A 107,305-nucleotide genomic window follows, 5' to 3' on the forward strand; every position below is an offset into this window, starting at 1 on the left:
TTAACCCATAAATTTATATTAATATGCAATATTTCCTGTTTCATTTTGTGGTGGCATGGTGAAAGAAATTAGGGTGTTTTGTTTAAAGGGAATTAGGATCTTGATCATCACCATGCACGATGAAGATCGATCATGTCTCAAAATTTAAAAAAAAAAAAGAAAAAAAATCGTTTTGAAAGCCCCAATCTCATGATGCAGTGGTACGTACGTAGCTCTAACTGATCATCTCCTACACAACCACCCCAATAGCAGGATTAACGCTTTCCAAATTTCTGATTGAGCTAATCTTTAAAAAGGTATCCATTACATACTGTCGGCCATAGGTCTCCATTAATCATGGGACCCTTCTGATACATAAAAGCGAAGCAAATTACAGTGCCCCCAAAACCAATATCACCAAAGTAGCTAGCCTATCTGACAAATTTACATTCTGATCATTTTCTGCTCTTTTTTTTTCTTCTTTTTCGGGTAAACCTGATCTGTCTCCTGCTGCAAACATAATATATATATATATATATATATATATATATATTATTCTGGGGATACTAGTTCTGATCATGAGTGTTCATGAGCTCGTTTTACATGGAATAATGATCAGTACGTACCTGTTTATAATCAAAAGGAGGCTATTTCTAGTCGTTATTTTTAGAATAAGTAGTACTACTTGTCAATAGTCGGAAGTTTTTAATTTGCAGTAGCAGTACTTGCATGTCTGATCAGCATGGGATCGATCCTTAGAATTAATCGATTATAGCACTAAATTTGCAGCTGTTCATATATATGCGGCCTCTCTCCAAAATCCACTGAATTATAGCCTTAAAAGATATCCCAATCCATAAGCCGACCATGAGAGAATATTATTGTCGACAGAGTAGGACGTACTGTGGTAATGAAGATGAAATGAGATCATACCATGATATATAAATGACAATTAGAGGCGACATGCATTAATTATAGATGCTAATTATTGAAAAAGTAGCTTAGCTAGATCTAAGTACTGCATCATCATCTTGGAAAAAAAGGTACAAATATAGTGGGAATTAAGATTCTTGATCATGATCATCATCAGTAGTAACGGGAAAAGGGTGGTCTCCAGGCGGAGGCAGTGAGCAAGCAAAGGTCTTTCCAACCAAGCTTGAGGGTGCCATTGTCCTCCACCAAAGTGTAACCATCAGAAGGGAACATCCCCAGGAGCAAAGTGGCCTGAGTGGCTGCGTTCCCACCCAAAGATATCCCCTTGAATCCACACTGCTGCAGCTTCTCCCTCCAGTTGTGGAACTTCACCTCCCCACTCCTCGACGGCCCCCCAACAGCCAAAACGTTTCGGATCTCTCTCGATAGCAGCTGCTGCTCTACCACATGCCTCTCCTCGCTCTCCTCCCCATAGCTGCTTGCCCCTAGCGAGTCGAACAGCGCTGTGTAGTAATGTATTGCCTCCACAAACCTTCCCAAGAACGAGCCTGCGTGGCTCAGGTCTTGCTCTACCACCGTCACCACTTTTGGTGCCAACCTGGTCCACCAAGATCGTCAATTATCATTTTACTCTCGACTATATATATCCAATAAAAAAACAATAAACGTCAAAATGAAAGTAATCTAGCTAGCGTGAATGTTCTTTCAAAACGAAAAAAATTGGAGATATGAAAAAGATGCTATTCCAGGGATCATGGGTTGGTTAAAAAGTGTCTATTACCTCTGCAAAAGCCACAGCGTATTGGTGTCGGAACCAGTGACATCATAAAGGGAATGTTGCAACCAGTGGACGGCAAGAGCCTCTCTCTTGCTGCCGTTGAGCCTCTCCGGGTCCAAGTTCCCGACCTTTTCCGCCACCGGAAAGAACTCAAAAGGAATCCCCAGTTTCTCGGCGAAGTCAGACAAGCGCTTGCCGGTAGCCTCGAGAGCGTCCATGGAGGTCCCTAGGCCTGTGAGGCGCACATAAGGAGGTCCCCCAGGTCTACAAGCCAAGATGTGAAAGAGACCAGGCCATTGGAGACCTTGCATGATGTCTAAATCTATGATGTGAACCCTCTCCTCTCCCTCGAATGCTTCTTGTATGGCCTGATTTGCCGTGAAATGCGAGAACTTCACGAGGGGGCTGATGCCGTTGAACACTTGGAAGGCCGAAGCCAACTTTTGGCTATAGCTATGGCTATGGGGCAGCGCTGCATATATTCCTAGGCACGAGCTCACTAGTCTTGCGGACATAGCCTCCGAGAAGTATGCCGCCACACGCTGTGCGGCCGTACCAAAGGGTGTCGACAGTTCAGAAATCTCTAGTAGGGTCTTGTTCGCTTCCTCAAAATTATCAACGGAAACAGCTTCGGCACATTGCAGGAGTAAGGTCAGGAGGTGTAAGCCTTCCTCGTCTCTTTTCTGCTGTCGCATCTCTTCTAATTTCTTCTCCCTCGAAAGGATTGCTGCACTAGTAGTAATACAAGCAGTTGAAGTCGCTGGCGCTGCAATCTCTGCAGGGGAAGAGTTTTCCTGCTCTTCTTGCCGTCGTTTCTCTTGTACTTGATGCACTTGATTCAATGAAAGAATTGAAGAACCGCATGCCTGCTGCTGCTGCTGATGGTTATGATCGTCGACGGCAGGATCAGGGGAAGCACTCGGCAGTGGTGCAACTCCCCAGTGCAAGTATAATTGATTCATGGACTCAGGAGAGGAGAAATTACCAGAATCTAAAAGATTCAACTTAATCCTCTCTGAAGATCCTTGCACCAACCCTTGCTGTTGCTGCTGAGCCACCGCCCTTCTCCTCTCCGGGCAGTTTGGGATGGGGTCGGTTGATGTCAGGAAGCGGAGCCTATACTCAAGGAGGGCAGCAAGGTTGGGATTACAAGGGTAGATAATCTCTCTCACGTTCTGGATGAGCTGTGGAATGGATACGTTGTTGGAACTATGGATTAGATCCTTTATGACGCCGTCGATCCACGCTGTGGCTGAGCTATCTTCCATGGAAGCTGAACTGGCAGTAAAAGCAGTACCACTCGGATTAGGAACACTTCTGCTTTCGGGAGAAAACAAGGGCAGGCCCGAAAACCCACAAACAGCAGGGGTCTGGTTCAGGTGATGAGCAGAAGTTTGATGATCATGACCATAATCATGATGCTGATGCTGATGATGAAGTGACAGGGTCTCTTCGTTATAATCGTGATCATGACTTAAGGTCACAGGTGTAACACAAGATAGAAACCCACAAGATAAGCCCTCGCCTGATGACGTCATGGTGGTCAAATTCATGGACGAAGGTAGCGAAGTGGAGTAGTTGTTGGTCTGTTTTGGATTTGGTTTGGAAAAGTTTTCTCCGGGAGAAATAATATAATTATCACTAGCTGTCACGGGTGGAAAAGAGCTGCCACCACCACTCATCGACGATGCAGTACTGTTGCTAATTGTGGCAACACTTGATCTGCTGGACAACCTCGTATAATCATTTTTGCCGGCGGTACTTGCCGTGATCAGGGTCGACTGAATCTCCATGTCAATCTCAGAGGCCATCCTCTTTCTCATCATCTTTCCGTTGGACTGGCAATGTTGAAGGCCGCGATTCTGAGGCTGTTCCTCGCAGATGCCTGTGAACATGATATTATTAATGCTTTTGTTGGAGGCAGTACTCGTCAAGGGACTTCTACCATTGAAAATGATATTACTACGATCTGTAGTGTCGTCGCTGTTATTGCCATTGATACCAGCATCAAGCAAAGTACAAGCAGCCATGGAGAGTACTGATCACGGAAGCAAGGCTAGTGGATGAGGAAATAATAATATTGGAGGAGAATCTGCAGGTGTTGTTTTCCCGGAGAAACGCAGAGGCATTGCAAATGAAAAGGGAGCCATTTGTGCTGCATGAAATGAGAAGGAAGATCATCAGATCATCCAAGCAGATAACTGTGTGAAGATTGGGACAGCCGCCTTGGGATTCTTCCCTCTTTCACTCTCAAATTCTCAACCCATGAACACGAGCAGCTAGCACCTATGTCCTTTCAATCTTTTTTTATTTTTATATATATTTTTTCCTTCTATTTTTGCAGGGCCTTTCCATCTTTTCGATTAATAATAATATTAAGTACGCCGAAGCCTATGCTTTTGGATGCTTCTGTTTTTTCACAACCGAGAAGAAACAGGTGGGGGTGGGTGGGGGAGCTAGGCTGGTGTCCCTGAAACCTTGCTTTTGGATGCTTTTGTTGTTTTTTCATAACCGAGAAGAAAAAAAGTAGGGTTGGGTGGGGAAGCGCGCCTGGTGCATGCATGTGTTTGTACTTGGTTTCCCAGCTTCGGTAAAGATTATATATACTGCGCGCATTATTCTATTTTCCAAACCAAAACAAAGTTGATCAATGCATGCATGGAGCTAGGAGGACTGATCAAACTGGTTAATGCATGAGCAAACTGGAAGAGGAAATACGAGATGGAAGATTGAAACTAAAGCAAGCTAGTTTCGTTAAAAGGATCGAAGATAGAGTACTAGAAATTAAAAATGCAGTCCAAACTTAGAAAGCTGCAAGTCTTTTCGTCCTTTCTCCGTGCTTTTTGATCACGTACGTGAAAGATGGGGAATGTTCAATTGGAATTGTGATATTGGGATTTTTATTTTATATATTTTTTAATTCATTCTTAAATTTCTATGAACTTATAATATAATATATTAATATGATTGTGTTATAACCTCATATATATATATATATATATATAACAAAAAAATTGTAAAAATGCAAACATTCTCAACAAGTTCACAAGAAGTGATTTCATTTTTTTCGTTGGATCCGGTATAGCTAGACACCAAAGGTCCGGCCGAACAACTTAAAACATAAAAAAGTATCATTAATTTTTTCATCCTCGATAAAACTAAAATATTTATTAAAAAAAAACAGAGAATGGGAAAAAAAATAGAGCTTTTGAATGTTTTTAACGATACCATGCATGAATATTCTATTGATCAGAATCAAAGATCTATTTATTTGTTTGCTTTTCGAGTGCTTGAATTTAATTGGTTTGACTAGGGGGCTTTTCCCTTTGGGATTTGGTAAAAGATATATATATATATATATATATATTTATATATATATATTGCTCGTTCAGAGGACTCAAACTGGCAGCAAACTGGAAAAGAACCGATTAAAAAGAAAGAAAACAAGATCAGGAAGCATGCAGAGTTTACGAGGAAAAGTTGAGTTAAAGTGAAAAAGAAACAATAGAAAAAAAGGAGCACCATTTACTAGGAAAAGTTGAGTTGAAATTTTTGTAGTTTTTTAATTAAAATTTAAAGTCTTCCTCGACTTAATAATTAAATACATTTGTCCAATTTTGGATGGGTAAAAAGCTGGAGATCTTTTTGGGTTTGGATCAGTAGGTAGCATTAGCAATGCATCTTAAATATAAATAATAGTATATGAAAATTTCTTCCTTTTACCTACTATTTATTATTTATTATTTCATATTTTATATCTTATAAAAAAATATTTTCATAGTAGTCTATAAAAAAATTAAAAACATTTCTATATCTTATAAAAAAAATTATAAATATGAAATGTAAAAGTAAATAGTATTGACTGATACATAGAATTTCTCATAGTAGATATAGGCTTGTTTGGATTAAAAAAAAAATCATAATATTTCATCTCATCTCATCGTTATAATTTTTTTAAATCTTTACACAAAAATAAATAATTCAACTTTTTCAAATCTCAAAACAATAATAATATTAAAAAAATATATTCTAATAATATTTTATTTAACTAATTTAAAATCATCTTATATCTTCTCACTATCCAAACAAAATCGTGTTAAAATATTTAAAAATAGTGCAAGTTATCTCACATACTATATTTAAAAAAAAGTATGTTCATTGTAAAAAATATTAATTTTTTATGTTTATCTAATTTTTTTTTAATTTTAATAGAGATACCCAAAACTTGTATATGTATATATTATTTCATCTTAAATATATTTATATTTTGAAAAGTATTACTAGAAAAAAAAAATTTATAAAAAAAATTTAAAAATTAATATGACTTAATTATTATGATACATTATATTTATTTTATAATAAAAATAATTTTATAATATAATATATTTCATTATATATCTTATTTTTTTATGAATTTCCACGTGGCTAGCATTTCTCTTCTATTTTTTTGTTTTTTCCATATGTCTGTCACACATGCATGACACTCTGAGTGAATAGTAGTAAGTAACTGTGAAGAGGCCCGGGTTACGATAAAAAGAATTCATGCAGAAACGATCATATGTAATTGATAGGAAAAGGACAGGAGAGATGGTACCAAACATTCGAGCTTCGTATGCATCCCAACAAAGGGCGTCCATATAAATCAACAGAAAAAAGTGGATGCTGCTCGTTGCAAGGGCCAAATTCTTAATGCTAAACCTCTTTAGCATGCGCTTCAAAAGATAAAACAGATCAATGACAATCATGCATGTATCTATCTTGGATCTCTTTCATCATCATCATCATCATCATCATCATCATCATCATCACCACCACCATCCTTAAACATTATGTTCAGGCAGATTATATTTATAAGTTAGTGTGAAAATTAATACACTTGTTACATAATTAATTTATGTAATTCAACTTATTTAGATTTACTATTTAAATTAAAAGCAATTGTACTGTCAATAATGTAAATGTAAGCTTATGAGTAGAAAAACTCTTATACCAACTTATTTTTTTACACTGGAAGAGATATTTAGGTCCCTTGATTATAAGTCCATGACTAGTGGATGGGTTCGGATCATGGGCCCAAGACTGAGGGACGCACCGTCCAAGAGCCCATGTGACCCATGAGCTTAATCGTGTGATATGATAACGCCGATAGTTTAGATTGGTTAACTCATTTGCTTATTACGGGATAATTAGTTCTTATATATGTCTTCAACATCTCTATAAATAACACCTAAAAGTAATACTAAATTTCAACTTTTACTTATATATACATATTGAGATCACGCTTCTCTAACTTAAGCATCGGAGTTTCTCTGGATGACCAATGCCGCCTTCTAATCATCTATTGTAGATCATCTGAGTACTTAGTGGTGTGAAACATGTCATTTACATACACATACTTTTATCACTTCCTTGGATAAATTCTTGAGTGAGTTGGTTACATTGTTAAGGTTTTCTTCCGTCATAAGTTAGAGATTTTTTAATAAAGGTGGGGATGGATCACTTTTAAACATGTGACCCTGACTCATTTTAAAAAAAAAAAAAAACTTAAGAAATTTCAATGTAAACATTAAATGTTTATTTCATACTTAAAAAATCTTCGGACCTCTCCAAACTTATTAGTTGGTTTCGTCCATTTATTAGTCATATTCAATTAATGTGTTACATTTTAGATTATTTATAGATTAATAAATTAAATAAAAAAAAATATTTTAAAAAATGAAGCAACATGAAAACACGATAGCAAAATAATAGCGTATCTCTTTCCCGCCCACCTATTGCATGCAATTGCTACAAACACATGTTTTGATTGATTGACTGATGTGAGTGACGGACAGCAAAATCCCATTTTCTATCTGATTTTTTGGATTTTGTGTTTATATTTGTATGCTTCCTCCAATCATTTATGCAATTATTCACCCATTGATTTTAACTAAGATTTCAAATAAATTTGATTTTTTTTTTCCTGTTTCAAATGGCCGACTGGCAGTAACGGAGATAGACACGTTCTTGGCAACTTTCACATGGATATTTAGTACTAGAGTTGTGTTATTCACAAATCTCACATTCTTTACATTCACTTAAAAAATATTGAATTATGAGGATAAAAAAATAAAATTCAATATGAAATATGAGGATAAAAAAATAAAATCACATGTTTTTAAGTGAATGTGCAGAGTGTGAGGCTTATGTTTAAAATTTTTTTTAGTACTAATTCTATTTCTTTGAATTCCACCTTTCAATTTGAATAAAGAATTACAAAAAAACCTCAATTTAATAATTAAAATATGAAATTAAGTAAAGGTTATAAATATGTTTTGTAGGCGATAAAAAGACTGTAAAGTTGAGATGGTTTGTGAAAAGTAAAATAAAAATTTAATTATTTATTATATTTTGTGTGAAAATTTGAAAAAGTTATTTTGAGATTTAAAAAAGTTGAATTATTTATTATATTTTATGTGTGAATTTAAAAAAATTGTAATAATGAAATAAGATGAGTTTTGAATGCAAACGAGATTATGATCATGTGAGAAAAGGCGATTAATTCTATGGTTTTAAAAATAAAGTCAATTACTTGTATCCCTCTAATATCAGAATCAATCCATAAAAATAAATCCGACAAAAATGATGCTAATATGAGAACCTTTCTAACCATATTCTAACAAGATACGAATCTATAAAGATAAATTCAAGCAACATATATGAGCCGGATAGGTGTTATTAACGGCTAATCATGCTCTAAAATGTAACATGTCAAATTAGGCAATAAAAATCATGCTTATGGATAGATTTGTCATAGCAAGACACATCAACCCTTATAATACATCATGTTGTACTATTGATTTATAGATTCATTAGTTATTGAAAGAGCATAACTCCTGATCCACGATTTAAGCACTAGGTTTCTCAAGTTTTCTTTCTAATTGCAGGTCATTAGGGCACACCGCTGGCATATATACTTAAAGATTGTAGGATCAACATGATTAAGTATAAATTTATTTATTTTGAAAAGAAAATATATGAAAAATTAATTAAATACATTAATGTCCAGGCCACTTGTGAAGGCCAGAGATCATATTTTTCTCCAATCTTGATGTATGCAAGACAAAATCTCAATGATCTATGTTACCATGAAATGACACATCAACCTTTAATTTCCACTTATTGACCAAAATAAATGCTAGCACCACCAATATTTCTGTTCAGATAAAGACTTTTCATCACGTAAACATGAGTAGTGCCTCCAAGGAACTGTCCCTTGTCAGGGTCGAACAAAGGTTGTTCCAATATATATGATATGTCCCTCTCCCAATTTGATTATTACCACCTTTGTTCTCAGCTTGTCTTTGATATCTGTATCTCCCTCCCTCCATTTCCCTCTCCAGCCCTGTAATTGTTGGTTCTTTATTTTCTGGATTTTTTTTTTGGTTCCTCGTATTATTTGATGAAGAAGAGTAGAGGAATTGTTGCTATGGAGTCTTCTCCTTAAGCTGTGTAGGATCAAGCACTATAGTGGTAGCTGTGATTGGTATTATTAGGTTCCGAGTTTCGAATTCAAATATAGATTAATCTTAGATTACTAGAATCAACTGCCTAAAGATTTATTGAATTTCTTAATTAGACTGAAATCTAAACAATTATTGAAATATGACTTGAGGTAGGGGTGCTATCCGCACCATACAATGTGGGGTACCCCCCTCCTCGCCCCCCCTACATGGGCCGGGGGTGGGGTTTTCACCCTGGCTCCCCGGCCCCGCATCCTCCCGCCCATTTCAATAATAGATTACAATCCACTAAGCTCAAAAATTATTTCTGAGTTCAAAAATGATCAAAAACATATTTTTGGACATAAATTGTAAATATGATTATAATTTAAAAATTATGTAGTTTTTAAATTTACTAATACATATTTTGTGTCAGTTGTAGTATAGTAGGATGATCCTTTTATAGATTGCATTCAAGTCTCACATTTAAGCAATGTAAGACTCTTGTATTGCCTTGACAATCTATAAAATGGTCACCCTACTACACTACAACTTACACAAAATATTAAGTAAAAGTTCTACTTAATACATATTATTATATTTATATATGGAAAATACTTTAGCCACAAAGAGATTACACAAAAGTAAACGCACAAATTGATGTGACTTGATATGGTATATCAGATTGTAAAATTATTTTTATTATAAATTAGATCTAGCAGATTCCATGAAATCACATCAGTTTGTGAGTTTATTTTATGTAATATCTTTGTGGTGTCTATAACAGTTCTTTTTATATATAGTACAAATAATAAATATTTATAAATATGTATAGTATAAATATATATTTATATAATAAAATATATAAGAGGCGGGGTTGGGCCCTCCTAGCTCCCCCCCCTGCTAGGGGGGCCAGATGCGGGGCGGGGCGGGGCGAGGCAGCGAGGTGTGGGGCCCCACTGCCCATCCCTAATTTGAGGGAGCATATACAACTTTCTACCTTTTAGGCTCTTTTGTTTGATTCTCAGTAAATAAATAATATGAGTACATCGTATATTCTTAGTTGTGTGAAAAACTTGATTATGGAGTTGTTTCGAATTCAAATATGGATTAATACCAGTACATTGTAGATTACTGGTATCAATTGCCTAAGGATTTATTAAATTTTCTAATTAGATTGAGATTAGACAATTATTAAAACATGATTTGAGGGAGCATCCACAACTTCCTGACTTCTACTCCCTCTTGTTTGATTCTCAATGAATAGATACTACTATGAGTACATCGTATATTCTTAATTGTGTATAAAACTTGATTATGGAGCTGTTTGAACTAATTGGTCTTCTCCACTTAATAACTATATGAAATTAGACAGAATATAAAGTATTATAGAGAAAAGAAACCTTCAAAATGTCAAATTATGACAATTTTTTATAGAATAATTATGGGTGTAGTCCTGAAATAAGGCCTCCCCATGCACGACTTAATGAAATGGGGAGTTTTAATCAATTAAAATGATTCTGTTTCAATCCCGTGCACCAAAGACTCATCTTCCCAAAACGACCCTCCCTCCCTCCCTCCCTCCCCCCACTCCAAATTTTTCTTGCTCAGGCATTGCTCGAAGGTAGAGGTGTCAAATCGTATTAACGAGTCGTATTAAGACATGTATATTATACTATATTGATCAATTCTAACCCTATCCGTTAAGCTTATTGTGTCAAAATCTCAAATCCCAACACGACCCATTAAGATAATGGATCATGTCGTGTCAATTCTTTTTGACCCGTTTATGGAAATGGGTTGAACATAATCGAAATTAACCTGTTTGATATAGTTAAGTTTAACATAATTTTATATAAATGTTAAAATCATAATATCTATAAAAAATATAAAACTAACTACAAGTCTAAAATTACAATCTAAATGATTAAAATATTAAAATTAAAATCTTAATAATTTTATTTTTAGGTATAAATGTATAGTTATAATTTTAAATTTTCTTAATCGATCATAACGGCTCAAAATTAGTTGACCTATTATCAACTTGTTAAACACTCGTATCTAACAAACCAATTTGTTTTGACTCTAACTCGTTAAAACTAAATGGGAATTTGTAAATTATATTTTAGCTTGAAAGGCGATGGCTTTCTAGGATTTGTTTTCTGGGTTTTGTTTGCTTTCATAGGGTCAATTGCTTTCCCTCTATCCATTTTACAAGGCTCCACCCGCCACTAAATGCGAGATCCAGCACTCCTATAACTTGTAAAAATATAACCAAATTGCTAAGCTACTGAATGCGAGATCCGTAATTTTTATACAGGACAATCAAAGAGCGTAGAAAATCAAAGAGCTCCAGAATCTGCCAAATTCCCCCAAATCTAAAATAAAGTTGATTACAAAAACTTGGTTTATTCAGATGGTCTACGTTGTAGCGGCCGAAGATGGTGGAGGAGAAGCTGACGTCGACTGTGGCGGACGGAGCTCGAAGGTGGCCGACGGCGTTGAAGTTGGCTCTGTGACTGGAGGGATCTGAGATGTCTATCGAGAGGGATAATTGCTGGAGCCTGGAGGGAATTTACTGAAAATGGCAGTTTTGACATTTGACCGAAATTTGAGAAGAATTTACTGAAAACTCAGCCGTCTGCACGCAGTCCCCCGTTGGGGGACTGTACCTAGCAGTGCTTTTTTTTAAATTAATTTTAATTTATGAGTAAGAAAATAAAATTCTTCTCAAAGGTGAAACCAATTTTTAACAAATTTATGTAAATTTCCGGTTTGGAAATGGGAAAAAATAATCGGTTGAAAATCGTGTAATCCTCGTACAAACTCTATCAAAACAAATAAAATCCACCTTAAAAAGCAAGTTTTTTAAACTTCCACGAGAAACGTGAACCCACGAAACTTTAGAAGGAAAATTGACAGTCACTCCGGCGTTCTCGGATGGACTCAGCTCCGAACTCTCAGCCCTTCGGTTCGTTATTTTCTTGATATTGCTTTCGAATATTTTGGTTTTATAGCTTTTGAATTTTAGGAAATGTAAGAAATTAATCAAGGTGTTCCAAGGAATTATTATGTACATTGTTGTTGGGCTGAAATTAATATATACCGAGGAAATCCAGGCTTAGTAAATTTCCTAATTAATAGCAATTGAAGAATTAGCAGGAAAATTTACATTGAATTTAGTTTTCTTTGAGGTGAATTTGGGCGATTCTTTTTCTATGTTTTTCATTTTTGGGTAAAATTTTGCTTCTTCTTTAATTCGCGTCCTGTATGTTTTTATACGGTGTTATTAGTAATTTTATTTTACACTAAATGTTTGTATCTCATTCTCTGTTAATTGTGTTTTTGAATAATGCAGCTTGCTTGCTTTTGAATTCTTTAGCATTTTCCAACCAATCTTTTGGTGGGAGGTTCGGTTTGTGTATGGGTATACTTTTATGTTGAGGAATGGAATTTAGTAGTTTGACATAGCCAGACCTGCAACCAAGGAAATGGATTCAACAAGGAGCTGGTTTCAGAAGTTTCAAACCCGGGACAGGTCAAGGGGTATGACAAAGCAGCCTAGTGGTGAAGGAAAGGAGGATTTGGATGCACAGGGTGATGAACAAGCACTTTCCAATGTCACAAAGCAGAAGGTTTCGGTGGCAAAGCAGTATATAGAAAACCACTACAAGGAGCAAATGAAGAACCTGCAGGAGAGGAAGGAGCGGTATGGTTCGTTGCCCCTACAAATAAATACACAGTGCTCAAATTTTTGCTTTTGAATATTGGAATGCTTTCATGCCGATTTAGCTTTAAGATGGTAGAATTACAACAAATTGCACGTTTTGATGCCTTTTTTTGTTTTGTTTTTTAATTAGCCATTTTATGTTTCGATCATCAAGGGGGAAAAGAGTAAATAAGTTACTATCTACTCAACTACATCATGTTTTACTTCATAGAAAACACTTTACATGAGGCTAGTTTGGTTACACAAAACTAAACTATCTCATCTCATCTCATATAATTATTACAACTTTTTCAAATTTCCGCATAAAATATAATAAACAATTCAACTTTTTCAAATCTAAAAATAAAAATAATATTAAAAAATAATATTATAATAATATTTTATTCAATTTTCAACATCTTATCTCATCTGAAGTGCATAACCAAACGAGACCTTAGTCTCAATTATAAAATGGTACTTCTATTGAACCCATAGCCGATTGTGGTTGCATACAGTATCTCTTTAAGCATAGTGATGCTACAGGAAACTATATCATTTCCTTCCCAAAGCCCCTCTCCCACTTCCCAAAAGGAAGGTGGGCCCGTATTGTTTGTTGTGGTGTATTTAGAGAGAGAAGTTACTAGAGTTTGAGAATAGTGAGAAGATGGAGAACTCATAGGTTTGTTTTTAAAATCGTATATCATTGGATGATTGCTCATTTTGGTTTTTAAATTTCAAGGATTTTTTTGCACTTTTTGTTTAGGGGATACACCTGTGTACTAGGGTAAAACCTCTTCTGATCGTTAACTTGTAAAGGGAAAAAGTAAGAATTTTACTGGTAAAAGGCTGTAAATGCTCAGAAGTTGAAAGAAACAGTTAGAGGCAGGTCGACTATTACTAGTTCTTATTATCCTCTGTAGCAACAATGTTTTTCTTTCCTCCTTATGTCTAGTAGGTGCAAATGTGAAGAGATAATAGAGTTGGATGTAGTTTAGTCCTAGTATTTTGAGTAACAAGTACTTGTGTTAAAAAAATAAGTACTTGGAGTAACAAGTGGTTTTGTTATCTGTCCTTTGATTGGCTGGATTATTTCATTTGTACAAAGTGTTCCTTTTTTTAATACAGTATAACGGTGTGAAATTTACACTTTTCTCCGGTTAATATATTTAGTAAGGGATTTATCATACTTATCCTGAGTCCTGAGAGTTGAAACTTTGGTGCTGGGGAGCAACAAGATTTCTAATTGTACTAGCAACAAGATTTCTAATTGTACTTTCATTGAACAGAAGAAATATTCTGGAAAAGAAGTTGGTTGATGCTGATGTCTCTGAGGAAGATCAAAATAACCTTCTCAAATTTTTGGAGAAGAAGGAAACCGAGTACATGCGTCTTCAGAGGCATAAAATGGGCGCTGACAATTTTGAGCTACTGACAATGATTGGAAAGGGTGCATTTGGAGAGGTATTTAATTTCGTAATGTAATTTACTATGATATTACCTATAAAAAAAAAAAAAATTTACTATGATATGGTTTTCCAGCTTTTCATTGTCAATAAATAGTTTTTTTAACTAATTCTTATATTATGTTTCACATTGTGGCTGCTTACACAATTGTGTTTAATCCAATTCTAAACACAAAGCATTTTTAGTCTCGTAGACATGATTTGTTATGAATCAAGGAGGACTTTTTTACTAACTTGAGCATTATGACCTGGCTGTCTCCCTAGGTTGAGATGCTGAGTTTCTTGAAGTTGGGAAAATATACCTTACTCTTGAATTAATGATTTACAATTTATACTAATGCACACAGACACGTTCATGGGTCCTTTTGTTTGTTCTAATCAGTAGCACACAAGTAAAACCCAATTAAACTGACTTACAACTTACAAGGCCAATTGGTGAAAGCTCAGTTTTTATTTTTATCCATTTTCAGAATAAACAGGATTGTGGCTAGTATAAGAAAGTAATATATAAAATACATGAAATAAATAGTTGGTGTGCTTCACCTATTTCCTGTTAGTATTATTAAAACTTCTTTTTTACTTACTAAAAAAGAACTAATATATAAAATGAAGCCCATAAACTTGAGATGATTACGGGGATGCAATTTCTTACCCTCGGAATCTTTTAGGGAGGGTGATGGCAACACTTTATGGGAGTAAGTTTGGAGGACTTGGTCCCGCTTAGATGTAGCATGTGTGTTTGAGGTTGGTACTACTTGTACACATGGACATTAGTTTTTGACCTGGTATACGTGACAGTTGATAGGTTCTACGGTAGAGCTGTGCCATTATTGGCATGAGAGTTTTTGTGGCAATAGGAAAGTGGGAAAAGTAATTGGCATAAGGTTGTGTCCCCTTCCTCTTTTCAAGAAAGGCAGGGTGCTCCTTGTGGGTTTGTTGCCACTAGGCAGTTATTGGCATGGGTCATCTTGTGGTAACTTTCATTAATCAAGTTGTCCTAATTCTTCTAACAAGGCTAACTTAATAGAAACATAATCCTAGCACAATAAGGACCACCTCCTATTAGGAAAGGACAAAGATTTCTAATTACTAAACAGGACTCATTTCCAATTGGATACCTAACAGGAATCAAAACAAACTAGACTCATTACCAAGCCCCTAATGATCTTGACTCAAAAACAAACCAGGTCTGAAATGCGTCTTGTGAGTTGCGGACCTTAGGTTTTGTTGTCTGGGACTGAAAGGGATATAGATGAGATTGACAATGTCCTTTTTCTTTCACTCTCTTATTGTCCCATATTAAGCTGTACATTTGTAGATCAAGCAATGTAAACTTTGCTTTTGTGCCACAGGTAAGAGTTTGTCGGGAAAAGGAAACAGGTCATGTTTATGCTATGAAAAAACTTAAGAAATCAGAGATGCTTCGCAGAGGCCAGGTATATGTTTATCTGACCTGCCAGATGGTACCACTGAGGCATAAGTATGCTATATTTATTGCCAATTGGCTCTTCTCCCTTTTAGGTCGAGCATGTGAAGGCAGAAAGGAATCTGCTTGCAGAGGTTGATAGCAATTGCATCGTCAAACTCTACTGTTCTTTTCAAGATGATGAGTTTCTATATCTGATTATGGAATATTTACCTGGGGGAGATATGATGACTTTACTTATGAGAAAGGATACCTTGACTGAAGACGAAGCCAGATTTTATGTTGCAGAATTAGTTCTGGCTATTGAATCTATTCATAAACACAATTACATTCATAGGTTTGTGCACTTAATGCCAATGTGCATGCTTGCGTTTTGAATTGGTTCAGAAATGTTGTTTTGTGGGAGTGCAACAATAGACAGCCTTTGATTAAGCTTGTTAGTGTCACATAGATTCAGCATGTAAGTGTAATACCTTTACAGGGATATCAAGCCAGACAACTTGCTTCTTGATAGATATGGGCACTTGAGACTGTCAGATTTTGGACTGTGTAAACCATTAGACTGCAATACACTCCAAGAACAGGATTTTTCAGTGGGGAACAGCCAAAATGGGGCTGCACAGAATGAAGAGCGCTCTCTAGCTCCAAAACGCACACAGCAAGAACAACTACTGCATTGGCAAAAGAACAGAAGAACGCTTGTAAGTTTTGTGATTATTTGTTTTTCCTTTCTCCCTTCCCCTTAATCTAACCCCAAACTCTTTTTTTCTTTTTTCTGTTTTTCATAGTTTGCAATAATGTCATGTTAATATAAATGAAAATTATGCCACCATTTGCTACATTGGTGCTAATGAACTCTAGCTCAAATGGTACTTCCTTCCCCTATAAAGATTGGGATAGGCAGTGAGGTTGTGGGTTCAAAACCCACCTTGTGCATTTTTTAACTTAAACAAATTCCTTTTGTTTGGTGATTTGAAGGATCCATCTTCATGACTTTCTTCATGCATTGGGAGAGGATCCATCTTTTTTCACAAGTTTTTGCACAGACTGCCCAAGGTTTCTTATTTCTTAATAACCGTCAGTGTTTGGCATTGCAGGCTTATTCTACTGTCGGTACACCCGACTATATTGCGCCAGAAGTTTTGTTGAAGAAAGGATATGGATTGGAATGTGACTGGCAAGTATTGTGCATTTCTTGTAATGGGTATTTGGATGCCTCATGAAGATTAATCAATTCAATTTTACTGGCCAAAATGATTCCTGATAACCCTTTTAATCTTAAAGTCATGTGTATCCTAAAATCTCAGTTTTGTTTATTTGCATGTTGCTGATAAGTTTTCTTGATTTGGCTGGCATTCACAATTGTTTATATCTTTTGTGCTATGGTCACAAAATTAAAGGGGTTTTTTCATCTATTCTCAATGTTATGGGCAACAGATAATTCCACTTCTAAAGAGTTTCTCAGTGATGCCTTAAATCTTGTAGCAATTAACCTTTGATGAAATCGTTGTTATTATTAATATGTAGGTGGTCACTAGGGGCTATTATGTACGAAATGCTCGTGGGGTACCCGCCATTTTATTCTGATGATCCCATGTCAACATGCAGAAAGGTACTTTTTTTTCTTAGAATTTTGATAGAAACTTTATGTGGCATTTGCTCAATTTTTTTTCTTCTTCAGCACGAGTCTGAGTTACTCATCCTCTATTTCTTCTCAAGTCTGTTTGTACATTTGGCAACAGACTTACTGATGCTGAGATATTAGTTTGATTGTTTCTCCATGAGTACTTCTCATACTGGATCTTTTTTTTTTTTTTTTTTTTCTTTTCTTTTCAGTTGTTCTTAGTTCCCCATGGAATTAGTGATGTTTTATCTCATATAAGCTACACATTCAGAGAAGTTTTGACATTTTATAAAAACTTTGGTTAATTTCATGTGGAAACAACCACTCCCCCCACCCCCTAAAAGAATGTAAGAAACTATGTTTCATTGGAATCAGAAGAAATTTTATTGCCTTCAGGTTACCATTCTTCCCTGTTTTATGCAGATAGTGAACTGGAGAACTCATTTGAAGTTTCCTGAGGAAGCAGAGCTATCTCCAGAGGCAAAAGGTCTTATTAGTAAACTTCTGTGTAATGTAAACCAGAGGTTAGGATCGAAAGGTTCTGATGAAATAAAGGTGTTGTATGGTGTGTCCTTTTCTGAATTCTTAGATTTTTTCCATAAGCTATTAGCAAATAAGAGGAGTTATCTCCCTTCTGTTTCCTTTCCTCAGGCTGATCCGTGGTTTGAAGGTATTGATTGGGACAAGATATATCATATGGAAGCTGCATTTATTCCCGAGGTCAATGATGATTTGGATACTCAAAATTTTGAGAAGTTTGAGGAGGTATCAGTTTGTTTTGAACTATTCCTAATTTCATGGAGCTAGCTTTGAATGGGCTTCTTGTTGCTAATATTTTCTTGTACTTATTCTTTTACAGTCTGATAACCAAAGTCAGACTTCATCCAAAAATGGTCCGTGGAGAAAGGTAATTTTTCGAGTATTTCATTCTGCTTCTGTCATTCGTCATTTTTTGACCATAGATTGGTGCAACTGTCTATTTTTTTGGCCTTGTTGTCAGGGAGGGTGATTTGGAAAAAAATGTACTTTAATCATGATGCAGGATCAATCAAGTAAAAGTCCTGTTGTAGTTTTGTGTTCTTGCTACTACTACGTGCTGTCTACTAGTACCTTACTAGTTGATTTATGAAGGAATGGTAGCAGTTCCTTTCATGCTATTCTGGCTAGGTTTACTGAGAATGTTTTTCCGGTGTTTCTATAAATGTTATGTGCGTGAACTTAATTTAAGGGAGGCAAAAATAGGGAAATTATTTTTTACATCTGAAATTCCTAATAAAAGTTAGGTAAATGCTAAGGGCATGTATTTAAGAAATCATTTGTTTGCTGTGATGCATACATTGAGGGTCATAATATGATGCTTTTTGGTAGGCTTGATGTTATTTGACTCTGGGGTCAAATTTGTTATGATTTGTTTAAATAGGGGAATAAAAATTCTCTGTTTGGATTAAAGAGCCTGTATGGCTTTTGGGAAATTGTATCGTAGGCTGGTGCAAATGTGTCTTCTTGATTATTTTTATATTGGTTATGCGATGTATTGAGATTTTATTTTCAAAGTTTGCATGATTTTTTTTCTTGTTCTCCTTTTGTTTTCTCACTATTACCTTTCTTCGCAGAAGCTCTCAGCTGAGGACCTTAATTTTATGGGTTACACGTATAAGAACTTTGAAATTGTCAATGATTATCAAGTGCCTGGGATGGGTACGTCTCTTTCTCTATATTATCTATGTTAAATAGGCTTGGCAGAGGTGTCAGTTCTACGGGGGATGCTCTTGGGGAGAATACCTCGGAAATCGCATAGAAAGGTGGTGGTGGCGCAGGCAAATGTCTCAGAAATCGCACAGAAAAGTGCTACGGAGGCAGGCGACTCTCTAGCGACGTCTTTGGGGCTTGAAAAATTCATGCGAGGGAGGAGATGGGTTCATCCTCACGAGTGGGTTGTTATAGGGGTCAACTACGGGGAATGCTTAGACCCTTTTGAGTATCGTAACAGTGATGGATGAGTTACGAACAAGTAAGGCAAGTACGGAACAATTTCTCCCGCATGCACAGACACAAAAAAAGTGCGATGATACCGTCTTTTTTGATGCAAATGGTCGGAGCTGGCACAGAAAGGTACGATGGAGGCTGGCGGCACTTTTAAGAAGTCCTTGGGGCTTGAAGGTCCTGCGATTGGGGAGAATACCTTCACTGGTTCAATCCTTACGGGTGGATTGCTATAGGAACCAATTTCGGGGGATGCTCAGACATTCCCGAGGATCGACAATGATCAATCAGGTATGTCTCAAGTGGTGGATGGAGAAATTTTTGTTGGGCAGAAATCGAATTTTGAGGCTAGTGAAGTAGTTGGCTCAAACAGTGATGGAGAAGCAAGTTTAGAAGGAGATAATACGCAGTTGCTCATATGTGAAGTGGAATGCATGGATAAAAGAGAGCTGAACCATTACGAGTGCTTCCTCCTAGCCCCAATTCTAAGTTTATTCCTGATTGGGTACTTAAGAAAGTGGAGGAATTGCAAGTTTGTGCTGGGGTGTCTTGTACAGGTTTTGAAGAGCAATTTTGGGCTCTTATTATAGGCATTGAAGAGAATAGATTGAAGTCGGCTACAAAGAGAGATAGGGAGCTTAAAAGACTACAATGAATTATGAAGGGAAGGAGGGAAGTTGCAGTAGGGATAGAACGAAAGGGAGGGGTATGACCATTGTCCATGAAACCTAAAATTCTATCATGGAACGTGCGGGGGCTTAATGAGTGCAACAAGCGCCTCCGCATAAAAACCTTGTTGCGAATGTGAAAGGAGGATGTAGTGTGTCTTCAAGAAACAAAATTAAGGTTTGTTGAGCGAAGTCTTATTCGTAGCTTATGGGGATGTCCTTATGTGGACTGGTCATACTTGGTGTCGGAAGGAGCGTCTGGGGGGTTGCTTTTGATGTGGGATAAAAGAATTGTGGAGGTGGTGGAGGAGTGTGTTGGGACTTTCTCGGTGGCTTGTTTATTTAGAAATGTAATAGATGGGTGGGAATGGGCATTTGCAGGCATTTATGGGCTAAATCGACATAGAGAAAGGAGAAGGCTGTGGGAGGAATTAGTGGGTGTATATTATCTTTGGGATGTGTCGTGGTGTATGGGTGGGGATTTCAATATCATTCGTTTTCCAAGCAAGCGATCAGGGAATATTCGCCACTCAATGGCAATGGAAGAGTTATCTTAGTTCATGTTTGACTTGAATCTTATGGATCTTCCCCTTGCTGGGGGTGAGTTCACATGGTCTAATAGTAGGGGGTGGTCGAGACTGGATAGGTTTCTTGTTTCTCCTTCTTGGGAAACCCACTATTCGGAGCTGTACCAAAAGAGGTTGGCTCGGTGTTGCTTGGATCATTTACCTATTATGTTAGATTGTGGAGGCATTAATAGAGATCGTCAGTATTTCAAGTTCGAAAATATGTGGTTAGCAATGGATGGTTTTGCTGAGAAAGTTTGTTCCTAGTGGTCTTCTTATCAGTTCTCAGGTATTCCGAGCTTCATCCTCACTGGGAAACTTAAGGCATTAAAGCAAGTCTTAAGAAGGTGGAACATGAAAGTATTTGGCAATATTGACAACCAGAAAACTAGCCTATTAGAGGAGCTTTAGGACTTGGAGGAACAGGTGTTGAGGGGAAATGCTTCGGAAGAGCCATTACTGAGGAAGAGTGTCGTGGTGACTGAATTAGAGAGGGGGTCTTGTTGATGGAGGAAACATCGTGGCGCCAAAAATCCAGGGCTCTTTGGCTAAAAGAAGGGGATAAATGTACGAAGATTTTTCATAGAGTGGCCAATTCTCATAGGCGTAACAATACTATTGAGTCCCTTAAGGCAGGTAATCAAGTTCTCTCTTCTCCCTCTGATTTAGAGAACCATATTGTGAATTACTATGAGAATCTGCTCACAGAGCTGACTGGTTGGAGGCCAAAGCTCGATGGTTTGCCTTTTGAGTCCATTGATACGCAGAGTGCGAGCTGGTTGGAAAGACCTTTTGAAGAAGATGTGGTACAGAAGGTCATTAGAAGCATGGCCAAAGACAAAGCACCTAGACCAGATGGGTTTTCGATGGGGTTTTTTCAGCATTGTTGGGAGATAGTGAAATGTGATGTTATGCGGGTCTTTTTTGAATTCCACGCTTTCCAAAAATTCAAAAAATGCTTCAATGCGACTTTCATAGCCCTTGTTCCAAAGAAACAGGGAGTGTTGGAAGTCAATGATTTTTGTCCCATTAGTCTAGTGAGTGGGATCTATAAAATTATCTCCAAGGTACTGGCTAATCGTTTAAGTGTGGTAATGGAGCAAATCATTTCGAAATCTCAAAATGCCTTCGTGCAGAGGAGGCAGATACTTGATTCAGTTCTTATTGCTAATGAGTGTTTAGATCAGAGGTTAAAGGAAGGTAAATCAGGTATACTTTGTAAGCTTGACATGGAAAAAGCCTATGATCATGTATATTGAGATTTTCTCCTTTACCTACTTGGGAGATGTGGTTTCGGTAACAGGTGGATCTCATGGATTCGATATTGTATAACTACTGTGCGTTTCTCAGTGCTTGTTAATGGTAATCCAGTGGGTTTCTTTTGGAGCTCACGCGGATTGAGGCAAGGAGATCTGTTGTCTCCATTTCTATTCGTTATTGTTATGGAGGCACTAGGCCGGATGGTGAAGGCAGTTGTTGATGGAGGCTATATAGCGGGTTTTTCGGCAGGCAATGGTACTTTTGGTTCTGTCATGATCTCACATCTTTTATTTGCAGATGATACACTTCTCTTTTGTGAAGCGGAGGTGGGTCAAATCCAAGCCATACGGGCACTCTTGTTGTGCTTCGAGGCGGTGACGGGTCTCAAGGTTAACATGGGCAAATCTGTGATGGTGGCAGTGGGTGTGGTGCATCATATTAGTACACTAGCAGAAACGTTGGGGTGTGTAGTGGGTTCTTTGCCGATGAAATATTTGGGCCTTCCTTTGGGGGCCACTTTCAAAGCTAGAGGTATATGGGAAGGGGTTATTGAGAGAGTGGAGAAACGATTGGCAGGGTGGAAACGGCTGTATTTATCGAAGGGAGGGCGACTCACTTTGATCAATAGCACTTTATCCAACCTCCTAACTTATTTTCTATCTCTATTCCCGTTGCCGGCAGGGGTGGCGCATCGTATCGAGAAATTATTTTGGGAGCTCTTGTGGGGTGGTCTGGGGGAAGAAACCAAATTCCATCTTGCTAGTTGGAATAAAGTTTGCTCTCCAGTTTCGAGTGGTGGTTTAAGTGTGCGCAATTTGAGGACTTTCAATAAAGCGCTTTTGGGAAAGTGGTTATGGAGGTATCAAGAAGAAGGGGAGTCATTGTGGAAGGAAGTGATAGTCTCTAGACATGGAGGTGCTTGGGGGGGATGGTGCACTAATGAAGTAAAGGGGGCCCCGTATGGTGTGGGTTTGTAGAGATATATAAGGGGGGGATGACAGTGCTTTGAAAATAATGGTAGATTTGTAGTCAGCCAGGGCACTCGCATCAAGTTTTGGCAGGATGTTTGGTATGGAGAGCGTTCTTTGGAGAGGGCCTTTCCATCTTTATATAATATTGCGGCAAATAGGGAGGCTTTGATAGCGGATCTGTACATGATTGCCCAAGACTCTTATTAGTGGAATATTTTATTCACTCGGGCTAATCATGATTGGGAGTTGTCTATTGTTTCAGAATTTTTTAGCGTGATATACTCTTCAGAAATATTAACAGCACAAGATGATAGGTTACTATGGAGGGGCAAGGACAACGAGAAGTTCTCAGTCAAGACATACTATAAAATTCTGGTATCACAAGGTAAGGAACATTTCCTGTGGAAAAGTATTTGGAGGGGCCTCATAGTGATGGACTGGTGTTATTTGTGCAAAAAACATGGAGAATCAGTGGATCATCTACTATTGCATTGTGAGGTGACGAGAGAGTTGTGGAATGGGATATTTAGTAGGGTGGATGTTGCCTGGGTTATGCCGGTAAAGGTGGTTGACTTGCTTGCTTGTTGGAAGGGTCTACAAGGTTGTTCACAAGTAGCAGCAGCTTGGAAGATGATCCCATTGTGCATTATGTGGTGTATTTGGATGGAAAGGAATGCACCCTGCTTTGAAGATAGGGAGCGATCGATGGAGGAGCTTCAGAATTTTTTTCTACACACTTTACTCTTATGGTTCTCAGCCATTGTTCTTAATGGAAACAGTGTACATGAGTTCCTAGCTCTAATTTAGTTTTTTAAGAATGCATTTAGGTGTTTTCTATTGTATACTCCATGTGTACATAGGCCATGCCTATTTTCATTCATATTAATGAAAATTACTTTTTACTGATAAAAAAAGAGTATATGAGCAAAGTTGTGCTTGTCTGTGCAATAACATAGGTTGGGGGTTGTCAATGTGAAGTCCAAACGGGCTTGGGCAGTAGATGTTATCCTGGGATCGGTATTGTTAGCTTCTTGTTGGGATCACGCAATGCTGTTGTATTGTGTAAATAGGCTGGGTTATCTTCAAAGTGAACACACCAGAAATGATAATGATGTAGTTATTTGCTAATGTTACTTCTCTTCCGTGGGTATGCCGTTAGGCTACCTTTTCTGTAGCTGATTTTTACTTTTTCTTGTAGCTGAGTTGAAGAAGAAAACCGGCAAAGCAAGGAGGCCATCTGTCAAGTCACTTTTTGGTAGGCTTATGCCCGATTATACTCTTTGAATACTTGAGCAGTCTTTGTAATCATCTTTAGATGTGTCCATTTTGCATGAGTACCTGACTGGCATTTATTTTTCAGTAAGGTTATTTTTTTTTTTTTCTCACCTCTTTGGTTTCACTTACAACAGAGGGTGAGTCTGAAACATCAGAAACATCTGAGGCGTCTGATATATCTGCAAGTAGTCAACCTGTATAAGGGAGCTTTTTAAACCTCTTGCCTCCCCAACTGGTAGCATCTCAAAACCACAAAGAATCCCCTTAACCCAGCTTTTTCTCTGCATGGTGAGATGGACAAGATGCTCCAGTTGATACGCCAACACATTGATTTCCAAGTAACTGGGTGTAAATTTTGGGGGAAGTCAAGGGTTGATATATCCGCATGAAATTGAGGCTTGTTTGAAAACTTAAGCTTTGAAGTGTGAAGAAAGGGTTCTGTTTTTGAAGCAACAAATTAGCTCAGAACCTTCTTGGAAAGGATTCCAGTAAGTTTTTCTGTTTCCAAAGATCCTAAACTGACAAGATTAACAATTCATGCTCTACAGAAATGCATTTTGCATTTTTTGTTTTTTGTCAATCTACTAGATATTGTATAGAGAAACTATAATGTGCTCAAATTCCGTTTGATGTATATTGTGCTTTTCATTGGTTAGTCCCTTTTTTGGAATGAGCATTATGCTACCAAATTCAATCTATATACTTATGTTGGCTGCAGCCAGTCCCTTTCTTGCAAACACTAGTACTTTACTTGACTCAATCGGAGGAGGATGCAAGAAAACCAAAGAGAGACATTGTTAACTTGCTTTGACTTCTCTTATCATGAAGTTTCTTCATCTTCAAAAATTTCCTGCATTTTCATATCTACTTTTGTTCACTAATTATATCGAAAATTGGAGAATAGGGGAGATAGTCTTTCTCCTGCTTGTATTATTTGTTCTTTGAGTAATGTTAGAGACAAGTCCCAAATGCGCATTTAGAGATTGGCTCGAAACTCCTAGATCAATTGGCTGGAATAGCAAGAGCTTTGATCTTAGGGATATACTCTTCTTAGGTCCAAGGTTTGAACTTTTGGATGTAAATTTTTAGGGTTCACATCCTACCAAAGAAACGTGGATGCTTTACCTAATCATTCATGATTCAACTATGAATTGAATTTACTGATCAAAAAAAAAAACTATGAATTGAACATTGGTAGACAGATGCTACATCAACAAAAGGGACGGATTGAGACAGTACTTTGGAATCTTATTAACAGCAAAATTAAAACACTACATGATTCTAAAGATATTCTCATAGCTAGGCCAAGGCTTGACTGAGTCATCATGGTGGGGATGTAAAACATGTGCAGGTGCCATTTGTCAATATATCACGCCCCTTGAGCGTCACCATCAACTTCAAAATGATTATTATTTTAAAAGTTAATTACTCTTTCTTTTAAAGAATTTCTTAATTGACTATTTAGTTAATTAGATTTTATTTTAATTTCTCAGAAAAAAAATGTCTGCAATTTATACAATACCATCTATAACGATTGAATAGAATGTCTTTGAATAAACAAACTTCTGGTGTGAGCTGAGCTATGATGACCAGGGTGCCAACTTTCATGGAATTTGTCTTTTTGAGTGTACTATATATATATATATATATATATATATATATATATTAATTTTTTAAAATTAATATAAATATATATATCCTAATATACGTACATGGTTATAATTCCGTTTAGATTGAAAATTGATTTTAACTCATTTAATCTTATTATTATAATTTTCTTAAATTTTTACATAAAATATAATAAATAGTTTAATTATTTTTAATTCAAAATAATAATAATAATATTAAAAAATAATATTATAATATTATTTTATTCAACTCATATCATATTGACATTCAATCTAAACGAGTATTCGGGAAGTCTATAATGTTAAGAAATTAATTATAAATTAATTGAACAATCTTAGCAAAGCATGGCGTTGTTAAGCTGTAATCAGGGTAATTAATTAAGTTATCACTAAGTTAATATTAAATTTCGCAAAAAAATATTTATTTTTTTAAAAGCAGAGAAAATTGATCGATCGCAGTTCCTGATCAGCCCCACCAGATTTAACTCCGGCAACAAACCTGAAGGTAGCGTACGCACATAGTCTTAATTGATTTATAATTAATCAATAATAATTTATTTTAGTGGTTGGCCAAAATGCATACAACGACTTTGGAAAACTAAATCAGGAAAGAGATGATCATCGAGTACCCAATTTAATTAATAATATTTTGAATAATAAACCTGTCATTAATTTGGCTTAATTCGTAATTAATTAATTAATTAAGCTGGGGGTTTTCCATCTTAATCAATCATAGCTAACATAATACGTCAATCTTGTGAGAAAAGTTGGTCCATATATATATACTAATTAAATAAAACCAAAGACTTATCATGAACTAATTAATTGCATGCAAGTTGATATCAAATATATATATATATATATATATATATATTAATATGGATGAAAATTAATATCGATTTTTTTTTTTTGGGCATATTTTTCATATAACACTCATGATTTCGCTTGTATGTATCGTACTTCATGATTAATTAATAATTTGAATTAAAGTTAACGATACAGATGAAAAATGTGCATAAAAAAAAAAATATAAATATACGTAACATGCGCAAATAACAATATTATCAGCACTATAATATTAATTCAAGATGGTGGATTAGTTGCATTTTATACCACATTTTATATGCATCATCATGCCCAAGCCTTTCTATATAATATATATATATATATATCCTTCGATCCCTTTTTCTATATATATATATATATATAGCTAGACCTTTAAAATTAACTTCATGTACTCCTTCACGACTCATTTAATTATGCTAATTCTTAAAATAAATAAATAAAAAATAGAAGTTAATAAATTAGAAAATTAATCACTACAAAATTAGTGACGTGTGCATGGGGGTTTTTGGGTCTTAGCAGTTTATCGTTTTGTACATGTCTTGGTTATGCCGGCCATCCTCTGGCATCAAACTAGCTAGCACCATTATCCTGTTGTGTCATGGAGACCTTTTCTTCTATGTCAAATCTCTTTGTTCATATTCCAAAGTTTCTCCTTTAAAATTGGCCCTCACCCTCTCATTAACACCCCTCTCACGACCATATACCTCATCATCGTTGCCCTAAATATTTCTTATTATCTCCTGATCTCTAGCTAGCTTGCTTGCTGTTAATTTCTTTCTCTAATCATATATAGTTCAATTCCTTCCATCTGTTCTTGAATTTCCCTTATGAAAGCAGGATTTGAAGTGGTTCAGGGGGCTTTGGACATGATACAACCCCATGAGCCATGGGATATTTACCAACCTGCAGCTGTTGGATTTCCAACTCCAACCAGCTTCAACCCTTTCCTCGTGAAGCCAATAATTGAAAATCGTTGCTTAAACATGGAGCGCAACGAGCTCTCTGATTGGGTGGAGCAAATCACTAGACAACTCATCGAAGATTTACCAGAAGCAACTGGCTCAGATCATCATCATCATGTCTTGCACTCTGAGACAAAGTCCCAGGACAACAACATCGTGGCATCATTTTCAGGCGAGTTCAGGCCAAGAAAAGCTCCCAAAAGAAGCCACTTTGACACCATTGGCAACGAGCTTCAATGGAGCAACGTCGAGCCTCATCATGTTTATGATCATGGAATGAACAAAGGGTTGAATAGGGTTGATGAACATGGCCTAACCCTGATAACCCAACTTCTGGAGTGTGCAGTTGCTATCTCTGTCGACAACCTAGGCGAGGCTCATAGAATGTTGCTCGAGCTGACGCAAACGGGCTCTCCTTATGGGATTTCCTGCGCTGAGCGTGTCGTGGCTTATTTTGCCATGGCCATGAGCAGTAGGGTGATCAACTCCTGGCTAGGTACTTGCTCCCCTTTAGTTAACTACAAAAGCATTCATGGCGCTTTCCAAGTGTTCAACAACGTATCCCCTTTCATCAAGTTTGCACATTTCACTTCCAACCAAGCCATCCTCGAGGCTTTCCATCGCCGTGATAGAGTTCACATTCTTGACCTTGACATCATGCAAGGCCTGCAATGGCCGGCCTTGTTTCACATCCTCGCCACGCGCATGGAGGGTCCGCCCCACGTTAGGATGACCGGTATGGGCAAGTCAATGGAGATGTTGCTCGAGACAGGAAAGCAACTAGCGAATTTCGCCAAGCGGCTTGGAATGTCATTTGAATTCCACCCAATTGCAAGAAAGTTCGGAGAAATTGATGCATCAATGGTCCAAGTCAGGCGTGGAGAAACTCTAGCTGTGCATTGGCTACAACATTCCTTGTACGATGCAACCGGACCCGATTGGAAAACAATGAGATTACTAAAAGAATTGTCGCCTTCAATCACCACATTGGTAGAGCAAGATATTTCCCATGGAGGGTCTTTTCTAGATCGTTTTGTTGGGTCCTTACACTACTACTCGACGCTTTTCGATTCCCTGGGAGCAAATCTGCCTATTGACGATCCTAACAGGCACCGGGTTGAGCACTGCCTCCTACACAGGGAAATCAACAACATAATGGCGATCGGAGGGCCGGCGAGAAGTGGAGAGGATAAGTTCAGGCATTGGAAGATGGAGCTAGCAAGGAATTGTTTTGTGCAGATGCCGATGAGTGGGAATTCAATGGCTCAAGCACAGTTGATACTGAACATGTTCCCTCCTGCTCATGGATACAGCCTTGTGGAAGGAGACGGGACACTTAGGCTTGGATGGAAAGACACAAGTTTGTATACTGCTTCTGCATGGACATTCAATGCTTCTTCTAGGTAGCTGCAGCGAGCTAGCTCTCGATCATCTGATCTGCTAATTAATGAAATTCATGTTTTTTTTGTTTTTGGGTTTGTGTTTGTGTTTTGTGTTGTGTAGATCATCAGCTCAAATTCTCATGTACTAGATGAATCCTACCGCATTAAGCAGGAGTTCTGAATTGTAAATTTTATTGGCATGCATGGTTATATTATATAGCTTTAATTAATTTATGGCCGGGGAGGAGGGAATGATACCTTAAAGATTCGCTTTTGTAGTTACTATAACCATTAATTGTCCATTCTGTTTGTTTTCATAGCAATTTCTCTTTAATTTATTTCAATTCCTTGGATTTTTACGTTCACCATCGTGTGAAAGTTTCTGCTTATATATGTACAATTTAGCGACCTAGTGCATGCTTTATATATCAATTTCATCGAATTTTGAATGGAATCAATATATATTTGAAGTACTACACACACACAAATATATATATATATATATACATGAGCAGTAAGTGCAACATTGCTTTAATTTGATCATGCTAGCTAGCTATATTATGTGTATATATATATTCGTACGTATTAGAATCACTATAAAAAAATGGATATATATTTGTGACATTTTTTTGCAATGAAAACATATTCATTTTAATTAAAAAAAATTATTTCATGATTGAAAATTACTGATTACAAATAAACAAATTTTCTTACCACGACTGAATTAGTTCAAGATTTGTATCCCACTTCCAAAATTTGAACTACGTACCCCAAGAATTAATATATATATATATGCCAATTAACGTACGAATCAAAATATAAAATTATATATTATATAATATGTAAAGAATTTAAGGGAGAAATGCATGCATGCACATGATCTACACTACAAAAAAAGCCATTGGCCGGCATTTATACTAATTGCGTTTATGTAAATGTCGGTACAAGTAGTGATTTGTTGACATATTGTTTATGCGCTGATAATTAGCGACACATATGCCTATATATCGATACTTAAATATACATTTGTCGGCATTTGCATGAACATCGCTAAATTACCGACAGTTATATATATGGAGGAACAATAGGCTTTTATAGACGTTTTATTTTCACGCCAATAATTAAATATACATTTGCCAGCGTCTGCTTAAACGTCGGTAAATTATAGAGGATATAGCTGCATTTATATTAGCGGCGCTTATAGATATGCTGAAAAAATAGAAAGTTATCGACGTTTTATTTTTACGCCGGTAATTAAATATACATTTGTCGGCATTTGCATAGACATCAATAAAGTAGAGCGGATTTAGCGGCATTTATATTAGCAGCGCTTATAGATATGTCGAATAAATAGAAATTTATCAACGTTTCATTTTTACGCCGGTAATTAAATATACATTTGTCGGCATTTGCATAAACGTCAATAAAGTAGGGCAGATTTAGCAGTACTTATAGATATGCCGAAAATATAGAAATTTATTAACGTTTCATTTTTATGTCGGTAATTAAATATACATTTGTTGGCATTTGCATAAGCGTCAATAAAGTAGAGAGAAATTAGCGGCATTTATATTATAGACATGCACTTATAGATATGCTGAAAAATTAGAAATTTATCGACATTTCATTTGTCACACTGGTAATTAAATATATATTTGTTTGCATTTACATAAACGTCAATAAAGTATAGAGCACCAAGCCGCGATCTATAATTTTTTTTTTAGGTTATTATGTATGGGAAATCTATTTGATATTTATTGGATAAATTTTGAATAGGTCACGGGCTCAAAAATTTTATTATGACGGGTCCCGAAAAATTTACGAGATGAGATTTGGTTAATTTAGAATTTGAGTTGAGACCTATTAATATTTATTAAATGCTTGATTCAAAAATTTTTGAACAAGCCTAATAGATTATGGATTGTGATAACCAGACCAACTAACTTGTTAATTCTACACAATATCCATAGACGTAGGTCCAAACACTTAGAAATGACTCAAAAAGACCAAGTCGTGGGAACCAAGAATCGGACTCCACGTACGTCTCCACGTTCATGCATGTACGTCTCTAGGGTTTTTATCATGCATTTTTTTCTTCTTCTATATGTTACACACACACATGACCCTCCCGCGTAAATCACCTTCAACCTAAGAATCAATTACCGCTGCCTGAGTTGCAGTGAACTTCCAAGTACTGCCCAAGCCCCACGTCGAGTTAGCCACCTTTTACTGCGAACAGAGTGTGCACAACGGCGCTGTTTAGCCGTAAAACAGAGTGTGCACTGCGGCCTCTGCCCAGTTGCACCACCGCCTCTGCCTACGTCCAAACTCTAGTCCAGTTGCACTGTGGCCTCTACCTAGGACCACTGTAGACCCATGCCACCGGCCTAGCACCACCCAACACCACTCCAGCACCGCCCAACACTCCTCTGTTTCCCTCACCAAAAACAGAGCGTGCATTCCACTTCGTGAGACACAAACCAGCCACCCCACGCCGCCAACCTCCTCCACGCCGTTTACATGAACGCTAGCAAATAATATTCCCGACCCTTGAGTGCCGGCGCTTAGGTTATCCCAATAAACAAATGTCGGTAAAAATATTACTGATGTTTATTGTCCAATTGCCGGCATTTATGGGACATCGACAAATTATCCTTTTTTGTAGTGGATCTTGAGATATTTTTGCCTCTGATCTGCATGCAGCATGCAAGCATGCTTGAGTATGTCGTATGTTTCTATATATGTGACGCCGGATCGGTTGTACTACTTTTCCTGAATCTGAATGCATGCATGGAACTCTATAATTGATCATGAGCATGCAGCTCAGCAGATATAGTACTAGTCCTACGTACTTACGTACTGATCATGATGAATTAAATGAAATATCCAAGGCTAGCTGTTAGCTAGGAGCCCATATATATCGATTTATATATAGATCATACACATGAGAATTAAGAAGAAAACTAGCTACGTACGAGTGATCTACGGCAATGAAAGCACAATATTATTAATTCGAAGTAGTTCTGAACAAATTAACAGTAGAAAATTCAAATGATCATCAAAGCAAAAATTGAAAGGGATCGATGAAAATTATATATATATAATAATAATAATAATAATAATAATAATAATAATATTAATATGTGTGTGTATAGGTTGTGCTAGCTGCTAGCTGAAGATCATAATTGACGAGGTAGGTATATTATTTAAGAAAAGAAACAGATAGATGGTTGCCAAACTAAGTCGATAAGGAGGAACCAGTTAGATAGCAATAATAGAATTAATTTAGATCCGGTCAATATATATGCTGGTTGCAGCACATCTGCAGAATATTCCAGTGTAAAGATGGACTTGGTGTACTGTATCTATATATATATAATAAATAGATGGATAAATATGGTAATTAATTACGTGACCTTGAAATTCCATTAAATTAACGTGAAGTACTACAGCATCTTAGTCTTTTCTTAATTTTTGGCCTACTTTTTTTTTTCTAATCAAGATTCATATAATATATATATATATATATATATATATATTAAAAGATACAAGAGGTTAAAAGGTGCACGTGGAAGCTGACCTTAACAATCATCCCTAATCGACTAATATAAAAATAAAATAAAAAGAAAAGAAAAGAGATTTGAAGCCAATGGCTCCTACCAATTTTTCACAAGGGGAAGTTGCTTGAATTGATTTTTTTTTTCAATCCAAAAAATGGACTGCAATACTACGCGAACAAAGTCGCGAGCAATAGGTGTTGTGTTGCACTTTGCTAGTCCAGTTTTGTTGAAAGAAACACCCACTTCTTTTTTCTCATAATCTTTTAGGGATGTACAAGAAACTGAAAAAACGACACAGACTGACTCAGACCTACCGCTGGAGCTCAAAACCGGCCGAAACCGACAGGGAACCGGTAGGTCGGCGGTAGAAATTTGATAAAACTGGCGTCGATCGGTTCGATCTCGATTCAAACCAAAGAAAAACCGATGAACTAGCCGACAGTTTGAAAAAAAAAATGTGAACAACACCGTTTAGCTTTATGCGTAGGGTTTAAACAACCCTGCCCTCTGCTTCTTTCATTCGAGATCTCAGGCCTCAGCCACCCTCCCCCTCATTTCATCCTCTCCAGTCTCCAGCGTCCGCAACCCTCCACTCCAGTCTCCACTCTCCAGCGGCAGCGGCATCGGCAGTAGTAACGGCCCAGCCTCCACGTCCCTCCGGCAAACGACACATCCCACGCCCACAGAGTCACGAACCCACTAGCCTTTTCAATCCAAAATTTATTTTGTCAATTTTCTTGATTCTGTTGTTTACATGGATGTTGTTGTATGTTGCTGGATTCTTAGATGATTATGTTTTTCTAATTTCGAAATTGTTGTATATTTTAAATTTGGTGGTGGGATTGAATGGCTACTTTGGGCAATTGAATTATTGAACTGCAAGACACCCATGCAAGGACTAATTTCCAACAGACCAATAAACTGACTGTGAACCAGCTGGCAACTGAGAAAGTCAGTTTTACCCCTTATGCGTCGATTTTTTGTCGATTTTCTTTCCAAAATAGCAGTGTTCGGTCGGTTTAGAGTTTTGCACAAAACCGAATCCAGGGGTCGGTTTTTCACCCCTATAATCTTTAGTTAAGAGAAGTGGTAACATAAGACAATATCATCTCGTAGATGTTTGATACGCCAGCGTACAACCGTCAATGGCTGTGAAGGCGTGTAGGGATCACACGCCACTATTGATGAGAAAATGTTTGATGGATATGCAGGATCCAAGGCCGCTGATCCCATTTTTGCTGCGCGTGGTCCCAGAACGTGCATCGTGACGCGGCGGCATGTAGATCTCATGCATCGCATAGGCCGTGTGTGAGAGTCATGCTCTACTCGTATGGATGCAGTCCTTTAAGAAGCCAACAGATCGGCAGTTGGGGAGTCTTGTGGAGCGGCATGTGAGGTCGAATGTGGTTGGAAAGTAGTAGATTAACCAATTTTTGTACTATTTCTAAAAAACAAATAAAAAGACCGGCCAGAAGCCAGTGGATAGCATCGAAGGATACTGGAGGGAAGGAGGGGAGGAATCAAAAGATTCAAAACTCCAACCCCCTTTGGATGGCGGAGGGAAGATCTTAATAAATGAATTTTGGGAGAGCTTTTCGAAAGGAGAGAGAAAAGGAAAAAAACTAGTTTGTAGTTGATTTTTTGCTTACTTAAGGTAGGGTATGCACGCGAACGATCATATAATAATGAGCAATGATATTTGCATTTATAGAGTGCGCAAGCGTCGCGCACTCATTTTGAAAAAAAATTGAATAAATATGATATTCATATGAAAAAATTAATTTTTAAATGATGGACCTCATTATTTTTCAAAAAAGTGTATGTCTCTTGCACAATCCATGACTGTATTTAGCATTACTCTATGATAAAAGATAAGTATTTATATATAAATGACTTTCTGCCTACAAAATATTATAATTAATTTTCCTATCGCCTCTAAGATATATAGATATGTTGCAGATTTTGTATTTTAAAAATTTTATTTCGGGACTAATTTTATCCTAGTTCATATAACTTTGTCACCTAAAACTAAAAAAAAAACTCAATGTTGTAAAACTAAAAAAAGAAAAGTAAACTAGTTTTTCAAAAACTCAATATTATTTCTTTCAACTTTCTTGTTGTGTGTCTACCACAAATGCTCCTCAAAATTCTCTTTTATAGGCATGAGAGGATATATGATATTAAATAGATATATGAATTTAGGGAATGACAATATTTGATGAATCAAGAGGATACATGAACATGAGAAATAAGAATATATGAATGGGTAAAAATTCTAATGGTTATCCATCAAATACATGGAATGTATTTTACTACATTTATGTATTTACAATACTCCCCATTGGATGACCATATACAAAGAACATGTCTCGTTAAAAATTTGCCAAGGAAAAATCCAATGGAAAAAAATAAAGGCGAAGAAAAAATAGTATAATATTCTTGTGTATCTTTGAAAGCTTTAGGATTGTCTTGTTAAAACCTTGTAAAGAAAAATCTTGTAGGAAGAAACCTTAAAGGAAAAAGAGTACAATCTGTACGATCATTTTCTCTCATTCAAAAGTATGTAAAGTTTCAATAGCTTACAATGAAAAATTTTTGAGTTGACGAATTCCAATGTCGTGTACTACTTTTTAAAATGTTGTAGTTGGTAATACTTTAGTGAATAGATTCGTTAAATTGTCACATGATCGTATTTGCTTGTCATCGATATTACCACACTTCTGGAGTTCATGTGTATAAAAGAATTTTGGTGAAATATGTTTTGTTCTATCACTTTTGATATAGCCTCATTTGATTTGTGTGATACAAGCAACATTATCTTCATATATTGTTGTTGGGCTATATTTGATTATGGATAATCCACACTTATTTTGAATATGTTGAATTACTGATTTTAACTAAATACATTCATGACTTGCAATGATCTCTAAGTGGTTGGAAGAAATAGTAATTAATGTTTGCTTGACAGATCTCTATGAAATAGTTGTATGTCCACAAGTGAACAAATATCCTGTTTTTGATCTTCCTTTATGCGGATTGGAAAGGTAACCCAAGTTTGCATAACCAATTAATTGAAGATTTGATCATTCTGGATAAAACAATCTCATGTCAACTGTTCCACGAAAGTAGCGTATAATATGTTTGACTCCATTCCAGTGCATTCGAGTTGGTGCATAACTATATATTGCTAGTAAGTCAATGAAAATTAATGAAATATCTGATCGTGTGCAATTTTCAGGATACATCAAAGTATCAATTGCACTTAAATATGGTACTTCAGGACCACAAATTTTTTCATCATCTTCTCAAGGGAGAAATAAGTCTTTTTTCACATCAAGTAATCAAACAGCCATTAGAATACTCAAATGATGAGCTTTTTCCGTGCAAAAGTGCTTCAGAACTTTTTTTGCATATGTTGATTGATGGACAAACATTTCATTTGAAAAGTGCTCAATTTGCAAACAAAGACAATAATTTATTTTTCCAAAATCTTTTATTTTAAACTCATTTTTTAAATCTTTTGCGGCATTTATGAGCTCTTATGGAGTTTCAATAAGATTTAAATCATCTACATATACAGTAATAATAACAAATATAAAATTTGACTTTTTTATGAAAGCACATGGGCAAATTGAATTATTCTCAAATCATTATTTTATTAAGGCTTCGTTTGAAAGTTGAGTTCATCTTAACTCATCTCAATTCATCATTACAACTTTTTCAAATCTCAATATAAAATATAATAAACAATTCAATTTTTTCAAATCCCAAAATAATAATAATAATAAACAATAATATTCTAATAATATTTTATCATCTCAACTCAACTCACTTCAACATCAAAACCCATCCTAAACATTCACTTAGACGATTGTAGTACATGCATACAGATTGGTTTAATCCATAAAAAGATTTTTGTAACTTGATAAAATAAATATTTATGGATTTTAAATTATATGCTTTAGACATTTTCTATCCTTCAGGAATTTTCATATAAATATTATTATTTAGTGATCCATATAAATATATTGTAACAACATCTATTAAACGCAAATCTAAACTTTCTGTGACTACCAAACTAATTAAAAATCTGAATGTAATTACATCAATTACAAGATAATACGTTTCTTCATAATCAATATCAAGTTTATGCGAGAAACTTTATGCAACAAGTCATGATTTGTATCTCACAATTTTATTTTTCTCATTATGTTTATCTACAAATATTGACTTATATCCAACATGCATAACTCTTTTAGGTATTTGGACAACATGTCCAAATACTTAACTCTTTGCTAACAATATAAATTCTGCATGAACTGCTTCTTTCAATTTTGAGCAATCATTTTTACGTTGACATTCTTTGACAATTTTTTATTCATTTTCATCATCACTTCTGGTGATATCTAGAGCAACTTTAAATGAAAATATGTTGTCGATAACAATTTTATTTCTATTAAATAATTATCTCGTACTTACATAATGTATCGATATCTCGTTATTTTCAGGTATATTTTCCTCTTCAAGATATTCTTCTTTAAGGAATTCTATTTTGAGATAATTTTTTACAGAAAGCTTAGATGAATCTATAGCTATTATTGTCTGTTTTGTGGGTACTGCCTTTTCAAGAGTACGGATTTTTTTTATTTGTATTTTTCTCTTTCGGTTAGCCTTATCATTTGCACCAATAGGCCTTCCACGCTTTAGGTGTGTTTTAGACTTATTAACTGTTGCATTATTTTATTGTCCTATCGGGACATCGATCTTTTCTAAAGTATTAGCAGCTGAAATGTGAGTCTTCACTATTTTCTTATTGTCAATAAAGGAATTCGATAATTGATTTACAATAGTTTGCAAATGAATGATTTTTTAAACTTCTAGTTCACATTGATTTGTACGAGGATCAAGATAAATTAGCATCAAAGTGTTCCATGTTATTTGCTTTTATGCTTCTAGTAACTTTTCTCACACTAATGATGGGAATACTATTTCATTAAAATGTCAATATTCAAAACAAGTCTTAAAAATATCTCCAATCAATGACTCTAGGTATCTAATGATGGATGGAGAATTAAGATCAACATAAATTCAAAAGCTACGTTGATGACTCATCTTAATGCGTTGGAGAAGTGTAATTGGAACATACACAGCACAATCAAAAGTACAAAAAAGAAAAATATTTGGTGGTTGATTAAATGCAAGTTACAATGGAGAATATTTATTATAGACAGTTGGTCTTATTCGAACCAATGATACAACATGCAAAATTGCATGTCCCTAAGCAGACACAAGTAGTTTTGTTTTCAAAAGTACGGTTGAGCAATTAATTGCAAACGTTTAATAAATGACTCATCTAAACCATTCTGAGTATATGTATGGGCAATATGATGTTTAACATTAATCCCAACTGACTTGCAATAATCATCAAAAGTCTTATATGTAAATTATCATGTATTATCCAATCGAATAGACTGAATTGGATAATTAGAAAATTGAGTCTGTAATCTAATAATTTGGGCATAAAGTCTAGCAAATGCTACATTGCGAGTAGAAAGTAGACAAACATGTGATAATCTAGTTTATGAATCTATTAAAACCATAAAATATTTAAATGGTCCATATGGTGCATGTATTGATCCACATATATCTCTATAAATTCTTTGTATAAATGATGAGGATTCCATAATTTTCTTAGAATGGGATGGTTTGAAAATTAGCTTTCTTTGGAACATGCTACATATAGATAATTAATCACTTAGTAAATAATTTATGGTTCTTTAAGGAATGTCCATATGAGTTATCAATTATTCGAAACATCATGATTGATCTCTGATGACCAAGATGATCATGTCAAAACATAAAGATTTTTGGATCATAGCACTTCTAGTGTATTATAACATGTGATTCAATTATATTCAATATTGTATAATATAACCTAGAAGATAAAGTTGACAGTTTTTCTAATTTGAACTTCTGGCCCAAATTTATTGTTGTAATGTAAGGATATTCATCACTGTCTTCATTGGTGATTTCAACACAATATCTATTACGACAAATATTTTTAAAATTCAGTAAGTTTCTTCTAGATTTCGAAGAATACAAAATATCATCAACACAAAATTTTGTTCCTTTTGGCAACATGATGTCGGCTCTTCCGGAGCCTTTAATTAGGTTCAATGACCCAAATATTGTATTGATGTTGGCTTTATATAATGTCAAATATTGAAAATATTTCTTATCCTTAATAATTGTGTGTTGTATAACTATTTGCCAGACACTTATCTTCATCAATTATTTTAGAATTGGTCAATGCATCAATAAAATCCATGTCTCTTTATAAAACAAATATGTGTAAAACTTTATTAATGCAAACGAAAATTTAACAAGATATATTAAAATATAACAACTCAAACATAACGTAATTATAATAAATAAATAAAATTAATTGTTACAGTCATATGCATCACTAATTAAAATATTATTATATCTGTTTGAATTTATAAATAAATCAAAAATATCAAGATGAGTTAGAACCATCATATTTGGATTATCAAAATAAGTTAGATGAACTTCAGGATCCTTGTAGTCGGCAAAATTCATTTCAACCCATTTTTCTTTTTCCTTCATAGATGCTTGATATAGGTCCACCAAATTTTGGACGTACGACAAGTACGTGACCAATGCCCTTTCATACCACACCTATGATATTTACCTTCATATTTCTTTACAGACTTATTCTGCAAGTCTTTATTTTCATTTTACTTTGTCGTAGTGTGGTTCCACTTCTGGTGGTATGGAGCATTTTTATTTTAGAAACTTTGAATACGCTCCCCTTGATCCCGATAGTTTTTTCTACCACGTCCATGTCCGCGCCTACGATTTTCTTGATTATGATGAAATGAGATTCCACTCACTTCAGGGAATGTAGTAAAACTGGTTGGACGAGATTTGTATTTTTTATTAACAGTTTGTTGTTTTGTTTAACCACTAGTAAACATTCATACTCAATATTGCCATTGCAGGAGCACATTCGAGACGTGAATATGTTATATGTTTAATTTCAAACATATCATCATTAATGGTTTTTTTTTTTTTACACAATTTCAATTATGCAACTTCAAGGGTATTTAATCATAACAAGCTTTTGAGTGGATCACGAGATTCCACTCACTTCAGGGATTGTAGTAGATCTGGTTAGACGAGATTTGTATTTTTTATTAACAGCTTGTTGTTTTGTTTAACCACTAGTAAACATTCATACTCAATATTGCCCTTGCAGGAGCACATTCGAGGCGTGAATATGTTATATGTTTAATTTCAAACATATCATCATTAATGGTTTTTTTTTCTACACAATTTCAATTATGCAACTTCAGGAGTATTTAATCATAACAAGCTTTTGAGTGGATCATGGTTTTCTGGTACACGTATTATTCTTTTAAACTATCTCATAGAATCAATAGATATTTTATTATGAGGTACTCAGGAGTGGTTTGGATTCAGAAATGAGTTGAGATGAGTTGAGATGGTTTGTGAATAGTAGAATAAAAATTAAATTATTTATTATATTTTGTGTGAAAATTTGGAAAAATTGTTTTGAAATTTGAAAAAGTTGAATTGTTTATTATATTTTATATGAAAATTTGAGAAAGTTGTAATGATGAGATGAAATGAGTTGAGGTGGGTTGAGATGGGTTACGAATACAAACGGAATCTTCAATCAAATTATTGTTTTAGAGCGATCTTCCAGGGATACTTCATGTCTTTCCTTAATAGTATTAAATGAAAAAGAAATATTTAAAATCGAACTAACATATAGAATACAAGAATATTCGTTGTATTGATATAGTAATATTATAATCTATATAATATCATATAGATCATATCAAAATTTTATAAATTGATTTATATTGCAATAAGCAGATATCAATATTTATGGAAAAGAAACTTACAGTGGTTAAGAAAATGTTACGCAAATATCTTGTTAAAAATCAAAAGACCACAACGGTTGGCTAGACTCTTGTATTGATAATGTGTTGTAAAACTAAAGAAAATTATCAAAATAATCGAAGGATCACAATACATAAAACTAGTTTTTCGTGAACTCAATATTATTTCTCTCAACTTTCTTATTGTGTATCTACCACAAATGCTCCTCAAAACTTCATTTTATAGGCATGGAATGATACATGATATTAAATAGATACATAAACTTAGGGAATGACAATACGTGAATCAAGAGGATTCATGGACATGAAAAATAAAAATACGTAAATGGAGAAGAATTCAATAGTCATCCATCAAATACATAGAATATATCTTACTATATTTATGTATTTACAACACCCAACATTAATCCACATGATCAGTAGTACTACATATAATACATGACCAGGCCCTAAATTTATAGCTAATTAATAGGCCGTCGATGAAAGGCAAAGAATAATTATGATGATCATGTAGTCCGATTTCGAGCTTGGGATTCTCTTAATCCATCATGATCATCAATATATATATTGTAGGTACGATAGGGGGCAAATGAAATCCTTTGAATCTTATTAGGATCGGAGGTGGCCCAATTGGAGTAATGAGTGCTAAGCTAGGGATTATATATATATATATATATATGTATGTATATGTATGTATGTACATGATGCATGCAGGATGATCATCAACTCCAAAGGCCTCAAATATGAGCCTGCATATATGCACTGCCTAATTAATTAGATACATGATGTTTCCCATATTAATCATGAATGATTCTATATATAAATATATATATATATATTTATATAATGCATTGCATCATCAACATTAATTGAGTATTTAGGTGCCGTTTGAACAATAAGTTAAGATAAAATGAATTGATATAAAAGTTGAATAAAATATTACTAGTTGAATTGTTAAAAGTTAAAATTTAAAAAAATTAAATTATTTATTTTATTTTATGTAAAATTTAATTATAATAATAAGATAAAATAAAACATTTATTATATCCAAACATACTAAAACTCATCAAATTCATATATAATAATTGTAGCAAAGATAAAAGCAATACAATAATATATGTTTGATGTAAGTACTACTGATTAACCTTCCTTTTCCTTTTGAAATAAAATACTATCACCTCCCTCACCCTCTTATCCCCATTGTTACCATAAAAAACCACTAATTTTTCCATTCCTTCTATTATTTTTATTAGGAGAAATGAAAAATGTTGTTATTTATTTTAAATTTTATAGATCCAATCAAATTTGTTAATACGACATATTTTAAATGAATTCGCATTTTAAAGGATCATTTCAAACCACTCAAAATAAATCGTAAAATTTAAAATAAAAATATTACTCTTCTTACTGTTATTAAATATATATAAATTATGAGAAATATTATAGTGTGAGAAAGATATATACAAAATGAATTTTATTATTTTGATTGACTAAATAATTTTACTCAGCTAATTCTAATTTAAAATAATCTTATCTTATCTTATTTCACATCATTTAATTTTAATTAATAATTTTATTATTATTTATAAATTATTTTAATTTATCTCATCTTATTTTATTAACAAATGATAGCTTTTATCTATTTATTTTCTCGTATTTTAGGTGTTGAAATTGAATTGATACATGTAAAACACGTGACCATAATCCAGTAGCCCATCAGAAAGAAGCCTTTTTCCGGAGACAGTCAGTCTGAAAACGCGGCTTTTTTTTTTTTTGTGTGTATTAAAAATCAGAACTTTTTTTTCTGGCAGAGAGAGAGAGAGAGAGAGGGAGGCACGTTGGAAAAGAAGACCACCTGGCCATTGAGGGTGACAGCCCGAACGTGTGAACTCCTCCTCTCATTTCTTAATTTACAGAACTGTGTTTACAACTTCTATTACATCTAACAGAAAACAATAACCAAAACAAAACAGAACTGTGTTTCGTTAATAAACTCGAACACCCACATTTATTAAAAGAAAAAAAAGAAAGCAAAATAATACAACAAAACAATTACTTTATAAAAATCTTCACCTGCTTTTTTATTTTTTCCCTTCATATCTCTTTCTTTCTTTCTTTACCAACATCACTTTCCTCGAATCTCCAACAAATATATATATTGAGCCGAACGTTGAACCTTTTGTCTTTCCTCTCTGATCCCAACAATCTTCGCCGGTTTCATCATTATTTCCCTATCTTTATTTCAAGAATTCAATTCCATTTCCTCATCGGTTTTCTGGTCAATGTAGTTAGTAGATCTTTTTCTTCATACTAGCTTTTCTGATTGGGATTACGGGGTTTTGGTTTCAAAATATCTAGTTGGAGAGCGTGGACTTGTTTTAGAAATCAAAATCCTATCCTCATTGTTTGGGGATATATAGACTTCTTCCATTTTTTTTGGTCTTCGAGGTTTTTTTTTTTTTTTTTTTTTTTTTTCAGTTTGGTGCTGATTTAATGCTTATTTTGTGATTTTTTTGGGTTTTCTTCCTCTCCGGATTACCGAAGAAAGCAAGAAATTTATTTTTTTCTTTGAAATCTGGAGGCGCGTGAACTTGGAGGTCAATGTTTGGTGGGTATTTGGTTAATTGCACAAATAAATGCTGGGTTGGTCACAAATCTGAGTGGAATTAGCACTTTTGAGCTTCTGGGTGGGCGTGTGTCGAAGGGAATTTGATAATGGAGCATGTGATTGCTGGGAAGTTTAAGCTGGGGAGAAAGATTGGGAGTGGGTCCTTTGGGGAGCTCTATTTAGGTATTTCCATTCAATGCTTTTCCATCATTATTGTTTTTATTTTATTTTATTTTTTCATTGTTATTTGATGAGTATTTTATTTTGCCGTTCTGTTTCAAAATTCTGACTTTCTTTTTCTCGTGGTGGTAGCCATTAATGTACAAACTGGAGAGGAGGTGGCTATTAAGCTGGTATGTGATATATGTTCTTGGATAGGAGTATTGGATCATGATGCTTGGTTGGGATTATTTGCTTGTTTAGTTTTAGCAATGGCATTTAAGGTGACAGTGATTTTCAATAATTGATCATGTTCAACAATTTACTTTTTTGTATGTTAAATTTTTCTTTTTGATTATGTGTATCAGCGGGTTATGATTTTGTTTTCCTGCCTGGATTCCTTATATTGCTTCTTTTTTATAGGTAGTAGACAATTAGAACATGTGTGACTTGCATTATATCTGATTATTTTGTTTAATTTTCTTTATGACAACAGAATTAGGAAATGTGGCTTGGTTTGTTTTCACAACCATTCTCATATCATCTAATCATGAACTTTCCCAAATTCCCAAACAAAATAAAATAAACAACTCAACATTTTCAAATCCCAAAAAAAAAATAATATTAAAAAAATATATTCTAACAATATTTCATTCTACTTTCAACTTTTATCTCAACTCATCTCATCTCATCTCATCTGTAATAGTCAATAGAGAGGTGGTTCTTTCTTGGGTATGGCAAATAAATAACAGAGCAAAAGAAAAACCGAATCACTTCTTAAGTCATGGTGAATTAAAGTGGGTTGGTACTATAGATCATGGACTCCTGAATAAGCTTGTCTGAGTTAGTATTCAGAAAACCATGTGGATTGCCATGTCCTTTGCCCCAGTGATATCATAAACAGAAAATTAAAAGACCCTCTTTTGCAGTTAAAAAGGACTTTTTACCTCCCACCCCCAACCCCCAGCTTAAGGATGCACTTTATTTTGGTTTGTTTCACTTAATTTTCAGGATATCCTTGTCCTTAGTTTTTTTATTTTTTATTTTGTAAAAATTTTGTTGAGAGAGCTTACATGTTATCCTTTTTGTCGTCCTTGTGCTGATTGACTATCCCAAAATTTTAGGAACCCGTGAAGACCAAGCATCCCCAACTTTACTATGAATCAAAATTGTACATGCTTCTTCAAGGAGGAAGTAAATCTCTCTCTCTCTCTCTGGGCGTGCCCCTACCTAGAATAATTTGCAATTATAACTTTTTTTCATGTTATCAATTTGAAAAACAGATTTTTTTGTTGTTGTTATTGAAAACTCCTTACCTTTATACCTATTCATATAGTTTCTCAAACTTACAACTATGGCCACTCCTATTTAATGGCTGATATGCCATAGCTATGTAGTTTGTAACCCCAATTTAAAAGGAGATTTTCAAAACCATGATCCCCTCCGAAATTATTTGTGGGACAATTTTGAAAACACACAATGCTTATTGAAAATTCATGCCTTTCTATTGTGATGAAGCTGGAATCCCCCACCTCAAGTGGTTTGGAGTCGAGGGTGACTATAATATCATGGCTATCGACCTTCTTGGACCAAGTTTGGAAGATTTGTTTAACTATTGCAATAGGAAGTTCACATTGAAAACAGTTTTGATGATTGCAGATCAATTAGTAAGTGCAATTGACTATTCTTTATTAAAGAATGTGTCTTGAATGGTGAAAATAATGTCTTCCCGTCACTGTTTATCATTATCCTTTTCAGATTAACAGAGTTGAATACATGCATTCAAGGGGTTTTCTTCACCGTGATATAAAACCAGACAACTTCTTGATGGGTCTAGGGCGTAAAGCAAATCAGGTTAGTCCTAAATTATGATGAAGACATTTAAAATTTAGCCCCTAAGATTAACCACTTTTTTAAAAAGATTCCTTCCATTGGAGTTCTATTAAAAAACCCTGACGGAAATGTAGACATGTGTTACAAGAAAAATAAAAAGGAATCTCCAAGTAAAAATTTTGAAAAGAAAATATTGGCAAGTTGGGGGGGGATGGGATAGTGGGATAGCTCCCTTCCAGTGCCACGGTGGGTGGGAGAAATCCCTCCTTTGGTACCGATATCTTTCGTCCACCACATCTAATAACACATACTCGAAATCATATAACCGTAGGGAGAATATTACCATTGATCAAGTTCAAAGCATGAACAAGGGGAAAACATAAGTTGGTCTTTAAAGCAAGTATAGCAATGACTACTGTAGCATAAAACTAAAAAAGAAACAAATGTTCTACACCTTGCAAACATGAGAAGATGGTGTCTAAGCAAAATTGACATTGCATCTATACCTAGATTGATTTTCATTTCAAAAATTATAATAACTTGTAATCACACCCAGTCATAGCTCAAGATTAATAAAGGGGGAATTGCAGTTGGATAGAAGGGGGGGGGGTCCCGTTGTCCTTTAGGGCAATGCTCAGAGTTTTCATCCATTTGATACTGTTTCATTTCAAAAGTTATTATCGCACCTTATAAAAATTGGCATGAAAAGGGAGAGTGGGAGAGAAAATTGTTGCATCTCTAATCCTATTACAAAACTTGTGCCACAAACTGAAAATCAGAAGCCATGGAGAGAGAGAGAGAGAGAGAGAGAGAGAGATAGAGAGGCCGAAGAAGAAGAAGAAGAAGATTAGCGCAAACTGATTTTTAGTAAACAGGGCTGATTTGATATTCCAGGCCTAAGTTTTTTGTTTTACTAATCTTTTATTTATAAATATAAATGTAATATAATTTACAAGTGGGCGGATTTTTATGAACCCCCCCCCCCCCAAAAAAAAAAAAAAAGGAAAAAATTCTCTTGAGATTAAGGAGTTCGCTCGCCCACCTGGTACTTACTGGTAGGCAGATTTGAGCAGGCAGGCCAGATTTCGGGCCCCTGCTGCCCAGCCTAAATATGAGTATGACATTCAGAAACACCCTGGTTACCTATAAATATTCAGAAACGCCCTGTTCTACTTTCTAATTGTTATTGTCTCGTGCTGGATTTTTTTTTTATCACAGGTTTACGTTATTGATTATGGCCTAGCGAAGAAGTATAGAGATCTTCAAACTCATAAGCACATACCATACAGGTAAATATTGTCACCCTTACATCAAATGCATGATTAATTATATGTAATTGCTTAAATGTGGTTCTACGGATAAAAAAACTTTGCTTAAATGTGGTTCCTCTAAATGCACATATGTCATCAAACTAGATAAGGAAGTTACACTTCTAGCATCAACAAGGGAGGCCAGACCTAATGGTTTGTCTTCTTCGAGCAAAAAAGTAGTGGAAATTTTTATTACGTGTGATAAGGACTCATATACTCTTCTGAATAAGGAGTGATTTCTTTTACAATTGATAATCATAAATTAGTATCGGGAGAAAATGACATAAACACATGGCACATTACATGGGATTTATGCTAGAGATATGCCAGACCAACCTTTAAACTTACAAAGGTCTTAAAAGTCCAAGGAAGATAGAGAATGGATTTCTCCATGTGTCTTTATCCTATCAAAATAGTGGATGAATTTGGAATATTAAAGCTTTATTTGTCAGCATTAGAATTGAGCTTGATTTATGTTTGCACAAAGTTGAGGTTTTGTGAATGGTTTTAATTTTGTTAGAAGGTGTAGCTAGTACAACAATTTATAAGTTGTGATTTACTATACATGCCAAAATGGTCCAACTTTCATTTTCTGAAGACAAGTCCGTGTTGGTGGGAATTACATCATTGTGTATGCTGGATGGTCTACTTCCCATTCTCAATTATACTTCTTTATTTCTTTCTTCTTTTTATCTGATTCTTTTTTAAGTTTTTTTTACCAAAAACAGAAATTTGACATTCATGGCACCATGTCAACCATTATCATTCTCTCTTCTTCTTCTTCTTCTTCTTCTTCTTTTTTTTTTTTTCTGTTTTACAGTTAAATCTTTGTTGGCCACCCTATTTGTTACCTCTTTGTTGACCAACACCCTTTCTAAGTTTCTTAGCACCTTCCTTCCGTTCTTTATTTGTTTTAGGGAAAACAAGAACCTCACAGGCACAGCTCGGTATGCAAGTGTCAATACTCACCTTGGAATTGGTTAGTGATGTTATATGCCATTTTCATGTTGCCAACTAATAACAGGATAATTGTTATAATACATTTGTATTTGTCACCATTATTTTCATTCTAATCATGCTCTGTATTACTGGCAGAACAAAGCAGAAGGGATGATCTGGAGTCTCTTGGTTATGTGCTTATGTATTTTCTAAGAGGAAGGTTGATTATATGCTAGCTTCACTTCATCAGAAGTTTTCGCTTTTCTACCTGTCATGAAATGTTTGGTGCAGCAGTTTGCCTTATTCTTGCTATATTAACTCAATAATACCATCATTTTGCATCAGCCTTCCCTGGCAGGGATTAAAAGCTGGCACAAAAAAGCAAAAATATGATAAAATCAGTGAAAAGAAGATGTCAACTCCCATAGAGGTATTAGAACTTGCCATCTGCAGCCTATTGCCATGCTGAGTGATAATGATCCTATTGCTATTCTGATAGCTTGGCGGCACATTATTTCACAGGTGCTTTGCAAATCATATGCATCTGAGTTTGTATCCTATTTTCACTACTGCCGATCTTTGCGGTTTGAGGACAAACCAGATTATTCATATTTAAAGAGGCTTTTCCGAGACTTGTTTATTCGAGAAGGTACATGCTTATGATTGGAGTTCACAAGTATATGTTCATATGTATTGTGATCAAGTTTCAGACTTATTTTTCACTTTGTTTTGTCTGTGGTCTAGTTAAATGTTTCTTAATCATTGTTAATTGAGGTTTTATTTTAGATGTTGAAACGGTTTGTGGGTCTTGACATTGTTGCCGGTGCAGGTTATCAATTTGACTATATATTTGACTGGACTATATTAAAATACCCTCAGATTGGTGCCAGCTATAAAGGACGGGTCAGTAGTTGTAAATTCTAGATTTGGATTTCTCCCCTCCATCAAATTACTTACTTTCTGTGTTTGTCTCTGTTTGTAGCAACTCAGTGGGAAAGCAGGTTTGTATGCAGGAACATCTGCAGAAAGACCAGAGAGGATCTCAGGTATGCTTTCTTAAACAGATCTAGATTTGAAAATTTGTCGTCCAGTCTGAATTATGGACAATCTAACTACTGCTTTTCTACATATAAGTCTTTAAGCTTTATATTTGCTTTGGATGTATTGCTCTTTGATTTAGTTCTCTACATGGATTTGATATTATGAGTGGGGACCTGAAATTATTGCTCTTAGGGGTTACTTTTAATTGATTAATCTTCATTTAGTCCTTTTTTTATGCGAATTTATTATTCTAAATATCTACTCTCTCTCTCCCTCTCTGCCAACATCATAACTTAAATTATGGTTATAATAGAGCACTTTTTTTCTCCATTTCTCTCATGAATATATGCTATTTCTCTCATGAATATATGCTTTTTTCCAGTTGGGAAAGAGATCCGAGATAGATTCTCTGGTGCAGTTGAAGCATTTTCCAGAAGAAATACCTCGGGCACTAGTCCTCGTGATCCTTCCAAACATAGGCTATATGAGGATTTTACTTCAACCAAGGATGTGGTAAATTCCTTTTTTCAACCTTAATTATTTAGATGTGTATTCTTTTTTCTGTTCTTTTTCCAATTTTGTCTGCTTTCTTTTGGGTTTTTTTTTTTTTGTCTGGAAAATTCTAGTCTCAAGGTGATCTCAATGCTCGTACCTTTTTCACATAAAATTGTACCTTTCATTAGAAAACTAATTATTGATCCTTTCAGTCAGTTCTCCAAATGGAGTTTACTAGTGGATATTTTGTTCTTTGGAATAATCATCATTTAACTTGATCAAGCAGATTCAAGTTTTTATGCTTTTTTGTGTTGCATTTTTTCGTTTTATAAAATCTGATAAATTCATTTTAACTTCAATACATTTTGTCAAAGACTGTTTGGATAGTGAAAGTGTTTCATCTCATCTCATCTCATCATTATAACTTTCTCAAATTCTTACACAAAATATAATAAACAATTCAACTTTTTCAATTTTTAAAATAATAATAATATTAAAAAATAATATTTTAATAATATTTTATTCAACTTATTTCATCTAAACTCACTATCCAAACGGTACCTAAAATTTGTATCCTGGACTAAAGAAACTTGAGGTTCTCCTTTGTTTTGCTCAGAAAGAAGTTCTCCGCATTCTCAATTGTGATAACCTGAATACGATTTCTTCTTTCTATTTTAAATCTTCATTCCACACTATTAGTATTCAAGTCCATAGCACTAATGATTCATCAAAGGTTTCATTGTCTATTGTAAATACTCATACGGGGTTTGGTTTGGGTTACATTTTCAGCACTTTGATTCAGACAAAGGGCACAGTTCTCGATATGGCAGCTCTTCAAGAAAAGCTGTCATCTCAAGCGGCATGCCAGGTTCTTCTGGTGAATACAGTGAAGGTCGCGCAGGCCGTCTAGTTGCAGGCGGTGGCCGCCCATCTACCACGCACAGAATTCAACCTGGTTATGAGTCAAAAACATCTCATACTCGCACTGCAGCTACCAGAGGCACCCGCGATGATCCTCTTCGGAGATTTGAACTCCTCTCAATCAGGAAATAACTGACTATTTTGTCCGGAAAAACTAGAAGATACTTGTTACGCTTCTAATGAATACATGCATGTTGAATTTGGAAAAAAGGTTTAATAGTTATTTTCACCCTTGTACATGGGAGATCGGAGAATCACCACTGTTACACGTTCATGTCACTTCTCTTGTGTCTAAATTTCTGAACTTCTACCCCCCCCCATTTTCATTCACCCAACCAGAGATTTTCCAGCCATTGTAACGTGTTTTAGAGACTTCCAATGAAAGGCAAGTTCGTTCACGTGCTTGGAAAACATCATTTTAATTAGGCGTGAGTACTAGCCGTAATAATCTCTGTTTGTTTGTTTAAACATGCACTTCCCTTTGAGATCAACATTATCTGTTGATATGGGCACTAAGTAGAACTAGAAGTATTGACAATAGAAGCTAGAGATTGGTTGGACTAATAAATAGAACATTAGAAATAGTGCTTTAGTTTCACTAGAACTACTTCTCAACCTCAACTCATCTTATCTCATCATTACAATTTTTTCAAATAAATATAATAAACAATTCAATTTTTTTAAATCTCAAAATAATAATAATATTAAAAATGATATTCTAACAATATTTTATTCAATTCATCTAAAATTATCTCAAACAATTTAAAAGTATTGTGAATCTTTCGGCCTAACCACAAGTATAAGCTAGTTTGACAAGCATTAGCCTTTCTAGATAGCATTGAGGTTTCTGTTTTAAGAATCCATATTGGTGCATTAATGTACCTAAGATCCAACACGTATTACCAATATGGAAAGGTGCTCTCTTTTTGGATGAATAACACTGAAGATCGCTTCCCTTGGTTCATTTGTAGTCCTGTCAGCTAGGTCTTTCATGAGACTTTAATTGCATCTTAGGAATTAATGATGATCGAAATCTCTCATGGCACTTTGGCCATCAAATGTAAAGATTACATATGGAGAGATACTTCTCAAGTGTTCTGAGTTGGTGTCGTTTTCTTTTTCTACTATTCTTTTCAAATTCTGGGGTTTGAATGGCTGGTATAGCTCCAGAGTGGTTTTGCTTGATCATTTAGCAGAGATAGCTATGCTTTCTTGGTGGGGATTGAAAGCCAAAACAACCCACGATAAGCTTATTTCAAATGATGGTAGAACCAAAAAAACTTTTGTTCACCTACAAAAACAAAAAGAAACAAAATGGTGCCCCGGGGGTTCCTAGCCCCTCTAACCCAATGTCCCCAGGCATCCATCTAATCCAGGCTCCAATATTAAAAAAAGAAAAAAAAATGAGGTTGGGTGATGGTGATGGTTGATGACTGGAGAAAATATTAAATGCCACAATACACAGATCAAACCAATGAAAGTATTATCTCATAGATGAATAAGAATACATGCGGAAATGAGTAGCATCTTAGGTGAAAAATATCTACAACATGCGGATATCATTATCAGCTCGAAGAGAGAACTTCGGCTTCTCATCACCTCATGGATTTCTGAGAGCTTCCAACCGCTTCTCAAGCTCATCTATGCCCGAACTGCAATGAGACAAATTCCATGGTGAGGGAAGAGGGTAGAGCAAAATAATGAAGAAGTTCTGGTTTTATAAATGTACTTCACACTTCACAGGGGAAAAGTTCAAAAAGAATATATGGAGTAAGCAGGACATGAACTAACAAGAAATTAATTACGTGGCATAAATCAAATCCATGCTCAATGAATGACATCATATATCATGTTTACATTTGATTATATATAAATACATTCTAGGAACTTCTACTAAATATAAGCAAGCAACATTGAACTCGTCAGTCTCAATATATTAAGCAAACTCAAGAAATCCCAATTTTCTTTTCATCCATAAAATGAACAAAAGCAATCTCCAAGTACTTGAGATAATTAGCTTTACCTTGTTAACCATTGACAGCAGAATCAGACATCTAGAGACGCTATTCCAATGTTTCTTATCTCTTTCAAAGCAAAACAGAAGCTCAAAGAAAAAATTTGTTTAGAAATCTTTACCATGTCTTGCTTTATTTTAGCCATTATCTTGTCTTATGGCGGTATTTAGCATCTTACAGTGTTAACTTGATACACAATCATCAACTCAAATATCATTTCCTAGCATACAGAATTGCAAAGAAAATAAAAATGTCCATTTTTTTCAAAATTTTCCCCTTTCCTTCTTTATTTCCTGTAGGGGGGAGTATGGGGAAAGGTACAAGCCAAGCATTGTTTTATACCTGCCAACACCCTCAGCATTTTTCCGGGCAATTCTTCCTTTTGGAGCTGCTGACATCTGGCAAGAGTTAAAAGTATAATTCAAATCAGCTTAAGTATTAAAAAGTTAATGCCAAACTACAGCAAAGTCCAGAAAATCATAACTACTGACACTAACCTGTGAGGCAACATCAACACCAATTTCATCTAGCACCTGCAAGAAAAAAATATTAAGAAAATATTACCATCAGTTTCTCATTCTGAAATCTGATCTATAGAGAAATAAACCTAATACTTTTTCCATGTATCCAATGTCAGCCCTTCTCAAGATTAGAAGTTGATAATTAATAGCTCCAATGTCATCACTTAAGAAAAAAGCTGGCAAACGAATGCAATTTTTTTTAATCAACTATAATAAATAAAAGCAACTAAAAAAGCCTACCTGGTCCGTCAACTCTTCAGTCTCCTCTTCAGCCTCATCATTATCCAAGGCATCATCTATTGCATCTGATATCATTTCAGTCTGCAAGCATCAAAATAGACCATGAAGTTCAATGACATGCAACCATGAACCAAAAGTGAAATTTCTTCCACATTAGTATAATCTATAAGAAAAGTGGAGGGACAATCTTACAGTCATATCCATCTGGGCAGACTGTTTCTGAAATTCCCGCATCACCTGTGCTTGCTTTGCAGGGGCCATTTGCTTCAAAATAAATATAGCAGTTATAAAAACCTCTACGATCTAAAAAGTGAATTGTACAAATTCAGGTTTCATTTACAAGGCAATCAAGCAAATATCAATTGGAAAAGAACTTAAACATTAACTAGTTACAGGTCATGAAGAATCCTCTTCGAAATCAAATTAAGTTATGCAGTCCAATCTTCAATCTTAACAGATCAGGCTATACATGCATATATATATATATAAAATATTTTAGCATCTAACCTTATTCATGGCTGCCATTGCCTTACTGGCACCTTTCATGCCAACAGCAACTGAAGTCTGGGCATGCATCGCCTGCAGACAGGGAAAATGTTGATTCCACAATCGATATATGCAGAAGAGAATGTCGACTAAAACAATCACGCACACACACGCACTGAGGTGGGGGAGGGGGGTTGGGGGAGGGAAGTCTTTGATGGTCCACCTGTGTATGAGTTGCTATGCCTCTCATTTGAGCTCGGCTTCCTTGTAAATTGGCAATTTGTTGCCTAAGTCTGACTAGCTGGCGAGCTAGGATTTTAGTTGCTGCCTGCACAGCATGATTGACAAAAAAAGGACAAACAAACAATAAATCTGAAAGGTTTAAAGGACATGAGAACTGTATATAAAATTTGATAGCACAATATCCCAGGAATCAATAACCTAGCCAGTAACAAAAAAAACAGAGCACACCTCATTTCCAGTTTTAGCCGTCCTCTTTATCTCAGCAACAAGCTTCTTTTCCTGACATGATTACAAATTACATCAGAGATAACACCAAAATCTTAGAAAGAGGGGATGTGGATAAATAGGAAGCTTTCACATACTTCTAATTGCAACGCTCCAATTTCCTTCTCTATACCTGAATCAAAGCTCAATATTTAACAACATACTGGAAAAAGAATGATATTTAAAGAGGAAAAGGAGAGGTGGTTTTGATATTTGGAACTTTAAGAAATAGTCGGCAGCAAAGTGAAAAAAATGCCACTGCCCAAACGAGAGCTGCATCACCTTCTCCTAACATGTTCGATGACTCATCAGATATATAATGTTTTGCGATAAGGTTATATTTTTTTCCACCTACAATATCTAACGCATTCCAACTCAACAGAAAATGATATAATGACCAAGGAAAAGCTTAAGCCACATCCCAGGATTCATTGTGACCATGAGAGTATAAAAATCACCTTTTTTTTTGCATTACCGTTTGGAAAAATTGCATCTTCAAATGAATAGTGGTTGACAATCAACATCTACCAATCATAATATGCGTAATCTCAATCCACGTGAATTCATATATTTATGGAAACAAGCTTCCACAAATGATCAATAATTGAAGTAGATTACTAGTTTCCATGGCTACATTGCACCCCCAATTCAATAACTCAAACTTGTTATTAACTCAAAGCATCCGACAATATTCTAAAGCTACAAAACAGCAATTCCAGCTACCCATCAAAAATAAAAAATAAAAACAGCAATTACAGTCAAGAAAAACACAAAGCCAAATCTATAACCCAAGGCCTCTCTCCATCAGCAAACAGTCAAACTTAAGTTTTTATAACAATATACAAATACATAAAACACATGAACTACGATGATGATGATACTTTGTCACGGTGAGGATGATGATGATCATTATGGCAATGCCTTTCTTTCTGTCATTTGTTCTTTATTACGGTTGATCGATCGATTTATTTATTTTGTAATTCAATGCTCTTAAGTGAAAAAAGATCGATATAAATACCTCTGGTAGCATTTCCCATTTCCCTCTTACTCTCCCTAAGAGCCTCTGCGATTAGCACAACAAAAGCTCAAAAATCAGAACCAGATAAATAAACCCAGAACACAATTAATTTGATTTAAAAGACAAAACCAACCAAAATCCAGTCTTTTTAATCAAAATTCAAGGCCTATCTGATTGCTTAAACAATAAGTAAAGCCATGACTTAAAGCTGCGAACAATTTCTCTTCGATCAGAAGAAGAAGACGAGGCAGTGCTAGTAGAGACAAACCTTTGGGGTTGGGTTTCTTGGAGAAGATGTTCATGGTGTCTGTCTATCTGATCGAACGGTCCTAATCACAGTGGACGGAGACGTCTTTGAAGTTCTTGCGTGAAGATAGCTGCCTCGGCTGGAAGGTGGGGAGAAATCGCCAAGTGATTCAAAGGTTTTGCCTTTTGGCTTCTCAATGCCAAGGGTACGGAGCTGGGGACTTTGGGCAAGAATATATATCTCTCAATTCAGATCCTAATTATTGCCATTTTGGAAGGTGTAATTTCAAAACAAAATATCCCACCATAATAAATAACATGGCTTTGGCCTTGGAGGTCAATTGACAGGTCAACTGTCATCACCTCTTTTTTTTTCTTTCTTTTTCCCTCGAAATTAGTCCTTTTTTTTTTTAACCACAATTCATAGCTTCTTCCATCGACTATTAATAATTGTTAGATTTTGGAGTGGTTTGATTTATAAATGAGTTGAGATAATTTATAAATAGTAAAATAAAAGTTGAATTATTTATTATATTTTGTGTGAAAATTTAAAAAAATTGTTTTGAAATTTGAAAAAGTTGAATTATTTATTATATTTTGTATGAGAATTTGAGAAAATTGTAATGATGAGATGAAATGAGTTGAGGTGGGTTGAGATGGATTACGAATACAAACGAGGCTCTTTTAAGAAAGTTTTTCTACTCGGTACTCTTATACCAAGCATCTCTTGACATTTATTTTTTATTTTTTACCTTTAACAGATATGTGGTATAAGACTCTTGAATATAATTTTTATAATTAAAATAATCAAAAAATAAAATTATTAAAAAATAAATAATAGATCTATAATACAATAGAAATGCATATTTTGCTCATTTTATACTAAGCATCTCAAAACTATTAAAATTGGAAAGTCCCATGCTCAAATCATCAAAACCAACCTTATTAAAAGCAAACTTATACAAACTTAAAATAAATCACTTCTAAAAAATGTATATTCAAATAAATTTTTATATTTATTATGTGCCTTTGTATGTTCCAACGTTAAATATTTTGTAATTTTTATAATTATTATAAAAAAAATAATAGTACAAATTATATTCATATTCTGCTTTCATCTCGTTATATAAAATGTGATATTTTTATTACTATTAAATAGTTTTTAAAATTTTAAAATAAAAATTTAAAGATGGATGAACTTGACTTATTTGGATAGTGAGATGAGATGAGATATTTTTAGATAATTTGAATAAAATATTGTTAGAATATTATTTTTTAATATTATTATTATTTTTATATTTAAAAAATTTTAATTGTTTATTATATTTTGTATGAAAATTTAAAAAAATTGTAATGATGAGATGAGATGATATGGATTGAAAGTGTTGCTATATGCCTTAAAGATTGAGATAAAATTGGATGATTGTATTGTAATTTAAGACCTTATTTGTTTTCAGATATGAGATAAAAGTTAAAAAATTAAATAAAAAATTACTAGAATATATTTTTTAATATTATTTTTATTTTAAAATTTAAAAAAATTAAATTATTTATTTTATTTTATGTAAAAATTATAATAATAAGATAAAAAATTTATAAAATTTTAAATTTTACCAAATCATTTTCCTATAAAAAATTAAAAATATTAAAATGTTGATTTACAAAACACGCTTCGGCCTATATTTCAGTCAAAATGACAAAAGCGAGGGTCCCTCGACCCATTTTCTACGTCTCCACTCCTTTTCCAGTTCGTTATAATTCCTGCAATTCTTACATTGCCATGCGGAAAACATATACTGTACTCGACGGCTCACGAACCCCAATTATCACCAATACCTTCACTTTCGAAGCTTTGTAATTTTACTTTCCAAATTTCGGTTTCTTCTCTTTCTCTCTGTTTTCTGGAAGCGTTTTTGTAAAGTATTCTTTCTAGATTCACTATCAGGGAGGGCTAGGGTTTTTGAAGGCGGGTTTTTGGGCTTCAAATCGAGCTCTAGTGCCGGTGGCACAACTTCCAAAAGTGTTTTCGAAAGGAAGAAGTACCGAAGGAACTGGTCTTGGACTCGAGGCTTGGGCGATGGCTTTTTTGCTCTGATTTTAAGAGAGAATTCCATGTGTTTTCACGGGTTTCATTGTGTTTACTTGAAGTATTGAAAGCTAAATCCCTCGTATCATACAACATCAAATCTGGTTTTTTTTTTTATGCGCCGTTTTCATCCATTTCGGATTGAAATTAAGATATGAATTGCTGAGCGGGACATAACAGTGCGGGATCCTATTTAGTTTATCTTTCTGTGGTGATTAATCATTCGAGGAATATACCACTGCAATTGTAGATATTAGGGTTTTCGAGGTGGTTCTTGATAGTTAGATGGATATTGATGTGGTAGTAGAGGATGTTGCTTCGTTGGACCCTGAACTGTTGCAGCTTCCTGAGCTGTCTCCTTTGGCGGTCAAAGAGAGCCCGCATGCTGCTGACGACTTGTTCTCCCAGTGGCTTTCGCTTCCTCAAACTGGCAGACTGGTATCCCCTGATTTACATACCCCTTTTAATTATTAACTTCTTTCTTGTATGGCTTTATTTGAGCCTAAATTGTTTTTGACTCACCATATGATTTGGAATGTCTGTGTTTGGGCATGGTGTTTAGAGTTGCAAATTGTTTTTTATTCAATTTTGGTATTATATTGGGAGGGTTAAGCCATCATGTCATTTTGGATAGACTGGTCGTTTTAGGATTTTGTTATTAGGTAAATCATTAATGTGAATATGTGGCTACCTATAAGTGAAAGGAATAAGCACCAAAAGAATTGGTAAATATTGTTGGTTTAGAATTTGAGAGTAAAGAGAGAATATTACATGAGGGATTTGATTGACATAATAGAAAGCCATGGTTGTCAATGGGGGATTTCAAGTTTTTGTGAGTAATATACTATGATTCTAGTTCATATAGAAAAGTTATGAACCGTTGTATTCATTATGTCACGGTGGTAAATTGGTGTAATATCCATCGTATTAATGTCATCAAAGCTTCCAGTTTCTTATATCAGGTGCGCGGGTTTTGAAGTTTTTGACCCATCATACATTATATACATAAATGTTACTTTCCATGCCCTTTCTGTTTTGTAATATCTTGCATCCATTTCAAAAATAGTATTCACAGTACGAAACATCCTAATTTCAAATTTAATGTCTATATTATCTAATTATTGCAAGTCGGGCATACAAGTTGATGGGAACGCACAAAGTTTTGTGAGGTAATATTGAATTCAAGTAATTTTCTTGGTATCTTAGAGCAGCTAATTAGGCTATTTTAGTGTTCTTCATTCTGGAATTTACATAAAAAGAAACACATAGTAAGGCATAATGTAGGTAATGACCTCACGGACTCACCCTCCACCTCATTCTTGTTGGGGGAGGAAGTGTCATTTGAGTTTAGAGCTTTTTGGCTCAGGGTGGGTCCTAAGGGCCCTGCCTTGGTGAGGTTTCACATTGCCAAGAATATAAAAAGTTATAAATTTAAAATTTTTCTGTAGTCATTAATTTATAGATAAATTTGAGCTTATCTAGTGAATGTTATTCTCGATCAGTTTCGTTGTTTTCTTTCTTTATTTATTTTTTTGATAAATAGTCCGGTTTTTTCTACCTTATTCTATTTCATTTTTCAACAGTATGTAAAAGGTATCTTATCTAATTGCATTTCTTGCTGTGGTTATGTGAGTGCAGGTGCGATCTCTAATTGACGATGCAAAGGCAGGTGCTTCTATTAATGCCCTTGGGAACTCTTGTAATGTGAATGCTGCTGGAAGTGCCTCATTGCCTTCCATGTTTCCTGCTGGCAGTGCACCTCCACTTTCTCCTAGAAGTTCATCTGGCTCTCCACGCATATCAAAACAGAGGACCAATCCTTCTCTAGGCTCTCCTCTTAAATTGATTGGTGAACCAGTACGAGAAATCATACCTCAGGTTCTGCTCGCTTCTGACTGTTAAGATGTTTTCATGGAGGACATTTGCTTGTATAGATGATGTATGTATTGCTGTGCTTGCAGTTCTACTTCCAAAATGGTTGTCCACCCCCAAAGGAACTAAAAGAACAATGTCTTTCTAGAATTGATGACCTGTTTAGCAAATATGTGGATGGATTGCAAGTACATGGTGAGATGTGTATTTGATTGGTTTTCTTTCATTTACTAAGATACTTTTCATCACATTTTCTCCTACCATGTGGTGAACGTAAGATTTGTTTAACATCAATCTATGCTTCTCTTTGGTTATTCAGAGTTTAAGCTGGTTACAAAGGAAATATGCAAGCTACCATCATTTTTCTCCTCTTCACTTTTCAGAAAGATTGACACAGACTGCACTGGGATAGTGACCAGGTTTGCATTTCTGTGTGTTTCAAGAAACTTTTAGATTTAAATGCATGAGATCTTGACTTGTTGATCAAGTACGTCCCTCCAGAATAAGTTCTCAGCTTTAGTTGTTTGTCAATTGTGTCCATTATTCCCTCTCCATCTCTTGATGCCATACAATTTAGTTTTTCTTTGTTATTTCCAATGATATAAGATAGGAATGATAGCAACTGATGCACTCATAAGATGTGACTTACAAGTGACATCCAACTTCCATTTTATGGATGATAGCTGCTAATGAGTGCATCTTTGGTTAGGAACTAGTGTAAACCACCCATCCTAGGGGTGGCCGACCACCCTCGGCCACCTCAGAGGTTGTTTTTGCCTCCCCGTGGGTGGCTTTTCACCACCTTGGAAGTGGCTGGGATGGTTGGTCCACCCCAGCCACTCTTGGAGTTGCTAGACCATCAGAAGGGGTGGTCAGCCGCTTCTTCTTCTTTTTAATCTATTTTTTCAATTAATTTTTATTTTTAATAAGATTTGATTGTGTAGTTATGTTTTTTGTGGGGTTTTTTTTTTTTTTTTTTTTATCAACACTAAAAAGCTGATAGTCAACTTTTTAATAGATGGTGTAGAGGACCTAGTTTACACCAGGTCCTAGTTGAAGTTATTTTTTACGTTAATACCTTGTTGACTTTTATTATATGCACTGAAGCATTATTATCTAGCTATTTTGTCTTTTGACTCTCTTTTCGGAATTAAAGTTGTGATAGTAGTAATAATCTTCAAACTAGCCTCCAAAAACAGAAGTATGGACAAAAAGTATTAACTTTTTGCATATTGGACCAATCTGGAATTTTATCACGGCAGGTTCTCAAAACCCTGCGCCGCCAAATATTTTATTGTATGAAGCTTTTATTTTCGATGGAATGTGAAGCTTTTCTAATATGTCCTATTTTAGTTAGGAAAACAATACTCTAGGGTTGATTTGCAAAATGGGTATAGAGTTACACCTATTAGCCTTGTATCCTAGTGGCATTTTAGTAGTCTTTTTCCTTCTTGTAATGGTCCATTGTGCATGTGAGATTTCTAAGTAAAGGATTCTTCTATCATTTTGGGGCAAAGTACTACACTGCCTATTCTGCTGACTTCAAAAGAAATGGAAAAACCATAATTTCCTGTTATGCTATTTATTTTTCATTCTTAATTCTGCTTCAATTTTCCTTTCCCAGAAAGGAAAAGAATTACTGCTTGTGTGAAGCACCCATGGTCAACTTTGCTGAGTGCATCTGCATCTTTGAATAATTGTTTTCATCACGTGGTTAATGAGAGATTTCTTGTTTTTAGGGATGGATTTATTAAATATTGGGTTGATGGCAATATGCTGACAATGGATACAGCGACTAAAATATTCAAAATTATAAGGCAGCCAGAATGTAAATACCTTACTCAGGTTTGTTTTTCCAACTATTATTTTGTGTGAATATCTTTCTTACTTCGACCTAGATAGGTCTTATCTCTTGTATACCATCTTGTGTACTTGGGTTTTGCCTATCTTTATTAATATATTCTTGATTACTTATAAAAAAAACTATTATTTTGTGTGAATGACTGAGACCAAATTGCATTCTGACTGAATTTTAATGGCCACTCTTTTCTTCTAATAATGTTTTTATATGTGTGACTTGGGCACAGGTAGACTTCAAACCTGTCCTTCAAGAGCTTTTGGCAACCCATCCTGGGTTGGAATTCTTACAGAGCACACCTGAATTCCAAGAAAGATATGGTAGGCTTGCAAATTGTTTTGTTTTCTCCTAAGTTGGTGTAATGCTGATGCTCTGAATGTTCCCTTTTCCCATGTAATTGAGTTTGTTTTGTATTGTTCATTTAGCAAGGTCCAACTTATTTCACTCTGTTATTAACTTAAGACTGTACTAGTGGTCAGATTGGTCAAAATTGGTTCACATTGGGTTGTATGTGTAGCTCTCAATAGCCATCTGGACAAAGGGGTTTGATCTTCTGTATTTGTCCAAGCCCCCCTAATCAACTCTCTGAAAAATCCTGTGACTTGGGTGGATTCCAATGTTATCACTACTTTTTGAAATTGTTTCATAAGTTTTGGAAAGAATAGAGGAGTGAAAGTACATCTTTCACCTTTCTATGGTTCTTTAAACTGATGCTTTATATATTATGTGTAACTCCCCAATGGAAGGCCCAAACTACATGGCCTATACTCCAAAAGGACTAGTCAATGATAAATTTTTTATTTATAAGTAAGAGTAAATTTATTGATACGAATGAAATAGGCATAGTCCGTGTACTCAAGAAGTATACAAAAGAACACCTAAATACATTCTAAGATCAAGAGATTAAAGACAAGAAGTCATGCACATTGTTTCCATTAAGTACAATGGCTGAAAACCAAAGCATTAAAGTGTGTATGAAAAAATTCTGCAACTCCGCCATTGTACGCTCCCTATTTTCAAAACACCGCTCATTTCTTTTCAACCAAATATATCACGTAATGCACAACGGAATCATCTTCCACACTGCTGCCACTTGAGGATAGCCTTGAATATCTTTTCAGCAAGCCCATAAATCCACTACCCTCAAAGGCATGACCCAGACGACGTCGACTCTTTTAAAGATCTCATCCTACAACACCCTTGTCACCTCATAATACAATAATAAGTGGTCCACTGATTCTCCATTCTTTTTACACAAATAGCACCAATCCATCACAATGCAGCCCCCCTTTTTCTCAAGTTGTCCATGGTCAATATCTTCCCAAGAGCAACTGTCCATACAAAGAAAGCCACTTTAGAAGGCACACGAGACCTCCAGATAGTCTTCCAAGGGAAATGTGCATTAGCTTGTGATATCAATATTTTGTAATACGCCCTGATTGAACATTTCTTGCTGCCATTAACCCTCCACTGCATCTTATCCCCCTGTGTCGTGGTGTTTCCCGTGGCATATATCAAGCTGAAAAAATCTGAAACAATGGGTAATTCACAATCATGAAGACCCCGGTTGAATATGATTTTCCACTGAGGAGGGCCATGAGAAGTTACCCGCAAATCTGCCACAAAAGCATCCCTGTTTGCTGTAATACTATAGAGAGCTGGAAAAACTGTGTTAAGAGCACGATCTCCACACCAAACATCCTACCAGAACCTAATTCCAGTACCCTCTCCAGCCACGAACCGTGTATGGCTTACAAAACTCGACCACCCCTTCCCAATAAATTTCCATAAGCCCACACAATACCCCCCACCTCAGCACTTCCTTAGAGCACCAACCCCCCCAACTGCTTCCGTGTCAATGATACAATTAGAGTCCCATTAGAACTTTATAAAGAGCAATAATGTTTCATTCCCAAGCAATTTGGAATCTTATACACCACCTACCCTTATCCTTATCATATGGGGGTGTCACATTCTGTCCATGATTGATTTAATAAGGAAAGGCCTTAGGCCCTCATGGCTTGGCCCGTGGTTTAAAGCTGCAATTTTGCCTCAAAAGCAGGTTTTTTTCTCATATCCATTTGAAATATACAAAAGTTGGTTATATCTGGTAATTTGTTCACTTTTATTTTTTATTTTTTGGATGAGTTATGCCCGGTAATATATTGAGAGTTCGGAATCCGAAAAGATAGAAGCGGTTTTGGAGCAATAGAATATGGTTAAACTTCTTGTAATCTGTAATCCTTTATATTTAAGTCTGAGACTTGTGATGATTTCTTCTGCATCATACTCTTATGGCATTAAGTAACATCTAGCTATATTTATAAGAGAAATTCTTTAGCCACAAAGGGATTACACAAAAGTAAACCCACAAACTGATGTGGCTTAATGCGGCACGTCAGATTGTAAAGCAGATCTAACCGATCACATGAAACCATGTCAGTTTGTCCGATTACTTTTGTGTAATCCTTTTGTGTCTGTAGTACTTCTTTGATGCACTTCTATTTCTCTTAGACCAAACTACAGATGCAAATGCAAGTTTAAACACCCCCCCCCTTTTTTCTCTCACAAAGAATGTACGAGTATTTCTACAAAAGTTGACTGATACGTGGATGTTCATTCATTCTTTCTTTCTTTCTTTCTTTTTTTCATTATGTTTTACTTTATCATTACTTGGGGCTGAATAAATTTCAATTAAGCTATTAACTGCACAGACCTTTTCTAGGGTATTGTGGAACATGTTTGGTTATATTGTTTTCATTTCGTATAGGTAACTTAATATATGTTCATTCTGTTCGCAAAGAAATTAAGAATGCAATAGTCCACTGATATTGTCCAATAAAAAATTCTGTCTTAATGTCCCAGCTGAAACTGTCATATACAGAATTTTCTACTACATCAACAGATCAGGAAATGGCCATCTTACTCTTAGAGAGCTGAAGCGAGGAAATCTAATTGCTGCCATGCAACACGCAGAAGAGGAAGAGGACATTAATAAAGTCATGAGGTTTGCGTTGGCGATTTCGTTGAATTAGTTATTATTCACAGAAATGGTGACAAACAATTTTTACCTTGAGTATAGACCGAGCATAATCTAAGATAGTTGCTTCATTATGTCTTCTTTCTCATTGCAGAGCCCAAATCTGTATTTCACATAATAAAATCTGTCTGCACGTAATCTAATTTGGTGTTTCTCTTGTATACGTCTTGTGTACTTGGGCTACTCCCTTTGCATTTTCTAATAAGATATTCGATTATTTATCCAAAAGAAATTCTATTGGATTGACCCATTTGAAAGTGACTCCAGAAGTGTGTAAAGGGTCTGTCTGGCTACTTGATTGTTGATATGGAACCTCAGTTCACTTATCCAGAACAAAATATGAAACCACGATTCAGAATAGAATATTTAATAACACTAATGCAGCAAAAAATATTTCTGAGGAATTTAGGAGTTCCACATTTGGCTTTATTCTTAGATGGCACAATCAAATGCTTGAATCTCTATTTCTTTTAAAAACCATAATAGATGCACCTAATGTTGTCTGTGTTTTCAAACTTGATTTCAGGTTCTTCTGTTATGAACACTTCTATGTTATATACTGCAAGTTTTGGGAGCTTGATACAGACCATGACTTTTTGATAGGCAAAGAGAACCTCATCAAATATGGTAACCATGCTCTTACCTACAGGATCGTTGAGATAATTTTTTCACAGGTATTGTATTATGATGCTTTCCTTGCAGAGTTTTGAGTCAAATTTAAGTTAGTCTGTAGTATGACGGACATTTTCTTAGAAGAGTTGTCCACGTGGTTGTGATATACTTCAAATCCATCTTAGGTTCCAAGGAAGTTTACCAGTAATGTTGAAGGGAAGATGGGTTATGAAGATTTTGTTTACTTCATGCTGTCAGAGGAAGACAAGTCATCTGAGCCTAGTCTAGAGTATTGGTATGTTTTGTTTTTTCTACTCGATTTTCTTCTTTTTCTGCTATGGTATTCCATACTAATATAGAACACAAAGACTGAGTTAGTTGAGTTCTCAATCTTTGTGTTGGTGTATTTGGAGGGAGAGAAATGCTAGAAGCTTCGAAGATCGCGAGAGAACAATGGATGAGCTAAAAATTTTCTTCTTTAAGTCATTGTTCTTATCGGTGGGGGCCATAGTTTGTAACGGACTAAGTGTCCATGACCTTCTACTTTCGATTGTATCCTCTAGCTAGGTGTTTCTCATGTATACTACTTGTGTACCTGGGCTTTGCCTATTTTTATGAATAAAATTTCTTGATTACCTATCAAAAACAAAAAAGTTAGTTGAGTTCTCTCCTTGATTTGACAGAAACGTGAAAAGGAGGGTAAAATAGTCATAGTAAAATATCTCTGATAAGATTTAAGTTGCGGCTTAGTACATGCAAGATCCCACTAACATGTGAGAGAGATGAAAAGGAGAAAATGATGGAGATGTGGGAACATAGCTAGGAGAAATAAGTAAAGAGGTAGACAGAATTAAAAAAGTGAAGTGGTAGCCTGATTTCTCATCATGAGTATGCTGTAATTTTACCATTACTGAACTTTCCTGGAAAATAATTTATCTAGAAGTAATAGAATCAATACTTTTTTTTTATAAGTAATCAAAGATAATATATTCATAGAAATAGGCATAGCCCAGGTATACAGGAAGTATACATGAAAACACACCTAGCTAGAGGATACAATAGAAAGAAGAAGATCATGGACACTACGTCCGTTACAAACTATAGCCCCCGCCCATAGGAGCAATGTCTTGAAAAAGAAAACTTTAAGCTCGTCCCTTGTTCTCTCTTTGATCATCAAAACATCTAGCATTTATCTCCCTCCAAATGCACCAACACATGCATATTGGTACCAATCTCCAAATTGCCGCTACCTGAGAGTCTCCACGTAGTCCTATCTAGCTTGCGAGGAAATCCACCAATCTCCAAGGCATAATCCAAGACAATCTGACTCTTGAGAAGAAATCATCCCATACAGCCTTAGCCACCTTGCAGTGTAAAAGCAGATGATCAACACACTCCCCATGCTTCTTGCACATACAACACCAATCTAGGATAATGATCCGTCGTTTCCTCAAATTATCTATAGTGAGAATCTTGTCCAAAGACGCTGTCCAGACAAAGAAAGCTGCTTTTGAAGGAGCTTTCATCTTCCATATACTCTTCCACGGGAACATAGACAAACCGGAGTTCGTGAGCTTTTGATAAAGAGAACTGACAGAAAAGATACCTTTCTTAGAATGATTCCAATGCAACTTGTCTCCAGAGCCCCTTGGAATACTTGCGGAATATAAAGCCGCAAAGAATTCCGAAATAGAGTCCAACTCCCAATCATGGGCTGCCCTAATGAAGTCAATATTCCAATAAGGGGTGCCATTTACTGTAGAATGAAGATCGGCAATCGATGCTTCCTTTACTCTTGCAAGCGCAAAGATGGCAGGGAAGGTATCTCGTAGACAATGGTTACCACACCATATATCAAACCAAAAAGGGACACGCGAACCATCGCCTACAACAAAATGTTCATGTTCTCGGAAGGTTCCCCAAAGACTTGTAATGTTTTTGCACAAACCCACTCCATAAGTGCCTTGTATCTCATTCGAGCACCATCCTCCCCAAGCTTCCCCAAACTGAGAATCTATAACTGCCCTCCAAAAAGCCACCCTTTCATTTGGTACCTCCACAACCACTTACCCAAACGAGCTTGATGAATTTCAGCAAGTGGCGAATCCCCAAACCTCCCCCAGATATTGGGGTAGAAACTGTAGACCAATTAACCAAGTGGAATTTAAACTCTTCCCCCAATCCACTCCATAAGAAATCCCTTTGTAGCTTCTCAATGCGGTTAGCCATCTTTGTGGGAAGAGTAATAGAGTCAATACTAAGCTTGCCTAAAGGATATTGGACCCTTGACAGATTGATTAATAATGTGTATAGCCCTGTTTCGTTGGAAGTGTCCAAATGAGTATTTTTCACTATTATTTATTTATAAATAAAATCAGAAAGTTTTCTAAAATCTGTCAATGCTTCATTACATATTCAGCACGATCATTAATAAATTATTATGTTATGTTATTTGATGGCATAAATGATGTAGAGTGGTTTGCAACTTGCCTATATCGTTTCTGCAATATGCGTCTTCAGCTTTGCATTTCGCCTTGGAACAAGCTTGATGCATGTTTCATGCTTTCTGAGGCACCACTCTAGACATAAAATAGAAACACGTTATTTTTCTGTTTCGCATTTTATCTTATTTACTTATATTTCACAGGTTCAAGTGCATAGATTTGGATAGTAATGGAGTTATTACCCCCACCGAAATGCAATTCTTCTACGAGGAGCAGTTTCATCGTATGGAATGTATGGCCCTAGAACCTGTGCTATTTGAGGATATTTTGTGTCAAATTGTTGACATGATTGCCCCGGAGGTCAAATTTTGCTTTTAACCAAATCTAGGATTTCTCTTTTTTGCCATTCAGAGATGATTTCACTTTTACTGACACATTTTGCTTGCAGAGGGAAGATTATATTACACTACGTGACATGAAAGGATGCAAACTTTCAGGAAATGTTTTCAATATACTTTTCAATCTTAACAAGTTCATGGCTTTCGAAAGTCGTGATCCATTTCTCATCCGTCAGGTAAATTTTACCAGTTTTCTTGGCCATTGCCTGGCTACATGTTGCGAACTGAATGGTGCTGGTTTCTCTCTCTGGGACGACAATAGCCTCACTAGTATTTATTCTGTGAACAGGAACGTGAAGATCCGACTTTGACCGAGTGGGATCGCTTTGCACATAGAGAGTATATTAGGCTTTCGATGGAAGAAGATGGTGAAGATGTTTCTAATGGTAGTGCAGAAGTTTGGGACGAGACACTTGAAGCTCCTTTTTGAGTTCAATGTGGTTAGTTACAGCTACTTTTCTCTACATAAATTGTGTAGTGCTATGGTTCCATTGACTTTATGTTTTAATTTAATTTGGATTCATTTCTTTAAATTGCCAATAAATCTTGAAATTGACACAACCTTCTGAGGATCCTTCTTTGTGTGACAATATAACTGGAAAAGTTTTACATCTGAGCTTTACACCTAACTAAAGGTTCCAAACCCGTGGCACTGTTTGCTAGTGGAGGTTTTTGTATTGATGCCGTTGAAAATGCATCATTAAAAAGCATTGAAAATCAATATAGGATGTTATAGGACAAAATGTTTTGATGATTTTTTTAGCAATATCTTTACCCTCCTTAAAAAAAGAGAGAACAGCCACAATCAGAAAATGAAAATGCACCTTCAGCAATGCATGTATTGTCATAGGTTTAATCATTAACTACCTGTTTGAAGCCTAGAGAGGGTGATAGACATGAGGAGATCATAAAAGAACTTAAGCATGGAGCTTGATTTCCTAAGCTGTGTGATTTCCCCATTATTCTCGAGATACACAGATAGAACCGAAATGTTTGTAGCTAACTGCCTACTGCGAGTTTTGCCAGATATCATGGTGCTTATACAGGATTAGAGGTTTCTTATCTTGTTTCGGTTGACAAAGCGAATGTGCTGGTCGTAATTACCAGTACTTGGATACAAGTTGTTCCAAAAACAAATTTATGCTTTGCGGTCATATACTTCATCTCATATACTTGAATAAGCTCCTTTGTGTTTCTACAGCTGCCTATATAAATGCTGTTGATGCTTCCTGGAGTCTGGCTATGGGATGAAACATTGGCAACTTGAAGATACCCCTTGAGTGAAACTTACAAGGGATTGCAAACCTCATCAGCGGTTAACTTGAAGTGCATTCCAGTAATAATTTTGATATGCGCCTCCCCAAGTTGGTAAATATTGCAGCCTTGGTGAAATTAAAATGAGCTGCACTGAGGAGTCCTAAATCGATTTGCTTCTTCTATATGTGGGAGGTTTTGTTGCTGCCCACTAGTTAGTCATCCCCAGGTAACAAATAGTTTATGCTATTGTTATTGAAGAACTTATTTGTTCCCAAGGAATTAGCTCCAATATTGCTGGGTGCTTTCTTTGGGTAAAGCTAGCTGCTTGAAGCTTCTAGTAGTTCTTCATATTGCTTGGGTGCTCTAAAATGGTCCCTTTTCCTCTACACCTCCGATTCCTATATTCTGTACCATTGTCAATATGTTATTTATTGGATTTATGTTGAAAAAAGAGAATTTCTTGTGAAAGAAACTGTAGAGATGCAACATCATACAATGGTTTCCAGTTGGAATTGTTGATAGATTTATGATGTTCTTTTGTTAATTGTTCTCATATTCCGAGTAACCAGACAGCCTCAGGGTATATCTAGCCAATGTCCATTAATGATGTCTACCAATATTTAAAAGTTGTCTGTGGTCGGAGTTACAGTCCGATCTACTAAATTCCCGAGAATGGTCTCATTTAGTTGGTGTTATTGAAACATTTGGGGGATCATTCTTTTATATCCTCTCCCTCCCCCCGAATCCCCCATTCATTTATGCTCGTTTAGGGGACTATTTACTATAATTTAAGTGTAGCCTTTACTGATTTTAAATGCATGACAGCATGAGCATATATATTTGGAATCATTTGCTGGGAAGGTTATTTTGAACAAAAAACATTCTATGATGATGCTTGTGGATTCCGACACTCAGAATTATTTCAACAACATTTTAGACCCGAAAAATCATATTGGCAATAACTTCGGAATGTGCATCAGATCTGTGATGAAGTACCATTGACTGATACCTTTCTGTAGGGAGGGGGTAAAATATAAATAAGATTTTTTTTTATTATTATTGAACAATAAAATAAAATGTTGAGAATTTGCATTATTGCTTAACTGTTACACTTAAAGAGAAATGATTTGTACAAGTCTCAATAGATAAGTTCCGCGTAGGCTCTTTGTAAAAAAGTGTGAACGCCACCATGAAAAAGTATAATTTTTTTTTTCTTTTTTAGTGAGACTTACATTTTTACAAAAGGCTATGAGGGTTGTCTATTTGAGACTTGTACCTAGCATGGATTAATGATTGGGAGTTGTGAAGATGTCATAGTAATCCTCCTGCGAATTAAGGAAACCAACCAACAAATTCTTTCACAATTACTACTTCACTACTTGTCAAAGGAATTTAAATAGAAAAAACAAAAGGACGCGTCAAGCAAGATCAGGGCTGTATAATTGAACCATCTTCAAAATTCTACACATTGTGCCACTGTCTTAGGCTGTGCATTCTCCTTTCTGAGTTTTGCAAGCTCCTGCCTGATAATTCCACCCCTCTGCGTAGAAACAATAACAGGACAAGTTAAAATAATGCCCAATGGATGAAAGACCATTTAAGTTTATAATCTTTATAAAATCAATCCAGGAAATTCCTAATTCAATAAGTAAAGTAATCTTACAATTTACAAACTTTTCAGTCTTGTAAGATAATCAAGTTACATCTCAATTGTCACCAACCAGCAGTCTCCTTGGCCTCAATTAAAGCCCTCTTCTTTAGAACCCTCTTGATGTCAATCTTAATATCAGTTAGAGAGAGCCTTTTTAAGTTCATTTGGCTCCTCACCATATCAGGGGCATCAACAAGAGCCTGTAGCATAAAAAGATACTGGGAATGCTAACCTGTACAACTTTGAATTTTGGAGGTAGTGAATATCTCAAAAGATCAATGTTTTTCAATTACATTATACCTCTAGGGTGAGTGATTGAATGCTAAAAGGTTCATGAGAAAAAAAAGTTGATTGACAGAGCCCAAAACTTTAAGTATATAATGTGATTAAAAAAAACCAGACCAAAAATTAGCTAAATCTACTACATATCAAATTTCACTTCAAGAGGAAACATGCCCATCAATTCCAGCAATGCCTCTTCCACAATGATGGATTTCAAGTAAAATCCATTGAACATCAAGCATTCTTCTAAAGTCTTACATTTCAATTAATATTCCAAATTTATGTTCTTATTCCCCCACTTTCCCTGAAAAAAAAAATTAAAAATACAATCACTCGAGACCCCCGGACTACCCAACTACCCAAAAAAAGCATCTCTTTTTCAATTTTCTCCTTTTCATCTTTCTCCATAAACAAAATTACCGTATTTTCATTGGCAACATAGTTTGAACCAAAATATAGAACTAGTGATCAATAAAAGTAAGGGAAATCATTTATCTGCAACAATATATACCCTATTGTGGTCGATAACATCCACAATCACAACAAGTCTTCCATACTCCTTCCCGTAGTTCACAAGCGCCAGCCTTCCAATCTCCACGTACGTCTTAAACGGCTACAAATTCATAACCACAAAGGGAAAAAAAAAACAAATATTTACTCTAAGAAAACATCAGAAACCACAATAAACTGCACAATGCATACTCACACACTAAAAGACGCATACCTAGCAACTTAAGCTGAACCAAAAGCAGAAGGTTAGAAGGGACATACCATTTTGTTCCGGGGATATGAACGACTCGGTTGGAGGAGTGGGGAAGAATGTAACACTAAGATTTTTACTGTAATTTCTGTAAGGACTTATGGATGAGATGGAAATTACTCACTTAGAAGGTGAGTGCCTCCATTAATAGAGAGAAAAGGAAGAAGAAAGTATAACAACTTGCATAAAGATTCAGCATAACCAACCTCTACATGCCGCTGTCCTCAAATAGGGTCTGACGCTAGTGCATAACAAACTTGATTTCCCTTCTAGAAAATAGAATTAAAACATAACACTAACTTGAATTACAAAGTAGCATAAAGGGCCTTTACTAGACCGAACAACTTAGATGGACCTAAGGCTTTGTCCCAACCCATGGCCCACATCTTGAACCCTAAGACCATGACTTCTCTTAGTTCTCCTTATTTCTCTTCTTCTGCCTCGGCACCGTCGAACGAGTGACAAAGCTCCTCCTATCAAAGCACATTGCCCACAAAGTGTGGGTATGATACTTTCAACTACTCATACAGCTCCCATGTGGCGTCGTCGGCATGTTGTCCTTGCCATTGGACCGACAATTCTGCAAAGGGCTAATTTTTGAACCATTGAGCAGGACGGTCTAAAATCTTCTCCGATTCTAGCTTAAGGACCCTGGCGGCATCTGTGGGTAATAGTGTGGGCAAGAACGCGTGTCGTTGGCCCAGTTTCCTCTTCAGTTGAGACACGTGGAATTTGGGGTGAATGGCCGTCGTGGGTGCAAGCTGGAGTTTGTAGGCTACAAGTCCAACCTTCTGGACGATTGGGAACAGGCCATAGAACCTAGGTGCAAGCTTGAAGCTTTTGCGATAGGCCACAGTGAGTTGTCTGTAGGGTTGCAGACGAAGTAAACGAGATCCCCTCTCGAAAAGTTTGCTCATCTCTCCTTAGATTTGAATATTTTTTCATTCTATTTGAGCCATTTGGATGTTGTGTTCGAGAATCTCTAACATGTAATCTCTGGACTGTAATGATTCCTTTACGGCTTCCACTTTGGATAGTCATGATATATAACTGGTTAGCTTGGGAGGGGGATGGCCTTGAGTGTGCCCCCATTGGACTGGTGTGTAATAAATGCAATAAATTCTATTTAAATTTGTTGTTATCTGCCACCATCAACTTCTATTTGTAAAAAGCAAGCCATCTCTCACTGTGTAATTAGAGGGTAAATCTCCATTTTTAAACTTCTCAAATAGTTCGTAAGTCTTGGGGTCTTTACTATACCCTCCATTTTATCTTCTCCAACCAATCAAGAGTGGGTAGGGAAATAATTGCAATCGTGGCCTTTACTTTCTGATCTTCCCTTCAACCCTCTTGGACAAGTCATTGTACTCTCAACACCATATCACACCCTACTAATACCAATACAAAAGCATCTGTACTGAAACTAACCCCTGCAACTTCACACTAAGGGCTATACATCTTCCTTCACTTAACAATTGCTCCCCATTAGCTACCCTTACCTTAATTTTTTTGTCATATTTTATTGGAATCTCCCCTTCTCACCACTGAGGGATCTAGAAAATTATGTGAACTCCAAAGTCTATTAAGACAACAACATCCTGATTACCCATTCTACCCTTTACTCTCATAATTTTAGGATTTATTGACCCAATAAGTGCATGGAGGGATATTTCTGGTTGGTTTGGAGTAGTGAGAAAATCCAAGACCTCTCCATAGTCATTTACTTCTTCTATTTTCACTATTTCTACTGGTTCATCCTTTATCTCTTCAATAAAAAACAATTTAGGGTGTTGACACTTGTGTTCCAGATTTCACTTGGAATCACAATAATAACAAAGCCCATTGCCTCTCCTCTCCTTCATCTGTTGGAGTTTAATTTTTTGGACAGGGGTGATGGCTTTTGGATGGTTACTGGAGCTATTTGTATGGTTAATAGTGGGAAGTTTAAGGGAATGTTTGGAAAAAATTTTCATCTCATCCCATCCCATTCCATCCCATTTCATCTCATTTCATTCCCAAATATCATTCAAACACAAACATTTTCAAACTAATCATTACAAATTTTTCAAATTAATCATTACAACTATCCCAAACTTTCAAATTAAAAATAAAAAACAATTCAATTTTTTTAAATCCCAAAACAAAAATTATATTATAACAATATTTCAATTTTATACTATTTTTTATTCAACTTTTTCTCTCTCATTTTTCAAAACCCAATAAATACTTAACTCAAATTATTTTACTACTATTCACAAACCATCTTTCTACTATTCACAAAATTCTCATTTCATTCCCCAAGCATCCCCTAAGAATTCTTGGGTCGTGGTTGTGACTTAGCCCCCTCACATTTCTTCTGCCCACCTCTACATTTTCTTCATGGATTTTAGCCAAACTATAAACTGATATTGAATTTATGGGAGTAAACATACGAATTGGTAACCTTATTTCATCTTTTAGCCCACTCAAGAAACAATTTAGCTTATACCTGTTGGACAACCCCCTCAACTTATTAGACAGTCCCTCAAAACTGGACTTATACTTCTCCACATATCCTGTTTGCTTTAATCTGGTTAAAGCCTTCATAGGATCATCATAACAAGATGGTCCAAATCGGATCAATAAGGCCCTGGTAAACTCCTCACAGTCCTAAAGAGCCCCTGATTCCTCCAAATCTTGGAACCAAATGAGAGCTTGTCCCTCCATATGAAATGAAGCTAGCCTAAGCTTGTATTGGGGTAGTGTGTTGTGATATGCAAAGAAATTGTTGGTTTTATACAACTAGCCACTTGGATCTTCTCCATGAAAAGTAGGGAAATCTATCTTTATCAGCTATGAGTGAGGCTCCATTCCATGCTTTAGGTGTTCATTCTGAACCCTCTTATTTTCTGAGGAAGACTCTCCTCACGAGGTGTTAACATTCATCTTCTGCAATTTTAAGGTTATGGTGGCTAGTTGTTGCATGACTGAATCTAACTGTCTCTTCAGTGCTAGCATCTCTGTTACTAGGTTCTTGAGCTGTGAGTCTGTGGACTTCTTCAAGGAAGTGATCCCATCCTGAAGCTGATTTAGGCGTGTACCCTCTACCATGGCTTGAAGCTAAGGTTAAGGTTGAAAGTCGCTTAAGAGGTGGTCACTTGGGATCACTCTCTAATACCAATTGTAACATTCTAGGATGTTTAATGTAATTTCTATAAGGACTTATGGATTGTGATGAGATCAAAATTGCTCACTTAGAGGGTGAGTGCCTCCATTAATAGAGAGAAAAGAGGAAGGAAGAAGAAAGTATAACAACTTGCATAAGGATTCAACATAACCTACCTCTACATGATGTTGCCCTCAAATAGGGTCTGACACTAATGCATAACAAACTTGATTTCCCTTCTAGAAAATACTACACTACAGGACTCATCACAAACAAGTAATGAAAAAGGGCTTCTCGGCCCACTGGGCCCAACTAATACAACTGAACTGGAATTAAAACATAACACTGACTTGAATTAAAAAGTAACATAACGGGCCTTTACCAAACCAAACTATTTAGATGGACCTTAAGGCTTTGGCCCAACCCATGGCCCACATCTCTAAGACCATGATTTCCCTCAGTTCTCCTCAGTCCTAACTTATCTTCTCCTGCCCTGGCCGAAGCCTAAAGGCCCTAAACTGCTAGGATGGCCTTTCTTTTTAGGAGGCCTTTGCATTCATGCCCCCGTATTTTTGTGTTTATACTCATCATGAGTGTTAAATCTCCTTCATATTTCACTTTTTTTTTTCTTGAAGAATTATTTATAACTCTATTATGAAGTCTTTACATCATTTACTATCCACATTATATAATTTAGTTTAAAAGATAAATTTTAAATTTTAAATTTTATAAATTAAATTATATCACGTAAATAGTATGTAGTGTAAAGACATTCTTAAATACATATTCTATTTTTTATTTAGGAGAAGTAAAGGATTTATTTTCAAGAAAATAACAAAATAAAGGATGAATAATCGAACAAAAAGGAAAGGAAGAATTATACGTTTCATTCACAAACTACTTCATTATTATTTTTCTCCTAAATTATCAATAAATTCTAACTTCTAGACCAAGTTAAGATTTTGCTGTTAAAATGATGAAGAAAAATAAAATAATAATTTGCGAATGAAAAAATAATTATACCAAAAATAAAATTATATACAATGGGACTATCAACAGATTTACCGTTAAAATGGCCGTTTCAAACTTTATTCTCAGCGTGTTTTTCGGTCCCATCTCTGTCTCTCTCTCAGATCTTCTTGTCGAAGAAACTTCATTGGAACAACGTTTGTAACATCGGCAGTTCCTATTTGAATCTTTGAGATTGTCAGCAAAGGTACAGAGACCCCCCGCCCAAAAAAAACATATTTCAATCTTGATTTCTTTGTTTTTGGTCTTTTCATAGGATTCTTGTTTCAAATATGCGGATATATGATGATTTCGATAGAAGTTTGATATTTGATCGAGATATCTTGCCATAATTAACTATCAATCTCATATATAGGTTTTAAGTTGTCTAAGACATTTGCTTTCAAGATTTCAAGATACGAGTATTTGGTAATACATTCTGGGAGTTATATATTTTTTTCTTAACAGAGATGCCATTAACTGTATGTTTGATCTTTTTGGTGGTGTCTTCCGTTTGGTTTTGTTTAATTGGGCATCGAGAATTAGACTGGGGATCCGGAAATTACCATAACAAGTCAAAATATCTGTTGATTTAGATGCTTGGTTGCGAGGGATTGGCAGGGGTTCTTATGAAGAGAGCTGGGACTAGTGAGCTGGATGTGTTCTATCCGGTTAGATCAGAATGTCAAGCCGACGTCCCGAAGACCCGTTTTAAGCTCAGGGTATCTTCTATTTTGCTCCCGTTTGGTCACTTACTAATTTCATTTTGATTTACATTGTGTGAACTCATTGCTTAACGTATACAAAAAGTTATGTATCACCTTTATGGTTTCTTATGTACATTTCGTTTTACATTGTGTGAATTCATTGCTCCATCTATACAAAAAATTTACCCATAACGTTTATAAGTTTCTTACTTGGGTCTATTAGTATTATGCTTTTTAAACGTTTGACAAGTATCATAATATAATGATTTTTAGTTGAAAATTAGGGTCTTTTAAGTTTTGAAATTTTGACAATCTTTTGCAGTTTCATTGTGATATATGCTTATTACTTACAAATATATATATATATATATATATATATGCTTATATGAGTGTTATGTCTTTATCCAAGTAGAATCTGTTTTACGTTTACAGCTATTTATTTGACAGGCTGGAAAAACCCTTAGTGCAAGAAGATGGAACTCTGCATTCTCTCAAGATGGGCATTTGGACATTGCAAAAGTGCTTAGAAGGATCCAACGAGGGGTACACTTTCTGGATTGATGACAATTTAGTTTTACCATATGTATTCAATCTAGCCATGTCTTTTTTTCTTTTTTGCGTTGAGTTCTACCACTTTAGCACCTTTCAGTATTTTCCTTATTCTGGCTGTCATATAAATTATGAGTTTTTGAGTAGATGAGAAAAATGAGTCATCTGACTGCAAATATCACTGTGATTTGCAATGTATTTATTAACTGCATATTTGGTACTCCTTTCATTTTCAGAAGTGTAAACCCTTTTTTGTAGAATACCGAATCTTTCTACAACTTTTTTTTTTTTGTGTGTGGTAGGGTGTTCATCCTTCAATCAAGGGGGTAGTCTGGGAGTTCTTGTTAGGCTGCTTTGATCCGAACAGCACATTTGAAGAACGGAGTCAGCTCAGGGAACAGCGCAGGTAAAATTTTCTTCTAAAATGTGATGAATAGTGAATTGGGCTAAGAATTGGAGCAAACAATGGATTATTTATTATCCTCTTTTATTTAAAGAAAAATCATAGTTGTGCTCTTGGCCTGTCATAGTACTGGAGACATTCTCCTGGTTCCAGGTTTTGGATAATTAGTGGAAGAATGTGTTCTGGGATAAACCATGGGCATGAAGATCTGTCACAAAGATCGTAAAATGTAATTCATGCATCAGTACATGGATCTTATCTTTCCCCTTTCCCCCGTCATAGGCCAGCCTGCTGAACCATTGAACACATGACGCAGTTGCTTTTTGGTCCAGCCATAGGTCTCAAGTTTGAAATGTTGTCTTTGATACAATGTTGTTTTTGGGATAATTATTTCATAGTGTTAATTGCTTGCTGGTGCTTTTTTTTTTTAGTTTTCATTCTGTCAATCTTGTGAACATCATTGTTGCTTTTTTCTTCTCCTCTTTTCTTTATAGAACATTTCATTTTTACAAGTTCATTTCTTTATAGAACACAACGACTTCATACAGAACATTTATCATTTTAGGGAGCAGTATTGGACGTGGAAATCCGAATGTCAAAAGATGGTTCCGGTTATTGGAAGTGGAAAGTTAATTACAGCACCTATCATTGCTGATAGTGGCCAAACAATCGAAAAAAATTCTTCAACACAAAGTGATTTACAAGAACAGAATGGTGGGCAGGTCAATAATGCTGTATCAGACAAGAAAGTGACTCACTGGAAGCAGGCTTTGCATCAAATTGGTATATCCATCACGTGGATTCATTTGCTACTGAATTGACTATCTTTATGCTGCTCAAACTCCATTGAAGTGGCTAGTAAATCAAGCAGTCTAGTTGTATGATATAGTTCTGCCCTAGCTTATATTCACAGAATTTTTGTAACAAATTATTGTAATAGTGACCCTTCCTGTGCTAAGAGGACTTGATTCCTGGAATAGTGTCGAACATGGAATCTTAATGACAAACTGAGTTACATCAGGGTTCTCATAGTAATTTTGCCTGTTGATTGTGTATACAGCTAAAATCTTAACCCAGAAGTATAACAGTTGCATATGGTTGCCCTATATTTTTTGTTTTTCTTTTCAATTCAATTCTATTTGGTTATCTTATGGTTGCTAGTACATGATTTACTACCTGTCAACGATGTCTAATGCCACTTATGCAATTGGGGTTGTAGGTCTTGATGTTGTTCGCACAGACCAAACACTTGTCTTTTATGAGAGTCAAACTAATCAGGCAAAACTTTGGGATGTTCTTGCCATTTATGCTTGGATGGACAATGATATAGGTTATATTCAAGGTGGATTACTGTCGACTTCATTATTCTTCTGTCATTATTTTAGTTTTGAGATAAAATCATTACAGTTGGATCCTTTCTTGAGCAGGAATGAGTGATATTTGCTCACCAATGATAATTCTTTTGGAAAAAGAAGAAGAGGCTTTCTGGTGTTTTGAGCATGCAATGCGAAGGCTGGTACACAGCGATTTTCCTTTCGAACTTGTTATTCAGTGACTTTTAATTTTCTCTTATAATTTATGGTTGGTACTTATTGTTTTCTACAAATATATCTTTCCTCCCCAAAAGGTAAAGCTCTTGGAGTAGATTTTAATATCAGTTACATCAAAGAGTTTGATCATGCCCGAGCTTTAATTCAGTGTCTACATTCACCCTTCTTTGTTTGTCAGTGCCATGTTATCAACTCTCTTTCTAGAATTACATGTTTCAGAAGTATATGTGCACCTGGATATCTAGGGGATGTTCCAACAAATTGGAGGTTCTGGTAACATATCCCAGATTTGAAAAGCTGCCTAAGGACGCTTCTTTGGTGAGATAAGGTGAGGGGAATTTGTTGTAGTTTAAAAAGTTGAAAGTTTGCAGACTGAAAAGTTACAGGACCTCAGGAACAGAGACACTTGTTCGGGATACTTGCGAAGCAGATATATTATGGATTTGGGCTGCTTCAGTGAGAGTTTGGACATCGGGTTATGAAATTAGGTTTTTGTGATGGAGAACTAAAGATGACAGGGGCAGATACTTGTAGAGCCATAGATAACAGTGCCTAGTACTGGTTTGATTAAGAAGACTACAATAGTGCAGAGTCAAGGTCAAAGAACAGTCTGCTGAGAATGGAAGGAAAGGGAAGAATACAGATACATGAAAAAGAATAGGAGAACTTTTTATTTACCTTCATCTGGTTCCTGACAAGTGAAGAATTCTTCTGCATCATATGGGTCTACTGATGTAGGATATATTTGGAGAACTGCATATGTAAGCTTATTCAGTGCACCACGATAATGAAAACCGCGAGTACTAGGTGTTATGGCAATAAAGGAAACGGTTCACACTTCGCAGATTTTTGGACCTTCCCCTCTTCCAATAAAACTACAATTCCAGTTTTGCACTCTTTTTCTTTTATGCTGCTGCACTCATTAAGACTCATCAAATGTCTTGTTTTACGTGAAAAGAACTACTTGTTTCCTTTTAACAGCATTATCTGGCTAATGGTAGAAGTGATTTAAGAAGTGTATATACTTGTTTTACCCAGTTTCTCCTCATCATGATTTTACACGATGATATTGGATATATATCCCTTGAGAGGGTTTCTCCATCAGCCAAGACAGTAGTTAGAATCCTTTTAGTGATGCTGTTGATTTTCTTTGAGGATTAACTTAAATTTTTGGCCCTAAATGCTTGTGATATATATTGTTTATTGTGTAACCTATGACTCATGATTCTTTTTTTTTTTTTAAATTTAAACAGAGAGAAAACTTTAGATGCAGCACAAGTTCAATTGGGGTACAAGCTCAGCTGAGCACACTCTCGCAGATAATCAAAGTCATTGATCCAAAGCTTCATCAACACCTTGGTAAACTATTCCCATTACTTTTGCCTGATTTTTCATATCTAAATCAGTTTTTAAGGTTTGTAAGCTCTCTATTTAGTGTTTATTCCTTCACACCTGCAATCTGGTTGCTTGTCACTCAACTCCATGAAAATTTACACCATTTAAGAACACTAGTGAGAAGAACAGTTAAAAGATTAAAAAAATAACAATAGCAAAATATGGGTTAAAATTTTGAAATTGTGATTGTGTCCTTGTCTGGTTCCCTCTAATGGGAGCTTTGTGAATGCTAGAATGAATAAAACTCAACTAATTTCATTCTATGTTTGGAAGTAGCCTGACATGCAGTTTTTAAACATATAATTGTTTTTTTTTTATTTGTGAAGTTTTAATAGTTATATTTGACTGCTTTGACTATTTCAACAACTTTTCATTTCAAACTAAAGTTTTAGTAAAGAGTTAGTAACAATGTTGTCATGAAAAACTTTTATTTAGACCCAAGCTACCATCTTACAATGTGGGGAGTCTTTCCTCTTAACTTGCTCCTAATGATCTTGCATGTTTCATATGTTCAACACATTTTGCAGTGATTTCAAGAATAGTTATGGATCGTTTATAGCAATAAAACAATTTAAATTTCATTGAGTGCACTGTAATTACAGATCAATCGAGTTTGTGTTAGATGCAGTATCAGACAAACAACGGTAAAGACCATTTTGTAAATTACTGCTAAAACTATTTTATGCTGTTTTCACTGGCCCCCGCAGCCCCAAAAGAAACAAACACACCAAAAAGAAGCAGCAATAGAGAGGTATCCATTGCTGAGAGAAGGTACCAATAAAAGTAGAAAAATATGCATATCAGAAACAAATATTATAGATATGCCAGTGGAACAGAAATAAATAAATGATGCCATCATGATAGTTTCCCCCCCTCCCCCCCCTCTCTGCACATAGACTGTCACAGACGTGATTTTCAGATGCCTTGGTAGCTGAAGAGGCCATCGTTCATCAGCTAAACCCCATTTCTTTCTTCTTCCTGACCTTTTTTTTTTTTTTTTTTTTGTGATAAAAATATCATTTCTTCAATTTGGCAGAGGATCTAGATGGTGGGGAATATTTGTTTGCATTCCGCATGCTGATGGTACTTTTCCGGAGAGAGTTTTCCTTTGTGGATGCGTTGTATCTTTGGGAAGTAAGTTGACGCTTGAATCTTTCAAGAAATGGACTGTTTTTCTGTTAAAGATCACTTTTTCATGGAGCATTGAAAGAACTTGAGGTTATTGAATTCAATGTAATTAGTATATTGGAGCCTCTATTTTGGCGTTTTTATTGATAAACATATTTTGAAGACAAAAATATAATTTGGTTTCAGCTGATGTGGGCCATGGAATACAATCCAAACATCTTCTCATCATATGAGGCGCAAACAAATGCTGGAGATAACAGTGTTGCATCCGAAATAAATGAAAAACTGCTGCAGCAATTTGGAAAATTTGAGAGGAGGAATTTAAAGACTGGAAATATTGAGAGACATAGGGCACTTGCTGTTTTTCTTGTTGCAAGTATTCTTGAGACAAAGAATAAGCGACTTCTAAAGGAAGCTAAGGGTTTGGATGATGTTGTCAGGGTCTCTCTCTCTCCCCCTCTCTCTCTCTCTCTCTCTCCCATGCATGTGCTCACCAATATAATTGTGTGCACGCTACTGCACTTATCTTACAGTGGAACTTTCTCTCTAGATCGTGGGTGACGTAACTGGAAATCTGGATGCTAAAAAGGCATGTAAGGAGGCGTTAAAGATTCACAAAAAGTATCTGAGTAAGGTAGTCTTCTGCCTCTCCTATTTTTAACTTGCATGTGTGAGTCAGTCAGATCTTTCTCTGTCTCTGCTTGTGTCTATAGAAACGCAATTAAAATAAGTTTTTTGCAAAATGTCTCTTCGAACTAAATGTGACAGACATACTTTCTGATACTGATGGGCAATGCTATTCATTTTGCTTCAAAATGAGTGGCAACCATGCCCGATGAGTTTATGTATTTCTTCTTGTTAAATTTCTTGCTTGTATAGAATTAATGTTCCATAAAAACCAAATAGCTTAGCAGAGCTGTATGTTGATGCAGGCCAGCAAGTCATAGGTAATGCTTTGGATCATCAATCACCCCAATCTTTACATGCTCCAAAGAGGCTGCATTGGGGCTCACTTTGCTCAGGTGTTAACTTATTTTTGATAGAGCTTCACTTCGGTTATAGTAACTCTCTTCCTCTCTCCTTTCCCCTATGGTTAAAAGCTGATGCCATTTTTGAAAAGTCAGAGTTGCAGGTTTAGTACCTTAGATTTGTTGTGATATGCTTCTGCAGCATCATGGAGCTTTTGAGTTTTATTTGAAAAAGGGTTTCAGCTGAAGATGGTCCATGTATTTTCACTTCTTTACTTTCCACACTTCCTTCTCTGGCTTAGACTACTGTCTTTTTATTACTTTTATTTTTACCATCTAAGACAGTTCATATTATTTATTTATTTCATAAAGTTAATTGCCAAAGAAAGAATATCAAACAAAATATGGTTAGAGTATTATATTGTCAGAGATATCCTTTCATTCGAAGCATTACGGATGCAAGGAGGTGATGATGGTGCATGCATGTTAGCTTTTAGTCTCTTAGCAGCAGCATATATGCACAGGCAACATTTTTTGCGGTGGTCAGGACAGCCTGCCCAAAAATGAAAACAAAAATAGAAAACAGGAAAAAAATATATATTTCTAGTTAGTGGAGCAGATATTTCATTTCCAAAAAAAAAAAAAAAAAACAAAAACCTGTTCCAGAGGTCAAATAATGATGAAAATGGAAAATACATTTCTAAGGAGTACATATTAGGAAGCTTTTTGAGATTTGGATAGTAAGATGAGATGAGATGGTTTTAGATTAATTGAATAAAATATTGTTAGAATATTATTTTTTAATATTATTATTGTTTTGAGATTTGAGAAAATTGAATTGTTTATTATATTTTGTATTAGAATTTGAAAAAGTTGTAATGATGAGATGAGATGAGATGAGTTTGAGTGATTCTTGAATCCAAATCAGGCGCTTTAATCTAGCTCAAATGTTCAGGATAAGGATCCTTTTGATTTTAAGTAAAATAAATAGTATTCACTTAATATAAAAATATCCAAATATATTTATCCCTCCATATGTGACGCCATCGACCTCTAAATGTTATTTTAGTGGAGTTTGTGATACCAGGATGATGATTTCACAGATCACGCACCCCAACGACCAGTGTTCAAAGTGTATACATCATGCAATAAGTGTATAAAATAATATTCGCAACGGAGAAATAAAAGGTTTTTCTTTATTAAGTATCATAATTGTTTAAAAACAGAAAAGTAACTTTACAAGGATTAAACAGTCATCCGATAGTTAAATTAAAAACAGGAAATAACATAAGAGAAACAAATTCCATAACGCTGAATAGTTTCTTAGAGCACTAGTAGTGGGCTAGCTAAAATCAAATTTTAGCCAAAGAATAACTAAAGGGTAAAATAAAGTGTAGTAATGGGCTAGCTAAATGTACAGTAATTTTAGTTTTGGATGAATGGGCTGGCTAAATTTATTGAGCCAAATGAGGCTAGTCAAATATTACTTTTGACTAAAATATTCATTCCCGCTTATCTCTCCCGCGCAGTAGAAGAAAAATATTCACTCCCGCTGCTTTTTTGGATAATTATTTTACTTCAATATATATAGACTCTAAACAGTTTTGTAATTCTTACAATAAGCGCTTGGATCCTTCTTTGGGGACCTGCTCACGATATCAAAAGACCACTGAAAAGATAAACCAATTTTCTCTGTTGCTTCACTACAGAGTATGTTTTTGTTTGTATCTTTTGTGTGAAGTTTCTACGATCATCATTTGTGGAAAAGGTTTCACAGGGATACTTGAGTTGAAGTGAATGAAATTGTTGATGAAATGTTATGTTTTATAGTAGAAGAATATAGTCGTTGGAGAATTATATCCGTTAGAAAATATAGTCGTTGAAAAAATATAGCTGTTAAAAAATATAACCGTTGGAGAAATTCAAATTATAATTAGAATTAAAATAAATGAAAAGTTCAAAATCAATATTTTAATAAAATAGTGAAAAATTTGTTGAGCCTGTTATTTTATATTGTTGAAAAGTGGTTAGCTAAATTTGTAAAAGTAGATTTTTTAGTCAAATTTTGGCTAAAATTTGTTGAGCCCACTACTAGTGCTCTTAGCAACTCAAACCTCCGGCAGAGTTGATTCCTCAGGTTCATACTCAAACTCTGCGTCAGACTCTACCGCACTATAAGACGAAACCGTAGGGTAAAACACCATAATGAGATTATGACATCTCAGCAAATAATTAACCAAAAATAACATCTAAGAGATATATAAAAATAACACGCGTCCCCATACGGACATAATCCACATAAAATAACACCATATGTTCTTTTTTCCAAAATACCATTTTTAACCACTCACGTCAAAAATCTCATTTTTGGTCCAATCATAACCATTAATTAAAAAGCATGCGATACGGTCTCCCTTATGGATCGTCCGCACGACCTGGCTCTCATTGTCACATCACGGGTAACGTTCGTGCATGAGATTTCGTAACGAGCGATGCCCAGTTCTGCACCCAGCGCATACATGGCCAAGCATCCTCTAATCTCGCCAGGCAAAAAGTTACAGAATTAGTACGAGAGCGTTACCGTCTCGTCCGCTCCCGTCGTCGCCCTGCGACAACTCAGGGGACATCACGTCAGTCTGTTACACTCCCGAGTGATCAGAGAAGCTCCACCGAGATAATACCTCATCTCGACTTGAGGTCATAATACACATACATCCACATATTCAATCACAATTACAAACAGACCACGTGACGTCACAGCATAATTTTAATAAAAACGATAAATATACAATTCAATAATTAATTAAAATACATATTTATATAACTCATTTCAATAAAATAATCCTCCATTTATAAATACACAATTTCACAATTACAATTTATAATCCTGACACTTAATGGCCCAAGGCCAATTCCAACATTCCAACCAATCAAACAGTTTATAAATGATAAATATAACAGTAATATTTAAACGGAAAAATTACATAGACAGAAAAAATGCTGGAAGATCGCCCAAAACCAAGCACAACAAAATCTTCACAACTCTTGGACTCACCAACAAAATTTACAGAACAATCACTCAAAATATAAGGAGATGAAAAGCTTAAGAGAGAGATATAGAACTCGAAATTCGGAACCCCAAAACTTGAGGAACCCGTGGCCTATTTATAGGCCAAATGCGGCGGTTGAGGAGCTGTGCGTGTCGCATGGTAGAAGAAAAGTGAAATCGGCAGCTCAAGCCGTGGAGGAGAAATGGCTAAGGCGCAGACGTGTGGCACGGCAGCTGGACAGCAGCACTTCGGAGTGCACAGCCACACGACACGGAGAAGCCCACGCAAGCTGGAGTTGTGTTATACGCTGCAGGTCACGAAGCTAGAGAAGATGAACGAAGGCTAACGAAGAGAGAAGAAGAACATGGGGCGGCGGCTAACAAGTGATCGTATATTCCAGAAGACCTAGAAGACTTGCTGGGATAATGGGCTTCAATGGGCCTCACGGAAACACCTTCACGATGGGCTTAACCCAACTCGTAGCTGTTATTCCTTTTATGTAATAAAGAACATCAGGCCCGAGTAGTAAGGGCAGAGTAGTCTTTTTACCATTCTAGTATATATCCTAACAAACTATACGGAAAGAGCATCCAGAATACTTTTCACTTTAATTCAGTTACAATTTGGAGGTGCTCCCCTCGAAGAGAGCTTTATCAGAAATTCAATATACATTTTCATTCCATTTTCATACTCAATCCAAACATTCCAGATCTTGATTGTTACAAGTTGGAAGTGGAAGTTGGGAGCCGCGTGATGAGGTAGCTCGACAGGAAGGCTTCGGAGCCTCCACCGAACAACACGGAGCTTCCATAGAAGGTGGAGGTGGCTCACGGCAGCTGCGGAAAAGGAAGTTGCAGGAAGAAAATAGAAGGAAGGAGAAGAAAGAAGAAGAAGACGACGTGCGTGCGGCGCATGAAGAAGAAAATAAAAACCCTAAGGCCAATACTCTAAACGGCGTCGTTCAACTAAGGGGAGGGCTGGATTTATTCCGCACGGGCCTGCTTGGCACACGGGCTGGGCGGCTGGGTCTAACTTGCACACGGGTTGGGCCTCTTCAAACCGGGTTGGGTTAAAACAGAACACACACACAGCCCACAACTAAAAACCCACAAACACAAGTCCAAAAAATATAAAATACTACAAATAATAATAAAATTACACAAAAATAACATAAATAAATAAATATTAAGGAAATAAAAACCCAAAATAAAAACATGCCAAAATAAATTATAACAACAATAAAATAACACATTTAATTAAAATAACAAAATAACACCTCAATTAAAAATAATATAGATTTAAAACACAAGCAAAAATTAGAGATCTCACACTATATATAACATGAAATGATTTGAACATTTAATTTTTTTATGCTAAATTTATAGTATTTAGAGAATCATGCTCTGTCTACACGAGGGATTCAAGGAAATACAGAGGATTGATTACCTCTCGTTGTACTGTTGTGTACTTCAAAGAAAAAAAAATAATGCCTATGTAATAAATAACAATCAATTTGTTCAACTCTTCCCAAAACATAATCTTCATCAATAAATAATTTAAAGGCTTAAAAAAAAGGTTTTCACAAAATATATGAACAATAACTTTCTCCACAAAATGTCAAGTGATTGGATCTGTTATCTTCTATCAGTTTAAATTTGTGGGATACATAGTAATTTATTAAAAAAAAAACTTTATAATAGTGAAAAAGATTTGATCATCAGCAATATTATTTGACCCTCATTCAACAATATGCATGCAAGATTCCCTAATATCATTTCTTACAAGATAGGACCAGACCATTCTTCTGAGTATTTTCCCTTAATTTCATGCATAGTTTCTATGTATCTGAGAAACCAGCAACCATCAACAACCAATTAGCAAATGAAAAGTGGCTTGTTATCATTCCATTTATCATCATCCTTCGACGTGATAATAAATGATTGAGAGAGTCTATTTATCATCCAATAATTTGATAGCACACAAGAAATGATAGATGATTAAGCTTCATTTGTTCTCGCAGATGAGATGAAATGAGTTAAGATAAAATTTAAAAGTTAAATAAAATATTATTAAAATATATTTTTTTAATATTATTTTTGTTTTAAGATTTGAAAAAGTTGAATTGTTTATTTTATTTTGTGTGAAAATTTGAAAAAATTGTAATGATGAGATGATATGAAAATAATTGTAAAAACGAATAAGGCCTAAGAGAATAGTGAATAGAATAATTCTTAACAAACGGTATATATATATTTTATATATATATATATATTTATATATGTGAATATCTGAAAGAAGACCCATTAAAACCACCTAAATTTAGGATTTATCATCAGTTCTTTTCCACATCATTCACACCTAAATTTTCGACCAGCTTGTGGTTTTGATTGATGGGTAAAAGCAACTAACAGCTGCATAGCCATCAAAGTCACGAAATGAGCGATACTGTGCATGCCTAGCTAGCTAAGAACAATATGGCTCAAATTGTATTTTATAGATCAGTCATCAAACTATAATTTCTGGCAAGAATGTCCAACAACAAGGTGAATGGCCTCCTAAAAGGCCTGCGATACATTTCTCAAATATTTGCAGATAATGAAAAAGAACCTGAAATGCAGATTGGCTTACCCACAGATGTGAAGCATGTCGCCCATGTAGGATGGGATGGTCCTTCTGTAAATTCTCCCACCCCGGTACGTAAAGGTTCTTCCTGATCTCTGTTTTTCCTCCCCTTTTGCTTTGCTGTAAGAATCTTGATCACGATTCTCATGATCATGTCTGCCATCTTCTCATCATGAATTTATGCAGATGAATGAATTTAAATCGCCTTCTGGATTTTCTTCAGCATCGTTAAGTCTCCCTGAAGATCACACGAGAGACAATAATGGTATCAAATCGATTCCCCAATTTATATATATATATTATATATATATATATATATATATATACATACTTCATCTATGAAGATTGCTAGAAATGATTCATATTTTCTACCATTTTCGCTTTGTTTTCAAAGGTTATTTTGATTACTAGATAGGATCCAAATACGCCATAATTAACAATAATGTCAACTGTTAATTCCACCTCCCATGCATGTTAGTTTCATAAGCAAATTGCACCTACGTAGATTCATGCATGCAAGGTGATATTTGACGTTAGACCTTCTTCCTTTTTTAACATATATATATATGATGATATTAGACGTTATATCTATCTACATGATTATTGTGTTGATCCAAACTAACCAAGATTCAGGTAGGAGAAGTGCAGGGGCTCCAAATTCTCCTACCAAAGAGTTGTCGGAACTGCCAAGGTCATCGCGACGTCAATCATCGTCATCATCAACAATCGATAGTGTCACCGAGTCTCCTAATAGGGGGAAATTAGAAAAGCCAAAACAATCGAGAAAGTCATCTAAAAGTTCTATCAAGGAGTCACTGCCTGATGACACCAAAGTTACCCGAGTCACCTGCAAGTTACCCTCAGATTCCAACCAAGCTGGGAGCGTGTCACCAGCACATGATAGCCACCTTCCAATTCCAGATATCCCTAAAAAGGCTGGACGAAAGAAATCAAAGGAGCATTCTCTTAGTAATGGGTCAAAAAAATCATCAAGATCATTAAAATCTCAAGATTCTCCGGAGACATATCAATCTTCATTTTCTCATGATGAAACATATCAATCTCCATTCTCAGATCCAGGTCCTGGATCTGAATCTATATCCACATAAAAAAAAAAAATGAACTTTACCCACAAAAATTCTTAATTGGTAGCTAGAATAGATTCTTAGTTGAGATCATTTGATCTCTATTTTTCCACTCTTTTTCTTCTTCTTGGAGCCATGATACACAAAAATTATTGGAGCTAATTCTTTTTTCTTTTAATTAATCCTTTGTTGAATGTGTTATTTCTTGGTTGTTGCATTTTTTTTGTTTTCTTGCTTGATGAGATCTGAATCGAAACAATTTCGTTTGGATCTCACAAGAAATGTATCAACCTTGCAATTGTTACTCAAATCTAGAATTCCAACCATCATGTTAAGTGTTTTTTTTCCCCATTACGAAATTGTTACATGTTTATATAAACATATATGCTATTGAGTTGCTTCCAAGTTCCAACTAAAAAAAGGAAAGGAATATAAATGGAGTAAGTGACAAAGATTAACTATAATAATACCTATTAACTCCACTTTATGTACAATAGAGACGTTTGGATTCGAAAATTACTTGAGATGACTTGAGATGAGCTGAGATGAGTTGAGATGGATTGTGAATAGTAATGAGATGAGTTGTGAATAGTAGTGAAATTTATGAGTTAAAATTACTTAATATTAATAAATAGTAGTAAGATAAATTGAGATGAATTGAAATAAACTGAAATGAACTGAAATGACTTGCGAATCCAAACGCCTCCATAATGTTTTTTCTCGAGAAGACAATGAGAGTGGCATGCTAGCTTAGCTCAAGCTAGCTTCCCATCCACTGACCTCGTCACCTCGTCCTTTCAGAAGTTGTCCAATCAAGTCGATGGATGCCCATAGGAATCAATTGCAGGCCCAAACAATATTGTAAGTACCAATGAACTTTAATGAGATGAACTGCACTACTGTCTATACGGCCAGCCAGTACAAGAGAGATTTGCTTTTGTCTCTATCCACCGATCTTTTTATTTATTTATTTTTGTGCTCGATGTTGCCTAAAATCACACATCGGACAAAAGCATGTTTGAGGTTGAAACAGCCAAACACTATCCTTTCCTAGCTCCGACCAAAAAGTAAAAGAAGCAAAAAATTCTCTCTACAAAGTTACAAACAACAAAGGATAAAGATAGGGTATCTATCCTTCTAATATTATATTTATTATATTTTTAATTTTTAATTTTATTTAATGATTAAAAAAATAACTATTAACCTATCACTACCCAATAACAAATACACAAAAGGAAAATGACAATAACTACCCTTTACAATTTGTCTACGACCTTCTGATAAAATAATATATTTTTTAAAATATTTATTTTTATTTGATGTGTTTGAAATTTTAAAAATATTATTTTATGCTAAATTGTAAATAAATTGTAAGGCTGTGATCTCTCATTACAAATAGAAGCACACAATTGGGTCCCAAAAAAAGAAAAAAGCAACAAACTAATGCACTAATTAATTTGCAAATCCATGAGATAAAACCATACTATATGCAATTATCTCTTCACAAAATACCATAATTACATAATTTATCATTCTCTCTCACCCACAAACACACCCAAATATTCTTTTTCCCAAATCAGTGTTAACCTGTTCATTTTGTTAAGCCCCTAATCTCTGTCTTTAAAACTCTATCCTAAGTATTAATCCAGCAAAAGATAAACAAACAAAAATCCAAGAAACAATAGCAGCATATCATGAGGAACAACAAGCTGTGAATTAGAACCCCCAGTGAAAAGGACGGCATTGGGAATGACTGGTTTGTTGCTGCAGACCTTCAATTGCCCCCAAGTGGCCCTACCCTTAGAGCCCAATCCCTCGTCCACACAGAGTTCTGGGTTCCCTGCCAGCTTTAGTTTCAGCTTCCCACCAAATTTGGCTGGGAACTTGGCAGAGAATGGGACTCTTCCACTCAAATTGTTGTTCTCCAGATTGATTTCACTCACAGACTCCAAAAGGCCAAACTCCACAGGCACAGTCCCTTCAAGATTGTTGTTGTCAAGACCCAAGTAACATAAGTTTCTCAAATGCACACCCATGGAAGCCGGGATGTTCCCAACCAGGCCAGCGTTTGAGAGCCCGACCCCCAAAACACCCCCGAGCTCTTCCCAAATTTCCGGAATCTGCCCTCCCAGTAAATTCCCACTCAAGTACACTTCCTTCAATCTGGGCATTTCCCCTAAGATTAATGGAACCCCAAAATTGCCAAAATGGTTGTAGCTCAGGTCCAGGAACTCCAGGCTCTGTAGTCTCCTTAAATCCTCTGGGATTTTGCCAAAGAGTCGATTGTAGCTCAAATCCAGCTTCAAGAGCTCCGTTAGATTACCCAGAGTGTCAGGGACGTCTCCATCAAAATGATTATGACTCAGGTCAAGAACCTTCAGATTCTTCAGCTTGGCCAGATTTGAAGGGACCCCACCGCTGAGTTGATTTCTCGAGAGCGTAATCTCTTCGAGTTTAACCAAATCACCCACCACGTTTGGGATATCCCCGTAGACTCCGTTTCCTGTCATAACGACCCTTCTTAAGCTTGTATAGTTCCGGATTATGCCACTGAGAGGCCCGACTAAAGATGGGTTATCGACGAACACGAGCTCTTCGAGAGTGGACAAGAAACTCGGCGAAGCGACATGAGGGAACGAAACACTCTGCGTTGCATTGTTGAAGCATTTATAGAAGAAGAGCTTGCGGAGAAACTTGAAGGAGGTGAAGAGTAGTGGGTCGAGGGCGGAGAACTCTGGGGAGCAAGGGGGGTTGGGAGCGTAGTCCGAGACGTACCCGAAGCTGAGCTCGGTGACATGGACCGTTTCGTTGGCCTCATCTTCATCGTCAGAGAAGTAGTCGCAGACGACGCCGTGCGGGGCGGAGGAGCACAAGTCGTCGGAGAAGAGGGAGCGCCAGGCGATGGTGGGGTTGATAGAGTGGAGGACCTGATAGACAGCGTCTTGCTCGGCCGGGTTCAGCAGAGGTTGCTGCTGATGCGAAACAATGACAAGGGATAATAGTGTCGAAAGGAAGACGAGGGAAAAACCAGAAACCGGATGGAACAGAGCCATTGTTGTGGAGAAGGGTAAAAGCTTGTGAGAAGCTTTGAAGGTTTTGTTGGAGTATAAATATAATAAGATCTAGTGAGAGAGGAAGAGATCAGAGTTAATGGAGAAGCGGAGAAAGGACATGTTGGGCTACAATGGTGAGAAAAAGGGAGGGAGGGAGAGTGGGGTTTCTCAGGCACTGAGCATGAGAGGAAATGGTTGGATCATTGAGATTTTGAGGACACTTAAGTTTGGTTTTGGTTTTTGGTTTTGGTTTCGGTTTGCGGTTGTTGGTGCCTGCAGCCTCAGCCTGTCTCTGCTTTCTGTTTCTGCAGCAGATTTCGTGTCCTACTTTTACCGATCTGGTCTTGTTTGGACTGCGTTGCTGTACTTCTAGTAAAACCATTTGAGCATTCACCTCTCTATTAATAGGAGTGTTTAATTTTCTTTTCTTTTTTCACCACTTTTACATTGTGATTATTGTATTGAAATGTTGTTTATTTTGTTATAAAACTCCATCACCTGTGATTTTTTAATAAAATTTACATGTTTAGAAAAAAAAAATAGGAGTGTTCATTTTTTTTTTATTATAAGTATAAGCTTACTACTCCCTACTATCTATTTAATACTCTATAGTATATTTGAAATGTTTATTTTTTATTATTTTCTTTTACGTATTTTTTTAATATTCTTAATCATTAAAAAAATTAAAAAATATATAACTTTATTAATAGTAACTTCCTTAATTATTCAGGTGTCATTTGAATAATAAGTTGAGATTATATAGTTGAGATGAAAGTTAAACATTAAATAAAATATACTAAAATATAATTTTTTAATATTATTATTATTTTGAGATTTGAAAGTTTTGAATTGTTTATTATATTTTATGTAAAATTTTGAAAAAGTAATAATAATGAGATTAAATGATATGAGATTAAACACTTATAGTATCTAAACAGAGCCTAAGTATAAAAAAAATTAAAAAAAAAATAAAGGGAGTAATAAATGAGTAGTAGAAAATAATAAGTCTATCATTATTCATTTTTTTAGATGGAAAAAATTAGGAAAATAATATCATATAATTATATCTATAATTTTTTACACAATTTTATTTTAAATGATAAATGTATTTATAAAATAATTAAAAAGTAATTTTAAGGACAACTTCTAAATGTATAAATCTTGCACATATATTTTATAAAAAAGTGATTTATATCATGGAAAAATTATATTTTTATATTTTTTTTTACTATGTAGTCCACTTTTTATAAATGGATGCATCATGTTTATGCTTTAAAACTTGTATATATTATTGTTCATAACTAAAATAATAATCGATTTAAAATATATATTCGACTTAAAATATAATTATTTAAAAAAATTACTCGTTTAAAAGTAAACGAATTATTATTTTGATAAACACATTATAATATAACGATTATATGTTTTTTTTTTCCCCCTTAAAACGGACTATTTAAATAGTTATGATATATCATAATTTTAATTTAATATTTATATATTATAAGAACATAATTATTAGCCGTATTTACGACATGACTTCTTTTCCACGCAATTACAAGACAATCGCTAACCAATGAGACCGATACAGTTCCTGGAAAGCAACAGAAGAATAATTTGGGAAAGCAATAAGGGCATAATAGACTTTCCGCCAAGGACCGTACATCTTCACATTTTCGCTTTTTAACAAGAATAAAGATAGAGTTATTACCTATTACTATTTATCTATTATTTTTTTTATTTAATTTTTTATTAAGAAAGTAAATATTAATAAAATTATATATTTTTTCTTATAAAAAAAATTATATATTTTTTTAATTTTTTCTTAATAATTAAAGATGTTAACAAAATAATTAAAATAAAATAAAATAAAAACTTGTATTACAGTTAGGTAATATATGGATAACAATAGGGTATAGTAAACCTATCATTACCCTTTTAATAAAGGGTAAGGCTATTATGCAGACGTACCGTTCAGATTTTTTTTTTTTTTTGCTTTATTTTCATATTTTTTTAATATATTTAAATATTTTTAAAAAATAAAAAAATATATTAATATATCTAAAATCATTTCCTTAATTATTAAGTATAAAAAAAATGACCAACAGTAAACTAGGGGGGTCAAACTAGGACGACAAATAAGCTTTTTCCTTTAATAAATTTGAAAGACTTGTGTCGGGATAACCCATGGGCAATTTTAAAACATCTCATTCCATCAGCACTAGTATTGATTTTTCTATATGTATATTCAAAAGAAAAAATTTATACAATCTTTTACTATTTACACAACCTTCACATACTATATTTTTAAATTTTTTTTTCTTTTATCAAATATTTAATATATTAATAATGAATAGAAAAATTAATTTAATTTTAAAAGAATAAACTTAAAAAAAATATTAAAAAATTTAAAAATTAACAAAAATATGGTGTATAGAGGTAGAGGAGATTGTGTAGTATTGCTTAACCAAATAATAATATAATCATTATTTTTTATATATTTTATAATTAAAACCATGTGCTAAAAATATAAATTCTATATATCTAAATATTACCAATTTCATATATCAAAATGACTAATTTTATAAATAAATATTAATATGTACCAAAAAACACTTTATATCATCAACTTAATACAAATTTCATATATCAAAATCATTTTAATACAAATTCCACAAAAATGATTTTAATGGGTAGGAGAGAGAAAAAAATATTAAAAATAATATTTGGAGAGTGAATAGTATTTGCATTATTCTCTGTAAAAATTTAGATATGCATAAGCTAATATATATGAATTTAAAGACATATTATTTAAATATGAAGATAAAGATAAAGATGAATAAGCTACTGCTAGTGCTAGATGCGGTATATTTATCATTATTAAATAATTTTTTATTAGATAATTTTTTATCATTTAATGGTAATAAATACGACACATTTTATATAATAAAATGAAAATAAGATAGTGGTATGGTTTATAAAAAAAAAAGTTAATGATATATATATAATATATTATATAATAATATTATAAAATGAAGATATTTTTTTAAAATGATGTTATTTTTATAAGATATTTTATAAAAAGTATTTTTAATTTAAGATGTAATTGTTAAAAATGTTGTAAAAAATATAGTATGTAAATTATTTTAAAAAAAATATATCTAAACGGCCATAACTCCGGCATGTAAACCGCTCGAACTTTAACTCAATCCCAAGACGCTTGGACCGGCTTCCTATACAGACGAAAAAGTTGGCAGCCGACAATTACCTGCGGACAAAGGCAGCCGTGAGCCGACAACGACGCGCCGCAGCCGCCGGGTAGCTGTCCTATGAAAGAGACGTCTAGCTGATCCAGACGAGACTGTCAAAGTGTCATGGACGACGTGTCTTAACTTTGCTGGATTGGTAGTGACACGTGGTGATCTACGGAATATTGTTTCCTGAAATGACAGAGCATGCCAATTCTGTTTACAGGCGGGTCATTTGTGGGCCAATCGGATGGCCCGAATCCTTGCTGTTATTGGCAGTGCCGGGACCACGACCTCACTTTTTAACCGTCGCTTGGGTTTTTTTTAGGGATAATTGTTAAAAAATAATGATATATATAAGTTGAAAGATAAATTATATTTGTAACAGAGTAATGCAAAAGCGTCTTGCAGTTTATTTTTAAAAAGTGAATAATTACTAAATTTATATAGAAAAAAATTATTTTTTTATTATTAAATTTTATTTATTTTTAAAACGATTACATAATATTTATTCATTTTAGGACTATAAATAACATTACTCAAATTAAAATATGGGTAAGAATTTTTATAAAAATTAGGATCTTTTTTTTTTAAAATGGTGTGATAATGTATTTGGGATTTGCCCTTAAATTATTCTTGTTAAAATTTTATATTCTCCAATTGTATTTTCTATTTTTGGAGTTTTTTTTTTTTTCTCCTGAAGCAATTGATGATGATGTGTTAATTATATCAAGAATTGCAAATAAGGAGACACAACTATCACGATTCAATAATGATCAGGTAAGAAATTAAAAAAAAAAACAATTATAGAAATAGGTCAAATGGGTAGAGTTGGTGTGTCAAATTCTTGTTTTCATATTTAGAGAGGATCATTTGAGATCGATTACTAAGACAATATTTAATTGTAGTGAACAGTCTTATGTAGTATATAATTTTTTTGGTTAATTACATTTTGACTTGACCCATCAAACTTTCACTCAATTTATAATGTGCCTCCGAAACTAATAATTACATCAAAGTGGACTCTCGAACTTTCAAAACTTCTCAATCACCCATTCTATTTGCCAGCATAGTCAAATCTAACGAAAATTCACTGCAAATATGTAATTTTCATATAATTTATTATCATCAATTATATAAATATAAAATAATATATACTATCAATTAATAATAAATTATTAATCATTAACCATATATAAAATTATTTTATACCTAAGTTGTAAGCAATTATGAATAATCTATGTACACAATGAAATTATTTGATATTCATTAACTATATATAAATTAATAAACAAAATTATTTATGATTTATGATTTATTATTAATTGATAACATATATTATTTTATAATTTATATGGTCAATGATAATAGATAGAAATTACATCTTTGCAATGAATGTTATGCATATGAATAACACGTGCAGTGAATTTTCGTTAGATTTAACACTGATGGTAGACGGAAGAGGAGAACTGAGAAGTTTTGAAAATTCGAGGGTCCTGATGCAATTATTAGTTTCAGAAGTATATTGTGAATTGAGTGAAAGTTCAAGAGATCAAAGTGTAATTAACCCTAATTTTTTAAAATTTGTTTCCCAATGTTGATCATAGGAGTGTAAGTCTCCTAACAAAAAGAATTTATATAAGATAGTTCTAGTAGTAAAATATGGAGCTGAGACCACGAGCAGTGTACTAATTGTTAAAGACTTAACTCTTGATCTAAACGCTCTATAACGGTTGAATACTAATTTAGTTAAACTTGTAGCCCTTAGATCATAACAAGCACACGAAAAAGCAAAAATGGATGATGGACAACCAAAGCAATGGAACATAACTTCATGATCTTCCAAACATGACACTTGCATGATGGAAGTGGATGATTTTGCACAAGAGTAATGCAACTCATCATCCCAATTATCATCATCATTTATCTTTCATATTCGTTAAGAAAATAGTGTTTCAAAAAGATAATTAAAGAAGTTTAAAATTAGGAGAATTGCATGCATGGTAATCTTATAAGAATAATTATGAACTTATAAATACTATATGCAATCATGTGTACGTTTTAAAGTTATTATTTGAAATATAGTGTGTGTATGTGTGTGTGTGTGTTTATATATATATATATATATATACTAGGAAAGGACAACATGCCCTGCACATGTGTCCAGTTTAATTTTACATTATTTTTTATTTTATAAAAAAATAAATTACTTTAAAAAGTATAAACAATGAATTATAGAAAAAAACAAATCAATTCATCATCTCCTATACTATACAGTAATTTCTCATTTGTACTATTCAATTTAAACATATATACGTTGATGTTTAAATGTGTGTTTACACATCAAGAAAAAAAAATCATATATTGATGTGTGGTGTGAAGATGATGAATAACATTTATTTAAACAAAAAATCATTTTAAATCTAATATCTATTTTTAATCTAGCCGTTGACAATCCTAGTTTTATGTGTTTTTATTTATTACTACTATTAATGGTTGTGGTATTATTTTTTATCATTATTATGGTTGATGTAGATTCTATTTTATTTTACCTTGTATTTTATTTTTGGTAAGGTCTTTGTTCTGTAGTGGTTTGTATCTAATGTTTTGAGGGAGATTTGTTTGCTTGGGTTAGTATGTGTGTAAATTAGGGCCCAGTCCGTTTACCCTAAGCCTGACCCCTCTAGACCCACCCTAAAACTAAGTCGTTTTGGGGGGTTTAAGAATCAAATGGAACCCTAGGGTTCCATCTTATTCTTCTCATCTCCCTCATTGCACAGTTGACCTCACTTTTTTTTTTCTTTCTAATTTTTTCTACTTCGTGCCGAAGGCTTTGCCTACTCCACCATCACACTCCACCAACGGCTCAGCACCATGCGTGCGCTGAGCAGAACCCTTCCACCTCTGACACCATTTTAGCAGAAAACGTTCTCTCTCCCACACTTCATCTTCAACATTTCTGTCGGTTTCTCTCCATTTTCGTTTATTATCTCACAGCTCCTCTGTGTTATTATTGTTCTTCACTGGCTTTTCTCTCAACAGACAAACAAAAATCAACACATTTTTCTTTATTTGTTTTTTGTGATATTTAAAAAGTTTTTTTCCCCAAAATTTTACGAATTTGAAGCTTTATCTTCCAAATTTATTTATTTTTCTTTCGGTTGATGTATGTTGGTTTGTTGTTATCGATCTATTTTTTCCTTTTATCTGTGGTAGTTTATTTATTTCGCTTAAATAAGTTTTTTTGAACACATATTAGAATATTTTTTTGAAATTTCTATTTTTTTCTATAATTTGTTTTTTTTTGGTGCCATGAGTTGTTGTGGCAATTAGTTTGTGCACGACATTTTTTTTCACAAATGCCTAAGGTTCATCTTTGAGAGCTTATTTTTTTTTCTGATTTTTTTTCTCTATACATCCGAACAGATCTCTATAAATTTTAAGAGATGGTGTTCAAATCTGAATCATGTTACATTTTTTTTACAAATCTCAGTCCATACAATTTTTTCTTTTGTTAATCTGTAATTTTTTTTCCCTCTTGTTTTTTCCTCTTTTTTTTTCATCGTACATCTGTAAGTAACTAAGTAGACGTTGTTCATTTCCTATATATCTGAGTTGGTGTACAATTTTTTTTCAATTGTTGTTTGTAAATTTTTTTTTTTCGCATGGCCTTATACTGTAATTTTTCATATGACATTTTCCTGTATTTTTTTATTTTTTTCATTTTATTTAAGTGTTGGGATGAATATTTTCATTGGGAATTTTTAATTTTCAAATGCTTAGAAATCTTTATGTCTTTTATATACTGATTTATTTTTTATACATGCTTCTCTCTGGTTTTGGCATATCTTAGGAGATGTTTGGATTCAGAGATGAGTTGAGATGGGTTGAGATGATTTTTGAATAATAGAATAAAAGTTGAATTATTTATTATATTTTGTGTGAGAATTTAGGAAAGTTATTTTGGGATTTGAAAAAGTTGAATTGTTTATTATATTTTGTGTGGAAATTTGAAAAAAATGTAATGATGAGATGAGATGAGTTGAGGTGGGTTGAGGTGGGTTTTGAATCCAAACCTCGCCTTAATATATTTGATATTTCTTTGGACGTGGCTTGAACATTTGTAAGTCGTAGGTTTTTTTATTTTTACGTCGCGTGGATCTTCCTAGATACACCACTCAAGTCACCGCTCCCTCTCTCTCTCTAGAAAAAACCTCTCAATTCTTTCTAACTTTACACAAACTCCAATTTTAACGAAAGGGGTGGGAGCTTCGGCTCCTCTCCCTCTCTTTTTCCTTCCCCCTCCCTTCTCTTTTGTCCATGTTAATTTCTGTATAGGTTTTTTTAGTTTTTGGTTATGTTTTTCATGTCAAATAAGGGAGGATCGCCATTTGAGTGTTTTCAGCAGTTGCCTTTCAACACGCGCCACACCGGGATGATGCTCAGCCGCCGATCTTCAAGACCACCGAATCCGACGTCCATTGGAGTGGAGCGTAACCCGCACGCACGGGAGGAAGTTCGGATCTTATCGGCGAGTGGTTATCACGCGCCACCGAGGAGCTCCCAGAGTGACCAGTGTCCTGCACGCGCCTCTGCCATTGCATTGTGCACTGTTCATTCGTTTTGTTTCAGTGTTTTTGATTTATTGTTTTTTGTTGTTTCGTTTCTTGTTGTTCCGTTTCAATTTTTTGTTTTTGTTTTTGTTTTTTTTTGTTTTTTTTTGTTTTTTTTTGCGTCGTTGCTTTTTTTGTTGACCCAAGTGAGGTGTTGTGTTTTTAGTTTGGACATAATATGGGGCAAGGGATATTCTAGAGTGGCGGGCGATGCTACAACTGATGGTCGTACGGCCAGTGCTCGTACGTAGGTGCCGCCTGCGCAATGGAGGCTGTTTTGTCCGTGCGTGAGCTGGGTGTTCGTGCCGTCAGGGCTCGAGATGCTGATGCTTGTAGTGGGCGTTACGTCCGAGATCACACCAGTGCTTGTGATTTTGTAGTTTTTAGTGTGTTTAATTTGTTGTTTTTTGTTGTTTTTGTAGTTTTTAATAAATTAGAAATAGGCTATTGGATTTAATGTCCATAGCAGGATCCTGTACTCTTTCTCCCTGAGAGGATAGAGGGGGCTTTTTAAGTTCTGTTTTTATAGAACTCATTTCTCTGTTAGGAGAGAGTTTGTTGTGAAATTAAGACAATGTATGTCCCAAAGAAATTTAAGTCCAACAAATCTCTGTAATATTGTTTCTCGCATGTCACTGAAATCTTGTTTCTTATCTAACTATCTTAGTTGTATTATTTTTTTTAGATAGTCTATACGCTAACAATTACCTTCTGAGGTTTGTTCTTGGCATGTTTCCTTTTTATGTCTGTGCTTATATCTAAATCAGTTTTGGCTACACATAGAGATCCAAGATTACATAAATGAGATTCTAATTTATTTCCTTTCTTTTTTCTCATTTTATTTTACTCTTTTCTCCACATCTAGAAATGTTCTTATTTTCTCATTTCTGGTTATATATATATATAAATATATATATATATATATATATATTCTCTTCCTTTGGTTAGCATTTTTTTTCCACCTTACAGATTTGAGAGTTTATTTGTAACATCTAGATTTTTTTTGGTAGATTTGAAACTTATTTTTTTATTATTTGTGTTTGTATATTAATTTTGGAAAATGTTACTAGTTAGCAACCTCTCATGTAACACAGTAACAAAGATAGATCACATCGAATTTTTTCATATGTCATTGTAATATTGTTTTCATATTTGAGGATCTTACTTTTACTTTGTTTTTATTGGGATATTGTATAGGTTAACACTTAACGGTTAGTATCTTCTGATGTAAACACAGAAATGGACATACAAATGGAAGAATGTAAAGACCAAAAAGACCAAAAATTGTATATAAAAACGGTGGGTAAATAAATAAAACAGTAAAATAAGCATAGCAAAAGAAAAAGATCAGAAAGGTAAGTCGATTATGTGAAGAATGTAACAAAATTAAGGGTAAATCTGTAAATATGTCTATAAAATGAAGGGAGGGATAAAAACGTAAAAATAGGAATAAAAACAAATGAGGGATAATGACCAAAAAAGTAGTCGGCAAAAGAAGGGTAAAACTGTAAAATACAAACAGTAGATAACGGAAATGAATGATTGAAAGGAAAAATAAATATAAAAGCTGGAGTAAAATTGAAAAAGAAAATGTTAGACAAAAATATTGTTCATCTAACATTCACGATTATATATATAGTAGATATATATATGGCTAGTCTATGCATCTGCCCATTCCCTCACATACGACACATGAATTCTGACGTGGTCTTTTTTTTTTTTTTTTTAATTCTATCTAAACATGCGTTTAGATAGAGAGAAAACATTTCGAATCCCCCCCCCTACCCCCGTTCTTCCTCCCCCCGCATTCTTCCTCTACCATCACGTTCTTCCTCTTCACGTCTGCTATCACGTTTTTCCTCCGCCAGTGGCCTCTTCACGTCCGGCACTGTCTAGGACCGCCGAAGCCACAACCGACCCACCACTGTTTGCTGGTAAATCTTCTCCTAAAGTTTTTTTTTCTCTATTTTATAATCTTTGAGAGGCAAAATATTTAAGCAAGTTCACAAGTTTATTTTCTTTGCTCAGGTGTTTTTCTTTGTCTTTTAAAATAAGTTTTTCAGATGAAGTAGATAAAGTTTTCGTTGATTTTCTTTGCTCAGGTTATGGTTTTTTATGTGAATCTTGCAAAGCATTTCTTAACTTTATTTGGACTTGAAGAAGCAGAGAACATTGTAGTTAGTTTTCCAATTAGCAACTAATTATTTCTTAGAGTTTTATTGTTAAAGTTTATTCTTTCTTGAAAAATCTTTAAATGAGGCTATAATGATGGTATGGTTTTTGTTTGCTCAGTGGTTATTTTAGTTCAACATGGAAAGTTTGGATTATAGTTTGGATTTTTCTTAAAAGTACCGAAAATCATAGTAAATAAAGTTTGGATTTTTCTTTGCTTTATTTTTTGTTTACTTCCTATTGAATTTTATGAATTGTGACTTGGCTATATAATTATCGTGTAAAATGTAAGCATTGGAATTGGCTATCGTAAGTTCATTACATTAATTTTTTTACTCTTTTGTCTATATATTTAATATGTTTCATTTTCCAATTTGTTTGGAAACTTGAGACTTGGGGTGTTAGTGCAAAGTAATTTTTTTTTATGCGTTGTATAAGAGTGAGAACTATTTTTTGATGCGTTGTATAAAAGTGGGAACTATTTTTGTTTGTTTTGGATTCAAATCCAAAATTAAATGATTAGAGCCGTATGTAGAATATTAGTTTGAGTTGGGTAACCATGTTCTTTGTATTTTTTTTAGTTGGGTAACAATTTAATTTAATTTTCGTATCTTCAGTTGAAATAGTGAGATGGACAAAGAGGAAGATGAAACACCACCTACACCATCTCCATCGATTTCACCGACTCAAGTATGAAATATAATGGTCATTTGGAAATGTTGTTGTGTCTGATATTGCCATTTAGTTAAATCTATTTGTTATTTGTATATTATAGGGATATTATGGTCCAGGAAACCCGTACTACCCACCATTTATCATGCCTCAAAATGCATATCCAAATCCATATACATGTGATTGGGGTAGTCAGGTAGATTTTTTTTTAATTTTTTTAGTTTTTTTTTTCCTTATATGCATTTGGGATGTTCTAACACCGTGCCTAACTACAGCTACCGTTGATGCCACATTTTGCACCAACGATACCCTACCCTCCGTCAAATAATCCGGATGAGTTCACACAAGTTCAACATACCTACCAGGTATATTCCTTTTAAACATTTTTAGGTTTTTTTTTTCTTATTATGCATTAAATTTATTTGAACACCGTGCCTCATTACAACCTCCATCGAGTAATCCAAAGGAGTCAACAAGATCTTAAAAGACTTCCCAACTAGCAAGTGAATCATCAATTGTACCATTGCCATTAGGTGTTGAAACTGAAAAAAATTTTGGAGGTACATCACACACGATTGATCAGAGCTGTCACCTAACTAACGGTATTAGACTTTTAACTCAATTAGTAAACATCTAGTGTTATAATATAAATTCTAATACAAAACATGCATTTTTATTTTCAGAAATTTCGTCGGACATAAGTAAAGAGGCAGAGGCCAAAGGAACTCATGAAATATCGGATGATGATGAACGAGTTGAGGAGCTAAAGCCTGGTATGGAATTCACCACTGATAAAGAGCTTCTGGCATATTATAAGCGATATGTCAAACAACAAGGCTTTGGTGTTATCACACAAAGGACGAAGAGAAATGCATCTGGGAAACCGAAGTATGTGACAATTGGGTGTGCACGTGATAGCAGGTACCATCTGAGTCACAGTAATATCTTGAAGCCGCGACCAACAATTAAAACGGACTGTAAAGCAAAATTAAATGCCCACTTGGACAAAAAGGGTGTATAGGTTTTGACCACTGATGAGAATACTCACAATCATAATACTGTCAACCCACAGAAGTCTAGATTTTTTAGAAGTCACAAGTATTTAGATGAATATAGTCAAAGAATGCTCGATCTGAATGACAGAGCATGTATTCAAATGAATAAAAATTTTGGAGCACTTGTTGTTGATGCGCGGGGGGGCGCGGGGGAGGGGGTTTGAGAATCTTGGATTTCAAGAGAAATATTGTCGAAATTTTATTGACAAAGCCAGACACTTGAGGCTGGGTAAAGGATGTGGGGAAGCACTTAGTGATTACTTTAAGAGGATGAGAAAGATGAATGATGGATTTATTTCGGTGATGGATGTGGAAGATGAGTTATGACTCAGAAATGTGTTCTGGGCTGACGCACGTAGTCTAGCCGCATACGAGTATTTCAGAGATGTGATCACCTTTGAGACGACGTACCTAACAAATAGGTACGGTATGGATTTTGCTCTGTTTGTTGGGGTAAACCATCATGGGCAATCTATACTGTTAGGGGCTGGCTTGATTTCAAACGATGATATAAGTACTTTTGTGTGGTTGTTCGAGTATGGTTGGACTGCATGAATGGTCAGGCTCCAAAAGCAATCATAACAGACCAAGATCGGGCAATGAAGAATGCCATTGCAATTGTATTCCCAGAAACTCGCCATAGATATTGTCTATGGCATATCATGCAGAGACTGCTCGAAAAATTGGGATCCCACTCCCAATTCAATGCAGGATTGAAGACTGTCATTCAGAGTGTCGTATATGATTCGCATACCTGTACAGAATTTGATGCCAAGTGGGGGGGACTAATTCAGAAATTTGACCTTGGTGATAATGCGTGGCTGTAAGGGTTGTATACCGAGAAATCATATTGGGTACCAGCTTACTTGGTATTTTGGGCTGGTATGAGCACTACACAGCGGTCTGAAAGCATGAATATTTTTTTCGACATATATGTGCATTCAGGTACAACGTTGAAAGAATTTGTCGATCAATTTGATAATACTCTGAAGAAGAAGGTGGAAGTGGAGACGGCAGCTGATTTCAATTCGTGCAACCAAACCATCCCATGTGTATCTCCATTCCACATTGAGAAGCAATTTCAAGCAGTGTATACAAATGCCAAGTTTAAAAAAGTCCAAAGGGAGGTGTGGGGGATGATTTGTTGTAATTGCATACTTGGCACTACACAGGGTTGTATTTCCACCTTCAATGTATTAGATGAAATTTCCACGGATGACTATGTCAAAACCGTCCAGTACATAGTTTACTATAACGAGAAGGAATGTGATATCAAATGCACGTGTGCACTATTTGAGATAATGGGCATTATTTGTAGGCATGTCTTTAAAGTTTGTCAAATGAAGAAGATTCACATGTTGCTAGAGAGGTACGTCTTGGATCGGTGGAGGAAAGATTTAAAGAGGAAATACACACTTGTCAAAAGTAGCTATGATGACTTGCGGGATAATGCGGACTCACAAAGGTATGAACTTGTGATTAAAAGATGTCTCAAATTAGCGACGCGTGTATCCCCAAGTGATGACCATGTCAATGCATTCATGCGATTTTTGGATGAGTTTAAACATAATTTTAAAGGATTACTACTTAAGTCCGGTTCAACCAAGGTCAATGAGAGCGACGTCGTGGATAAATGTAAGAAAATATTAAGTCCTAACGTTGTTCGAAGGAAATGGAGACCCCCAACGAAGAGAAAGGTTCCACCTTTGGAGAAGGTCGCAACCAAGAAAAAGAAGAAACAGGTACTCGGTTTTTTTTTAATTAATTGTAAATATGTGGATAGGTGTTTGTTTCCTTTCTAATATATGTTTATTTTTTGGCATTTTGAAAATTAGACTTGCAGAAAAATATTTGATGGCGAACAAGTTGGAGTTGCTGAGGTCTCGGCCCCCCAAGTTGGTGCTAATGTTGAAGATGTTGTTGTTAAAACCCAATATAGTACTGTCACACAACAAACACCATCGGACAATTATGAGAATTTGTGAATCATTGTTTATGGGTTTCTTGAAGTATTTTGGAAAAATTTGGAGGTTTCTATTAGAGATTGTGGTTGTAAAGAATATATAGATTTGTGGGTGTTCAACCTGTATGAAAATCATTATTATATTTTTGATGGGTTATTTGAAGTATTTTGTGAAAACCTGGAGCCTTTTTGTTGGCGGTTGTGGTTGTAATTAATGTACAAATAGTTGAATGCAGTACTTGTATAAAAGTCATTATTATATAAATCATAGAAATCTTGAAGTATTTTGTACATATTTATTTCGAGGTTGCGGTTGTATGTGACAATTGTTGGTGAAATGTTTTTGGGATTATTGGAGGTTGTGCTAGCATTGAGTTTTGCTGCACTAGGTTGAGTTATGCTTTGTTTTGGTGCATTTCATTTATTATAAATGCACCAGATTGATTGTATGTGAGTTTTGCTTTTTATAGTTGAGTTATGCTTTGTTTTGCTGCATTTCATTATTATAAATGGGAACAACGCTTTTAAGGTTGAGTTTTGCTTTGTTTTGCTACATTTCATTCATTATTTTGTTTAAAAAATAACAAAAAATGGTTGCTGCATGTACAAGTTGCTGCATGTATATACAGTCTCTCCGCATTTGCAGGATTCTTCTTAATTAATTTCCTGTATATTCTTGTCTATAACATTCTAAAACATTGACAAAAGCCAACTCATTACATCACATGTTCATTAAATTTACTAAACACTACTAATTACATCACATGTTCATTACAATCAGTTGTCCAAAACTGAAACAATTTACATGAGTCGAAGCATTGCCCGACATACATAAATGTTTCAATAGATACATAAAAATTACAGCAAAAATCGTAATAAACAACAACCACGACGTCAACAACGCTTTTAAGGTTCCCTTATTTTAAGGTTCCCTTATACTTATTCTCCATTGCTTTATATTTGGTTTCTTCGATCATTACATGTTCATGAAATAACTTCTCATTCCTTCGTTGAGCTAACTCCAACGTAGCAAATTGGTTGTCCAAACTTGCTTTGTCTTTCCCTCTTGAAGTTCACGTGCTTGAACCGGTATTAGTACTTAAACTTGTCATTTGTTGAAAAATAGATAAACATTGTCATTGGTAAATAGATGAGAATTCAATAATGCGAAGTCTATTTACCATGTAGTACTTTAAGCATAGCTAGAAAGATTGATAGTTGCAGATTTCAATTTTTATAGGATACAAAGTTATATATATACATAGTTAAGAGAAGAATAAAGAAAAGGGAAACTTCATATTTCATTGACAACTGGATAGTGATTATTGTATTCAACTTTATAAGATAGCTTTACCTTTAGCACAAATTAATGGAAACTACTATGAGATGTGGAAGGAATGCTGATTATAATTGCACTACAAGCACAAATCCAACAAAAGCATCCCAAAAATCTCACAAAGTGTTTAATCTGGTGAACCTAGATTTGAACCAATTAATAGAGTACCCCAGATGAGTTCATCCAAGCCCTATTAATAGAGTACCCCAATTGACTCTACAACTGAAAATTATAAATGCAGGTATCTCATTCTCTGCTTGCATTTAGACCAACTCGAACCAAAGGATGAAGGTCAGTTACATGAGATTCATGGAGACAAGCTCGCCCAACTGCAGCTCATGCATGCATTTTGCTATTATTTCCCTTGATTTATGAGTCTGAAGAAGAAGTTGATTCCGGGAGGGAGAGGCGAGAGAGGGAAATGTTTTTGAGGGAGAACCAGAGGAAGACAAATTTGGAATTGGAACGGAGGAAGATGAACCGGTTTGCCAGGTGGACTTTCGTGTAGAGTGTGAAAATGTAAACCGGACTATGAATAGAATTT

At 34.9% G+C, this 107,305-nt stretch overlaps 10 protein-coding genes and 1 long non-coding RNA gene across 20 annotated transcripts; 7 read left to right on the top strand and 4 right to left on the bottom strand.

The window, feature by feature from the left end:
* Positions 1-870: 870 nt before the first annotated feature.
* On the bottom strand, positions 871-3,970 carry LOC108995898 (protein SCARECROW-like). Its single transcript, XM_018971564.2, has 2 exons — positions 1,694-3,970; positions 871-1,510 (listed from the first exon to the last, which is right to left on the bottom strand). The coding sequence occupies exons 1-2, from the start codon at positions 3,718-3,720 to the stop codon at positions 1,066-1,068; spliced, it is 2,472 nt and encodes an 823-aa protein (XP_018827109.1). The 5' UTR covers positions 3,721-3,970; the 3' UTR covers positions 871-1,065.
* A 7,395-nt stretch (positions 3,971-11,365) lies between these two features.
* LOC108996050 (serine/threonine-protein kinase tricorner) lies at positions 11,366-24,832 on the top strand. 6 transcript variants are annotated; one of them, XM_018971795.2, is made up of 14 exons: positions 11,366-12,142; positions 12,530-12,880; positions 14,167-14,341; positions 15,696-15,779; positions 15,865-16,106; positions 16,251-16,470; positions 16,867-16,946; positions 17,297-17,381; positions 17,817-17,948; positions 18,045-18,158; positions 18,253-18,300; positions 19,007-19,091; positions 24,040-24,096; positions 24,251-24,832. In XM_018971795.2, the coding sequence occupies exons 2-14, from the start codon at positions 12,663-12,665 to the stop codon at positions 24,316-24,318; spliced, it is 1,608 nt and encodes a 535-aa protein (XP_018827340.1). In that variant the 5' UTR covers positions 11,366-12,142; positions 12,530-12,662; the 3' UTR covers positions 24,319-24,832. The 6 variants fall into 6 exon arrangements, 5 of the variants coding, with proteins under 5 accessions (XP_018827340.1, XP_035538868.1, XP_018827341.1 ...); XM_035682975.1 differs by having other exon boundaries at positions 19,010-19,091; XM_018971796.2 differs by having other exon boundaries at positions 17,817-17,917; positions 24,251-24,293.
* A 2,585-nt stretch (positions 24,833-27,417) lies between these two features.
* LOC108995938 (protein SCARECROW-like) lies at positions 27,418-28,959 on the top strand. The gene has a single exon (XM_018971614.1). It carries the CDS (start codon positions 27,418-27,420, stop codon positions 28,957-28,959), a length of 1,542 nt encoding a protein of 513 aa, XP_018827159.1.
* A 13,585-nt stretch (positions 28,960-42,544) lies between these two features.
* Positions 42,545-50,028, top strand: LOC108995996 (casein kinase 1-like protein 6). The gene is made up of 14 exons (XM_018971705.2): positions 42,545-43,234; positions 43,364-43,404; positions 44,335-44,404; positions 44,729-44,877; positions 44,969-45,064; positions 46,262-46,332; positions 47,271-47,332; positions 47,449-47,512; positions 47,638-47,722; positions 47,815-47,941; positions 48,122-48,195; positions 48,275-48,338; positions 48,716-48,846; positions 49,618-50,028. Exons 1-14 carry the CDS (start codon positions 43,159-43,161, stop codon positions 49,879-49,881), a joined length of 1,374 nt encoding a protein of 457 aa, XP_018827250.1. The 5' UTR covers positions 42,545-43,158; the 3' UTR covers positions 49,882-50,028.
* Positions 50,029-51,185: 1,157 nt separating this feature from the next.
* On the bottom strand, positions 51,186-55,067 carry LOC108995997 (vacuolar protein sorting-associated protein 2 homolog 3). Its single transcript, XM_018971706.2, has 11 exons — positions 54,805-55,067; positions 54,537-54,581; positions 53,617-53,651; positions 53,483-53,533; positions 53,235-53,339; positions 53,033-53,104; positions 52,718-52,789; positions 52,526-52,606; positions 52,262-52,297; positions 52,107-52,162; positions 51,186-51,401 (listed from the first exon to the last, which is right to left on the bottom strand). Exons 1-11 carry the CDS (start codon positions 54,836-54,838, stop codon positions 51,350-51,352), a joined length of 639 nt encoding a protein of 212 aa, XP_018827251.1. The 5' UTR covers positions 54,839-55,067; the 3' UTR covers positions 51,186-51,349.
* Positions 55,068-56,496: 1,429 nt separating this feature from the next.
* On the top strand, positions 56,497-68,876 carry LOC108996025 (serine/threonine protein phosphatase 2A regulatory subunit B''alpha-like). Its single transcript, XM_018971752.2, has 13 exons — positions 56,497-57,306; positions 58,507-58,746; positions 58,830-58,935; positions 59,060-59,159; positions 60,480-60,585; positions 60,828-60,918; positions 63,464-63,605; positions 64,165-64,312; positions 64,436-64,545; positions 66,898-67,054; positions 67,143-67,268; positions 67,382-67,532; positions 68,294-68,876. The coding sequence occupies exons 1-12, from the start codon at positions 57,154-57,156 to the stop codon at positions 67,520-67,522; spliced, it is 1,620 nt and encodes a 539-aa protein (XP_018827297.1). The 5' UTR covers positions 56,497-57,153; the 3' UTR covers positions 67,523-67,532; positions 68,294-68,876.
* A 747-nt stretch (positions 68,877-69,623) lies between these two features.
* On the bottom strand, positions 69,624-72,177 carry LOC108995920. The gene is made up of 3 exons (XR_004801061.1): positions 70,794-72,177; positions 70,013-70,200; positions 69,624-69,889 (listed from the first exon to the last, which is right to left on the bottom strand). It is a non-coding gene; the product is annotated as an uncharacterized LOC108995920 (long non-coding RNA).
* Positions 72,178-75,244: 3,067 nt separating this feature from the next.
* LOC108996061 (TBC1 domain family member 15-like) lies at positions 75,245-82,297 on the top strand. Of its 5 annotated transcripts, none has more exons than XR_004800871.1 (13): positions 75,257-75,403; positions 75,817-75,917; positions 76,350-76,445; positions 76,754-76,857; positions 77,420-77,637; positions 78,074-78,196; positions 78,282-78,370; positions 79,658-79,763; positions 80,836-80,933; positions 81,114-81,368; positions 81,478-81,561; positions 81,860-81,949; positions 82,052-82,297. XR_004800871.1 is itself a non-coding variant. In XM_018971812.2 (12 exons), exons 2-12 carry the CDS (start codon positions 75,792-75,794, stop codon positions 81,872-81,874), a joined length of 1,314 nt encoding a protein of 437 aa, XP_018827357.1. In that variant the 5' UTR covers positions 75,245-75,403; the 3' UTR covers positions 81,875-82,297. The 5 variants fall into 5 exon arrangements, 2 of the variants coding, with proteins under 2 accessions (XP_018827357.1, XP_018827358.1); XR_001996951.2 differs by having other exon boundaries at positions 75,268-75,403; positions 75,792-75,917; XR_004800870.1 differs by having other exon boundaries at positions 75,268-75,403; positions 75,792-75,917; positions 82,098-82,297.
* Positions 82,298-87,355: 5,058 nt separating this feature from the next.
* Positions 87,356-89,000, top strand: LOC108995951 (CRIB domain-containing protein RIC7-like). The gene is made up of 3 exons (XM_018971628.2): positions 87,356-87,638; positions 87,754-87,832; positions 88,201-89,000. The coding sequence occupies exons 1-3, from the start codon at positions 87,474-87,476 to the stop codon at positions 88,674-88,676; spliced, it is 720 nt and encodes a 239-aa protein (XP_018827173.1). The 5' UTR covers positions 87,356-87,473; the 3' UTR covers positions 88,677-89,000.
* Positions 89,001-90,114: 1,114 nt separating this feature from the next.
* LOC108995922 (piriformospora indica-insensitive protein 2-like) lies at positions 90,115-92,239 on the bottom strand. Its single transcript, XM_018971596.2, has one exon. The coding sequence runs from the start codon at positions 91,703-91,705 to the stop codon at positions 90,293-90,295; it is 1,413 nt and encodes a 470-aa protein (XP_018827141.1). The 5' UTR covers positions 91,706-92,239; the 3' UTR covers positions 90,115-90,292.
* Positions 92,240-103,650: 11,411 nt separating this feature from the next.
* Positions 103,651-105,485, top strand: LOC108995953 (protein FAR-RED IMPAIRED RESPONSE 1-like). Its single transcript, XM_018971631.2, has 2 exons — positions 103,651-105,204; positions 105,298-105,485. Exons 1-2 carry the CDS (start codon positions 104,347-104,349, stop codon positions 105,445-105,447), a joined length of 1,008 nt encoding a protein of 335 aa, XP_018827176.1. The 5' UTR covers positions 103,651-104,346; the 3' UTR covers positions 105,448-105,485.
* The last annotated feature ends 1,820 nt before the right edge of the window (positions 105,486-107,305 follow it).

This window comes from Juglans regia, chromosome 1 (assembly GCF_001411555.2).
Source record: "Juglans regia cultivar Chandler chromosome 1, Walnut 2.0, whole genome shotgun sequence".
Lineage (NCBI taxonomy): Eukaryota > Viridiplantae > Streptophyta > Magnoliopsida > Fagales > Juglandaceae > Juglans > Juglans regia.

Coding starts and splice junctions, on each gene's coding strand:
- LOC108995898 (XM_018971564.2), bottom strand. CDS start 3,720: ATGGCTGCTTGTACTTTGCTTGATGCTGGTATCAATGGCAATAACAGC. Junction 1,511..1,693: donor ACGCTGTGGCTTTTGCAGAG/GTAATAGACACT, acceptor TTGGTGGACCAG/GTTGGCACCAAAAGTGGTGA.
- LOC108996050 (XM_018971795.2), top strand. CDS start 12,663: ATGGATTCAACAAGGAGCTGGTTTCAGAAGTTTCAAACCCGGGACAGG. Junction 15,780..15,864: donor AGATGCTTCGCAGAGGCCAG/GTATATGTTTAT, acceptor TCTCCCTTTTAG/GTCGAGCATGTGAAGGCAGA. Junction 18,159..18,252: donor ATTTTGAGAAGTTTGAGGAG/GTATCAGTTTGT, acceptor ATTCTTTTACAG/TCTGATAACCAAAGTCAGAC.
- LOC108995938 (XM_018971614.1), top strand. CDS start 27,418: ATGAAAGCAGGATTTGAAGTGGTTCAGGGGGCTTTGGACATGATACAA.
- LOC108995996 (XM_018971705.2), top strand. CDS start 43,159: ATGGAGCATGTGATTGCTGGGAAGTTTAAGCTGGGGAGAAAGATTGGG. Junction 47,723..47,814: donor AGATGTCAACTCCCATAGAG/GTATTAGAACTT, acceptor ATTATTTCACAG/GTGCTTTGCAAATCATATGC. Junction 48,339..48,715: donor AAGACCAGAGAGGATCTCAG/GTATGCTTTCTT, acceptor GCTTTTTTCCAG/TTGGGAAAGAGATCCGAGAT.
- LOC108995997 (XM_018971706.2), bottom strand. CDS start 54,838: ATGAACATCTTCTCCAAGAAACCCAACCCCAAAG. Junction 52,607..52,717: donor CTGCCCAGATGGATATGACT/GTAAGATTGTCC, acceptor TGATGCTTGCAG/ACTGAAATGATATCAGATGC. Junction 52,298..52,525: donor CTGAAGAGTTGACGGACCAG/GTAGGCTTTTTT, acceptor TTTTTCTTGCAG/GTGCTAGATGAAATTGGTGT.
- LOC108996025 (XM_018971752.2), top strand. CDS start 57,154: ATGGATATTGATGTGGTAGTAGAGGATGTTGCTTCGTTGGACCCTGAA. Junction 59,160..60,479: donor TGCACTGGGATAGTGACCAG/GTTTGCATTTCT, acceptor TCTTGTTTTTAG/GGATGGATTTATTAAATATT. Junction 60,919..63,463: donor TGAATTCCAAGAAAGATATG/GTAGGCTTGCAA, acceptor TTAATGTCCCAG/CTGAAACTGTCATATACAGA.
- LOC108996061 (XM_018971812.2), top strand. CDS start 75,792: ATGCTTGGTTGCGAGGGATTGGCAGGGGTTCTTATGAAGAGAGCTGGG. Junction 75,918..76,349: donor AGACCCGTTTTAAGCTCAGG/GTATCTTCTATT, acceptor TTTATTTGACAG/GCTGGAAAAACCCTTAGTGC. Junction 76,446..76,753: donor TTAGAAGGATCCAACGAGGG/GTACACTTTCTG, acceptor TGTGTGTGGTAG/GGTGTTCATCCTTCAATCAA.
- LOC108995951 (XM_018971628.2), top strand. CDS start 87,474: ATGTCCAACAACAAGGTGAATGGCCTCCTAAAAGGCCTGCGATACATT. Junction 87,639..87,753: donor CTGTAAATTCTCCCACCCCG/GTACGTAAAGGT, acceptor GAATTTATGCAG/ATGAATGAATTTAAATCGCC. Junction 87,833..88,200: donor TCACACGAGAGACAATAATG/GTATCAAATCGA, acceptor ACCAAGATTCAG/GTAGGAGAAGTGCAGGGGCT.
- LOC108995922 (XM_018971596.2), bottom strand. CDS start 91,705: ATGGCTCTGTTCCATCCGGTTTCTGGTTTTTCCCTCGTCTTCCTTTCG.
- LOC108995953 (XM_018971631.2), top strand. CDS start 104,347: ATGAGCACTACACAGCGGTCTGAAAGCATGAATATTTTTTTCGACATA. Junction 105,205..105,297: donor CCAAGAAAAAGAAGAAACAG/GTACTCGGTTTT, acceptor TTTGAAAATTAG/ACTTGCAGAAAAATATTTGA.